We start from the raw sequence: 144,179 nt of genomic DNA, 5'->3' as shown, positions 1-144,179 counted from the left end.
CCAGCAGTAATGCGCCTTGGTCCTTGCCCAAAGGCGTTGGAAACGTTATGTCCACACAAAAACCTGCACGTGGATATTCACAGTGGCTTTATTCATAACTGCCAAAACTTGGAAGCAACCAAGGTGTCCTTCAGTAGGTGAACAGATAAAATCAGTTGGCATAATCTGAAAATATATTAAATTACAAAAAAATGTTTTTACTGTTTTAAAGAGAGAGAGAGAGAAAGAGTGTGAGCGGGGGAGGGGCAGACAGAGGGAGACTCAGAATCCGAAGCAGGCTCCAGACCCTGAGCTGTCAGCACAGAGCCCGATGGGAGGCTCAAACCCACAAAACGTGAGATCATGACCTGAGCTGAGGTTGGACACTTAACAGACTAAGCCACCCAGGCGCCCCGTGAAAATATATTGAATTTTAAAGTAGGCTCTAACCCTACAGGTTTGGAGATCCTTTTAAAAAAAAGATTTTTTTCAAGTCAGGTGTGATTTCTCTAAGAACTTTTGACTCAGCTAAAAATTCCTTGAAACCCTCTCCCCTGATAGAGTTCTTTGGCACTGATGTTGACTCTATGCGTATTCTTCTATTCCTTCCTTCTCAGCCTCCATTTCTGGTTCCTTGCTTCCTCCTTTTAATATGCCTCCTATCTGGGGCTTTGTCCCCTGAATCCATGACTCTGTCTTTGACATCTGCTTGTTCTACTCAGTCTCTCTGTTCACTTTTCACTCCCATAACTATGTTTTTGATTCCCAAACCAGCCTCTTGAGCTGCAGACTTACAGTAGGCTACTTCATCCTAGCTACTAGTTTTTTCTGCCAGAATGTTATACATAAACCCAACATCAGAAGATTTGGCTCAATAACCTCTAATAACTTCTGACACTATTAGGCTACAGGTCAATCCTATTGTACCCAAATTGATCTTATCATTGACCTTTTTCCACATCTCACCTTCTGTGGGTGGCAACACTATTCTACTCTTGAGACTAGAGATACTGGTGTTTATCATAGTGTCTTTTCATTCATCCTCTGAAAGCAATGCATCAAGAAACCAATCCTTCAAAATACCAATCCTCCCCTGTAAAAAAATTTTTTTTAATGTGTATTTATTTTCGAGAGAGAGAGAGAGAACACAGGGCAGGGAAGGGGCAGAGAGAGAGGGAGACACAGAATCCGAAGCAGGCTCCAGGCTCTGGGCTGTCAGCACAGAGCCCGACATGGGGCTTGAACTCAGGAACTGGAAGATCATGACCTGAGCCAAAGTCAGACACTTAACTGACTGAGCCTCTCAGGCGCCCCTGTCAATGTATCTTATATTCACTCTTCCTGCTCTTCCTGCAGGCCAAGCTGGAGGCCCAGGTTTCTAAGGGTTAAAGCAGTCTGGGCCTGGGAGTAGAAAGGGGGTTGGCCATGACTGACCGATCAAAGCACAGGCCAGTTGGGGTTCATGTTCCATGAATCAATGAGAGGTCAAGGCAGCAAGTCTATGGGAGAGCATTGAGAATAACAATGAGAAGTGTGGGGAAGGTGTTGTAGTGTAGAACTTGCAAGATGGAGAAAGCAGGTTTGAGAGACAGAATCCAGAAAGAGTTCCAGAAGCAACTAGATGTAGGGTAAAGGAACTTTTATGAACTTCTGTTGATGAATTCAGGGACAAGAAGCGAGCTGCTGAGATTAAAGAGTCTACTAGACATGCATTTTTTTCTTTTCCTGGATACACCACCCTAATCAGCCCTCATACCTATATTACTACTTAATTACTTTATTACTGCTTTGTCTTAATTGTGTTACCTGTGGCAAGTTAGGAAGCTATCAGAGCCTCAGAACCTCAGCTGCAAAAACATTCAAACCTATATCATAGAGTCATTTGAGGATTAAATGTGAGCACTTAAGAGTTTGGCATGTAATAAATGTTAAATATAACTAGTGTTATATTAATATTGTTACTTCCATAACAGTTCTTTTTTACTTGTCCATCTATCCCCAGACTCTATCACCTCCCTTCCAACCTGCATTCATTTTTGTAATCATTTCTTCATGGTACTTCCTCTGGCCTTCAGTTATTCCCAAATTACCGGACGACCAAGCCCAAACTCCTCTGACTATCATGACCTCCAATCAGTCAAACCCCTCCCACTCACCTGGGCATCTCTTTGCAACCAGTGCTTCACCTCTCCTTCCTTCAGCATGACTTACTATCTCTTGCGGAAGTCATGACCTTTCATGTCCCTTCACCTCTGTTTATGTTGCTCTTCCTCCCTAGAAGGATGTCCTTTCTCACCTTCGACCTGTCTCAATTCTAGCCACCTTCAAGGCCTACCTTAAGTTCTACCTCTTCTATTACAGCAGACATAGTTTCTGTTGTGCTTTTCCTAAGTGTATGTCTAATAACATCAAGCAGAATAGGAAGTGTTTGATAAATATTTCCATCAGGGCGCCTGGGTGGCTCAGTAGGCTGACCGTCTGTCAGGTCATGATCTCGCGGTTTGTGAGTTCAAGCCCCACATCAAGCTAGCTGCTGTGCTAGCTTCTGTCAGTGCAGAACCCACTTTGGATCCTCTTTCCCCCTCTCCTCTCTGCCCCTCCCCTGCTCACACTCCCTTTCTCTCTCACAAATTTAAGGGGCGCCTGGGTGGCTCAGTCAGTTAAGTGTCCGACTTTGGCCCAGAACATGATCTCATGGTCCATGGGTTCGTGCCCCGCGTCGGGCTCTGTGCTGACAGCTCAGAGCCTGGAGCCTTCTTCGGATTCTGGGTCTCCTTCTCTCTCTGCCCTGCCCCTGCTTGTGCTCTGTCTCTATCTCTCAAAACTAAATAAATGTTAAAAAAAAAGTTTTTAAATAAATATTTAAAAAAGAAAAAAAGGAAAAAGTAAACATTTCTATCTTAATTGTCCTTGCTCTAGTACTCAACATCATAGATTTTAGAACTTGCTATTGTTTAACTGATAGTTTATGAATATATGTCATATCTGTTTAGAAAGCCTTCAGTTATGTGTCATAGAAGACCACATTAATGGAAGGTTTAACTCTATGGATATTTATTGTGTGCTTCCAAAGTTTCATCAACAACTCAAAAAACCCTTTGGTTTCATCATTGTCAGACTGTTGGATTTGTATCTATGTCCTTTTTACCTCACCATCACAAGATGGCTGCTCCGGGTATTACATCTTCACATGAAAGTCCCAAGGTAGAAGAAAGTACCAATGGCAACTGTGTCATCCCTAGCTAGACAAGCTAGCAAAAACGTAATCTGGGAAGGGAGAAAGGGGCTGTCTTAGATCATTCATCACTAGGGACAGGACACATTGCTACCCAAACAAAACTGGAATTCTGTTGGGAAAAAGAAAGAAATGCCTCTTGAGTAGCCATCTTAGTGCCCACCCCTCTTTTGTATTCTTATTCTGTACTGTAGTCTCCTTGAAGGGAGAGATAACATCTTCATTACCCAGAATGCAGGGTATAGTCTTGAAAACATAGCAGCATGTAGCAAGGGAATTGTTTGATTGTTGAATCCTTAACTGCCATTCAGAGCATTTCCTAAGCCCTTACCTTCTACCTTTGCTTTGATCCGTTTCAGAGTCCAAAGTGGCTACCTATTTGGAAAGTAAGAAAGGCTCAACAGGCACAGTGGGAGTTAGTAGACACATAAATTTAACATACTTTCTATGGATTCCTGTAGAAACTCAGAAGCCAAACTACAAATTTTGAGAAGCTTTTTTGTTGCTATCTGCCTGATGTAAACATTATGTGCTTAGCTGAGCTGGGAGTCCTTTAATTATCTTTTCAGGAAGACTTGTTGAGAGTTAGATCCTAAAGCGACCAACCAGAGCATCCTCCTGACAGCCCATGCTCTAAAACAGGAGTCAGCTCCAAATAATAGTCCCTTTTCTGCACATTATAGTATTTATCTGAGCACAAAATAATTAACATCTCCAGCAAGTAAAATCTCTGATTGCATCAGATGGTCTCAGCAATTCTCAGGTCACCACCCATCTGGCTGTACTAATTTTGCCATTTGCCAGCATGTGGGTTTGTGTGTGTAGTGAGGGGTGGGTGAGGGAGCAGAGGACCGTCAGGTGTTTGGAGTAACACGTTACCACATGTGCATGGTTAGATTTGTAATGTGGACCCAGTGGCTCCATCCCTCTCTCTGCTCAAGTAAGAGTGGGACAGATGCTCCTGGTCACATCACTCTCGGATTTAAACCCTGATACATTACTTGCTCAGTGCCTCTGGAGAGCATCAAAGCTTTGAAGAGATAAATGTTTTATGATCAATTGGATGAAAAACTATAGCCTAGCAAATTCCTCAGCTATGAAAGGAAAATTCTAAAGATCAAGAAAATAATGGCTGTGCTGATTTTAAGCCATTGGAGAGAATGTTATGTAGAAAAAGAAAAAGAGATTGCTAAATAGACTCAGTCTACATATGTATGCCCAGATTATGCATATGCAGATTAATTTGTACACATTGCCTAAAGATTGCGGTGAAGGTAAAAAATTCCAAGTGTTACCAGATTATTTGGTCACATGACACTCTATACCCAGATGCTTCGGATTCAAAGTCTTCCTTTCAACTGCTTTGAAAGTGCATAAATGTGATAAACAAATCTGCATAGGTGTAAGAGGGAACTGGCCAGATTTATACAATAGTTTGTGGGGAACCTAGGAAATATTCAACTCAGGGTTTTGGATTATCTGAAGCTGGTGATTGTAAAGCTATCTTAAGAAATCATTAAATAAATATAGATGACATATTAGACGTGTTACTATAACCCATGAATGGTCATTCTGCATATATGTTGAAACACAGTAAAAGAAATAAGATGGGCTATAGATATTCCACACAAGCTAAACATAGTACTTGCAACAAATATCACGTAACAACCAATTAGAGTTGTAACTTTTTTCCCATTATTTCAATATGCCTTTTTGTTTAGTTTTGTTTTGCACACACACACAAAAGTCAACCCAAACTGGAATGAGCACTTGATATGCTCTCATAGGGGGCATGATGATCTTGCTTTGACAGTAACAATTAAAGATCAAAGTCTCAGGTGGGAGGTGTGTGGTGACTGGGAGTGGCAGAGAGAAAAATGATTAAAATGGCCCTATACAGTGTTCACGATTGCTCTTTGCTACTGTTGGCTTAGGGTTCATTTTCTTAGACTCCATTAGCCCATGCTAATGTTTCCACGAAGAGTGACAGAGGGCATTAGAACAGTCAGCGTGGTAGTTAGAGTGGAGGTTCTGGATGGATTGAAAGCTGGCCCCACTAGGCTATGACTTGGGCAAGTCGCTTACCCTTTCGAAGTTTCGGTTTCCTTTTTTCTGTGAATTGGAATAATAATAGTAACTGTCTTATGGGATTAAGGGCAGATTGAATAAAATAATCATATACATTGTTTAATCCATTGTAAGCCCGATAAATGTTTATTATTATTATTTCAGTTATAACTGGTGAAAAAAGAGAGGGGTATAGGAAGGAGGACTTTTAAAACCTATTTCAGACCTCATCCATTCAAAAGAATGAAGGCTTTTTCATTCGAAAGAAAAGTATCTTGATTGTCATACTGAGTGCCTGCTGTAAAGGGATAGGCGTAATACCTTTGGTATAACATAAGATGGTAGTAAAATCTCACCTAGGTGAAATTTGCTTTTCAAATTTCTTACCTCCCTTTGAGCTATCCTCCTCCAGGGTATTGTTTTCTCCCACTGCGCTGGTGGTTTAGAGCCAATCGCTGAAACTCACGGTAACAGGCAAAACTGTCAGCTCAGTCACCCCCCTACCAAATCTCCTGTGCCAAGTCCCTTTCCTTCAAATGCCTTTTTTGATGACTGACTTAATTCATGCTAAGCTGTGAAATTATCTGATCTGTTGGTACATTGTATTAACTCTTCCAGATAATAAACCAGTATTTCAATGGTAGGGACACAGTGCCTTCCACAAAGGAATCGTTCTCATGTGGAATTTCATAGTTCAAAGTGGGCTTATGGGGTAAAACCCTTGGGGCAGATAAGATGTTCAGCACCTGTGAAATCAATTCTCACAGGAAGTTCTGTCTGTATAGAGGAATAGCTTGGTGGGGGGTAATGAGGTCCTGTCCTGATCTGATGCAGCATACAATTTAGTTGAAGAGATAAGAATTATATCAATTAAACAATAATTCTACTAATAGAATAAAACCCAAGCACAATATTGTTAGATAATAATTGTCAGGTAATATTGTTCTGAGAATATGTAAAAATTCAAAAATTATTTAGTAATGATAACTCATGTTTTATTGAAATTTTATTATGAAAAGTTTTATTATGGCAAAGTACCACATGTAACATAAAATTTATCATTAGTGTAATTTAGTGTATTCACAGTGTTGTGAACCGTCACTAGTCTCTAGTTCCAGACCATTTTCACCACCCCAAAAAGGAACCCTATGTCCATTACACTTTCCATTCTTCCCTCCCATGAGTCCCTGCAACTACTGATCTGCTTTTTATTTCTATAGATTTGCCTATTGTGGATATTTCATATAAGTTGAATCATAAAATATGTTGCCTTTTTGGATCTAACTTCTTTTCTTTCACTTAGTATAATATTTAATATTACTAAGCATAATATTTTCAAGGTTCCATGTTGCAGCATGTATCTGTACTTCCTTTATTTTTATAGCTTATGAATATTCCATTTTATGGATACACCACATTTTCTTTGTCCATTCATCAGTTGATTGACATTTGGATTATTTCTATGTTTTGGCTATTGGGAATAGTGCTTCTTTAAATATTCATGCTCAAGTTTTTGTTTGGGCACCTGTTTTCAATTCTTTGGGGCATATATTCAGGAGCGGAATTACTGGGTCATATGATTTAACTGTATTTGACTTATTGAGGAACCGCTACACTGTTTTTCACAGTTGCCATTTTATATCGCCACCAGAAAGTACGCAGGTTCTAATTTCTCTACTCCTCACCAGTAGTTGTTATTTTCAATTTTTTCTTGATTCTAACCTTCCTAGGTAGTGTGAGGTAATGTCTCACTGAGGTTTTGATTGGTATCTGCCTAAAGACTAATGATGTTGAGCGTCTTTTCACGTGCTTGCTGCCATTCATGTCTTTGTGATAGCATTTTAAATATCTTACCTCATTTAACTCTTAGCATAGACCCGATAGGTATTTTACAGATGAGTAAATTGTAATTTTACTTTGTAATTAAGATTAAATATATTGTCCAAAGTCATCGCAGAATGGGGTTCAGATTTTCATACTCTGGATCTAAGGGATGTGAGCCTGGAAAATGATGGACTTGGGCTACTGAAGAGTATCTGAACCTCCTACGTTCAGAAACACTTCCAAGGACAGCACAGTTTCCCATCAAGGCATGTTGGAAGGAACTCACCCACATGGCAGGTCAGTTGTAAAGGATGAGCCACACACAGCTGCGTTGCTGAGCCAGTTGTTAAGTGTCTTGCCTGAGGCATTCAACTTCCACAAAGGAGGCTTTGGGGAGCCTCTGGAGGCCATTGGCAATTTTTATTTCCATTTTGTTTCTCATTATTGAAAAAAAGAAGTAGCCTGTCATAATTGCACTGAGATCTAATTTCTTTCACGAAAAGCCATTTTATTTGATTAACTAGAACACTGAGGCTGGGATATAAAAGATGAAGATGTTAGACTTACATAACCCAACCGGAACAGAACCCAGACTGTATTTCAAAGAGCTTCTGATCACTCAGGATGTTCAAAGAGCTATGGAATAGGACAAGTGAATAAAAAAAATAGATGCCCTGGAGCCAGTACTCTTTTAACTCATGGACTGACCAACTCGACTCGAATGCCTATGCATATGTGGATGTGCAACAGGCTTGTCATGGGCATGCCGTTGGCACCTGGCATTGGCATCTGGTAAGACTTTGTATATTGTTTTGGTTAACTACCCTGCCTCCTCTTTAGATTATTCTGCCATTGATTACATCATTTGGAAACTAAGACAAATAATGCACATATAGTAATGAGAGTTCCTACAATGTGCCCTAGATATAGTAGTTTCTAGGAACAGCCCTGCATGGTGAAAAATGCCTAAAGTCAGGTGGAGATTGAGCCAAATGAAAGGGAATTTTAAGTTCCAGTCTACTCTGACCTCAAACACTGAAGAATCTCTATGAGATGATATTAAAGGGATGTATGGCATGGCAAAGAGAGTCAAATACACACTGGGACTAGTTAGAGACACCAGAGGTTTAATGTCGATAACTTTTAAGTATATTGACAAGCCCTATTAACAGACAAAGCTTGCGGCTCATGCTATGTGGGAGCACTGCATTTTCCCAGGTAATTGTGTGAGTAACACTTGCCTGTCACATACCACCTGGACCGTGTGGGGTGTTTTCATTAGCACTCAGAGGCAGATCTCCAGCCAACACCAGCGCTTTCTGTTTAGTTTAAAGGAAGTGCAAAATATAAATGTTTACCAAATCTGGACTGGACTGCCTCTTCTCCAAATGAATTTGGTTGTGATGTTTTTCTTAAATGTATTTCAATGTGGATAGAGCAATTGTGGACCGAAAATAGTGAGATTCACTTGGATACCTTCTCTCCTATGATCTGAGCCTATCAAGGAAAGATGAGGAAATTGGCAGGAATTTTCTTATCAAGGATGGTGACTTTATCAATCACCATATAAAGTATACAGACTTATGTTTTTAAGAAGTACTTTTTAAGGCAAGTGATTTTAAAAAATATTCTCCCCCTGCCCCAGAATCTTCTGTCCTCATATTAAATGACAAAAATAAAAACTCCCAGCAAAACTAATATTTACGTGAAGAGACAGCATTAGTGAAAACAAGCAGGGAGCATTTGCTGGTGCCAGGCCTGATATCTGGAGCATTTGTTTCCTGGAGAGTTGGTGAGATAAAGTGAGCTCTTTTGTCATCTGGATCCAAGATACGGATGCCTGAAATCCTGTTTCAGTGCAGAGCTTAATCAGAGTTGGATTTGAAGCATGGAAAGCACAGACTCTTTGTAACAAGATCTTTATATATATGACGGCTGTGTTTAGCAAGTACAGCCCAGCTGAATGTATTTGAATTCCCCAGATGTTGTAAAAGTATTTATGTAATTATTTAACAATAGTTATAGGTGTATTTGAACTATGCAATTCCAAATTCAAAAACAAAAAACCAAGAACCAAGATACTGTATGTTAAAAGCTTATGGAAAATCACAAATAGACACTGCTGGCTTTTTAAAAATCTTCTCTGTCCTAAAACACACTTCACTAAGAGTAGTACACCATATAAACACAGCTGATAGTTTTTCTGTTTGATGCTAATCAAAAAGAACTGTAGTAAGTTTTTTCCCTTTTACTTCCCATATTATTTTAGTTTAACTTCCCTGTTTTTCCTGATAGGTGGAAAATCAGAATATTGCTGAAAAAATGGAAAGTGTAGAAAATTATAAAGAAATAAGATCACCTATAATTACAACCCCAGCTATTACAAATTTTAATGTTCTGGTCTATTTTTCTAGTTTCTTGTCTATGTATGAATGTGTACACACATCTAGGTACTTGATTACCCACGAAGCTGAATTCATACCTTAGATGCTTTTTGTTCCCAATTTTACTGAATTATAAAATGAGATTTTAACATGTCTTTGAGCATAATATTTTAAATGGCTGCGTATTATCCATTAACAATTTCTGTATTATTGAATAGATTGCTTTTAATTTCTGTTCTTATGAATGATTCATAAGTATTTTTCTATGTAAAATTTTGATACATAAGTTATTTCCTTTCAATAGTTTCTAGAATTGGAATTGGTGAGTAAAATAGAAAAGTAAGGCTTTTCTAAGGTTCAAATATATTGTGCCTTCATTGTTCTGAATGAGTGTGCCAATGTAAATTGTATAAATTCCCAGCACCGGTGGGAAAAAATGTGCCTACCTCTCTCACTATATTCTCATTCAGACTATCTATTAGGGTTAAAAAATTAGTTTCCAGTTTGACATGCCAGAAATGGTACTTTGTTGTTGCTTTAGTTTTCTTTTCTTTAAAATGAGTTAAAATATGGGGGCGCCTGGGTGGCTCACTTGTTTAAGCATCTGACTTCAGCTCAGGTCATCATCTAGCGGTTTATGGATTTGAGCCCCACGTCAGGCTCTATGATGATGGCTTGGAGCCTGGAGCCTGCTTCGGGTTCTGTGTCTCCCTCTCTCTGCTCCTTGCCCACTCACACTCTGTCTGTCTCTCTCTCAAAAATAAATAAACATGAAAAAAAATAAAATTAGTTAAAATATACATTTAAAATTTTTGGTAAATGGCAATTTGCATGTTTTCATTGAAAAATTGTTCATTTCCTTTGACCATTTATCTTTTTTTCTATTTTTTATTCATTTTTTTGTTTTTAAATAAAAAAGACACCTGTTATAAAAATTTAAACAAAAATAGAATTCTGAACAATAAAAACATGAAAATTACCTTCTACCCAACAGACACATTTTGTTTAGACATTTCTTATAGACATTTGTTTTTACAAAATATACGGCTATACGTATACATCTATAGGATTTTTTAAAACTTAAATTATATCATTTGCTCTTTCGCTTGAAAGCATGACATAGATATGTTTACTTTTCAGTACTGACAGATATTCCTCACTCATTTACAAAACCTTGTTCTGGGAGCGCCTGGGTGACTCGGTTGAGTGTCTAATTCTCTTGATTTTGGCTCAGGTCATGATTTCACATTTCTTGAGTATGAGCCCCGCCTCAGGCTCTGTGCTGACGGTGTGGAGCCTGCTTAGGATTCTCTCTCTCTGCCCCTCCCCTGCTTGCATTCTCTCTCTCTCTCTCTAAGTAAATAAATAAGTAAACATTAAAGAAAAAAACCCCTTTGTTCTGAAGTAACACAGCTCATTCCACCATTTATTTATTTATGCACACCCTGTACATGTATTTTTATGCTCCTTGTAAGTAAGAGGCTCTGGCCTTTTCTAAGTATCTTCCCCTAACTGAATGTAAAGTATGGATTTAATTTTCCATTATGTCTCTTTCTCAGGGAAGAGGTTTCTGTCTTACAGCTAAGAACACAGTTCTCACTAAAAAGGGCAAAATAAAGTGCTCTATCTAATAGACACTGTTCTCCTTGCTCAGAAATGACAGACCAGGATTCCTGGAAAAGCCGCAGATGATGGCTGACAGCCTTCCCCCACCCACAATCCAAAACCAGAAAAGAGGAGCAGAGCTCTTCATGACTCTAGCCATGGGAAAAGAGGGTCGAGTCACCATCCTGCAGCTTGTCCTCTGCCGAACTGGTGGCTAAATGCTTGTAGCTGTTGAGCAGGTTGGCACTGGCCATATCCAGAGAACACACTGGCAGTTTCTAGTATAGGAACTAGTATATATGACCACAGGCCTGTGCAGCTATACGCTGCTCAGTGTCTACCTCTAGGAAATAGTTCAAGAGGCCATGTGAAGAAGAAGCTATAAGGCTCAGTCCTATTTCACTTGCTGCCTTGGAGTGGTTTTTTTTTTAAGTTTATTTATTTATTTTTGAGGGAGAGTGAGAGCGAGAGTGAGGGTAAGAGAGAGAGAAAGGGGCAGAGAGAGAGAGAGAGAGGGAGAATCCCAAGCAGGTTCCTCACTGTTAGCCCAGAGCCTGATGCAGGGCTTGAACTCACAAATCATGAGATCGTGACCCAAGCCAAAACCAAGAATCAGATTCTTTAACTGACTGGGCCACCCAGGCGCCCCATGCCTTGGAATGTCCCAATTGCACTGCTGGGAGAATTGGCACAGTCACCTGCCTGACCTGTCTCAGGTGAGCATGATGAGTGGATGCTGTTATGTAGACCCATCATTCACTATATATTACTCCTGGAGATCCTGGAAGAGGATCATAGAAAAATCCATTCATTCAACAACTAAACATTTGTTAAGTGCCTCCACAATATTGGAGTTTGGAATCTTCTTGGGTAGCAGGGACACAATGATGAAGAAAACATGATCTTTTCCTTCGAAGAGCTTGCTATTATAAAGACATTGAATGTGCACAAATGATTATAATAACATATGATTGGTGTTGGGCCAGAAGTGTATCCAGGTTGGGGGAAGCACAAAGGAGGAGATTCCTACTTAGGGAAGGAGAAGGCTAGGAAAAGGTTCATGGAGCAAGTGCTGTTGGAGCTAAGTGTGCTGGTCTTTCCAAACAGACTCCCTGTGCATCCCTGAAGCTATATCTGACTCCACAGCCAGGACCTGGCAGTCATCAACTAGCATCCAACTGCTGAGCATGGCCACCCCAGTACCCAGGATTTGGGGTAAGCCCTCAGCCTCTGCAGAAGGATTTCTAAACTAGAGACTGTTGGTCTAAACCTAGAAATATAGTGTGATCTTTCAGTGTCAACCCAGCCCTCAAAACGGACATGGATGTGAAACCATAGTGAAATTTCACTTGGCCTTAATCTTTATTTAGGTTTTCCCATAAGCAGACCATGACACAAATCAAAATCTTCAGGAAAGACGGAGTGGAAAGCAGATTGATTACACAGAGCTTCGTGCCAGCATTATGTCCAGCTCCTCCCTGGTCAGGGGTGAGGGAGGGAACAGAGCGTCCACACCCAGCTGTGGATTCAAAAGGCCTTGGTTCCACCGTCAAGACTCACAGTGAAGAGGGAACCAGAAATGTGGTTTAGGGCAAGAACCTGATCAAGGTGGGGCATTTCTCGGCGGTAACACTTTCTGACACTGTCCTGTTTCATTTTATGAGGAAACTGTTGTTATTAGGAATTTCAATAAGTTAGATCCGTATTACTATAATTCATTCTATGTTTAAAATTAAACTTCAATCTACTAACAAATTAAATTCAAATAATTAAATCTAATATTATGGCGCAAACTTACCATGGGAAGAAAAGTCTAGAATCTATTATTTCTCACAGAAAGAGATTACTGCACACCACTCATTTATCTGGGGACAGAAACTTCTAATTATAAAGTCAGCATTAGAGGCAGAGAGACATTCCTGAGGGTCCTGGAGCCCCTGGAACTTTTAGTCAGACTTCCACAGCCTGGAACAGCCTCCGCCAACAATAGAGACAGGAGTGTTCATACCTGCTATGTTCTGGTTAGCCCAGTTCAACCCCTACCCACTCACTGTGATCACTGAGGTTTTTAGAAGCCATCCTGCTGAGGAGGTCACCTAGAAAATGGCGACCCTGTTTGGAGCAGCAGCAGGTGATAGATGCCCTGTCTTGGAGGCAGCACACCCTCAGAGTTGAGACCACAGACATTGGACTTGATTGCCTGGGCTCACATCCCGGCACCATTACCAGCTGTGGGACCCACAGTTAAGTTACTCAATTTAACTGGTGCCAATTTCCTCATCTGTAAAATGCAAATAAAATTATCAGAAAAAATACTGCCAACCTCAGTTCTCAGGATTGTGAGACTGTAGATGGATTCATCATTGTGCAATGTTTCTTGTAAATTCCGAAAGGGTCAGATTTCTATAGGAGCATGTCAGCAAGTGTGCCTCCCGTGGATGAGATAACGCTAGGGAAGCCCCAAAATTTCTTCTGAGTTTATTTTCAGAAATGCTTAGAGTTCTGATTTCTTAAGTCAGATGTTTGGAAATTTTTGCCCACAATCAGTTCCTTAACAGCTGTGTCTGTATAATGTGACCTGATATTTGATGTTATGAGCATATATCTGTTCATAATGTCTATACAAAACCTATCTTTTGGGGAACCTGGGTGGCCTGGTCAATTAAGCTGTCTGACTCTTGATTTGGCTCAAGTTATGACCTCACAGTTGTGAGATCAAGCCCTATAAAGCTCTGTGCTGGGCATGAAGAATGCTTAGGATTCTCTCTCTCTCTCTCTCTTTCTCTCTCTCTCTCTCTCCCTCTCTGCCCCTCCCCTACTCACGCTCAAGTTCTTTCTCTGAACAAAACAAAACAAAACAAAAACACCCACCACACCTTTCAACTAGATTTGACTTGTTAAAATCTGAGATTTTTAATTGTTTAAAATTTTTGCTTATAGAAATTGGCTAATTTCATTACATGAAACTTTGCTATGACCATTACCTTGTCCTGAAGTCCTTATATATTTTCCAGTTCATAAGCGATGTAGTTGATGGAGTAGAAACAATATATAAATATTATCTATTACCTAAAAGTAGATTTATAAAGTTTAACCCTGATCCAATAAATGATTTTATGCAATGGATTATTATTACTTCTGCTCCTATGGCAATTTAAAAATGGAGCATAGTATGGGTGAGAAGATTGCCTAACATTTAGAACGTGAAGTCCAGTTCATGTGAAAGTTCCTCATCATATTGATATGGGCTGCTTTTTCACATCTAAAGGGTTTCACATGGACGAGTATGTAAAATTAAATTCCCCTCAATAAACATTAGCACCTATCGTAGTTTCCGCACTAGTTTAAAAACTAGAAATACTGGGGCAAGACATCAGTGTGGCTCAGTCAGTTAGGTGCTGACTCTTGATTTCAGCTCAGGTCATGATCTCATGGTCATGGGATCAAGCCCACATAAGGCTGTGTTATGGGTGGAGCTTACGTGGTCTCTCTCCCTCTCTCTGCCTCTTCCCCTCTCACTCTTTCTCTGTAAATAAGCATTTAAAAATAAATAAATAAATAAATAAATAAATAAATAAAAATAAATAACTAGAAATACTTGAATGATCTTTCCTGGAGAGGAATTCATGATATGACAAAGGAGAAAATCCTCAATAACTGACTAGGTGTGTTCAAAGTGGTGAAAACATAGTGAGAGAAAGAAGAATGGGGCAGGACTGTTTTGAGCAAAGGCAATTTGGTCTGAGCCTTGGAGCATGAGCAGGAGTTTAATGCCTTATCGGGTGGATAAGAGCAGGGGTAGGGGGATAGTAGAAGCAGGGTTTCAAAATATCTGAAAAGCAGTGTTTCCTCCACCGTGTTTGGAAGAGACAGAAGACAGAGGGGCTGAAATGAAGTTGGGAAAGTAGCCTGGGACCAGGATGGAAAGAGCCTTGGGAGTTGTATCAGTTTCCTGTCGTTGCTGTGATATATGACCACTTAGTGACTCAAAACAGCACATGTTTATTTTCTTACAATTCTGAAGGCCAGAAGTCCAAAATAAGTCTAATGGGGCTAAAATCAAAGTGTTTGGAGCTGGCTCCTTTTGGAAGCTCCAGGGGAGAATCCATGCATGGCCTCTTTCAGTTGCCAGAGGCCACCTGCATTCCTTGGCTCATGGCCCGTCTTCACATCACTCCAACCTTTGAGCTCCCTCACCACATCTCCTACTACTATCTTCTGCCTCCCTCTCATAAATTACCTTGAGCCCATCCAAATAATCCAGGATTATCTCCCATGTTGAGATTCTTAATCACATCCACAAAGTCCATTTTACCAAAACATATTCACAGATTCAGGAGATGAGGATGGAGTCGTGGAGGCAGGACATTATTTTGCCTACCATAGGTATCACACAGTTGTGTAGAAGTGTACCTATGGGACTATCAAAGGCCATCATGGACTTCTACACTGTAGAATGATGTGGTCATATTTTTATGACAAAAGATAATATCTGTGGGGTAGAGGCAAAGATTCTGGTGGGAGAAGGTGAGGACCTGAACTGGGAAGGGCACAAGGGGGAAGAAAAGGGGACATGAAATGCTCATAGTAGAATGTAAATACTCAATAACACTCTGAAAATTTTACTGTTTAGTTCTTTCTCAACCATTTCTTTGCTGAAGGAGAGGAAAAGAATGTAATTCTTTCTTACCCTCTGGGAGAGTTCAAAAACCAAGCCTTCCATAACCTTAGAGAAAGGGATTTGGCTATTTTGGCTTCTTTTGGTTTGGGCTCTAGATTTATTGAGTCATTGAAGTCTGTTATAAGAGAACATGGTGCATGGAGAGGGATAAAGAGGCTGCAGGGATGAGAATATTGAAAAAAGGAGCATGAGATGGGCATACTATATGGGACCTCAGAAGCCTGGGAATTAATCTGGAGGAAATGACCCAAGAAAGGAAAATCCCAGTGCTTAGAGAGCAGGCCTTAGGAGGGATTTAAGTCTGCTTCTATCCTCTTCTGTGATGGTCCAGCAATCACTGAGCAAGAACCTCCTGAAAGATGAGACAGAGACCCTCCTGAGGCTCACCAAATCGTTTAATTTTCCTCCTGGACACACAAGAAGTCTACATTCTCCAGTCCTCAGCATCTAGGTGGGACCATATTCCTGGTTCTGGCCAATGGGATGTGGATGGAAGTAGTGAGTGCCACTTATAGACCTGGAATATAAGGAATCACTGAGATTGACCCTGCCTTCCCTTTTACTGCACCCTGGAGATTATAAGTATAAAGACAATGAATCTGCAGGATGGAAAGAATTTGGAGAACACCCGTCCTAGAAGGCTGTGTGATCAGGAGTACCTGCATTGGACTTTGCGTAAGTGAGAAACATTTATTGTGTAAGCCCCTGAAATCTGGGGTATATCTGTTAATGCAGAATAGCCTTGGCTGTCATCACTAACACACCAATTGACTGTACTTTTAGTCGCCAAGAAACCATCACTTTGGGGGCACAAGCCCAGTGAGTTTGTAGGGGGAGGGACATACTGGAAATAAATATGATTTTCTGGGGTTCTTTTTTATTATTTTCAAGAGAGAGAGAGAGAGAGGGAGAGCACATGAGTGGGGGAGGAGTAGAGGGAGAGAGAGAGAGAGAGAGAGAGAGAGAGAGAGAGAGAGAGAGAATATTAAGCAGACTCCACTCTCAGTGTAGAGCCCAATGTGGGGCTCCATGTCACGACTGCCAGATCATGACCTGAGCTGAAATCAAGAGTCAGATGCTCACCTAACAGAGCCATCTGGGCTTCTTTCTGATTGTCCCCTGGTTGATCAGCCTTTTTCCCTTTAGGGTGCCTGTGAACCCAAGAGGCATCAGATTCTGGACACCTAGTAAAAAACACTGGGATGGTGGGAAGCCTGGCCTGTACTTAGGGGAACTAAACTGTATTTGCAAAGTCTGCCCATGCAAGGGACCTAAGATGGCACAGTAATTACCAACACCTTGGGTACACTGTGTTCTTTCTTCTTTTTAAGATTAGAACAGGGGTGCCCAGGGGGCTCAGTCGGTTAAGTGTCTGACTCTTGGTTTCAGCTCAGGTCATGACAGTGCAGACAGTACAGAGTCTGCTTGGGATTCTCTCTGTCTTCTGTGTCCCTCTCTCTCTGCCCCACCCCTGCTCGCACACTCTATCTCAACATAAATAAATAAGCTTTAAAAAATGAAATAAAATAAATAAAATTAGAACAAACAGCACCCACACAAATGCTGTTTGCTGCTTTCATGAGCATAATTCCTGAAGCCAACTTTATTTTGGCTCTGCAGTATGTGCTCTGTCTTAGCCTGGGTCCCCCCTGCCCCGGGCAGAGCCTGAAACAAAGATTTGTGTGTGCAAGGTTTATTTAGCACGTGATCACAGGGAGCAAGAGTAAGGGACCTGTAAGTATAAATAGGAAAGAAGAAAAAACTACTGCAAGGATATTTTATCAAGTTATTCACTACTGGGGACCACTGAGGCTTGATCCCACCAGGGCCTGTGGAGGGATGTATGGATAATTTCAGAACTGTCTACCAAATGATTGTTTGGGGAGAGACATCTATCCATAACCTGTTGGCCAAGGGTGGCCCCAGAAGGCAATCACTCCCCTGACTTCAGGGCTGTGTGTGGGAGCATGCCTAGTGGCCACCCACAACATTGCAACAGCTGCCCTAGGCAGGCAGCAAAAGATGCTCAGGGCATGCTGGAGGCACGTGCATCTGCGATGGGCATCTGATACAGAGTCTCTGTCCTAAAATACCCTGATCTCTTCATGGAAAATTCTTGGGGGCAGGAATTCCTGGCTCTTATTTTGCATTCCCTAGAAGGTGCGAGCCAACGGTACAGATCTGTTCTCTGCCTGATGTTGCCTCACCTCTTCGGTAAGTGGACGACTCTGGGAGGCAGACCCGACCCACCAGAATGTCCTGGCAGGGTCGGGTTCGGTCTTCTGTGGTTGTGAACAACTTGCAGTGGCTTAGGTAGGGTAAAGGACAGCTCAGACCTTAAACCCCGAAGGAGTATGGCACAAATGGAGGCAATCTGAAGACCCATCTTACACAGTGGTGGTGTCACCAGTAACACTCCCACCGGGCTGTTCTTTCCCGGTGACAGTCTGTATTCCCTCCTTCCTGCATCAGTTCCTCCGAGATTCCTTGTTCTTGTCATGCTTTTGCTTGAATTCCAGCATCCCTTTGGGTCTATCTTTGAACGCTTGATACACTTCCAATAAATTCCCTTTTCCTTAAGTTAGCCACAGACTGATAGAACCAATAGTGAACAAATATAAGACAAGGTGGGGAGTGCAGTGGGGTGGAGAAGTAACACATTACCCTCCCTAAACAGGTTGGAGCTCACCACATGACTCTGCAATAATTTGTGTAACAAACTACTGGATTCAATATCCAGTATATAATATGTGTATTGCACGTACATGTGTGCATTATGTATATTACCGTACATATATGGCACAGTAGAATCAAATTGTCTATAGAAACCAGCTCTGGCATAATCTTGCTAGAATTAACATTCTTTAAGAAAAAAAAAACCCTCTCATTTCTGCCTCAGCAGCTTATCAGTACTAGTCTTATTAGAATAAGAGTAATACACCTGATTTTGTACGGACCTATAGATTGTTCTTGGTGCTGCTCCAGTCTACCTTTCTCTAATGATATAATTAAAGAGGTATCTGGAAATGTGGATTGAGTACATACATTTGTTTCAGTTCTCTTCTAAAACCCTACTCAGATGATGGTAAAGGAACGCAGAAAAGCACACATGCTCAAGGGCAGAGAGAAGGAGGGAACAGAGAACTAGTAACTGAGTCATCAGTTTGAAGAAAGCTGACACCTGAACCAGCAGTGGGAGAAGACAACACCGAGAAACAAGCTGACTCATGCTGCAGAACCCTGAGAAGCCTCAAGAATTAGAGGCACCAGTTATCTTTCAAGATGAGAATGTGGGGTGATGCTGAAAACAGAAGAATTAGTTGAAAGTCTGCATCTGCAGCAGTTAGACTTCCCTACGCCAGCACATGCACCAAGCAAACAATCTCTCCCTGACCAGGGCTGAAGGCTGGAAAGGTCCACCCTGGTAGGTCCTAGATTTGAGGACAACAGGCATAGCTGAGGGGTGGGTGAAACACTATACTGAAATGACAGCGGGATTCAATGTGTCTGTTATGAGGAAGCATCTTACACTCTAAAAACTTTAGCTAGACTATACATAATCAATTGCCACATAAGTTTCAAAAATTTTAATATCCAAATGTCTATTTCAATATAATCTTCTTAGCTATCATTTATAAATGCAACTTCAGGCCCTTGTAGGATCCAGTCCTGCCTGGCTTTTGATAATCCTCTGCTCTGGGAACAGGATGAATCCATGACCATGGATCCTAGCCCAAGAAAGGAAATCTGCTCTCAATAGACCAACCACTCAGATACCGTGCGTACTTCTAGTGTTCAGCTCTGCTCATTGATTCTTCAAAACACAGTGGTTATAGAGCACATTCTCTGGAGTTGAGTTGTTTGGGTTTGAACTTTGGCTCTGCCAGTTACCCACTAAGGGATCTTAGACAAATTACTTAATTTCCCAGTGCCTCAGTTTCTTGATCTAAAATGAATTTTTAAAATGCTTCCAAACCTTTGAAGTTATAATATGTTTAGGACTTACCTGGGGTTTCTATTTAAAAAAAAAAAATCATCCACAAAATTACACTGTGCTCCAAGGCAGAATTTCAAGAACTTCCAGTCATGGAGTGAATTTTTGTGCTGCCTCAAAATTCATATGTTGAAATCCTAACCCCAGTGTGATGCTTTGGGGAAGTGGGACTTTGGGGAGGTGATTAGGTCATAAAGTGGAGCCCTCATGATGGGATTAGTGCCCTTAGAAAGGAGACCCCAGGGAGCTCTCCAGCTCTTTCCTCAATGTGAGGATACAGAATGATGACAGTCTGCAATCCAGAAGGAGGTTGTCACCAGAATCCAACCATGATGGCATTCTGATCTTGGACTTCTAGACTCAAAACTGTAGGAAATACACTTCTATTGTTTATAAGCCACGCAGTCTATGGCAATTTGTTATAGAAGCCTAAACTAAAACACTTTGTTTGCAAAACCGTATTCTTTTCCATGCCCATATATTTAAATATCAAATGGAATTCTGAATAATAGAATATGTGGGTTTTTAAAAAATCAAAACACTATGGCCTAAAATGCCCACTAATACAGGTGGAAGGAATGGTGGAGCAAAAAAGTTATCTTTTGAAACCATTTTGAAACCATCATCATAGCTATTGATTTAGGTAAGAATCATCAGTGGATTCCAAATTTAGTGGTGCACATTTGGTGAGAAACAGGTACTTATATAGTCTCAAAGTATCTCCCATAAGTACTTATTAATCACAAAGGGAAAACAACATCACAACGGAGGAACCTGGCAGATACTACCTTAAGAAAGTGATTAAATTTAATGTCACAAATAACAAGACAAAGTCATTTCATATACCACCTTTAGGATGCCTTGCAAGAGATAAAACATCACTGTTGAGATATTCTCCCCAAATTTGCATAATCTGAATTAATCATGAGGAATCATCAGATACACTCAATTTGTGGAGCATTCTACGAAATAACTGGTTAGCGTTCTTAAAAAATGCTAAGGGCATGAAAGACAAAGCAAAGCTGAGGGACTGTCACAGATTAATTTTTTTTAATGTTTATTTTTGAGAGACAGAGTCAGAGCACAAGTGGGGAAGGAGCAGAGACAGAGGGAGACAAAGAATCCGAAGCAGGCTCCACGCTCTGAGTTGTCAGCACAGAGCCTGACATGGGGCTTGAACTCACGAACCGAACCGGGAGATCATGACCTAAGCCAAATTTGGCACTTAACCAACTGAGCCACCCAGGCGCCCCCATTTATTTACTTATTTTTAGTGTTGGGACTGTCACAGATTAAAGGGCACCAAAGAGACATGCAAGCTAAATTCAGTGCATGATTCTAGAGTGGAGCCTAGGCCAGGAAAAGAAACACAGGTATAAAAGACATTATTGGGATAACTGGTGACATTTGAATATCGACTGGGGATTAGATAATAGCTATTGTACCATTGTAGCATTTTCTGATTTTGTTAACTGTGTTGTGGTTATGAAAGAAATTGTCCTTGATTTTAGGATATGCACACTAAAGTATTTAGAAGTAAAGGAGCATAATGTCTGCCACTTAGTTTTAAATAATTGAGAAAAAATGTGTGTGTGTGTGTGTGTGTGTGTGTGTGTACAACTGAGAAAACAATAAATTAAATGGGACAAAATGTTTAACAATTGGTGAACCTTGGTAAAGGGAATATAGGAGTCCTTATAACCTTTTTGTAAGTTTGAAATGATACAATATTAAAGGTTATAAAAAATATACTATAGCCAAAAGATTACCTCCTAGATATAATATTCTTTAGGTGGCATTCAGTGATTAAGGATGATCTCAATAGACCAATTTATCCTGTCATCTCACCTTTGCAAACTTAGAGAAAACTTGCTTTCCAACTGTACTCATGCTATGATCAAAGCCAAGATAAGCTCCAGACTCCCAAAGTCCACTGAACTTGCAAGTATGAAGAAGGGAATCAATTGTTTTATGAATTACTCTTCTGATAAAATTTCTTGCAAGTAGTTTTATGTTGTGACTGTTGTAGAACAGTGTGGCACATTCTGTTAGTTGCCACCCCAATATTCATCCTTTCTTGGTAACAACTCCCCTGGTTTTTAGGTATGAATAGGATTGTTCACAATAAAAGGAGTATTTCCTAGTTTTCTTTGCAGCTAGGTGTGGCTATGTGGCTAAATTCTGACCAAAAGACTAAAATGAAAAATTATATAGCAACTTCTAAGACACCTCCTTAAAAGACATCATTGACCCTTTTACTTTTTCTTTGTGCTACCATAATATTACCTGGAGTGTAGATTGATGGCTGGATCGCTAGCAGGTATCTTGGGCAACAAAGGCAAGGTCCATATCCTATGGATGGTGGCACAAAGAGACAGAAGGAAACCATGTGGGTCCCTCATCAAAAAAGAATTGTCATACCAACCCTGGAATATCTATCTAATAAACTATTTTATATAAGAGAAAAATAAATTTCAATTTTGTTTAAGTCACTGTTAATTTCTATTAAGTTTCTATTATGTATCATAAGACAAATGGTATTTTTTTTAAATAAGGGGTGAAGGCCTGACTTAGACTCATAATTTCTTTTTTTTCAAATATTTATTAATTTTGAGAGAGAGAGAGAGCATGTGCAAGAGCAGAGGAAGGGAAGAGAGAGAGGGAGAGAGAGAATCCCAAGCAGGCTCCACACTGTCAGCACAGAGCCCAATGAAGGGCTCAGTCTCACAAACTGTGAGATCATGACCAGAGTCAGACGCTTAACTGAATGAGCCACCCGGTCACCCCAAGAATCTTAATTTCTATCGAGTTTTCAGGAAATGAAATTAAATGAGTGGATCCCATCAATGTCTCCCTCTAGAGGCCAGCAGAGCCTTCATGTAATGCTAGATGATGAATATTTCTGAAGATTAATGAAAATTCTTTTTGTAAAGACAATTCCAAAATGTTACCTACTGCAACATTAATAATTCATCCCAATTTGGTATTGTTTTAATAAATATAATTTGCTTCAAAAATCACATTAATTGTATTTCTTTCCCTATAAATTTTGGTCAAAAGCAATACAATCCTTATCTAGTCTCACAGCTTGTTAAAGACGGAATTTTATGACGATACTGTTTGCTTTCATGGCATTGTTCTCTCATGGATCATAAAGTAAAGGGAATTAGACAACATGGCTTGAGTTATACTATAGGAACAAACAATTCCAAAAGTTCACTCGTTTAAAACCACAAAGGTTTACTTCAGCAGAGGGTCTTGCTCCATATCTTTCTTATTCAGTTGATGGAATCTCCTCCATCCAGATAAGAGGGAAAGGAACATGACAAGTTGCTTATTGGTTCTTATGGCTCTGATCAGAAATGAGACATTTCACTTCCACTCATATATCACTGGTTAAAGAAATCACATGGCCACAACTGACTTCAAAGGGCAGGGAGTGCATCCTGCCATGTATCCGGGGTGAGCATCGTCAAATTACTGGAGAACACTAATGATGATCAGATATAACATTTCACAATTAATTCTGAGCTCGTGTCTTCTCATTTCAGTCTTCTCCTGAATTTGCTTTCAGTAACTTCTAAATATAAGAAAAATTTGATTGGTTAATAGAATGAGCCATCTACATTTATTATGATTATGGAGACAAACTGTCCTGAGGAGAGAATAAGATCTAACTCTCCTGATCTGCCAGTGTTTGTTTGTAACTACCTGCTGAAGAAAAACAAAATAGCATGATTTCTCAGTGTCTTGTCGGGTCAGGGTAGTTTATGTTATCTCAGATGAGTGGTTCATTAGGTGTGCAGGACTTCTGCGGAGTTCCTAGAATGCAGTTAAGGGTTCACGAAACGCTTTCTTTTCCAAACATACCCATCTGAGACTGCATTTTCTCCATGCCCTTCAACCAAGGCAACATATTGCAACAAATTGAATGCAGAGCAGATATGAGAATCTAGTCATCTTCTATTCACCCAGGTGTTAAAGAAATTCACAAAAGAAATTAGTTCTGGAAAATTAGGGGCGCTTAGGTGGCTCAGTCAGTTAAGCCTCCAGCTCTTGGTTTTGGCTCAGGTCATGATCTCGTCGTTCCTGAGTTTGAGCCCCACATCAGGTTCTGTGCTGCCAGCGCGGAGCCTGCTTGGGATTTTCTCTCTCCTTCTTTCTCTGCTCCTCCTCTGCTCACTTTCTCTCTCTCTCTCTCTCAAAAATAAAAAAACTTAAAAAAAAGAAAATATAGCCATTTTTATATAAATACATATTTTATGTTAATACACAATGGGTACTTGTTATTTTAAATGAATTTATATATATATACTTTAAAATTTCCTCAGTTTTAGTTTTTAATAAAGTAAATATATTTTTAATGTTTTATTTATTTTTTTGAGAGAGAGAGTGCAAGTGGGGCAGGGGCAGAGAGAGAAGGGGACACAGGATTCAAAGCCAAGTAAGGGATGAACTGACAGACTGTCAGCAGTGAGCCTGAAGTGAGGCTTGAACTCACAAACTATGAGATCATGACCTGAGCTGAAGTCAGATGCTCAACCAACTGAGCCACCCAAGTGGCCCCTGAAGTAAATACTTTTTAAAAGTTTATTTATTTATTTTGAGAGAGAGTGAGCACATGTGTGCAAGCAGGGAGGGGCAGAGAGAGAGGAAGAAAGAAAATCCCAAGCAGGCTCCACCCTGTCAGCACAGAGCCCCCATAAGAGGCTTGACCTCAGAAACTGTGAGTTCATGACCTGAGCTGAAATCGGGTCAGACGCTTAACCGACTGAGGCACCCAGTCGCCCCTAATAAAGTAAATATTGATGGATTTGATCTACATTAGCTAGAGGTCTTTGGAGCCCTCCTTTAACTTTTCATTTTGAAATAATTATTCTCATAAGTTTTAAGAGTTTATAGGGGTCCTGAGGCTAACAGGCTTGTGAAAGTAAATTAAAGGAAACCTCCTTTAAAATGGAGTCAGAAAGCCCTGGGTTGTGAGGAGGGAGCTTTCATGTACTACCTCTTGCCATAAGAAGCATACCTTGCATTCCCCAACAGGAAGAAGCTTACTCTATATAGGAGGCAGGAGGACAGAAGAGTTTCTCCTTGCCTAGCAACAGCTCAGCCAATGGGAAACCACCACACTCAGCCAATGAGAAGTTCTAACAGACCTTCCCAGCTTCCTTCTTTCCCCAATAAAAGCAGCCTCCTCTCCTCCATTTTCTGGACTCGCCTGCCGGTCACCATAGTTTGCTTGTTTCAAAGGGCAATTCTCTGCTATTCCCCAAGAAACTAATTTTGCTGGTAAAAACATTGGCTCTTTTGTTTTTTTAAAGGTCAACAGACTTAAGAAACACCATCTTAGATAATACCCTGCTTGTTAAATTTCAATGTAAACTTTCAAAAGACAGAACAACTAAATAGTACTTTCTTTACAATGAAGATTTTAAGGATCACTGAGATAATGATAACAAACTTGTATTTACCTACTCAAGGAGCACTGCATTGTGGAACCACATCCCATTGCTGGGAAGAGTAGTTTGACATGCCTGCATTAAAATTTCAAATCAACTGCCTATTCAGATTACAAAAGAGTATGTTCAGTTGATCTATTGAATACTACAAAATAGGAATAGTCACTGAATGAAGATACGCCCAACTACAAATAACTAAAATACCTTTTACAGGGGATAAAATTCAAATAAGAAAATTCATATCCTCATACCAAAAGTCTGGATGCCGGGTATTTCCACAGATGGTTATCAAAATGTTCCCAGGATCTTTACATCCTTCCAACCTGCTAGTTTCAGGATCTTAGCTCATAAAAGCTTTCATGAGCCCCAAGTCTTGATACCAAAAGTAAATACAAGATTGAGAAGTAGAACATGGGGGTCTGGTGTGTTTCCTCCCATGCTTTCCTTTTAGGCAGCAAGAAAGACTTTTCCCACAATCACCCTGCCACCATAACACTGACTAATTTTTAAATATCATTCATCAGAAAATAAATAAATAAACATTTTTTTACAAAGGAGTTAGCTGGGTGACTCAGTCAGTTAAGCATCCAACTCTTGACTTTAGCTCAGATCATGATATCATGGTTCATGAGGTCAAGCTCCTCATAGGGCTCTGTGCTGACAACGTGGAGCCAGCTTGGGATTCTCTCTCTTCCTCTCTCTCTGTCCCTTCCCTGTGTGCTCTCTAAATTAATTAATTAATTAATTACCATTTAAATATCATTGGTGAGAATTGGATCACATGACTGCCTAAACTAATCACTGGCAAGATCAATCATGATTCTCTCCTTGTGACTGAGAAAGAGGATAGTTTTTCTAAAAGCACTTGACTTCTTAATATCTGCACACAATTGGGGTTCTTTTAGCAAGAATGAGGGTGGAGATGGGGAATAGCTATGGAAAAGGCAACCAGCAGATTTTTGTACAATCCTGACAACTGAAATGCCTCATTGTAGTAACCAAGACTATTATGGGATAACAGATAAAATTGAGACAAGTTTTATGAAGATCATACTTGTCTGTTTTTCTTCTTTCAATCAACCCGTCATTACTGAGAGCCTAATGAATGCCTAGCAGCATTAAAGATGGACAAAATCTCACTTTCTTATATATTCACTGATAGTTCATTCTTCACTTGTAACCTTCTATAAATCCCCTTATATACTTCATTCAATAATAACAAAAAGTCAATTCTACTCAATTTCATACTACTACATTTGGTTTCCCTACTTAAATTATCATGCAAATATTGCTGCTGCCATATTATAGTATGGCACCTTTTTTTTAATAAAATTTTTTTTTTATTTTAGAGAGAAAAAAATATTTTAGAGAGAAATTTTTTATTTTAGAGAGAAAAAAAATATTTTAGAGAGAAATCCCCCCATGAGGGGAAGGAAAGGGGCAGAGGGAGAGAGAGAGAGATAGCCTGGTGCTTAACTGACTGAGCCACCAAGGTGCCCTGAATAGTATGACATCTTTCAAACCTAATACTTTCAATTAAAATTTGGCTCCCCATTAAACTGGGAGTCATTTACATATTTAAGGAAAATAAATATTATTCTATAATCCAAGTAATTCCCTAAGTAATTAATAAAACTCACAAACAAATACAGAAAAATACTATTTAATATATCTTTCCTTCTCTGGTACAGCCCACGACCAGCTGTCTGGTCTCCCACTAATAGTTGGAGCCACCCACAGCAGGTAGATATCTTCTGCTGTAACTTTGTATGGTCTGGATATAGCAGCAATAATTATAGATCATTTAGGAAATAGTCCTGTCTCATTTTTCATTCAAGGCTCAGCCTAAATATCATCTCTTCAGAGGCCTTCCCTGATCACCCTGCTTAAAAGAGGCTTCCCTGATTACTTTGTATTAAATCCCTCTTCAATTCTGTCTATACCACTGTTGCAACTCTGTGATTATCTCCTTTATTTATTTGTCTATTTTCTGTTTCCCAACTAGAATACAAGCACTATGAGAATTGGAAATAAGACATGTTGGTCTTTTTCAAACTGTATGTTCAATGCTTAATACAGTTTCTGGCACTTGGGGGCTGATCAATAAATGTTTAATTGAATTTAATTTTCTTTTCTGAATCATCTCTCTATTTTATGTTTTATTCTAAAAACAACAAAATTTAAAACTAAATCTTGATGTTTATAATATTTTGGCCATTGATATTTAGTTAATATAGATATTAAAACTGTATAGTTAATGGACATTTGACATAAAGTGTCAGATGTGACAAAACATGGTAAAATATAGTTTTGTATGAGACAGATCAATCTTTTATGTCAGGTGAATACATTTTTTACATATTGCATTTTTATTTTACATTGTTTATTAGGAGGAGAAATTAGCCTATTTGGGGCTAGCACGGAAGTTTAGAAACATCTAGAAGTGAAGCCATCAAGAACTCTGAATAGTTTACCTGTCAAAGCTAAACTTCTGCAAATACTTTGTATCTTCAATATACTTTGAATTGGAACCACCTCTCATAAACTCTCCTTGTGGCTTTCATAATATACATGCAACTACAATATAAAGCATATTGTTTTTAGGCCATTACACACTACACTTCATTGTTGTCATTAACCAAGTAACAAAGTTGCTGGAGGGCACAGTGAAATCTGGCTGTTTTCAATGGAGATATTCCCATGTATGAGTGTGATTAGCACAGACTTGTTAAATCTCTCTCTGAGCCATCTGTGAGCACCTTCTTGGTTTAAAACAACATACACCAGCTCCACTCGGTTCCCAGTCAGTTTTACCACAACCGTTATCTTTACCTTAAAGCTGGGAAGATCCTCAAATGCCTGAAGCTTAGAAATGCCACCTTTCACTAAGAATCGAATCCTCGAACTGGAAAAAGACTTATATGAAATCAACCATCTCAAATAAGATTTCATTGGCATTAAGTGTTGATCATAGAAGTTTCAATCCAATTGTAAGGGGGAAAAAGGAGTATTTTAGCTTAGTAAGTTTAGAACCCATTCATGTGTTTAACTTTCTAATAATGCAAAATAAAGATCCTAGTCACTTGAAAACACTTGGCTTGCACTTTAGATCAATCTCAAATTGAAGTGATACGAGTGTTCCTTTTATAATGGCCTCAGTATGAGGGCCTGGGTTCTGGCAAATTAGCAATAGTGGAGACTTCAGAGACAGATATTGACAGTTTGTCAACTGCACTCAATAGTTTGGAGGCCTTAATTCCTTACTGCAAATTCACTACAGTCTTTCCTTTCTTTCTTCTTTCTCTTTCTTTTTTTTCTCTTTCTTTCTTTCTTTCTTTCTTTCTTTCTTTCTTTCTTTCTTCTTTCTTTCTTTCTTTTTAAGAGACAGAGAGAGACAGAGCATGAGCAGGGGAGGGGCAGAGAAAGAGAGAGACACAGAATCTGAAGCAGGCTCCAGGCTCTGAGCTGTCAACACAGAGCGTGGCACGGGCTCGAACCCACAAACTGTGAGATCATGCCTGAGTTGAAGTTGGACACTCAACCGACTGAGCCACCCAGGTGTCCCAAAGAGGAATATTTAAAAAAAACCCAATTCAGAAACATTTCCAGTAGGCTTGATTCTGACTGCAACTTTGGTTTCTGAAGCCCAGACTGAGTATGGTTAGGAATCAATACTTTAATGTCATATTTAAAGTTTTTATATCGTGGGGCACCTGTGTAGTTCAGCCAGATAAGCAACCATCCTCGGCTCAGGTCACGATCTCACAGTTGGTGAGTTCAAGTCCCACGATGGGCTCTGCGCTGACAGCTTGGAGCCTGGAGCTGCTTCAAATTCTGTGTCTCCTTATCTCTCTGCCCCTCCGCTGCTCATGCTCTGTCTCTCTGTCTCTCAAAAATAAACATTAAAAAAATTAAAAATAAATAAATAAAAATAAATGAAGTTTTTATATTGAGCTATATTTTGCATACCAGAAAATTCACCCATTTTAATTGTACAAGTTAATGACATTTAGTAAATTACAGAGTTGTGCAACTACCACTGTGATCCAATTTTAGAACATTTCCATCACTCAAAAAAGATCCCTCACACATATTATGTATAGGGTTTTATACTGGATTTTTCACAATCTTTCTGTCTTATGAAAACATAATTACATAAATAAAATAAAATATCAGAAATAAATTAATGAATTTGACTCTGTTATCGCTCAGACACAAAAGAATAATTATCCTAGAAATGAGCACACTTTATATGTACAGTCTTTTAAAAAGGAGTCGAGCTAATGAGGCACATATTATAATTTTCCTTAAATAATGTTAATAAAATCATGGAGAAGAAAGGATGTGTATAAACTGAGATTGGTCCTGCTTTCGTACAAGCAAAACTGGCATTATTCAGGAGGCACATGGTGGCAATAGCAGACATGAGTCATCACATTCCCCTCATTCCTTCACACTTCTTTTTCTCACCTTCCTTTCTAAGTGGAGACTAAGTCATACCCTAGTTGAGGTCATCCTGTCCATTGAAAAGGGGGGGCAACATCAGATCACACTCAAAATGGGAACCTAGTTCAAACTCTAATTTTTCTTTTCATTTGCAATTATTTCCTGGATAATAGAGAAGCACTTATCCATTGTTTTTATGTGGTTTTGATCTTTTCCATTTGTCCTCTCCTAGGACCACTGCCTAATACTCTTTCTCCAGAGTATTCTTCACTTTTCTCATCTTATGGTCATACAAAACTCAAAACAAAACAAAAAAACTTGTTGGGGCACCGGTGGCTCAGTTGGTTAAGTGACCAACTCTTGATTACGGCTTAGGTCTTGATATCACAGTTTGTGAGTTTGAGCCCCTTGTTTTGGGCTCTGCATTGACAGCGAGGAACTGCTTGGGATTCTCTCTCTCTGCCCTTTCCCTGATCACGCATGCTCTCAGTCTCTCCTCTCTCTCAAAATAAATAAACTTTTTTAAAAAGTTTATAAAAACAAACAAAACACGTTAGGTACACAGGCACCATGTATAAGGTAAATTTATAATACTTTTTTTTTTAGTAAATTACAAAAGTTGGTGGCTTAGATGTCTGTTAGAATATAAACTCCATGAAGGTAGGAAGCTTTGTTTGTTTTGTTCACTGACATAACCCAAGCTTCTAGAAGAGTGCCTGGCACATAGTAGGTGTTCAATAAATACTTGTTGAATGAAGTTTTTATATTTTTAATCCTAAAAGATTATGTAGAGCAGGCTACCTCATTGATATGTTATATAAAGCACATGTTTTAGAAATGGATAAATTTGTAGAAAGGCACAATCTACCAAGTCTGAAGCATGAAAAAATAGAAAATCTGAACAGGACAGTTACTAGTAAGGAGATTGAATTAGTAATCAGAAACCTCCTAATGAATAAAAGTCCAGGAACAGATGGCTTTACTGGTGCAATCTACCAAACACTCAAAGAAGAATTAATGCTAATCTTTCTCAAACTCTTAAACAATATAAGAGGAAGGAACACTTCCAACCTCGCTTTATGAGGACAGTATTACCCTGATACCAAAATCAGACAAGGATATCATAAGAAGAGAAAATTACAAACCAGTGTTCCTGATAAACATAGAGGCAACAATCCTCAACAGAATATTAACAAACTGAATTAAAGATTACGTTGAAAGTATCATATACCAGAATCAAGTGGGATTTATTCCAGGGATGCAAGGATGGCTCCATATCTATAAATCAGTCAACATGATACACAACATTAACAAAGTAAAGGATAAAAATCATATCATCTCAATAGATGAAGAAAAAGTATATGACAAAATTCAACATCCCTTTATGATAAAAACTCTCAACAAAGTGGGTATAGAGGGAATATACCTCACCATAATAATGGCCATATATGACAAGCCTGTATCTAACATCATACCCCATGGTCTAAAGCTGAAAACTGTTCCTCTAAGATCAGGAACAAGACAAGGACAACCATTCTCACTGCTTTTCTTCAACACAGAATTGGAAGTCTTAGCCAGATTAATTTGCAAGAAAAATAAATAAAAGATATCCAAAATGCAAAGGAAGAAATACAACCGTCTCCATTTGAAAATGACATGACATATAGAAGACCCTAAAGACTCCACCAAAAAATGTTAGCTAATAACTGAATTCAGTAAAGTAGCAAGATACAACATTAATACATAAAAACCAGTTGGGTTTCTATAAGCTAATAACAGAATATCAGAAAGAAAAATTAAGAAAACATTCCCACTTACAATTGTATTAAAAAGATTAAATTCCTAGGAATAAATTTAACCAAGGAGGTGAAAGATCTATACTTTGAAAACTTTAAGACATTGATGAAAGAAATTGAAAATGACACAAATAAATAGGAAGGTATTCCGTGTTCATGGACTATAAGAATTAATATTGTTAAAATTCTTTTGATACTCAAAGCAATCTACAGATTCAATGCAATCCTTTTCAAAATTCCAATGGCATTTTTCACAGAAATCAAACAACCCTGAAAGTTGTATGGAACCACAAAACACCCTGAATAGCCAAAGTAATCTTGAGAAAGAGGAACAAAGTTGGAGTCATCATGCTTCCTGATTTTAAACCATATTACAAAGTTATACTCATCAATACAATATTGGCATAAACACAGGGACCACATAGATCAATAAAACAGAATAGATATCCCAGAAATAAACTCATGCACATATAACCAATTAATTTATGACAAGGGAGGCAAAAATATACAATGAGGAAGGAACAGTCACTACCATAAATGATGTCAGGAAAACTGGACAGACACATGCAAAAGAATGAAACTGGATCAATATCCTGCACATACATAAAAATCAACCCAAAATGGATTAAAGACTTGAAAATAAGAGCTGAAACCATAAAACTCCTAGAAAAAAAAAAAACATAGGCTATAAAATCCTCGAGATCAGTCTTGGCAATGAGTTTTTTAGATCAGACACTAAAATCAAAGGCAACAAAAGCAAAATTAACAAGTGGAACTACATCAAACTAAAAAGCTTCTGAGTAACAACAGTAACCATCTACAAAATGAAACGGTAACCTACTGAATTAGAGAAAATATTTGCAAATCATGCATCTGATAAATCTGATAAGGGGCTAATACCCCAAAATATAAAGAACTCTTGCAACTCAGTAGCAAAAAACCAAACAAGCTGATTAAAAAATGGGGAGAAGATCCGAATAGACATTTTTCCAGAGAAGATGTACAGCTGGCCAATAGGGAAGTGAAAAGGTGCTCAACACCACTAATCATCAGGGAAATGCAAATCAAAACCTCAATAAGATACCACCTCACACCTGTTAGAATGGCTATTTTCAAAAAGATGAGAGATAACAAGTGTTGTGGAGGATGCGGAGAAAAGGAAACACTTGTGCACTGGTGGTAGGAATGCAAATGGTGCAGCCACTATGAGAAACAATATGGAGGTTCTTCAAGAAATAAAAAATAGTGGGACACCTGGGTGGCTCGGTTGGTTACGTGTCTGACTCTTGACTTCAGCTCAGGTCATGATCTCATAGTTTGTGGGTTTGAGCCCTACATCAGGCTCTGCACTGACAGTGAGGAGTTGGCTTGGGAGTCTCTCTCTGTTCCTTTCTCTCTGCCCCTCCCCTTCTCTCTCTGTATCTCAAAATAAATAAATAAACTTAAAAAATAAATAAATAACAGAACTTCCATATAACCCAGTAATTGCACATCTGGTATTTATCCAAAGGAAATAAAAACATCAGCTAGAAAAAATATCTGCACCCCCATTGCAGCACTATTGTCAAAGCCAAGACATGGAAACAATCTAAGTGTCCATCAATAGATGAATGGATAAAAGAAAATCAAAACCACAATGAGATATCATTGTTTTATATATATATATATATATATATATATATATATATCATAAGAAAGTAGTACATACACACACACACACACACATATATATATATATATTTATATATATATATATATTACATAAAAAAGAAGGAAATTGCGACATTGGGACAACATAGGTGGCCCTTTAGGGCATTATGCTAAATAAAATAAGTCAGGGAAAGACAAGTAACATTTGATCTCACTTATGTGGAATCTTTAAACAAACAAACAAACAAACCCACATCCATGTATACAGAGAAGAGATTGGTGGTTGTCAGAGGTGAGGGTGGGTGGGTGTGCATGAAATGAATGAAGGTGGTCAAATGGTACAAACTTCCAGTTATAAAATAAATAAGTCCTGGAGATACAATGTACAGCCTGGTGACTACAGTTAACAATAATCTTCTGTATATTTGAAAGTTGCTAATAGAGTAGATCTTAAAAGTCCTCATCACAAGAAAAAGAACCGTAACTATGTGTGGTGATAGATGTTAACTAGACTTGTTGTGATCATTATTTCATAATATATACACATATTGAATCATAATGTTGCACACTTAAACTAATATAATATGTAAATTATATCTCAATAAAAAGCACATATTTTAAATGCATTAGTGGGACTCATACAGAATTCTAAAATAGATTTTAAATGTAACATGAATAAGTTATATTGGCCTTGGACACACTGGAAACAAGCCTCAACATCTGTTTAAATAAGTGGAATAAATGAAATAAGTATATAAATGGAACACTTGGGATATTCTCTTTCTCAGTTTACCTACATTTGGTCAAGTATAGATTTTAACCATATTTTTATTAATTGGTTCTTCCTGTTTTCCTTCTGGTAATGCATTTTTTTCACAACTTTAAGACAATTGATATTGTCGCAGGTTCATTTCTCATCATCATATTACCCCCTCCTTTTTCACCCCAAATCTAGTCACCTTGATTAAACTTGTTTCTTGAGTAATCATGGGTGCATACATTCCAACTGCATGACAATCCTCCCCATGGCTTCTGATCACATTTCTTCCTTCCTCCTTGGGGACCCCAGGCCATTGTCCAATCCCCTTTATCTAGAGGCCTCTCCTCTCCTGCCTCATCTCTTCATCTTATAAACAGTTTCCTGCTTTTTGCACCCTAAAAACAAAACCCCTCTACTGACCCAGCATCCCTCTTATCTCTTTTTTCTTCTCAAAAAGGTAGTCTCAACATACCGTTTTTATTTTTTCACCTCTACAGCTCAACTTACTGTACGAAAGCTTTGATCTCCAGACCCTCAAGATATTTTAAAGTCACTTATACCCCCTTAATTGCCAGATTCAATTAACATGCATCCTTGTCTTGTTTGACCCCGTGGTGGCATTTAATGCCTTAGACGTTTCCTTCCTCATTGCGAGTCTTTCATCCCATGTTTCCTCCACACCTGCTCCACAAGTGCACCTTTCACCACCTTCACCATTCCTTTTCAGGGAGGTTTTGTTTTGCTTTGTTCTCTTTTGCATCTCTTCTCACTTCACAGTCAAATGTTGCTCTCCAGAGCTCTGTCCTTGGTACTGTTCTCAAACTACAAAATTCCCTGGGGAGACCAATCAGTCCCTACCGTTTTAAACCACTACTTCTTTTCTTATGACTCCTGCATTTAAATCTTGAACTCTCTACTGAACTTCCGACCGTGTATCTCTGATTGTCCTTTGGATGTCTTCTCCACCTATATGTTACTAGGTCTTTAAAAATCTATTAATTATTCCCTTTCCCCCTGTTACAACTGACAACTGTTCCAGAAGAAAGAGGTTCCATGAGCTCATACCCTTAAGTGAAGATGAAGTGGAGCAGATCCTACCAACCAAAAATAGAACACAGCATGACTCAGAAATAAACATTTGTTATTTTAAGTTTATGAGAGTTTGGAGTTATTTGTTATTGCTACAGAGTCCTGCCTGACCTAACTGATGCAGAATCCAAAAACCAAATTTATTATTTTTCCCTGTGCACAATTAAAAGAATAAAACAACATAAATGTATCATTTGCTCTTCCTCCTATATTTCCCGTTTTATCTGTCTTTGTTTGAGCCATTGGCATTTACCCACTTAACCAGGTTGGAAACCTGGGGAGCATATGTAGACTCCACTTTCATGTCCACCCACATTTTATGATTCAGGTAGTAGTGTAGATTCTATTTCCTAAGTATCCTTCAAATATGTTCTTTCATTTCCATCCTTACTATGCATCTTCTCATTACCTCTTGACTGAGCTATTGCAATGACTTTGTAAGTGATCTCCTTGTTTCCAGTATTAGGCTTTCTTAAATCTGTCTTCCATATGGCTGTCAGAAAGACTTTAATAAAATGTAAACTTTGACCATTCTACTCTCCTGCTTAAAATATCTCACCAGTGCTTACAGAACAAAGCCAAAATGTTTTATTATGGTATATTAGGCTCCTATCAGCCCAAGTCCTTCTATCTCCTCAGCCACATCTGTTCCAGCAGTCCCTACCCTCCAGAAGTGTTGCTCCTTCTCCTCTGCCTCCCGCACCACACGCACAGACTACACTATTTCTGTAATGATCCTTCTAGAAATCCCAATTTAGATTTCTTTTACCCTGAAAGGCTTTCCTGGTGTCCCGAATAGACTTGTCAATTCCCTCCCTTGTACCACTTCTCTGGTTAAAATGTGCTTTTGAATCTGGCACTTTTCAAACACCTTTGCTTATCTGGCCATTGCAATGGTCATAGATCACAATGACTATAACCTTCTTGAGGATAGGGGAGGATATCTTATTCACCATTACATCTGGAAAGCACAGTACTTATCCCATTACAGACACCTTAAAAGATGTTTATAAAATTGAATGATGAAACATTTCATCAGATAGCTTAGTATCTGTTAAGGGTTTAGGTTTTTAAAAATAGCTTAAGGGGCACCTGGGTAGCTCAGTTGATTGAGCATCTGACTCTTGATTTTGGCTCAGATCATGATCCTAGGGTCATGGGATCTAGTCCTGGATTGAGCCCCACATTGAGCCCCAAGTCAGGCTCTGCACTGAGCTTCAAGCCTGCTTGGGGTTCTCTCTCTCTCTCTCTCTCTCTCTCTGTCTCTCCTCCACTTCACCACTTGTGTGTTCTTTCTCTAAAATTAAAAAAAATATATAAAAAATTGCTTAAAATTTGTTGAGGGCTTTCCATGTGTGGCATTATAGCAGGCATTCTATAAATTTGATTTAGCCAACAATAATTCTAGGGCATTAAGACATGCATTAGGTACCTATCTTACTGATTTCATTATCTGAAGCAAACAATATGTCTCTTAATATGTGGATCATTATAGATCTTGAAGTATTAATTACATTATTTTCCTACACAGTAGCTGAATGAATAGCCGAGACACTATGGCTTACATCCAAAAGTTTTATCTACAACTTTTAAGAAGTTCAGCTCTATTATTTAAAACATTTCAAAAAAAATGTGGCATTTGTATATAATCTTTCCTTTGAAGCATAACAGTTCTTACCAAGTATAATGGCCCTTTGTAATAAGTGAGGGCTAACTTAAATAAGAGAAACAGGGACACAGAGAGGTTGACAACTTGTTCCATAACTTTTCAAGATTTCATTATCATTCTACACAACCCTGCCTCCATAAAATAATTTTCTCATTATCATTGAGAAACAAAATGCCAGCTAGTGACCGAAGTGTATACATGAAATTCTAGACTTATCGTCCGGGGGCCACTGATTAGATGTTGGGGAAAACCACACAAAGATATGAGAATTTAATACAGAGCTATATGCCTAAATCACATGACTCCAATCTCCAGCTCTGGTGGCTGGAACAGTCTTTTACGATCCACCTTTTGTGAATTTTTTTATTCTCTACAAATACCAGGCAGAACCCAGTCTATCAATACATTAACAAAGATATCCCTTTGTCAGGAGCCCATTGATTCACCCAGTTTTAATTCTGCCAGAAAGAGGAGTTAAGGTCATTCCTTTTCATTTAGTCCGCATGCCAGCCTTTAGAGTACGGGGATGCCGAGCTACTTGCATTTACCACATTCTAAAAAGGCCCGAGTCAAGCAATTACCAGCCACTTGGCCTTCTTGCAGAAATACACAAAACGTGTAGAATTGCTTCATTTTATCCCCTCCTAGACTCTTCACTTGGAAATTGGCTGCTCGGGCGAGTGTTGTTTTTTCCCCCCGCAGCCATGTGTCGAAGAGCGATTAACACTCGCTCGACAAAACCCATTCCCGGGCCATTTGGGAGTTGCACGCGTTCGCACCCGAGGTTCGGCCTGCCGCGCCTTCACGCGCAACCTTTTTGTTTCTGCGGCTAGCTGGGGAGAGAGGGGCGGAGAGGGCGCGAACCGCTCAGTATGCAGCAGGCAGCCGGGGCTATATAAAGCTCGGGTCTCGGACCTGGCGGGGGAAGAGGTCTGGCTTGCCCGAGAGCAGGCAGCCGCCTTCCGCCCAGCCCCAGCCCCGCCGCGCCATGGAAACCTGGCAGCCCTTGGCAAGCGGGGCCGGCGAGCGCGCACGCCGCCGCCGCCTGCCGCCCGCGGCCCCCGACCGCCCCGCGCCGCGCGGGGGCGCGGACTCCGGCTGCGGCGCCTCCCCCACCCCGGCCCTCCCGCCCGCGTCTCCCGAGCTCCTCCCCTCCGCTCTCCGCCCCCCACCCACCCCCGGTCCACGCTCTGCTGTGGGCTCTTCTCCCGGGTCTGGGCTCACATCTCCCCTGCGCGCCTTTTGCCCCCCACCCCGCAGATCCGCAGGCCTCTGGAGACCTTGGGTTGACGCCAGAGGCGACGGGGAGGAGGGGGCGAGGCACCACGCGGCGGAGGCGGTGAGTGAGCCGCGCGCCTCGGGCCGCGCCTCCCAGGGGCGCAGATGATGTACCGGGACTGGGTATGCCCTGCCCGAGGGGGACACACGCCCGGCCTGCCCCTCGCTTAAGATCGCGCCGGCCCGAGGCCCTACCAGAGGCCCTGTGGGTCCTGATGCTGCGAGTTTGTCATCCAGAGCAGCGGACACACGGATACGGTCGGGAGCGAGGCTGCTGACAGCCCCGGGGTCACATTCCCTGCCGGCGCGAGGAACGCTAGATCGCGCGCTTTCCCCGTTTCTACAAGGTGAGTGATAACTGCGATTCGTGTCCTTTCGTCCCCAGATGCCGGATGGCCCCGGGATGACCGAAGCCGCAGGAAAGCTTTCCCAATACAGACACCCAGTCAGGTGAGTGACAGGCCTCCCCGAAGGTCTCCCGTTCCTCCAGCGGGAATCGCACCGCCTAGCTCCACGGCTGGCCTTGCAGCATTTCTATCTTGGGAAATCTGTCTTCAAGGATCGCAGAGGTCCTTTACTAATCGAATTGACGAATGTAGTTCACGCTCTCACCTAAAAAAACTGTTAATCAGTGTACACTGAGCAAACTCTTAAAAAATATATTATAAAGACGGAAAGTGGATGGTGTCGTGAAAGTAGACCGGTGACAGCGTGTGCCAGCAAACCAATTTTTTCTTTTTTTTTTTAATGCTGAAGAGGTCCGGTGAAATTGACTTCACAACAGGCAGACTGTGTATATTCTTTTTTTTTTTAAAGGGTTTTTTCCCAATTTATTTATTTATTTATTTATTTATTTATTTATTTTATTTATTTTTTTTTTTTGAGAGAAAGAGAGACAGAACGCGAGCGGGGGAGGGGCAGAGAGAGACACACACACGCACAGAATCCCAAGCAGGCTCCAGGCTCGGAGCTGTCAGCACAGAGCCTGTTGCAGGGGCTTGAACTCGTGAACCCTGAGATCATGACCTGAGCCCGAAGGCGGAGGCTTAACTGACCGAGCCATCCAGGCGCCCCAGACTGTGTATAATCTTATTCTCTTGCAAACCAGACGGAAGAATGGTGTTCAAAGTGGCAGTTTTATGGCAAAATGAGCGTGACATGTAAGAGAAAATGGAGTGTAATGAAAATCCTAAAGATCGCTAAACACTGTAAAAAGGATAGAAGTTATTCGACATAACAATGAGGAGCTACTCTACTGTTCCTAGGCACAGGAAGTCGGCCTTTCTGTAGAATTCTTTGTAGCTTTTATTCAGGTGAAAAGTTATTTTGCAGTTTGCTTGCTTCAGAGAGCTGTGAAATGCAGACATGTATGATATTCGTATGTACGTGCTTATAAACAGCATGTAGAAGGCAATATATGTTGATTAATTTCTTACCAAGTGCTAGCACTAGTAACGGACACAGGAAAAAAATAATCACACCCCTTTAACAAGTGTTGTCATGGTTTAGTTTGGTCAGTTTTACCTGTATGGGCCAAACATAAGCACCTAACTCTGCCAGAGGGAGTGGAGAAAGATCTGGAAAGTGTGTATGATAGGTTGTGGTTACCTAGCTGAGTCTCAAAGTTAGCCAGATGGATGGTAGGTGTGGGAAAAGGGGACAGAAGAAATAGCATAGGAAAAGGGATACAGAGTCATAGAACACCATAGCTCCCTCTGGGAGTATCAAGGAGCTGGAATTTGGGTAAGTGAAGGTGTGGTCATTCCAGCAGGTAAGCCAGAGGCTGGATCTTGCACACCATGGTAGAGAGTTTTGTCCTAATCCTGTATGTGGCATTGGGAACCCATGGACTTAATTCTGTAGATGGTATTGGGGGTTACTCAAAGGATTTTAACCAGAAGAGAAGTGTGATCAGATTTGTGTTTCAGAAAAAGCACGAAGAAAATGGTATATAGGCTTAGTGAGAACACTGAAGTGAAGTTAGAAGTTATTGTAATTCAGGCAAGATATGCTAAAGAGCCATTCTGACGCATTGGAAGTGGGGCTGGGACTGACAGAATTTGGGGAAGGCTTGGGTGACATAATAGGGTTATAATGTATTGGATATAGTAGGTAAAGAAGAGGTAGAAAGACAGAATGGCTCCCAAGTTTGTGTCTGATGACTAGATGAATGCTGCACCAACAGAGTAGAAATTAGGGCTTAAAACAGATTTGGAGAACAAGATAACGAGTCTAGTTTTTCATTTATCACATTCAATGGGCCTATGGGATATCCAAATAGATGTGTCCAGTAAAGAGTTGCATCTGTAGGTAACGGGCCCACAGTCAAGATCTTAAATGGAAATATGGACAGCTTAGAGTCTTCAGTAAATGAATGTTTGGGGAAATCATGGTGGTGAGTGAGGTCTTCCGGGGGACTTCGGGAGGAGAGATGATCACTCTTGATAAAACACTTGGGAAGGCCAGTTTTAACCTGTATACACAGAAAAAGGGATCCACAAAGGAGACTGAGAAGAACCATTCAGCCCGGGGGAGAATTCAGGAAAGTGTCAAGTCCCTGAAAGAAAAATGGTCAGAGATTCTGGGAAGAGTGTGGTAACAATTAAACAACATTCTTTGGATTTGACAGTTCTAGTTAAGCATTAGAAAATCAATTGTTTCCTATATAAGAAATTCCTTTCTTCTTCTGAACTACTGTAGCCATTAATTAGTACTTCTTTAAGTTTATTTTATTTTTATTAATTTCTATCTTGAGTACTATTGTGTGTTTCATTTTTTTATTTAATCACCTTCTTGAGGATAGGGACCATGATTTTTTTTATCTTTGAATGATGAATTATGTCTGGCACAAGGGATCACTAAAATTTTTACTGAACAACTGAATTATTGATGATTGCTTATTTAGGCATCAAAATTAAAAACTTTTTTTTTTTACCAGTTGTCTAGAAACATTTATAAACTATATTACCTACTTTTCTGCCCTTTAAAATGGAGTATACTGGGCACAATGTAACCTTCTCTTTGTTAGAATCACTCTGTTATAAATGGGTGCCTGGGGCTGGGGCTAATCACCCTACACTAAAATGACTGCGCTGTTGCTGGTGTGTCAGCCATATCCTTCTTTTCTTTTCCTTGTATGAAAAATAATAGAAGGCCATATGGCAAGATTAATATTTGTCAAAAATTTGAAAATATGAGGTAATTGGGTTACATGAAAATTATTGTATAAAGCCAGTATTATTCTCAATATCTTAATATGGATTTTCCAAATTTAGTTGGATGGGGAAAAGGAAGGGAGATGTGATCAAGGTTGGGGTCAGAGGAAGCTTTTTTATACCCTTGGTGTGAATGCATAGAAAAATTTTTTAAAATATTGCTTTTTGTACTTTTCTAAACTTACATTGGCTACATCTGTAACTAACAGTTAAATTTGTGGGTTTTAGTTGAGATACTAGATGATTTCCGCTTTTCTGGAAGGTGCGTAACATTTTGTTGTCTTTATAAAATTGGCTATCAAAAATTTTAATGTAATAGTAGAATTCATTTTTTTTCCGAAAGGAATTTGGAAATTTGAAGACAACCTTCTTCTGTATATTGTAAGAATAAATATATCAGTAATACCTGAAGAAAGCTAAATACTGATCTTATGCTCATAAAGGGTTTAGTGTGAATTTATTTGATCCGATTTATAGCTTGGATAAAGATTTAAAAATAATTAACTAGTTATTGATACTTTGGCAAGTAGACTCCCATGAAACCTGTGATAGTAACATTTTAAAACTCTATCTAAAGGCATATATCAATTGCTAAGTATGGAGCTCTTGAAATTTGAATATTTCATGAATATAAGGATTCTGAATGTGAAAAAATAAAGCATATTATGTTGTCTGCTTCTTTCAGACTATTTTGGCCCAAATCAAAGTGTTATGATTACTTATATCAAGAAGCAGAAGCTCTTCTGAAAAATTTTCCAATTCAAGCCACAATTTCATTTTATGAAGATTCTGATAGTGAAGATGAAATTGAGGAGCTGATCTGTGAAAATTAATCTGATTAGTTACTTTTGATGACATTAAAAGCTTATAGAATTTAAATTTAGTGTACAAATGTATCATAATCCTTTAAACTAATTTATTTGTATATAAATTATTAATAAAATGAAATATTTTGGAATTACAAAGTAGTTTGGCTTTTTTTTATCCTTACACTATAATCCAATGTTGGAATTGAAAAATAAGTGCAGTGTACAAATGTCTTGATTGTATTGTAAACATTTGAGGCTTACAAAAGATAATTTTGATCTCTTCATCAAATTACAAATTTAACTTTAGTTATAATTCTGCAAGTATTTAGCTAAAACTTTGCAGAGAGTGACTATATTTAATTTTCAGCCTAATCTTGTAACATCTAGTATTTCTTACCGATCCTTATTAGATATTGTAGTTGCAGATGGATACTATTAGATAATGAAGAAAGTCACCTTATGTTACTAATCACACAATATTATGTGTTTGCTTGCAAATGGTGAAAAACACTTTAAATCATTGTCCATAATTGAGAGTGGGAATTAATGTCAGGGCTATTAAATTTTAGAGATGTTTAATGAATGAAGAGTCAAGTCATTGTCACTTTAATACTCCTCTGCTGTCCTTAAATCCAGTAGTAAAATAGCATGGGTGTTCAATAATTGTAGTGCTACATTGAGGTATTCCCAGAACTAAAACAAAACAAAAAAAAAAGTGAGTATGACTTACATGGAGTCAATAAAAGGGGAGCCAAAGGCTAGAATTTGATATTTTTCCATTTCTGTCCAAGGGGGAACGAAGAAATTTGGCATATATGAAGTGATTTTCAACAACATCACCTTCCTTTGTTCTGGTTCCTTGCTCCTAATATTGTCATGTAAAATTTTTCTCGTGGGAAGTGAATAAGAAATTGTCAGTGATTGCTTTTGTAAGTTTTTTTTTAAATCTTTTTAAATGTTTATTTATTTTGAGAGAGAGAGAGAACGTGAGCAGGGGAGGGGCAGAGATAGACAGAAAAGAATGAATCCCAAGAAGGCTCTGCCCCTTCAGCGCAGATCCCAATGTAGGACTTGATCCCAGGAACCATGAAATCATGACCTGAGCCAAAACCAACAGTCAGACGCTTAATGGACTGAGCCACCCAGGTGCCCCAAGCTTTTTTTTTTTTTTTTTTTTTTTTAATGTAGACTTATGAGAGAACACCTTATCATTTAATGAAAGAGAAAACAGGAGCACATTGCAAAGTAAAGGTAACATAGTAGATAGACTATGGTTGTGAAGTTCTTTAGCTTAAATACAATTTTTCACAATAAGCGTTTTAATCGCCAATAAAATGTTTCCTAATATCCCAGAATGGTGATAGGTAGAGGTGAAGGTCCAAGATGGTTACCTGGCTAAGAAATCCTCTTACCTGAATGGCTAGATTCACACAATTTGCCTTCTAACCTTAAGGACAAGGCGGTTGAAATAGAGTAAGTTCAAATCATGTGTCAGAGTCAGGAAAAATTAGTAATGGCCTCAATTAGAGTTATTTACAAGTATATTTTTTCTCCTGAAAACGTTTTCTCTTCACTGGATTCTACACTCAGGAGGTGTGTGTACCCCAAGGGATATACAAAAAATCCACCAGGTCACGAATCTGGACTTTGATCATTAGGGACTGGTTTTTACCTGCATAGTATTCGAGCTTCTCTCATCAATATGTTGGAATAGTATGAAGAACCACCGCCATTTATTGATTTATTGGCTACTACTAACCAACCAGGCACTATACCAGGTAGTTTACATATGACATCTCATTTAATCCTTACTGAAATCTAAGCCCATTAGGCAGATGGGGAAAATGAAACTTTGAGACACTCAAATAACTCGCATAAGGCCTTATTTATTAAATGCAGAGAGATGGCATTCAAACTAAACCTATTTGACTCAAACATAACTGCTCATCACTCCATTTGGGGTTGTATCAGTAAGCAATTCCCTGTATCTTTCAGTGAAGACAGGAAGTTAGATGAAGAGGAAATGCTTGTGAGTGGTGATCGGAGCAGGAGACTTTGCTTCTTCGACTCATTCATTAGTCATTAGCGGGGGTTCTTAAAGGTGAAGCTTCACCTAGTAGGAGTGGCTGTTTGCATTTGACACCTTAATTCTTAAAGGTTCTCTTTCCTGTACAGACAGGTGTCTTACAGTAGAGAGTTTCAGAGAAATCAAAATGCTTTGAAAGTGTTATTTTGTTCCATATTTCAAGTAGTGTGGTGGTAGTGCTTAACAATAGACAGACACTTGTGTTCTGGTTTAACAGTCTATAAGAATTTATTTTCAGATTCTGTCAGCACCAAGGCTAAGGAACAGCTTCCCTCTGTCTTAAATGCTACCACGGAATAGCTGTCACCTCCCTGCGGTGCTGAAATTCAGAGTTCAGGACTAACGAAGCATGCGTACTTGTCTCTGGTTCCTCCCCTGCCGGCGCTCCGTTCTTTCCTTTGGCTCCGCCCTCCGCGGCCTCAACGTGCTGCGTCATGGCGCGCCTCACCCCGGGCGACCCCGGAAGTGGGTCGGGGGCTTGGCCTCTGCCCGGCCTCAGAGCCGGAGCGGTAGGTGTTACCGTAGAGGGGGTCGAGCCGAGAAATCTTGTCCGGCGGCGGACCCCGGGCAGGGCCCGGGCCAGGGGTCCAGGATGCTGAACGTCCCTTCCCAGTCTTTCCCGGCCCCCAGCTCACAGCAGCGCGTCGCCTCCGGGGGGCGTAGCAAGGTAAGCGGGTGACACCGTTGGTCTCATTCAGCTCGCCGCCCGCCGGCGTTCCTTGCTACCCAAAGGTCCATTCTCTCCTAAGGACACCTCTTCCACCTCCTGTCCTCCGCTCTCGCCTTCGTTCCCTCCTGCCCTTGCTGGCGAGCTCTTTCTGATCCACTTATGTCTGCAATCATTGAGTTCTCCTAACCTCCCTCCCTCTCACCTACTAGCCCCTTTCCTTCCCATCCGCAATTCCCTTAATGTGAAGTCTTTTCCCGCGAATTAAATTTAGTCGTGTATGACTGGACCAGCACAGTGCTTGACGTTATCATATAGGTATTCAGTATTAGCTTCTTTCCCTCAGCCTATCCTCATCTCCAGTCTTTTGTTCTACACTTGCCGGAAGGAGTTGTGAGTGATGTGGTTCCCTAAGAGAAGGGAAAGGTTGGGAAGTAGCGACATTGGCCAGTGACCATCCCTCCAAAGGTGGCAACTCCCGGAACTAGGGAAGATTGGGGAAGCGAGAACAAATGTCTACAGTCCTCCGGAGGGTTTATGGACACTTCTTTTAGTCATGCTCCCTTTCTACTTTTGGTACCTGTTTAATCACTGCCTTTTCTACTGATACCACTTGCTGACTTTGAAGCTAATATAATACTCTGTAACTTTTAGTTAAACATAGTTACTGTTAGCAACAGGTGGAATACAAATGTATTTTATATTTACAAAATTTTATAAAATTGTCTCCTGTGTTCACTGCAACATAGATAATTACTCCAGTTATTTGTTAGTTCCTCATTCTATAACTTCATGTTTTGTTTTTGAAACTTCCACCTGCTTGGGCCACTTCCCCCCACCCCCCAATTCTGAATTCTTGGATCTTAGCATTATTTAGGATCTTTACCGACTTTTTTTTCCCCCCTCCACTTAAACCTGGAGTTTGACTCTGGATTAGAATTATGGATTCAGGAATCTGTAGCTTTCATTAGCTTTTCAGAAGTCTGTAACTCTAACAATAGTAATAACATGGCTAAAATTTATTCGGTGCTTACTGTGTATGGTCTAAGTGTTTTGAGTGCTTCGTGTGTATTAACTCTTTTAATCTTTACAGTGATCCCATGAAATGGGTGCTTTTGCTGTCTCTATATCACAGAAAGGGAACTGTTTAAGACATGTTGCTTTGGACCCCAAAACTTGATGTGATGTGACTCTGGCTGGGACATTTCATTTATTGCTACATGTATCATCCAGCCATCTAATCATCTGACCCCTCCTCCTTGATGTTTGACCCGTTTCTCTCCTTGAGCTAAATTCTTGGCTAAATAGTATAGCCTTCGCAGAGATAGAATATCTGAATTAGAATATGAGTTTCTGGCCTTCTGTTCAAACTACAAACCATGTTCTCAGCATCATTTTAAAAGAAAGCTCAGAGGCAAAGACAAAAGGTTCACAGATGGTGATTGCAAAGGTGAGTCTTTGGGTCCAAAAAGAGAACAAAATACAATTATTGTGCAATTCAAGAGGAAACTCAGACAACCCCCCCCCCCCCCCCCAAGACTTTATGAAATAAGGTGATCTTGCAGTGTTAGAACCTGAGTCTGGCTTGTATGACATGGGTAGACGTTGAGAAAATAGAAGCTAGTTGGGGAGGTTGTATATCATAATAGTTAAAAGCATAGATTTTTGAGTGAGAAAGACCCAGATTCTTTTCCCAGTTCCCATGACTTAATCTCTGAGTCTCATTTTTCTCAGGTGTAAATGAGAATAATAGTACCCATTTTATAGGGCTGTTCATAGGATTAAATGAGATAATGTTTCTCTTAGCACAATCTTGGTATATGGTATGCACTCCTCTGTGTTACTTGCCCTTAGGCTTTTATTCAGACCCCATGGATTGTTGTGGGATTGTTGTATAAAGCCCTCAGCACAGTGTGTGTTACAGAATATGTACTCAATATATGGTAGCTTTATTATTTCTACTGACACTAGTAAATAAATATTTGAGAACCTACCATATGCTGGAGATGTGGTCTCTGTTTCCAAGGAGGTTAGTCTAATAAGCTAATAGGCTGCACAGACAAATAGTTACAAATGTCATAAGAATTGTAACAGTATGTTATGACCACAAGGGGTTAGGGTCAGAGAATGCTTCTGGAGGAAATAATGTCTGTGGGAGAGAGGAAGGGAATTGATCCAGGCAGAGGAGCAGGTGTTTCATACTAATCAAAGAATCAGTTCCCATTTAGCTAAAACATGTAATAGGAAGGAGCAGAAACTAAAACTCAGAGCTAGTGAGGTAAACTATGATCAGATAGGAAGGGCCTGGTAAACGAGGGAATTTAGAGACATTATTTATTGTAGAGTAGTGTGGAGAGCCACTGAAGGAGGGAGGGCCCATGATTAGAGTTGCTTAACTACTCAGTAGATTATGGAATCCTCATAGATAAGAGAGAGAAGTGATTTTGGTTTGGGATGGGAAAGATCATTTTCTCATACTTTACTTCATTTACTGGGACCAAGAAACCTAGAGAATTTCAGGGATGGTAAGAAGGGGATGATGTAGTTGGTAGGAAGGAATGTGAAATTGCAGTGGTACCACAGACCTATTAGTTTGGTTATTTGGGGGGAAATGAGTGCCTGCAGTAGGTAGGATTCCGGAAAGTGAAATTGATAAATATCTTAGTCTATTCCGTCTGTTATAACAGAGGGCCATAAATTTTATAAGGTGACTTACAAACAATGGAAATTTATTTCTCACAGTTTTGGAGGCTGGGAATTCTAAGGTCAGTGCACCAACAACTTCAGTGTCTGATGAAGGCCTGATTCCTCATTCATAGCCATCTTTTCCCCACATCCTCACATGGCAGAAAGGCTGAGAGCCCTTTGAGGCCTTTTTAATAAGGGTACTAAGACCATTCATGAAGGCTCCACCTTCAAGACTTAGTCACCTGCCAGAGGCCCTACTTCCTAATATCACATTGGAGGTTAGGATTTCAACATATGAATTTTGGAGGGGCACACACATTCAGCGTATAGCAATATGCTTCCTTGAGTGTGCCTTCTTTTACATTAAACATTTCTCTGGTACTGTGTAACAAACTAGTTATATAAGTATAGGCAGGAGCTTAATTCCGTGTGACAGAGCCGGAACTAAGACTTGTTTTCTGACTCCAGGTTCAATGTTATTGTTTTACTAGATACCATTCTGATGACTGTTTGTGTGACAGAGTTTCTAAGCCCTACCTCATAGCCCAGGTGTTTTATATTGTTCTATTTATAATTCGAATATAGCAGAGATGATTTTGACAACCACCTAAATCTATAAAAAAATGTAGAATTATTGGTTTGAATTTTCTTATTTTTTTGAATGAGGGTAAGAGTAACGAAGCAGCCTTAAGAGAAGTGGGAGGAAGGGGAGGGGAGAGCAGCTGACTCGAAGAAGCCACATTGAATTCTTCCCTTTTCCTTTTTTCAGGTCCCTCTAAAACAGGGCAGAAGTCTTATGGATTGGATTCGACTCACTAAAAGTGGAAAGGATCTAACGGGATTAAAAGGCAGGTTAATTGAAGTAACTGAAGAAGAACTTAAAAAGCACAACACAAAAGATGATTGTTGGATATGCATAAGAGGTACGTGGTTATTTATTTTGTACTGCAAAAGGTTTTGGCTGGGCTTTCCAGTTGAGTGCCATATGACCTCATGGTCCTATTACTTGGTGTTACGATACACAATAAGAGAAGAAAAATAACCTTACACTGGGCTATAAAATAATTCTGAATTTGCACAGTATTTCTTAGATAACTATTTACATAGCATACCTGTGCTGTACTCCCTTTGAAAGAAAACAAGTGTTTGTGGGCAGTTTATTCAGTAATACTCTCTGTATAATAATGTCCTGCCTTAGTGCCTTGTAACAGAATCTTTTTGAATGGGAGAAGTTGTTCTGCCAGAAAAAAAAATGTCTCTGAGAATCGAAAGTAAATCAGAAAGACTGTTTAAGCCAAATCTTCAGTTCTCACATGAAGCAGTTTTTATTATTCAATATGTTTTTCTTAGCAATATTAATTACCTAATTTTTATAGCCTGTAGAAAATTAATTTTTTTAATGTTTATTTATTTTTGAGAGCCATAGCATGAGCAGGGGAGGGGCACAGAGAGGGGGAACACAGAGCTGGATATGGGGCTCGAACTCATGAACCGTGAGATCATGACGTGAGCCGAATTTGGACGCTTAACTGACTGAGCCACCCAGGCGCCCCTAGCCCGTAGCAAATTAGAAATGCCAAACCAGAAATAAGTGGATTGGAGAGAGTGAGCAGAGGTAGAGGAGGGGAGCTGATAAAAGCAGACCTCATGGTAATCAACAACCTGACATCTCGGAGGGGAACAGAAGTAATAAAGGGCATGGAAATGTATGGTGGGCCTCCGTAGCGAGATCACTGAGTCATACAGACATGGTTAAATATGCCCACTACCCTCAGTTTAAAGAGTCATTTAGTCATGCAGTGCTGTTGCACAATTGTGATTTTATCATTGTGTAATTATGGTATGTTGTCAGTTATCCTGATCAGTATCCTGATCATGTCCTGTAACCAGTATGAGAGAGACCGTGTCGTGTCAGTCATACTGTTCAGTCCTTCATGCCTGGCACATAGAGGACATCAATATGTGCTTGTTGAATGAATGTGCTTAATGTTGTTAAGAAGTTCTATTAGGGAGGTGTGTGGTTGTCATAGTAGGTTGGTGATGTGATCAATGGAAAGATACCAGTAGGGACAATGAGTTTGCTAGAGATGCACAGACAGAAGCACAAACTTGGTGGCTTAAGCCACAGACAGTTATTGTCTCACAGTTCTGGAGGCGAAAGTCTGAGATCAGGGTGCCTTCTGAGCGCTGTGAAAAAGAACCTGTTCCATGCTTCTCACCTAGCTTCTGCTGGTTTGCTGCCAATCTTTGAAGTTGCTTGGCTTATAGAAGCATCAACCCAGTCTGCCTTCAGCTTCACGTTGCATTCTCCCTGTGTGCTTGTCCGTTTCCAAATTTCCTGTTTCAATAAGGACACCAGTCATGTTGGATTGAGGCCCTACTGTACTCTAGAATGACCTCATCTGTTATATCTGCATTGACCCTATATCCAAATAGGGTCATGTTCTGAAATACTGGTGGGTAGACCTTCAACATACGAATTTTGGGCTGTACACGATTTAAGCCATAACACATAATTCGAGAGTGAAAGTGTTTCCAGTGGCAGAGAGGATGGACTCTCCTAGCAGGTGATGACATAACAGAACAGCTGCTCAACCCCCCAGAGTTTCTCAGGGGAATACAACTGTGGCTAGTACCTACAGGCTGGAAGGAGGATTCTGCTAGATGCAAAAACCTCCTTTTGCCCTTTTAGGGGGTTTTTAATACCCTCTTTGCTCTCTTTCCATGCTGCCTACCTGTTTTAGCAGGTATAAGTATCTGGTACACAGTGACCGCCCCACTCTGCCTGAGTGTTCTCTGCTAGACTGGGCGAAGTGGAGGTCGGTGTCCCAGGAGCATCTCTCAGCTAGTCCAGGCCACAGGCACGTCTGAGTTCTGTTTCTACAGTAGGAAGCCACTTCTCCAGAAAACTCACTTCTCCTCCGTATCTTAGTGATGTTAGATAAATGAGGCATTAATGAAACACAGTCATACTTTACTATTCATTTAATGTACTGCTGGAGATAAGGGACTTGTTTGCTATGTTTGAAAAGCAGTATGCACACTGCTCCCAGTTATGTATCTCCTGTAAGAATCGAATGTATGGTAGGACTGGTAAGGTTGTTGATTTGAGGATACATTTATTGAAATTTCTATTGGAGGATGTCTTCTACTCTACTAACAATAAGGCTTTTTTTCCCCTTTGCATAAAGTGTGTCTTTTTTCCTTCTTGACAAGTTCAGTTTATGTTATCAAGAAACACTCAATTTAGGCCCTTCTCTTTGAGCTTTCTCTCTAGTAGGAGAGGATAAATGACTGACTGTTAGACACATCTGAGTGAAGTGTCATAAGAAGTTCTAAAGAAAATGACATCAGATTGGAGGGAGGGAGACACGTGGTAGTGATAGCCTGAAAGCTGGGGACAGGTTTTCACCAGAAAATGAGGAAGTGCATCTAAGTTGAGGGAAAGGCCTAAAGTATAAACACAGAAAGGCTTAAGATATGTTCTGGATGACCTCAACCGTAGCAATTTCTTACTTGACACATCCCCAAAGGTAAGGGAATTAAAAACAAAAATGAACTACTGGGACCTTATGAAGATAAAACGCTTCTGCACAGCAAAGGAAACAACCAACAGAACTAAAAGGCAACCAACGGAAGGGGAAGGTATTTGCAAATGACATATCAGACAAAGGGCTAGTATCCAAAATCTATAAAGAGCTCACCAAACTCCACACCCGAAAAACAAATAACCTAGTGAAGAAATGGGCAGAAAACATGAATAGACACTTCTCTGAAGAAGACATCCGGATGGCCAACAGGCACATGAAAAGATGCTCAACGTCGCTCCTCATCAGGGAAATACAAATCAAAACCACACTGAAATATCACCTCATGCCAGTCAGAGTGGCCAAAATGAACAAATCAGGAGACTATAGATGCTGGAGAGGATGTGGAGAAATGGGAACCTTCTTGCACGGTTGGTGGGAATGCAAACTGGTGCAGCCACTCTGGAAAACAGTGTGGAGGTTCCTTAGAAAATTAAAAATAGACCTACCCTATGACCCAGTAATAGCACTGCTAGGAATTTACCCAAGGGATACAGGAGTACTGATGCATAGGGGCACTTGTACCCCAATGTTTATAGCAGCACTCTCAACAATAGCCAAATTATGGAAACAGCCTAAATGTCCATCAACTGATGAATGGATAAAGAAATTGTGGTTTATATACACAATGGAGTACTACATGGCAATGAGAAAGAATGAAATATGGCCCTTTGTAGCAACATGGATGGAACTGGAGAGTGTTATTCTAAGTGAAATAAGCCATACAGAGAAAGATACCATATGGTTTCACTCTTATGTGGATCCTGAGAAACTTAACAGAAACCCATGGGGGAGGGGAAGGAAAAAAAAAAAAAGAGGTTAGAGTGGAAGAGAGCCAAAGCATAAGAGACTTTTAAAAACTGAGAACAAACTGAGGGTTGATGGGGGGTGGGAGGGAGGGGAGGGTGGGTGATGGGTATTGAGGAGGGCACCTTTTGGGATGAGCACTGGGTGTTGTATGGAAACCAATTTGACAATAAACTTCATATATTGAAAAAAAAAGATATGTTCTGGAACTTAGGTTAAGTGTTGGAGAATTATAAGAAAGAAGACTAGAAAAGTATGCTAGGTCAGATCGTAAAGGGCCTCAAAAGTCAGGCTGATGTGTTCTTTAAAAAAAAAAATTTTTTTTTAATGTTTATTTATTTTTGAGAGAGACAGAGACAGAATGCAAGTGGGTTGGGGCAGAGTGAGAGGGAGGCACAGAATCCGAAGCGGGCTCCAGGCTCTGAGCTGTCAGCACAGAGCCCAACGCGGGGCTCGAACTCACCGGCTGTGAGATCATGACCTGAGCCGAAGTCGGACGCTCAACCGACTGAGCCACCCAGGTGCCCCAAGGCTGATGTGTTCTTAATTTAGATGACAATGTGAGCTATAGGAGGTATATGAATGTGGGGACAGTGTCATCCGAGTATGCCTCAGAAAGATTAGTCTGGTGGTGGATGTAGTGAATTAAATGGGACAAAAAGCATTCAGCTCATTACGGAAGTTCAGGTGGTAATAAGTGAACCAGAGTGTTGACAAAGACAATGCAAAGTAGGATGAATGGGAGACAAACAGGTTACTGGTAATTTCTAAAACAGTCCTAAATTACAGTAAGCATGTGACTAAATGCAGTCACCTTTTTCTTTTTAGCTGTTCTAATTAAAAATATTAATAATACTTTTTGAAAAGGGAAATATATGGCAAATTTAGCTTTGAAGGGCAGAGATGTTTGGGCCCAATTTTTAATCAAACCTATACCATAGGGAAACATGGTATCATGGTATCATTTCTCCCCCTTGTTAAAATATTCAAATTCTTTACTTGTCTAACAATTGCCTCATTTTTAGTTCTGTTCAAACTTCAGCTGATTGGGTTAAGGGAGACACAATTAGTCTTTTTAAGAAATCTTATAAAATATACACTTTGGTATGAGTTTTAATGGCTAATATTATGGAGATTATTTTCCCTTTTGAGTATATATCAGTATTTTTGCACATGTTCAGGTTTGTTGAGTCCAGTCATATTCCTAGAAATGATGGTGTACAAAGAGCACTTAGCTGGCAGCAGACTAAAGCATGAACTAAAATGTGAACACTGGCCTAAAACATAAGACAGTATATGGAGTTTCCAATTTGTTCACCTAGTAATCACCATTTTCTGTGAAGTGTGTAATTATTGTAATGTAATAGGAGGTAATTGGAATGTTGAGGGAATGGATAGGAGAGAGAATGCTTTTTAAAAGATCTTGTGGAATTTACCATTAATGCAGACTTTTGTAGTTTTCCTCATTATTGTTGTTTCTCTCTCAAGGACTAAAGGTGATTTATAAACATGTGAAACTTTGAGCAAACATCTAAATCACTCATCTGTGAGAGCTTCACAGAGCCTAGATCAGAATTTGTTTCCCCTGTAGTATATTTTGTTATAGTACGTACTCAGTGTGGGTAGTGGTGTAGTGATGTATTAAGTCATGAAATCATTTTTTGGCAGCATGGAATACAGCCTTTAATCGTGGTGAGAGTGAGGGCGAGTGTAGCCTGATACTCAGTAACAGTCATTTGAATGACTACTATTTAGAAAAAGTTGGTTACTGTTAAGTAGACTGGCCACTCTGTTACAAACTTAGAGGAGTAAGTTGTTCATAAGGGATTTAATGGATTTCGTTTACTACTTAGAAATAAACATGCTTTGATTTTTCCTAATGCTGATTATCATATACCAGTAAATTGAAGAGGCCTGCTTGAGACCACTGTAAAAGTGACTTTGGGGGTGCCTGGGTGGCTCAGTCGGTTAAGCATCCACCTTCTTGATTTCAGCTCAGGTCATGATCTTGTGGTTTGTGAGATCAACCCCTGCGTTGGGCTCTGTGCTGGGAGTGCGGAGCCTGCCTGGGAGCCTGCCTGGGATTCTCTGTCTCCCACTCTCTCTGCCCCTTCCCTGCTCATGCTCTTTTTCTCTCTCAAAATAAATAATAAACATTAAAAAAAATGACTTCGAATGGGTCGGTGTTTTTCATGTTTCATTACTGATTGGAAAATATTGGCAAATGGATTCCAAGAAGTAGTATTTAGTCCTATTGTATTTCTAGTCCAGCTTCCTAGATTTCTAGGTACATTTACAGTAAACCTTTTAAAAACTTATTTGTGAGATGTTAGTATAGATTTTTGTGAGTACAGTCAATCCTCATTATTCATAATTTCAAATTTGCAAATTTGCCTACTCACTGCAATTGCTTGAAACCTCAGAAATCAATACTCACAGTTCTTTCATAGTCATTTGCAGACATGCACAGTGCAGGGAAAAATTTGTTTGACCCTAGCACACATTCCTACTTGAGGCGGAACAAGGCGATGCTCTGCCTTCTTATTTCTGCTCTCATACTGTAAAGATGTGTCTTTTTTTGAGGTCTGTTTAGTGCCATGTTTTTCATATCTTGTGCTTTTTGTTGGTGGATTTTGGTTTAAAATACCCCCCGAGGATAGTGCTGAAGACCGTGATGTGCCTTACAGAGAAAATACCTGCATTAGATAAGCTCCATTCTGACATGAGTGACAGTACTGTTGACTGTGAATTGAATGTTCATCAATCAGCAATACATGTTGGATAAGGTGTCTTTAAACAGAAACACGCTGTAAGCACAGTTATATGTTAATTATTTGAGAAAACTGTGACCAGAGGCTTGGAAGAACCTCATGCTGTCTTTTCCCCAAGGAGCACTGTTTCAGTATTTGCTAATTCATTGTTCACAGTGACTTTGTAGAACATAACCACTGAGAAGAAAGAGAATTGACTAGGCTATTTTGTATTTATACTCCAGAAATAATAAAATAAGCTTTATTCTTTTTGGGTTAGATTAAAAGTCACCAGGAATAGAGCTGATTTTTCCAACAGTAGGCTCTTTTCTTTAGGTTTCCATAGGTCCTTGCTTTACTTTTATTTTGAGAAACTGCAGTATTATTTGTCTCCAGCAAAGAAACCTTTTTTTTCCCCCTAAGAACAGCTTTTCAAATTTGGAGCTAACTTTCTAATTTATAATGGAATGCATTATCACAGTCATACCGAGTGTATCTAAACACTAATGTATTGTTATTACAGTTAGCTTGGCTATGCTGTACACGGTCTGCTTTGTGTGCTGTTCTCGTTACTCCTCAACGGCAGATTTCCAAACACCTCTCTTCTGCTATCACTTGCTTGTTTAGGAAATACAAATCAACATTTTTTATAGCTACATTTCCCCTTACTCATTTCTTTTTTTTTTTTTCTTTTTCTTTTAAATATACTTTATTGTCAAGTTAGCTAACATACAGTGTATACAGTGTGCTCTTGGTTTTGGGGGTAGATGCCCATGATTCATCACTTACATACTACACCCAGTGCTCATCCCAACAAGTGCCCTCCTCAATGCCCATCACACACTTTCTCCCGCCCCCCTCCCCCATCAACCCTCAGTTTGTTCTCTGTATTTAAGAGTCTCTTACAGTTTGCCTCCCTCTCTGTTTGGAACTATTTTTTTCCCCTTCCCTTCCCCCATGGTCTTCTGTTAAGTTTCTCAAGTTCTACATGAGTGAAAACATATGGTATCTTTCTTTCTCTGACTTATTTCACTTAGCATAATACCCTCCAGTTCTATCCACGTTGTTGCAAATGGTAGAATTTCATTCTTTCTCGTTGCCAAGTAGTATTCCATTGTATATAGAAACCACATCTTTATCCATTCATCAGTTGATGGACATTTAGGCTCTTTCCATAATTTGGCTATTGTTAAAAGCACTGCTGTAAACATTGGGGTACATCTTCCCCTATAAATCAGCACTCTTGTATCCTTTGTTTAAATTCCTAGTAGTGCTATTGCTGGGTTGTAGGGTGACTGTTCATGTCTTCTGCCCATTTCATCACTGGATTATTTGTTTTTTGGGTGCTGAGTTTGTAAGTTCTTTATAGATTTTGGATACTAACCCTTTATCCGATATGTCATTTGCAAATATCTTCTCCCATTCCTTCAGTTGCCTTTTAGTTTTGTTGATTGTTTCCTTTGCATTGCAGAAGCTTTTTATCTTGATGAGGTCCCAATAGTTCATTTTTGCTTTTATTTTCCTTGTCTTTGGAGATGTGTCGAACAAGAAATTGCTGCAGCCAACATCAGAGAGGCTGATCCCTATTTTCTCCTCTAGAGTTTTAATGGTTTCCTGTCTCACATTTAGGTCTTTCATCCGTTTTGAGTTTATTTTTTATATGGTGTAAGAGAATGGTCCAGTTTCAGTCTTCTACATGTTGCTGTCCAGTTCTCCCAGAACCATTTGCTAAAGAGACTGTCTTTTTTCCATTGGATACTGTTTCCTGCTTTGTCAGAGATTAATTGGCCATACAATATTGCGGGTCCAGTTCTCTGGGTTCTCTATTCCACTGGTCTATGTCTGTTTTTGTGCCAATACCATACTGTCTTGATGATTACAGCTTTGTAGTAGAGGCTAAAGTCTGGGATTGTGATGCCTTCCACTTTGGTTTTCTTTTTCAACATTACTTTGGCTATTCGGGGTCTTTTGTGGTTCCATACAAATTTTAGGATTGTTTGTTGTAGCTTAGAGAAGAATGCCAGTGCCATTTTGATTGGGATTGCATTGAATGTGTAGATTGCTTTGGGAAGTATTGACATTTTAACAATATTTGTTCTTCCAATCAATGAGCATGGAATGTTTTTCCATTTCTTTGTGTCTTCTTCAATTTCTTTCATAAGTTTTTTACAGTTTTCAGCATACAGATCCTTTACATCTCTAGTTGCGTCTATTCCTAGGTATTTTATGGCTTTTGGTGCAATTTGTAAATGGGATCGTTCTTGGTTTCTCTTTCTGTTGCTTCATTATTGGTATATAGAAATGCAACCTATTTCAGTACATGTATTTTGTATGCTGCAACTTTGCTGAATTCATGTATCTGTTTTGGCAGCTTTTTGGTGGAGTCTTTCGGGTTTTCCATGTAGAGTATCATGTCATCTGCGAAAAGTCAAAGTTTGACTACTTCTTTGTCAATTTGGATACCTTTGATTTCATTTTGTTGTCTGATTACTGATGCTAAGACTTCCAATATTATGTTAAACAACAGTGGTGAGAGTGGACATCCCTGTTGTGTTTCTGATCTCAGGGGGAAAGCTCTCAGTTTTTCCCCATTGAGGATGATATTAGCTGTGGGCTTTTCCTATGTGGCTTTTATGATGTTAAGGTATGTTTCTTCTATCCTGACTTTCTTGAGGGTTTTTATTAAGAAAGGATGCTATATTTTGTCAAATGCTTTCTGCATGTATTGACAGGATCATATGGTTCTTACCTTTTCTTCTATTAATGTGATGTATCACGTTGGTTGATTTGTGAATATTGAACCAGCCCTGCAGCCCAGCCTTACTCATCCATTTCTATTCTGATCTGTAGATTTTTACATTCTGATCCAGAGATTTCACATTCTCCACCATCAAATGCAGATAATCTCATCTTTGTTGATTTTATTTGTTCTATTCTACTGACAAATGATTTGCTTTCTTTTACTCTTTTTCTCCTAAATTGTCGATCTTTTCCTTTTTTTTTTTTTAAGTTTTCCTCTTTCCGTACCTCCCTTTCATTCACTAAAAATTCAATAAAGGAAAAAAAAAACTGGTGGTCTTGGGGTGTCATCTAACCCTCAGGTGTTTTGTTGGGTTGGCACAGTGGTTTATGAAATTCAGCCAACATCTTGAAATTTTCCTTGTGGGAATGTTTTTGATTACAAAATTCAATTTTTAAAAGAGATATAGGGCTATTCAAACTTCTTTTGTACTTATGTCAATTTTTGTAAGTTATGTTTTTTCAGTGAATTTTGTTAATTTTATCTCAATTGTTGAACATATTGTCATAAAGTTGTTTAGAACATTTCCTAATTACATCATTAATGTCTTTAGATTCTATAGTGATATAGTTCAGATATTGCTAACTTTTGGCTTCTCTTTTTTTCCTTGATCAGTCTTACTAGAAGTTTACCAATTTTATTAACTTTTGGTTTTGATTTTCTTTGTTGTTTGTCCATTTTCTATTTCATTGACTTCTACTCCTATCATAGGAAGGTGGCTATTTTAAGACTCTGTTTCCTGCAGCATTGGCATCAATATATTTATGGAAATAATTTGCAATAATGATATTTTTGGTGAATATGTGAATTGCCTGATTTCTAAGTTCTTATCTTTAGACTGTTAGAATCTACTGCCTCCTGTTTTGTATTCAACTCTAGATTGAGTCCTGGTTTAGCATTTGAGGGTTACTCACTTTAAGGGTTATATGTAAATTAATTCATTAAGAAATTACTATGGGGTGCCTATTACTTGTAGTTTTTTTTTGTTTGTTTGTTTGTTTTAATTAACAATCATATAGGCTATCCTTCTGAGACAGTTTTTATTTATAGTAACCATGAAACATGGCTTTTGCTTTTTTTTTTTTGTTACCTTATGTATAATTGTCATGCATAAAAAATAGAGAAGATGGAATCGAACTATTCCTCCATCTTGGCTGATTCATTTAATCAGTATTTCTTGTCATGCACTCTACCAGGTTCTAGGGATAACTTGGAAATATAAAATGGAGATGGCTTTTAATCTTATGGAAGTTACAGTCTGGTAGGGAACACAAAGCATTAATCAAGTCTGACAAGTATCGTGAAGGAAAGGTACACTGTGCTGTGAAGACGTCAGAAGATTGAGCAGAGATCTGAAAGATAAACTACAGTTAATTAGGCAAAGAGGAATGGGAACAGTATTCCAGGCTCCCAGAAGAAGCATGTGCAAGGGCTGGGTGGTATGATCATATGAGAGAGAGATCACGTGCACACACATCATAAGTGTTCACTGTGAATATAAGGTGTTTAACATTAGTGATAATCTCTATTCTTTCTTCTCTTCTCTTGTATTGGAAAGACACACTCTTTTCAAAAATGTCATTCTTTCCAAGACATTTTCTTTCCTAAGGCTAGTCTCTTTGTGCTCTTATCAGTCCTCTTAGCCTCCTCATGATCTTCGGCAGTTGCCCATCCAACATTGTTTAGCATCCTCAGTTCTTTCTTTTCTTTCTTCCAGCAGTTTCTTCCGTTTAGTCTCCTCATGACTTTGGCCCTCTCTCACTGTTTCTTTCTCTGGGCTTTCTTCCTTAGCACTTGGTGCTGGACCACTATTAGACCATCTATAGCATTTTTTTTTTTTTTTTTTGGCCATTTTTAATAGTCTCCCTATTTAAATTGAGTTTTGGGATACTAATACACTGCTTCTCTCCCTACCCCAAGCATCTGGCACAGGGCATGGCTCCTGGTTAGTGTTCAGTAAATGTACCTTGAATCATGTGTATACAGTAAAACCTTGGATTGTGATAACTTGTTCTGCGAGTGTTCTGCAAGGTGAGCAAACATTCCTAATAAATTTTAACTTGATAAATGAGCAATGTCTTGCAATACCAGTAATATATGATGCCAAACATCACATGATCACAACTAAGCCAATGGTTCTTCTCTCTCTCTCTCTCTCTCTCTCTCTTTTGCTGTGGGATTGTGGGTGATTGTCTCCATGCTCAGATGCTTGGTCTCAGGCTGTGGTGTTCAGCAGAAATCAGTGATTTTTCAGAACATTGGAAGGTGCCCACAACTGGCACTAGTGTGTTTTTTGTCACTTGAAAGCACCTATGGACAGACAGTCTTTTGCTTTTCCATAGAAGAGAAAGCTTAGGAATACTTTGCTTCATTCTACGTCAGGCTGCCTGCAGATATAGACCCTTTCCTCTGCTGCCTTATTGCCAGTTACATTAAATACAGTGTATGACAAGAATTTATTAATACTGTACTGTAGTCAGCATCCGTGCAAATGTATACAGTGGCCCCCATGCAGGAAAATGTTGAAAAGAAAGGCAGTAAGGAGAAGGAGGAAGTTTATGGAAGAAGGAGAAGATTATGGTGGTCGTTAAGAAGGAAATCATCAAGAAGTATGAATGAGGTATGCGAGTAGCCGAAATTGCAAGATTTTATAAGAAGTCTCTGTTGCATCTCGTCTGCAGAGGAGGAGGAGAGAAAGGTGGAGGAATCCCTCACTTCAAGTGAGATTAGGGAGATGTGTAAAATGTGGGAAACAGTGCAAAATTTTGTAGAAAAATACCACTCAAATAAGGCTGTAGCAGTGTAAGTGATGAATCTGTTTAACAATAATGCAATGTCACATTTCCATGAAATCCTCAAAAGGAGGCAAAAACAAGTGTCATTGGATAGGTTCCTTGTTAAAGTTGTATGAAAAGAAAAAGATCCCATAGAACCAATAGATAGCAGTGATTCCATTAGTGATAGTGAAAGTTGTCATACACAATAACCCTCCTGTCTCTTGTCTCCTTCACACCAGCTACAATGGTTTTCAAAGGTAAGTGCAGGTTAATTTTTTTTCTTTATATTTCATATTTTCTTTATTATTTTGTATTATGTTACAGTTTGTAATCATTTTTATATGAATATTTTTGGGTTGTGGAACGAATCATCTGAGTTTCCATTATTTCTTATGGGGAAATTTGCTTTGATATACACGTGCTTTGGATTACAAGCATGTTTCTGGAGTGAATTATGCTCACAAACCAAGGTTTTATTGTATTTTGATATGTGTAGGAGTTATAAACCACATTATGGTTTTAATTATTTCACAAAATAGTAACCAGTTGAGAAACCTGATATTTGATGTTTCTACATTATTGGCCCTTGGAGTTCCTTAATCAGTTTGAAACTTTGTTATTTGTGGATAGTTTTCTTATATAGATTCAAGGTCCATTGTTCATTTTTGAGCCCCATTTTAAAATGTATTAGTATTTCCATTAGACTCCTTTTTATGTTTCTATCTCTGTGAGGAAATTTCCCCTCCATTAAATGTCATCTACATTTTCTATTAGATTTTTTAAGATATTAATTATAGTTATTTTAAGATCCCTGTGTAATAGTGCCAACATATGCACGATCTTAAGTCTGGTTGTGTTGCTGTTTTTCTCTTTTGACAATGAGTTCTTTGGTCTTTTTTTTTTTAATGTGACTTTTAATGTTTGATTGAATGTCACGTGTTGCACATTGGTGAACAGTAGAAACCCAAGGTATTTACCCTTAGAAACAGGTGCGCTTTTACTGGCAGAGAATTAGATCGAGTCAGTCTAGGTAGTAGTTGAGCCGGTTTGGGGGTTTATTGTTGCTAGTGTTACCATCAGTATACCACAGACTTCAAATTCCTCCAACAGTGAGTTACTGCTAACTTGTTTTTAGTGTGCAGCCTGCAGCATTGGAGGGTTTTCTCATTGTTCCTGTTCCGCTCTTAGCAGACCGCTTGCCTTACATACCCATATAGGGTCTCCTTCCATGCTCTTGCCCCTCTCCCATTCGCGGGACTTCCCTTGCTTGTTACTTGGTGCAAGACTTGTGGTGGAGACAGAAGGGGTTTTGCAATTTCCCTGTTTTAGCCTCAGTCTTAGGCAGGTCCTGTGCACCTGCCCCAGAGGCTGAACTTTTCCAGTGCTTCTGTCACTTCCCCAGTGGAGATGCCCTCTGCCTTATACTCAGTGCAGGATCTAGAAAGCAGGCAGGTTTTCTGCCTCTCCCCCACCCCCTTCCTGACAGCTGAGCTTTGCCTTGTATCTGTAGAGAAGGAGGAGGGCAGGGCAGAGGGTGTAGGCTGGGAGCAATTTCCCTGTCTTCCTTCCAGTGCTAGAAGACCTCTATTTTGTATTGGCACAGAATCTGGGCACGAGTGGGCTTTCTGTCCCTTCTCCAGTGTTTATCTTGCATTTGCCTGGTGTTGGACCAGAATAAAAGAGGAGCTGTGTTTTCTTCCCTTTCCAGCAGCAGCTAACTTTTGCTTGGTATCAATACAGGGACTCGAAGGTGAGAGACTTTACTGTACCTTCCCAGCAACAGGCAACTTTTGCTGCGTGTCAGGATTCAGTCTGAGGCATGGGTGAATTTCTCACTTCTGCCCCACCAGTAGCTGATAACCACCTTGTATTCATGCCATCCGAAAGTGTAGACGGACTTTTCTTGGCACTTCTGCTCTACCCTCAAATCTTAGAGCAGGCACTACACACCGGTACCAGCAATATCCCTTTCTCAGCTCTGCTCATGCTGGTTCTCAGGAGCATCTCAGGGGGTGGGAGACTATGAAGAAGAACTTTGTGAGTGGGTACAGGATTTTCTGTGTCTGAGGCCCTCAGATTCTAAATTGGCATCAGTGCACATTTGACCCTTAAGCATTTTGTTAAAATTTCAGTTGTTTTATAGCAACATCTCTTTTTTCTGTGCTTTGTCAAAGATGAAACAATTCTTGTGTCCCATCTCCTCTGAGGGGCTCGTCACTCTGGATTTTAGATAAATGGTTGACTTATGACCTCACCTCCCTGATGGGCTCAAAAACGTGTGGTTTTTCTGGATTGTCTGGCTTTTTCTTTTTGTTAAGAGTAGGAACAAATTTTTCTTGTGGCTTTCTCTTCTGAATGTTGTCATTATATCTTAGGTAATCTTTGCAGCTGACTTACTTTAGAAAATAAAAAATAATCCAAAGCACAAGGACATATTTTCTTCTTTTTTTTTTTCCCAAGTAATTAATAGCAAGTCAGTTGAGTGCTGGTAGCTATCACTGGTAGAACTAAAGCATGGGCAGGCAGGGAAATGATCCCATGGAATAGGGAAAACCCATCTTTTAGAGAGAGGGTGTCTTGCTTAATATGGATGTAAACTTTAAATCCAGCTTAAGTAGATAGTACATGTGGCTCTTGCTAATGATGTTTGCTCATTGTTCTCCCTAGGAGAGGTTTGTGAATTGTTTTCAAAATATTTAGACTATAACCGATTGCTCAGACCATTGGTTAATTTTTAATGCTTTTGCTGATTAATTTCCTTTTAGATAAATATCAGGGTCGTTTTTCCTTATACTAATGCCACAAGAGATGATCTTTGATAATTATGCCCTGTTGACCTTCTGAAGTGCATAGAGGCCTTTTTCACATTCTATTTAAATTTTCTCATGCAAACTGAGGCATTCAGGTCAGACTCTCTTAGCTTTTTTGTAGATTGAATTTACCATCATTGAAGTTGTTTGGTGGAATTAGAAGCTCCAAGTTGTATTCCGGACAGTTGTTACCTAACTTTTCTCTAGGTTCTGTAAAGTAGTGCTGGTCCCATTTTTCATCTTTCTTTTCCTTTTTAAAATTGCACCACAGGTTGACAATTTAAGTTGTTTAGAAACCAACCTTAATTTTAGAGGCTTTTTTCAAATGTTTGTCCTTTTATGTCGAGAGTGATGAAACAGAGCTAAATGGAAGCTCTCTGTGTGTGGACAGAACTTTTCTATGAATTGCTGCACTGGCGGGTGTCCCCAGCCTCCTGTATGCAAGTCTTTAGGGGTAGAATCCTCCTCCTCATCTGTAAGTAAGTATTCTGAGGGCTCTGTGGGAAATGGGAGCTGCTGGGATGGTGGTGGTAGGAGGTGGATCTTAATGTTTTGACTTGTAAACTTTGCTTCAGGTTTTTAGTTCTGACCTCTCCTCCAGTCCCAAGTGTGTTTCCTTCAGTAAGTGTTTCTCTGGTTCATCCTCTCTAGAGAGTAAATTGCACTTCTTGCAGGGTTGGGGAGGGGCTGGTCGCTCGGTTGTGTAGGATGGGGGAGGGGATTTAAGGCTTATGTTGCTTCTTATATTGAATTTTGAGACCTTCATGCACCCTGACTTCAGAAGGGCCTGGAATCTCTGAGTCTTACAGTTTTGGGGGGTTATTTTGCACACATTGGCTTTTTATAGGTTCCCCTCCAACTTATACAAGCTTTATTTTTACCTTTCTTCATGCTGCTAAGTATGTTGTCACTCATGCATTTGGCTTTCAGGCTTCCAAAACTTTATTACTGTCATCTCCTCTTCTGATTTCTGTGTCTTTATGGCTTTATGTGTTATTTGTCCTTCACTGTCATTTTAGAAACTTCTCAGGAGTGTGGGAGACAAATGAATGCTTTCAATCTTGAAATGCTTTCAAATCTTGAATTACTATCCACCATCTTGTAAGCCTAGTTTCTAGTTACTGTTCTTATATACCAAGGCCACGTTTACTTTAAGTTGTTATGAAATCCATTTGTCTTTCATAAATTTCTTTTCCATTTTTCTCCGTTGAAATTAGCAAGGTATCATTACCTAGTTTTCTAAAATAATATGCAGGGTTGAGTTTTAGGTTATAGCTAATTGTCTCCTATTGGACTAACACTTCAGCAAACACCAACTATAAGCTCAAGACAAAATATTTTTTAAAAATAACTATCTAAAGAAACTGGCAAACAACCAAAACAGACAGAAACTAGAGGTTAGGAGTTATCTGTATTTAGAAGAAGGAACTACTGGGTGAGTTTCCCATTTTGGATGGTATTTAACTTGAAGTCATGCCCAGCTTGGTACTGTAAGGATGACTAAAACTCAGGGGAGACTCCCAGTCGTACTGGCTTGAAGAACTAGATGACAGAGTTTGGGGCATCTGGAACAACTGGAAAGTGAGGGAGAAAATCCAGAAAAAGAGAAATCTAGAGATGAATATAAACTGTCTAAATCTTGCATAGACAGACTCTGACTGTTCCAGTAAGGCTAAAAGCACCGAATAGAAGTTTCAGTTTTCATTCCCACAGAGGGGAAACAGAGTTTTGGGGTTTGAGTCCAATAAATTGTGTACTAAAATAATCATTCTCTTTGGAGGAAGGTAACAGAATTTAGAGTTTCTGCAACATATTATTTACAATGGCCAGAATATAATTCAAAATTTGCAGACATGCTGAAGAGAAAAGGCAATTATCAGAGAGTGACTCTGAGATGATCCAGATGTTAAATTTAAAAGGATTCAAAAGGACTTTAAGGCACCTATTATAACTATACTCATGAAAATAAAGGAATGCATGTATATAATGAATGAACAAATAGGAAATCTCAGCCGAGAAAAAGAAACTATAAAGACGTGGAAATTTAGCATTGAAAAATATAATACATGAAATAAAAATTTTTACTAAATGGGCTTAATAGCAGATTAGAGGTAACAGAAGTAAGATTTAGTAAACTTGCAGATAGATTAATAGAAGTTATATAATCTGAAAAAACAGAGAGGAAAATGATTAGAAAGAATTTGAACAAAGGCTCAGGGACCTACAGGACAAAATAAAAATGTCTAGTATATGTGTAGTCGTAGTTCTAGAAGGAGAGGAAAAGGAGAATGGGGCAGAAAAATATTTGAAAACATGGTGGCCAGAAATTTCCCAAATTTGGTGAAACACATGAAGTTGTCAATTTAGAAGCTTAGCAGATCCAAGCATAATCAATACAAACCATATTACATAGAGGCACATTATACTCAAACTGCTAAAAGCCAAAAATAAAGAGAAAATCTTGACAACAGTCAGACACACACACACACACACACACACACACACACACGGAAACAATAAAAATGATTTGTTGAAGGAAAAAAACCTACAACATCAGCCCTGAATTCTGTATCTTTGAAGTTACAGAATTCCTTAAAGAGAAAAAGGAAATAAAGACTTTTTCAGATAAGCAAAAACTGAGAATTCAGCACTAGCTGACCTACACCGTAAGGAGTTTGACAGGAAGTTCATCAGGTTGAAGGGTAATGATACCAGATGTAAGCTCAGATCTTTAGGAAATGGTAAATATGTGAATAAAGAGGAAAAAAATACTTTTTCCCCTCTTACCTGTTAAAAAAAGGTAACTAATGTTTAAAGCAAAAATTATAAGATTCTACTGAGGGGTTGCACAAAGTATAGGGAATGGAGAGTGGTAAATGGTTTTTATATTAAATGTAAAAAGGGGTACAGTATTAACTCAAGTGAATTGGTTATAGTTAAGGACATATACTGTATATCCCTAGAACAATCACTTAAAAAATAATGTGAAGAGGTATAACTAAAAAGTCAGTAGATAAAATGAAATTCTAAAAAATACTTTGTTAACCCAAAAGAAGGCAGGGAAAGAGGAACAGAGACACAGGCAGAAAACTTGGAAGAAAAAAAAGAAAATTTGAGAATAAGAATGAAGACTGATAAAATGGTAGCTCTGAATTCAGCCACATCAATAATCAGGTATAAATGGACCAGTTATTTGAATTGAAAGGGATTGTGTGTTTGTGTGTGTCAAGACCTAACTACATGACGGCTATAAGGGATACACTTTGTTGGTTTGTTTAGTTTAGTGTTTTGTATAATTTTGTCTTTAGTTTTACATTCCCAGTCAAAACATTGGTTTCCAAAGTACCTTAGGTCAATTCCTTTCCTTTTTTTTTTCTTTTTTTATTGAAGTATAATTAACACACAGTGTTATATTAGTTTCAGGTGTATAGTATAATGATTCAACAATTCTATACATTACTCAGTGCTCATTACTATATGTGCACTCTTAATCCTCTCTGTGTATTTCACCCATCCCCCAACCCGTCTCCTCTCTGGCGACCACTAGTTTTTTTTCTCTGTATGTAAGAGTCACTTTTTTTGTCTCTTTTTTTCTTTGTTCATTTGTTTTGTTTCTTACATTCCACTTACGAGTGAAATCATATGGTATTTGTCTGTCTGACTTATTTCACTTTGCGTAATCCTTCTAGGTTCATTCGTTTATTGCAAATGGCAAGACCTCATTCTTTTTTTATGGCTGACCAATATACCACTGTGTATATAATATACCACATCTTTATCCATTCATCAATCAATGGACTCTTGGGTTGCTTTCATATCTTGGCCATTGTAAATAATGCTGTAATAAACATAAGGGTGCATGTATCTTTTCAAATTAGTGTCTTTGTTTTCTTTGGATAAATACCCAGTAGTGGAATTATAGATTCTACAGTATTTCTATTTTTAATTTTTTTGATGAACCTCATACTGTTTTCCACAGTGGCTGCACCAATTTGATTTCCTAGTGCCCGTACGTGAGGGTTCCTTTTTCTCCACATCCTTGCCAACACTTGTTATTTCTCATGTTTTTGATTTTACTCATTCTGACAGATACGAGGTGATATCTCATTGTGGATTGATCTGCATTTTTTTGATGATGAATGATGTTGAGCATGTTTTCATGTGCCTGGTGACCATTTGTATCTCTTTGTAGAAATGTCTGTTTAGGTGCTCTGTATAAGGGATACATTTTAAATATAAGGAGACAGAAAGGTTGAAAGTAAATGCTTAGAAAAACATATACTGTCTAGATAGTAAGTATAATAAGATTGGACTATATTAAAATTAGATAAAAGATATAACCAGACAAAGACAAGAAATCTTACTAGAGATAGAGTCAGTTCATTAGGAAGACTGTTTATGCCTTGTAACAAAGTTTCAAAATACATGAGACAAACATTAATAGTATTGAAAGATAGACTTAAAATCCACAATCACTGTTGCATATTTTAACACCCTCTCTCAGCAGTTGCTAGGAGAAACTAGATAAATATCAGTAGATGTAAAATAAAAATAATGTGCTATTTCTTTATTGAACACAAGATGGCAAAGTAGTCACAGTTTCACTTGCAAAACTGGATCTGCATTTGAATACTGTGAAATAAGCTATGATTTTACTGTGTTAACCCAGTAAACATGTTTCCTTTAGAGCCCTTCATTTATTTTAGAGCCAACAAAATGAACTGTGGTGAATAGTGAAATAAATAGAAATACTACAGGGGCTCCTAAGTGGCTGAGTTGATTAAGTGACCAACTCTTGATTTCAGTTTAGGTCATGATCTCGTGGTTCGTGGGATTGAGCCCTATGTCTTAAAACTGGGAAAACTCGGGGCGCCTGGGTGGCTCAGTCGGTTGAGCGTCCGACTTCAGCTCAGGTCACGATCTCGCGGTCCGTGAGTTCGAGCTCCGCATCGGGCTCTGGGCTGATGGCTCAGAGCCTGGAGCCTGCTTCCGATTCTGTGTCTCCCTCTCTCTCTGGCCCTCCCCCGTTCATGCTCTGTCTCTCTCTGTCTCAAAAATAAATAAACGTTAAAAAAAATAATAAAGGAAAAAAAACTGGGAAAACTCTAAAGTCAGTTTTTGGTCTGATTTCTCATTAGTACAGGACTTAACCTCTATAAGATCTACAGACCATCATCCATCATGTACTTAAATAGTACCAGTGTCTCGGAGCTCACTGCTTATTTAAAGGTTTGAGTTCAATGTTCAGTATCATTTTTATACCTAAAAACTAATGTCGCCATTTTACACAGAAAGAACTCTTCTCCATCTTGATAAATGCCCCTCGTTTTTTCACATATACTTTTTATATTTGTTGTAATTTAAACCCTAACTGTTACTGCTAAAGACTAAGGCATCGTGCAACACAATGTTTAACTTTATGTGTAAGAATTTTAAAAACCCACAATAAAACATAAAAGAAAAATATACCAGTTGCCTAACCTAGCTAACAGTATTACTGTGATTGAGCATTAAATGTAGTCCTGAACTTCCTAGCAGCCAAGTAAAAGAGACACTAGTAACACCGGTCACATGATCTGAACTTAAAAAGTATTAAAAAGAAACAAGCAAACAAAAGGAGACTCATTAGTTTTTTGAAAAGGAGAAATCACCTTTGAGTTTTTGATACTGATGTTGTGAAGAATCTGAGTCCCTATATAGCGGTCACTGACCGCAGATGCTATGGTTTAGCAATATGCAGAAACATTCTTTAGCTATCCTCCCAGTTCTAGGTAACCACTAATGTCCTTTCTGTCTCTTGAGACTTGCAAATTTGGGACATTTCATTTAAATGAAAGCATGAAATATATGGTCTTTTGTGTTTGCCTTCTTTCACTTAGTATACTATTTTCAGGGTTCATCCATGTTGTAGCATGTGTCAATACTTCAGTCTTTTTTCTGGCTGAATATTACTCCACATATGGATATGATATACTTTCTTTATCTGTTCATCAGCTCATTGACATTTAAGTTATTGTGAAGTATGTTGCTATGAACATTCATGTACACGTTTTTGCATGAGCATATATTTTTCTTTCTTTTGAATATCCACCTAGGAATAAATCTGGATCACATACAGTCTATTTTTAACCTTTTGAGGAACTGCCAGACGTGTTCCATTCTCGGCAACATTGTGTGAAACTTCTTTCGGAGCACTCTTTTTCAGTTACCACTCCAACTTCCCATAGGTAGAAAAAGCCTTTTCCCACCTACAGAACCTGAATCACATATCTCAGATAAGTGAACTCACAACTGGATTGCAGCAAGCCTCAACTTATTCTCAGTGCCAGCTCTATAGCAGACACCACGGTGTGAGACTCAAGTGACATTTATACCTATTAATCTATCTCCCAGATGAGGCTCCCATACTTTTTCAGGTTATGTAACCATATGTGAACCCTAAAAGCTCACCAGTAAGGAGTGAACTGCATCCCCATGGTTCAGGCCACACACCCATTAATAATTTGTCATTTTTTCTTTGTTCTATTTTATGTCAGAGAGTCTCAAAGCATGATCCAGGGGTTCCTGATGGAGCTCAAAACTCTTTTGGTGGGTGGTCCAAGGCCAAAAATTCTTTGTAGTAATACTGTTATCTGCCTTTTAAAAAAAATACTTCTTTCACAGGTATATAAGATTAGGTGCAGAAGGTGACATGAGAATACAGGTGTCAACTATTAAGCCACACTTTAAAGATACGTGCCAAAATTTAAAACAATGGCACTTCTCTAGGTTTTTTTTTTTTAAATATAGTTATTTTTCATAAAAATACCTATTATTTGGGATAACACGTAGTGAGCTTATTGTTTTTATTTTTAATTTTAAAATATTCTTTAAATTTCTTTCTTTCTTTTCTTTTTCTCTTTGTCTTTTTCTCTTTCCTTCTTTCGTTGTTTTATTAAAGAACAGGGACAGGACCCGTGGGCAGAAAGAGCTGCCTTTTTAAATTTCTTAATTTTCACTTATGAAAGGTAAAAACATCAATAGATATAACCATCATAAACAAAAGCTCCTTCGGGGGTCCTCAATTTTTTAAAGAGTGAAGAGATCTTCAAGTCCCCAAATTTGAGAACTACCGCTGTAAGTAAAAGTGGTATTTTTGTAGTCAGATTTAAAATTAATCTTTGTTTAAAATTCAAACATAGATTTAACTCTAAAGCCCCACATGGTATTCATCCAACAAAAATTTATTTACTGCCTATCACGTACATACCAAGTATTATGCAGTATTTCTATGTTTTTAAAATTTATTTATTTTGAGAGAGAGTGTGTGTGCAAGCATAAGCTGGAGAGGGGCAGAGAGTGAGGGAGAGAGAGAACCCCAAGTAGTGTAAGTTTCTGAGGATGCAAAGCACTAACTGGTCATTTTAAAGTGCGTAATTTTTATTCTAAGAACTTAGTTGAGAGCTCAGAGTTCCAGACCTATTAACACAAAAGAGATAGTTTACTGCGAAAATATTGGCACAGGTACTACCAGTACATTGCCTAAAGAACTTAGTGTAGCCATTGTTCTGAGTGCATGTTTTCGATTGCACGGCAACTCTGCTAGGATGAGTTAGCTAAAAATGTACCCCTGAATATTGCTTGGGCATTTAAAAGGTGATGTATTTAAACATTAGAGCATATGTTCCTAATAAAACTGTTGCATTTTAATTTTAATTTTTAATAAGTTCTTTTTTATCTATATTTTTTCCCTTACATTGAGATATAATTGACATATAGCACTTTTTAAGTTTATGATGTACAGTATTATGATTTGTATGTGTATATATTGTGAAATTAACTTGCTTTTATTAACAGTAGTCAGGCAATCTGTCCCTGGTTAGAATTTATAAAACAAAATCCAGAAAAAAAAAGCAGTACAAAGGAGGGAACGGATAGATAAGATGGATGGATGGATGGATGGATGGATGGGTAGATGGGTGGATGAGTGGATGGATAGATCAACTCATCAATAAAGTCAATAGATACTCTCCTTAAATCTTCCCCTGCAACTGAAGGTGACCCAAGTAGATGAGCACCAATGATGACCCAAGTAGTGCAGCACCAATTGGACTGTAACCAGAGGATCTTGGCCACGGCAATTTTGTACCATTCAGGATTGGTGTTTTATGAATCTCTTCCTGCCTATTTTTGTTCTTAATGTCATTATTAGGATTTAGGTTTTGCAGAATTTATTAATAGCCTAGCATAAAGTTGAGATTATGTCTGTGGTCCCCCAAATACTATCTGTTTAATAGGCAATTGGTTGTATACATCTGCCATACTTGAGCAACTAAAGCTGTAGGAAGAAGTTGTGTCGTTGCAAAATTTAGAAAGTTGCAAAATTAGTTTCTAAAAACCAGGTAGTAAGGATATAGGAAGCTAGAGGCTTGTTTTTTAAAAAGCATATATAGTACAAACAATACAGTGAAGCACAGAAGGAGAGCATAAGGTTCGGTTCTTTGCATTTGTTTTCTTCTGCCACATTCAAGTTTTAGTTTTCAGGAATGCTTTTGAAAAGGAAAAGGAAAAGGGAAGGACATAAAATAGAGGAAGAAAAAGAAGAGTGAGCCTCGGCACCAGACGAAAAACATCATTTGCATTTTTGGAGCTAGGTTTGTGTGTCATAATTAACAAATCATGAGCCAAGTGTGGTTGGATCTAACATTTCTTGGGCCGAGACATTAAGTCTCAATTCCTTATAGTGAGGGATTGTCTAGGCATTCCTGGTCTTGTCCATTTGAAGAGCATGGGGAGTCGTTCAGGTCCAGAATGAGTTGATGAGAGAGGCTGAAGGTCAGTCTAAAGGGTCAGGAGGCTGAAGAGAACTTGTGTGGGGTGTTTTAGCCTTTCTTTTTTTAAATTTTTTTTTTTTTTTACGTTTATTTATTTTTGAGACAGAGAGAGACAGAGCATGAATGGGGGAGGGCCAGAGAGAGAGGGAGACACAGAATCGGAAGCAGACTCCAGGCTCTGAGCCATCAGCCCAGAGCCTGACGCGGGGCTCGAACTCACGGACCGCGAGATCGTGACCTGAGCTGAAGTCGGATGCTCAACCGACTGAGCCACCCAGGTGCCCCTGTTTTAGCCTTTCTATGCTGATTCTGAATAGCTGGCAGGGCTGCCTGCCTGTTTGTCTTTATGCTGGTTACTGACAGGTAATGAGATTCCATCAAAGACGGTGCGTGATCATGTGTTCTAAGTCTCATGTTCTTGAGAAACTCTAGTCAAGGTTTGGTTACAGGGGAAGTTTGGGATTCTTTTGTCTGGAAGGCATTCTGTCTTTAAAAAATCAATTGGGAATAATTCTGATCCTAATCATTATCTCTGGCATTTGTGGACTATAGATTTCGAAGCACTAAACAATAGGAAAAATTCCTTCCAAATTTGGTGGAGAAGATGGATAGGGAAGAAGGAAGGGGGAAACTCCACTAGTTTTTTTTTTTTTTTTTTTCCTCAGACTTATTTGGAGGACTGCTGAAAGATTTTGTGAATTTACTTCTTTTTGTTGCCTAAATTGCTTTTTAAGCAGTTTTATAAAGAAATCTACCTAGTTGGTTATTCTCTAAAATTAAACTTGTGGAAAAACTACAGTGCCTTTTTGGGTCCGAAACCCAATCGCTTCTTCCCTCCCAAGATTATTCTGTAGATGAACATTTTAAGTTATCTGAGGTGATTTAAATTCATGGAAGTCATAACATAGAGAGGGAAATGTCCTGGATAGAAGAAAACCACTTGTTCTCATGGCACCCTTGAGGTGTCTTCAGGGCTGGATTTGTCTACTCTGTAGTTTTCAAGTAAAGGACTAAAAAGCAACTCATTTCTTTGAGAAGGCTAGCAACTCCTAGCCTTCTTGCTTTGAGAACAAAGCAACTCCTCCTTTGTTGTTTCCTGTTCTTTTTTTTTTAAATTATAACCATACATTTAAATGTATGAACAGATGAAATAAATACTCCGGGAAGATAAAGGGTTTATTAAGATCTAAACAATAATCTTTGTTCCTTGGGCAACCGCAGAAAAGAATTGTGCTTGCTTTCCCAGAGCATGCCTAAGTGGCCCAGGCATCCTTGATTGCTTGGCGTTCACTGAGATGATCAGACACATGGATGAGACCTTGATTCTTTTTCATCAGATTCTCCTAACAGGGCAGTAGAGGATGATGAAGTAGAAATATTAGAGAGAGAGAGCTTTTAAAAATTATAAACAGCGTTTGATTATTTCTTTGTGTTAGGAGGCAATTTTCTATAGGGTTTTCAGGTTATCTGCACGCCTTATGAGCAGAAGTACTGACTGTCTTTTCAAGGATGTGTGCATAGTAAACAACCTCAAGAGGTAGAGCTAGTGACTCTAGAGCAAAGGACCACTTGCCTACTGTTTGCTACAATAAAGATAATGTCTTCCTCCAGAACGAAGGACACGTGTGCTTACTGCTCGTTATAAAAGACTCCACTTTCCTAAACTCAAATTTCCCCTCTTGTCATGCAGCACATTGAGTGTACAGGTATGATCTGACCCTCTTCCCAAAGGTCTGTAGGAATTGGGGTTCAGGGAACTCATGCAAATGCTGATATTGTGGCTACTGCTAGTGGTGTGAGTACTAAACTGTCCTCTGTGTCTGATGTTTTCTGCCGAGGACCCATGAAACTGGCAGGCTAACTTGTTAGCTTGCGAGTATGGTGAAATCTTTGACCGTTTATGTTTTTAATACTTAGAAATAATAATTTGTTAAAAAGGATGTATTTGAAAAGATTTATTGAAACTTACATTTCTAGTTTGTATAATTTTTAAGAAGTTTTTTTATGATATTATTTCCTCTTGTTTTGATACAGGGTTTGTTTATAATGTCACTCCTTATATGGAGTATCATCCTGGTGGAGAAGATGAACTAATGAGAGCTGCAGGATCCGATGGTACTGACCTTTTTGATCAGGTAAGGTGGTGAAATTAATCATACTATTACAGTGGGAGCGTTCTCTTAGATTTAGCAGTATGATAGTTGTAGAAAAAACATAGTTGCACAAATTTCATATGCATTGGCTTGAATTTTGAAATTTGGGAAGATGCTCGAGAGTAACAACTGTTTAATTTGCCTTTAAATTATTTTACTATAATTTTAGAGATGGTTTCAAATCTGTATCCAGGAGTCTCCTCTTAAGTGCTTGCTGTCTCCTCTGCTAGCAGCTGATTACTCAGTTTTTATTAATTTTGATTATGATGATGATTGGCTTATGGACGACAGTAACAATTGGAAAAAAAAACAAGCCACTTAGCTTTTCTGCCCTTAGTTTTTTCTCATTTGGGAATTGTTATATAATTGGCCTATCTTGCTGTACTGAATCTGCTTATCATGTAGAAAATCAGATGATTAATGAATAGAAAACTTATTTTTCCTAGAGTGATAGCAGAGATTCTGAATGTATATTTCAAAAAACGCTTATTTAAATTAGTCATCTTTCCCCTTACATTGACTAAAAATAAACATTGGCTCTTATACTATTTTAAAGTTACATAGAGTTATGTTTACTGCTGTCAATAGGGTGAACTGTTATTTTGAAACAATCTTGAGAAGAACAGAAATTTGCTTTTGTCTCACATATACTTTATTTTGTATTTTGTGATGGTTATCCACGTTGTAGTACTGGGATTTTACCATTTCAGATACCAGAATCAGATTGGGTTATTTTTAGAGTTGACTTCTGAACAAATATAATTTGATTTCTGTTCCTTCTACTTTTTCATCCATTTTAGGATTTAATTTTTGACCAGGTTGCCAGAAATATAGGTTGTTTTATATTTAAATGTACTTAATGTGCATCTGCTTAAATAGCAGAATCCTATTTGCAATTAGTGTTCTTCCTGGGTTGGAGAAAAGTCATGTTTGGCCATTGGTCATAATAGCATTCTCCTTGGGAGGTTCTTATTGCTGTTTTTTTTTTTTGTTTTTTTTTTTTAATTTTTAACTTGTAATTTTTACTTATTTTGAGAGAGAAAGAGACAGAGAGACAGCATGAGCAAGGGAGGGAGAGATAGATAGAGAGAAAATCCCAAGCAGGCTCCACACTGTCAGCGCAGAGCCCAACGCTGGCTCCAACTCGTGAAACTGCAAGATCATGACCTGAGAGCCATATGCTTAACCAACTAAGCCACCCAGGTGCCCCCTTATTGCTGTTTTAAGGCAAATTCTCATCGTCATTTGGTAGTTGTTATTGTCTCTCAATGCAAGCCAAATAGAAAAGTTTGGAAGCGTTTGTGTGAAAAATTGTCTGCCATACTTTTTTCTTATATCTATTCTGTAACCTCTTGATTCTGAATATACTCTTCCACAAGAAGATTCCTCAGTAAAATCTAGTCCTATTTATATTCCTCAGTGTTGTGAAGTTATATGGACCTTACTTAAGCAAAATTGTTTCGGAGAAGTCACAAGAACTGCTATAGTGTTAAATTCTTTAGCAGTTTAAACAGTATGTTAGTTACCAGATTGCTGCGTTCCCCTTGGCTTTCATAGGACCAGTGATGTTTATTTAAGACTTTCACTTACCACAGAAGTAAACAACTTTATATTCTAGATTCTGTGGTGAAGCTTCTTATATCTTTAAACACTAGAGAACTTATTCAGGGCTAGTATTTGAGTTGTACAAAGAATATTAAGTAATCTTTTTTCTGTCAGATTTGTCTTTACTTTAGATCCTGCTTCTGACCTCTTGTTGTGTATTTTCAGATGCTTGATGGGCAATTTGATAACCTGTTGGCACTTCAACTCATTTTGCTCTCAAATAATATCAACCCATCTACTTCCCTTTTATTCCCCCTCTGTTTTCCTCTTTCTGGTAATGGGGACTTGAAGCCACTTAAGTAATTTTTGCCTTTTCTCATTGTGCACCACTATCTGGTCACTAGCGAAATCCCATGATGCTGTCTTTAAACATTACATTCTTGAGGTGCCTGGGTGGCTCAGTCGGTTGAGCGTCCGACTTCAGCTCAGGTCACGATCTTGCGGTCCGTGAGTTCGAGCCCCGCGTCAGGCTCTGGGCTGATGGCCCAGAGCCTGGAGTCTGCTTCCGATTCTGTGTCTCCCTCTCTCTCTGCCCCTCCCCCGTTCATGCTCTGTCTCTCTCTGTCTCAAAAATGAATAAATGTTAAAAAAAAAAAAATTTTAAACATTACATTCTTTTCTCTCTTCCCACTGCCTTAGATCAAGTCATTATCACCTTCTCTGGCCCTACCATTGTAACACTGTACAGATCCCTTTACTTTCCAGTACCAATGTAAATAACATGACAGCTAGATTAGTGTTCTTAAAGACAGTCATCTTAGCACCTTGTTCTACAGCTCTCTGATGCTCACCATTGACAATGGGATAAATCAAAAGTCATTATCATGGCCTTTGAGGCCTTCAAAAGACTGTATTAAAGTAAATATCCTCAACATGCATTTGGCTTTGAGCAAATGGAAGTGCTTTGAGCCAATCACCCGTTCCATGATTGGGATACCTCATACTTTTGCCTCCTTGGATATCCTTCTTCTTCATTTATCTGTTAAAATTCTACCCAATGCTCTAGCCCCAGGGATAATGCTTTACATGTCATTGGATGCTCCATAAATATTTGGTATATGGAATTTTAATTTATATTAATAAATGGAGGCTCCTTTATAATTATATACATATATTGCATATTTGTTATTTTAGTATATATTTACTAACTCAGGAGTGTACACAAGCATTCTCATATCAGTATTATTTGACCTGATTATTTTCCTGATTATCTACTATTTTATTGAATAATTTATTAGTTTTCTTTTACTGGTCTTTTACAATTCGACATCTAGGTTGTTTCCAATATTTTGCTAATATAAATAGTGCTGTGATGAATATCCTGGCATTTGCATCTTCGTGTGTATGTGAATATTTTCTCAGGTAAATTCACAAATTACTCAGTGAAAGAGCTGCATATTTTTAGGCTTTTAATGTATATTGAGAAGGTGTCCTCCAGAGGGTGTTTAAATTTAATTCCCACTGATGAGTCAGGCAACAAATAATGGCAGTTGTTTTCCTTGCCGTGACAATCTCAGTCTGTTCGTTTTCAAGAAAATGTCTGTCAGACACCCAAGTCTGAAAAACCAGTTTGTTTATCAGTCATTTTTTTTCTTTTACATATAAATGGTCTTCTGAGACAAAAGCTCGGTTCAGTTTGCAAATCAAATAATTGCCTGGGTATTTTCCTTCAAGGTGAGGATCTTACTTTGCAGCAGAAGCGTTTTTGAGAACTTCTCATTTTGTTACACAGAATGTAAGCAAGGCCTCTACTCAGACGTTGAGACTTAAGAAAATTAATAGTTTCTTCTACTTCATAAAGCATATTCTTAAATGAAACCAATCCCCCGGCCCCCATGGGTATGTGATGGTGAAGAATATAAAGATTGAAACCTCTGCCTTGACTTGCCAGCATGCAAGCAGTTTTACCTACCATTGCCTTTTCCACATTAGTGCAAGCGTCAACACTGGTGAAAAAGACAAATAACATCTTAGTATTATTATGAAACTAGTTGAGACCTCATGGGTATCTGAAAGGTCTGTACACGGCACTTGGAGAACATGGTACGCTGCCTTCCTGTCACTCCCTTACTGGCTAATTGAATCTGCTTAGTTTTCCAGAGCAGTCTAAGTATGTTTAGTTTTGCTCCGAATAAAATTAGAGCATCTCATGGAGTCAGAGTCATGTCGCTTCTCTGTCATTTACATCCCACACCAGGTTCATCGTTGGGTCAATTATGAATCCATGCTGAAAGAATGCCTGGTTGGCAGAATGGCAGTTAAACCTGCTCTTCCTAAAGGTAAGTTGTGCCAAGTGCTAACCTGGCAGTGATGTGTAACACGCACATACTTTTTTTTACTTAGATTTCGACAGATAGATTTAAATAAATCACTATATTGTTCTTATTTTTCACCGGCCTCCTGGTGCAGCCACTGTAAAGATTTTAAATGAATAAATGAATGAATGAATGAATGAATGAATGAATGAAGCAATGACTTAACCTTAGAATATTGACAGGTTTTGAGAGAACATTCATACGTGTGAGGAATGAGCATTATGGAAATGAATGGACTCTATTTACTTCTTATTTAGTTTTCATTATTAGTCTTTTATTCTGTTGTTACATGGGTTAGCTAGAACACTTGGTTAAAGTTGAATTTTAGACTCGTTTTTGAGAATTTATTTTTTTGAATATGTAATATAGTCACATGACTCAAAACCCAGAAATTATGATGTTACACAGTGAAATTTTTCCTCCCAGCTTTGTCTCCCATTTGCCTTGAACATTCCCCTCCTTGCCCCTATATTATGGAAAACCCATGTTCTGATTTTAAACTACTTTTAAAATAAACCCGATTCCCTACCCTAACCTTCTGACCTGACTCTACAATCTGTATGATGTTGGAGATCACCTCTTTGCCTCCTAAGCTTCTTTCAGAAGAGCACCCTCTGAAAATTTTGGACATACAACAGGAATAGCAGAAATGCTGCACTTAATTCTTGACTGTGGATAGAACAGTAGTCGTTTCTTTTACGTAACTCCTGACTTTGACACTCAATTAAGAATAAATTGGCTTATCTGACCTGAGTCTTCTGTTTATTAGTTCAGTGAATTTTGTCATTCAAGGCCTCCGTCAGCAGTGTGGAAATAGCACAGGCATGCCCAGATTTGAACCCTAGCTCCACGGCCTATTGACTGTGCAGTCTTTGGGCCAGTTTCTACCTCTGACCCTCAGTTTTCATCTGTACAGTGATTCATAGGACTAGGAAGTAACATGAGTAAAGTTCCTTTCACCGTGAGTGTAATAGATGCTCAAAAAGGATTATTTCTTTTTCTTCTCATTGTTACAAAACAAATAAGCAGTATGTGTGTATACCAAAAGCACACTAATGTGACTTTTAGTGTCTGGAAGTTCTTCCAAACCAGTTTACGTTTTAAGCCAATTCCTTTCTCCTTTTAACTGACTCCTAAATTCACTAATTCACTGCCAGCAGGAGACACAGTATTAATTCGAGTTTCTGAATGACTACTTTTACCTCATCCTGACTGTTCCTTATCTCATTTACATAATCTGGTACTAATGGTCATGTCTTCTTCTGTAGTATCAGAAAGTATGCGGGTTCCTGAGGCTCTTATTCCCTAAGGGATGTGAAGTTAGAAAAAGGACTTTTCTGGTTTCTTTCTTCCTCTCTGGAAATGAAAGACAGATGACTCTCAAAATACTTCACCAAATATGATAAACACCATTTAAAATAAGCGGATTGGTTCAAAATCTCCAGATATTTCCCCATACAAAAAGGGTAAGTTCAGGCAGCAATCCAGGGTGATAAGCTAGCTCTGAAGCCTCCGTTTCCTTCTAGCACTTATCTAGATGATCTGGTCATCTAGATTAAGAGCCATGCCAGAATGTTAACGGTCACACAGTGGGTGGAAGACCAGATTGTGGGTCTCTAAAAGCAGGGAGTTGGAACCGAGATCCCTTCCTATGGCTTGGACTCTTGAAGGTCTGTGTAATGAGTGAAATGGAAAAGCATGAAGAAAATCTGTCCAACACAAGGGAATGTCAGGTTATTTTGTCTGCCCTGACCTTATTTATGAGGTGACAGGGGAGAGGAAAGAGAGATTTCCTCAGAGAATTTGTAACCGCAGCCCTGCCTACATAAGAGTTGGGAATTCAAGTATATTCCACCTATGTGGTCCCAGAAACCTCAAACCAAAAAATAAAATGGCCTCCCATTAGTAGTTTCCCAGGCTGTTTGTCAGAGGTGTATACACATTTTCAATCGTGAAACACGCGTATGACCTAAAGCCCTCAAAATTCCCACAGGTACACATCAGATAATTATTAGTGTCCAATAAAAAATTAGACAACACATGAGGAAACAAATCATTGTTTCTTGTTTCTGCAAGAAACAAGAGTAGTATTTCACCCTTAGGGCTTCATTATTCATATACAGACTAAAACTAGTTATATTTGAAATGTTAAGGGCAATAAGAATCTATTAGTAACATGAGTAAAAAACAAGAGACTGTTAAAATTGTTAACAGAGACTGTTAAAATTTAATTGTGTTGAATTAAAAAACAAGAGAAAATTTCTAGAAATGAAAAATAGAGGTGGTGAGTTTAAAAATTACATAGCACAAGTAGCCAAAGAGTTTAGACATAGTAGAAGAGCTCAGCGAATGGCAAGATTGAGCAGCGTAAGTTATACAGAATGTACCACAGAGAAACAAAGGGGTAAAAAAATATGCAAGAGGTGTGGGGGATCCAACACTTGTAATCAGATTTCCAGAAGTAAGTAGAAGTGAGACTGAGGAAGAGGCAACATCTTGAAGGGATAGTGGCTAAGAATGTTCCAGAACTAATGTCATAAATCCTCAAATTCAGCAAGTTTGGCAAATCCCAAACAAAATAAAAAGAAATCCACACATGGACTCTTTGTAGTAAAACTGCAGAACACTGAAGACAATGAGAAGATCCAGAAACAGCCAGAGAGAGATAGATTTAGTAACAGACCAGTGCTTAGTGAATTGACAGCTAAGCTACTAGGTGTAATTTATAAGCCGCCATAGCCTGTTTACCAGAAGAACAGTAGAAGCCAGAAAACAATAGAACAGTATCTTAAAACTGCTGAGAGAAAATAACTGGCAACCTGAAATCATTCAGTAACAAGAAGGATTAGATACAGGTAGGTAAGACTGAAAAGGAAAAATTAAAAACTAAAACAGCACACAAAACCAAAATCAGGAGGTTCGAAGGGTCGAGGAGACAGGCTTTCTGAATCCTAATCATAAAAAAGGAAACTGTGGTGAGTATTCTTCCTCCTCGTCACCACCTGGCTCAGGGGGGTATGAACACATTTCCTATGCAGAATGAGATATGGAGTCAGATATTTTGTATTCATAAATTAAAAGATTCCTTTTTAACACTGTCCTCAGCTGTCACTGTCCTTAAATATTGATTACTAAGGCAGCATAGGATCTATAGAAAGCACAAATTTCATGAAGCTGATGGGGTCAGAGCACATCTCTGCCACTTATAAGCTGTTATGTTCTTTGGTACCAGTTGACAGATCTGAGAGTTTTCCCTCAGCAATAAAATGGGATTTAAGAAGAAAACATCCTAACATTATTGTGAGGATTAAGCAAAGGCATGTTTTCTGACCACTAGTGCCTAACAAGCTGCAGGGGGTTGGGCAGTAGAGCTGGTAGAAGTGGTTGCCGCGGTCCTAGCTACCTTCACCCCTCCACCCCTGCGGTACTGAGGCTGCTTACATTCTGTTCCTTTGTGTGTCCCTACAGTTATCAGGCGTAAACCAGCATGGACTGAAGTGTTTCACCTTGAAAGATGGTTCTGTTTCCGTAAAAAAGAAAGTATTATTATTATTGCTGGAGCATGTGAGATTAGGGCTGTGAATCCAGGTTTCACTCTAAAGCCTTTTTGGAGTGTAAGTGTTTTTGCTAGGGTGAGGCCAGTAGCTGGGAGTGATGAGACAACTTGAAAAGCATTAGGAAGCAAAGACAAGAATTTTACAAATCAGAAAGGTGTTGATTCCAAGTAAGTGGATCGTTTTTGTTATTTGTTTTGTTTTGTTAACAGTAGAGACTCAAGATACAGTTTGGACTCCAGGCTAACCAGCAGGAGTAGAGCATGTAAAAGGAACAGAGTAACTAAAAAGAAAGATCTAATGTGTCAGAAATAAGGAATGTTCCTGATAATTAAGGTGAAGTTCCATTTTAACATAAGTACCAATTGTGCCTTTCGTGTATGAGCAGGGATTGATCATTGAACTCTGCTGGGCCTTATTGATAGAAATTATTAGAACAGGGTAACTGTGTAATTGTCCAAACTGGGGCAGCTCTGAGCAGGCAGGGAGGCTCTGTGAGTAATCGTGGTGAGACAACAGGGGATAAACTGTGACTGGCAAACTGCAGCATGTGTTCACTCTCCGGTTGGAACTTCTGGATGAAATGGGAACAGAGGATGAAAAGAGTTGAAGGAGGAGCAGAGAATGAAAACAAAGATGAAGTGAGAACAGTAGGGGGAAAGAGACTGTCGCTGGCATGGGGATTTGTTGGGGGGAGATGGGCACCCAGGGGCTACACTGAAGGAGAATTTTAATGCATGGGCTTCTTTCAGTACCAGATCCCTCACACACTCTTTTTTTTTTTTTTTTTTAATTTTTTTTTTAACGTTTATTTATTTTTGAGACAGAGAGAGACAGAGCACGAACGGGGGAGGGTCAGAGAGAGAGGGAGACACAGAATCTGAAACAGGCTCCAGGCTCTGAGCAGTCAGCACAGAGCCCAACGCGGGGCTCGAACTCACATACCGCGAGATCGTGACCTGAGCTGAAGTCGGCCGCTTAACCGACTGAGCCACCCAGGCGCCCCCCTCACACACTCTTTTAAGGAGGTGGTCTGCCAGACCCCAAAGCAGGGGAATCCAGAATTGCCATTTTATGGCCGTCTCCACAGCTGGGCAGTTCTGGGAAGATAGTTTTCAATTTATCTGGTGGTTTCTAGCATGGCGGTGATGAAATGCACAGGTATGTAGGAAGAAAACAGCAAAGCTAACTGCACCAGAATATAAAACATGACACTGGTGGATCTTTATCAAGCAAAGAATCAGTGTTTTTTGTAATCCTTTGTTTGAAAAGCATTACCATTTATATTGTGCTTTAAAAAGATCAATAATGAATAAAAGGAGAAACTTTCCTTGGAAAGTTAAGCCTCGGTTCTTGATTATTTATTTATGTGGAACACTACATTCTCTGGCAAAGATGAAAAATGTTCTTGCTTCTCGCCCTATTTTAGTTCTCAGCTGCCATTATTGTAGCTGCATGCCACATGTGGCTGTCGAATGCTAGGATGTGCCTCGTCCAAGCTGAGATGTGTTAAAAGTGTAAAAGACTGCATTTTAAGACTTCGTTGTAAAAAATGTAAAATATCTCATAAATTTTACATAGATTACATATTGAAATGATAATATTCTGGATCTATTGTGGTTAGTAAAAATACACTACTAAAATTAATTTAACCTGTTACTTTTTGTTAATGTGGTCATTAGAAAATTTAAAATTATGCTTATGGCTTGCATTATATTTCTTCTGGGCAGCACTGTTGAAGACCAAATTTTTTAAAGTGGGTAACTTTAATGAGTCGATTCTTTGCCTTACAAAAGGAAGCATCTATGAGTTCTATAAATGGAGGGATTCTCCAATTGAATAACCATGGCCTTTAAATAAGGTACATTTAAATAAAAACCTCAGTATCTTCACTTTTATTTTTATACTTAAAAAATTTTAATGTAAGTAATGTAAGTAAAGTAAGTGTACTTTAAAAAATTTTAATGTAAGTCATATTTTAAAAATACTAATCATTTTTTCCAGTGGCATAGTGCAGTGTCAGAAATGTCTCTGTTTTTTTTTTTTTAATTTGTCTTAAGTTCGTTTATTTTTTAGCTCGAGAGAGAGTGAGCAAGGGAGGGGCGCAGAGAGAGAGAGAGAGAGAGAGAGAGAGAATCCCAAGCAAGCCCCCCACTTGTCAGTGCAGAGCCCAAAGGGGGGGCCTCAAACTCACGAACTGTGAAATCATGAACTGAGCTGAAATCAAGAGGTGGACACTTAACTGACTGAGCCATCCAGGTACCCCAAAAGTGTCTCTTCCTAATTTCTCATCACTTTATCATGGTTTCTAATACTTTGTTTTTTGTTTTCATACCCATTCTCTCAAGCAGTTACTGACTGTAAAGCACTTGGAACCATATCAGTAGAATACTTAAAGGTGGAAGAGGGTTTAGAGCTGTTTTAACACCTTTACTTTAAAAGTGAAGATGCTATATGTTAACTCACTCGAATTTAAATAAAAACTTGAAAAAACCCCAATAAGTGAATAAAAATAAAAGTGAAGATACTGAGGTTTTTATGTATATGTACCTTATTTCAAGGCTGTAGTTATTCATTTGGAGAATCTTGCCATTTATAGAACTCATGAATGCTTCCTTTTGTAAGGTAAAGAATCACTCATTAAAATTACCCGCATTTGCATAATTTTTTTAAATTTATGCCAGTGATTTTCAACAGGGGTTGATTTTGCTACTCAAGGGGCCACTGTCTGGAAACATTTTGGTTGGCACAACTAACCTAGGTGCTCCTGGCATTCTAGTGTGTAGAGGAGAGGGCAGTGATGCCACAGAATAGCCTACCATGCACAGGATAGACTCCCACAACAAAGAATTGTCCAGCCCAAAATGTTACTAGTGCTGAAGTAGTGAGACCCTCTACTTTAGTTTTCTATTCTTAAAAATGATAGTATCCACAGCACATGTATGTGAAGCTCGTATGTAAGACAAATAACTATTGAATGGGCTGGCTGCTGTCTGGAAGTTCGAAGTAGAGTCAAAGTTCTCTCATCGAGGAGCTTCAGTTTCTTCGGTAAAATGGGCTCAGTGGGTGGGCAAAATATAAGCTCAGGTGCCAACTGATAGGGGGAAAGCAAGGCCAGCCGAGGCTTAACTAGTGGAGAGAAAGAGCAAGGTGTTGTGGTGATATGGACCTTACCAGATGAGAAAATTTGCTGTGTTAGTCAGGCTGCCTTAATTTGCTTTTGCTGCTGTCAGTCCATTGTCTGAGTGATTCCTGCCAGAAAGATATAAGGGAGAGGTCATTGAAAATGGGGGTGAGAAGTCCCTGGTCAAGGGCAGGTGCAAACCTGAATAGGAAGTGTGTCATGCTTTGTGGGTGCTACTGACCAGTGTTTGGTTTAGGTTAGTATTTGTTTTGTTTTCAGGGAAAGATGATTTTTGAACATGTGTATATTCATGTGCAGGTGATGCCAAATAAGGAAGGAGTGGTTAACCCTAAGAGGATATGACAAGAATGGAAAATAACTCATAAATTGGGGGATTGAATAAAAAATATCAAGTATACCCTACCTACAGAGAAACCACAAACTTCTAAAAATGCAGCTTATTCTGTGACTAGTTAAATGAGTAGTAGGAAGAAAACTGACCAGGAGTACCTACACATTCTAGTACTTTAAAATCTCTTTAACCCTGGAATTTTTCAGAGTATGTATTTCAACTATTAATTACTTATTTTAATTCTGCCAGTAAACTATTTCTAGGGTGAGGGGTAATTCTGAGCCTTGAAGTTTAAGGGATGTATAAAATTTAAAGGTAATTCAGAAGATGATTACAAAGATGAGTAAAGGAAAGTAAAAAGGTAAAGATAGTTTAGAAATATTGAAATCATTAAATTTTATAAGATTTGAGAAATTAGTGTGTAACTTGAAACGAAAATAAGACTTAAGCCTCATTTATGTTATGAAGAGTTCCATTTAGAAATATGGAAGAATTTCTAGAGAAAAAATGATTATTAAACATATTGTAGAGAGCCAGGGAGCCATCTTCTGGCAAGCCTGAGTAGTTAAGGGAATATAGAATGCTGCATTTTGGTCTTGGTGATAAGATCTCTGGTAATAAGACTGAGCTCATATCTGGTGGTTACGTGATACTGACCTTTGGAAATAAGAAGATGAGGTATGTAGCTACATGTTAAATGCTCAAATATAAATACTCAGCATTTGTCTTCCTAGGATGCTTTTCTTCAGGGCCTCGGTGACAAATGCCTGGATATTGTCAAAACGTAGCTAAAATATTACCTCCTCAATGGAGTCCTTTCAAATTCCTTCCAACTAGAGATATCCCATTCTATGCTTCTAGGTATGCTACATACCTCTTTTAAAGCATTTATCATATTGTGTGTGTTCAAGAGAATGTATCAACATTTTATTTTTAATTCCATTTATTTAATTTTTTTGAATAAATAATGCATTCACATGATTCAAGTATGTGTAATGCATTCAAGTATGTGTAAGTAATGCATATCACATGATTCATACCTCGGTCTCCCATCTACTGGTTTCCCCTCCCATGTATACACAAAGGTAACCATGTTATTCTAATTTTTATGAATCCTTCCAAATTTATGGGTGCATAAGCAAACAATATATATTCGTATTTTCCTAACTTTTTATCAAAATGTTTTCACATTATGTCACTGTGTTTATTAAGATGATGGCCAACAAATATTTATTTTTTTAATATTTATTTATTTATTTTGAGAGAGAGCGTGTGCATAGGGGAAGGGCAGAGATAGAGGGGGAGAGAGAGAATCCCAAGTAGGCTCCATGCTCTCAGCGCAGAACTTGAGGTGAGGCTCAGACCCAAAAGCTGTGAGATCATGACCTAGGCCGAAGTCAAGAGTTGGATGCTTGACCGACTGGGCCATGCAGGCACCCTGATCAAATATTTATTTAAAAAATGAGTATACTGGTAAAACAGATTTTTTTCTTTCTTTATTGTGGGGGTCCTCCTGTGGCTTCACCCAACAGAGGTAAACTAGATTGGGGCCACAGTTGAAAATCCTTACCTACCCTTTTACCGCAGAAGAGTAGAGTGCAGTGCGTAAACTGCAGTGCTGGCTTTCAAAATTACTCTGATCTCTCCAGAAAGCAGAGGTTCTTATCAGAGTAATGCAGTTTAACCAACATTATGAGAAAATACAAATTCTCTTGGCTATGGAATTAATGATCTAGACAGAACGTCAGATTTCTTGTCAGTCTCATGTGACTAAAAGGACTCAGATGTAAATATGCTTAATAATAAAAATAGTCTTTTATTTCTATGTGTCAGTGTTTTGAAAGAGTTGCAAAAGTAGAGTTTTTAAAAGTAATTTAGACCGTTTAAGTAGAAAAATCTCTTCCTACTGGTACTTCTTGTATTAAAAAAAAAAAAAAAAGATTCAGAAAAAATGACCTATGTAGTAGGATCCAGAAACTTCTGACAGGTTCAATCAATTCATGTCAGGCGGGAAGTAAATCATATAAGATAAACATATGTTTTTCCTTAGAAACAAATTATGTGGGGCAATTTTTCAAAAGCTGTGATCCTCTTAGATAAAAACAAATTGTTTTATTTGATAAATGACATTCATCAAACTGCCAAGTATGTGGTACGCCGAAAATAGATTTAATTTACTTTTATCTGTGTGTTTGTTGGTTGTTCTAAGATAAAACAAATAATTACAACTAAGTAGGAAAGACAGATGAAACCCACTGATGAAAGTAAGTGATCAAGCAAGGACATCAGTGATCCCTTGCAAACTGTAATGAATAGATTTTTATTTGGCACTTGATAAGCAGAGCTCATTTTGAGGTATAAGTCAAGTGGTTTTTAGGTCTTTTGCCTTTCCAGAAAGTATTAACACTAGCAATGGCATAGTAAGAAATATGATGCTGAGTCTTAGAGGCTATGAAGTCTAATCTTGGCTTTGTTGCTAAAAGGCTGTGGATTTCATTCAAGTCCTTGACCCCTGACTTTCAGTCTTAAATGAGGGGATCAGATGGTAATTTGCTGCATGTTGTTAAGATCCCTTTCAGCTTTGAAATTATTTTGGTAAAATAAAGAAAATAAAAAGAATAGTCATCTGGCCTCCTTAATCATGATTATTTTATGATAGTCGAGTGAAGCAGAGGTAATTGTGGTATCCCTGGTTGATTGAAAATCAGAACATAAAAGATTTGCAAGCCTTCATTTAAGTGGTTTGTTTTTGTTTTCTATAAAACAAGGTTACCTCAACAATTGATATCTACCAGTTTACTGCTTGGATATTTTGTTGGCTTGTCATTCTTTTCTCCTCCTCCTCCTCCTTTTTTTTTTTTTTTTTTTTTTTTTAACTCTGTTAACTTGCTGAGGGTTTTATTTTGACCATATGGTGTAGCATCTTTGGTGGTCAAAATACAATGTAGATTTGTGAGTTGGTTGCCATCCTGAAAGAAAATAACTGTTAAATATTACTGTGTTGTACATACAAGTGAAAGTCTTATACTTTCATCATTTTGCCGTTTAAATTTGGAGTAAGCAATAATCTTTTTAAGTATTGACCTAGATTAGATAAGAAAGGTATAAGGTGTCTTTCTTTGAGTTGTTAGCATGAACATTTTATTTATAATGTGTAATATAATAAATTCTGAATAATTTTGATTACTTTGGAATATGATGACCTAAACAAAACTTGGGTTTTTATATGCTTTCTAAAGAAGTTAACCAAGATATTAGAAAAAAGTATTCAGAGAAGTAGAGAAAAGCTCAGTGAAGTGGGAGACAAACACCTGTGGAAGAAATGGCCCAGCAATTTTCAGAATGAAGCTTCCTTGTTTGAAACATCGACCATCTATTTATTAGCCTTGTTTTTCTCCTCAGACCTGAACAGAAAGCTCTTCAAGGAAGGTGCTGTTATCTTCAAATATTAGCTGATACTCTCTTTGATGTTATAGTATTATTATCTGACTTTTCTTTTCTAAATCACTGTACAGACTATCATGAAGAAAAGAAAGTCTTAAATGGTAAGTCATATAAATTTATGATAAAAAATGGATCGTATTCTTATGAATTACATTCACATAGAGAATTGTTTTACAGAATTATTTGGGTAGTATTTGGATTTTTTTTTGGGAGGGGAGGATATTTTTTATACAAAAGATATCTTTACTTACCTAAACTTAGAGGCTTTGGCAGAACTTTATAGATCCCTTACTCCAGCCATTACTCTTAGAGTAAGTAGTCCCTCCTGGAACATCCCTGAACATGGTGTTCATCTGCCTGCAGCTTGAATATTTGTAGTGATGAGGAGTTCCACCCTCAGAAGCAAGACAGAACAAGTCATATCCCTCAGGCATGGAGGTGAATGCCAGTGTTTGCATATAGATGCTGAATAGCCTATTACTACTCTTTCTAGGCTCAGCAGCTCTGGCTTCTTCAGCCATTCAGTATGACCGAGAATTATGACTGACATTCTCCCCTCCCCACCTCCAATCAATCAATCAATCAATCAATACATACATACATAAATACATACATATATACATACATACATACATACATAAATACGATGTAATGGTCAGTATTGACTCTTAGGAAATGCCTGGGGCTACATTGATTGAACTACTTGTTTAAGGTATGTTTTTTTTTTTTTTCCTCTATATTTATTTATTTTTTTTTATTTTTATTTTTATTTTTTTCAATATATGAAATTTATTGTCAAATTGGTTTCCATACAACACCCAGTGCTCATCCCAAAAGGTGCCCTCCTCAATACCCATCACCCACCCGCCCCTCCCTCCCACCCCCCCCATCAACCCTCAGTTTGTTCTCATTAAGGTATGTTTAGAAATAGGTTTTTTTCTCCATGTTTGCAAAAGAAAGTTATAGAAATTCAACTATAAGCTAGATTGCCAGATTAGTTACCCTTCCTTTTTTAACTTGAGGAATACCGTCGTCTGTGTTGTAGACTGACTTATTTCAGTTTTTGATGTAACACCTGAGGCTTTTTGTCTGATAGTATAGCACTGTATTAAATGAAGGGCCTATCTTGGGTTCCATATAATGATGGACTCTTTTGTGATAATAGGCATAAAACCATTGCTTAAAGACTAATTACTGATACACTGGGCATTTCCATTCCCACCACATATGGCTTCCAGAACCATTACTTTCCTGTTGCCCTCCTCTGGATGCACTGCATTTAACTAATACCTCGGTTCAAGGTGGCCTTAAGAATGGAATATTAACACATGTCCCTAAGTGTCTGGCTGGCACAATTACCTATCATGATCTTGTATTCTATAAGATTGTGATATTTATATTTATATTTATTAGCTGCTTCTCATTTTGGTTCATTCAAGACTATGTGGTAAGTCTGTGTATTTGCAGATGTGATCTGTCTGCCAGCAATGTCGTTATTCAAATAACTATTTTAAATCCTGAATGAGATAGATTACTGTGGTATTCCACTAGAGACCTGATCCCTTCAAATTAACAACAGTCATCAAGCAGCACTTTGGGGAAAGAGAATATCCATTCAGTCCACCTAACTTTAGTTAATTATTTTACTCTACCCCTCATTCACCACAGATTCCTTCAACTTTTCTAGAATGATATTATATATAAGGTGTTTTATTTTGCTTGGCAGATGTTGAAATCAAAGCACATTCCACAGCCTATGACCTTATTCTGTTCTAAAAAGACATATTTGTATGACATTGTATAGTCTTTTAGAATGTTTGGAAATTGTCTCCTTTGCTGTCTCATGAGATTTCAGGGCAAATTTCTTTACTAGTATAAATTTGAGGAAGCAGAAATGGTGGTTTTTGTAAGATCACAGTGCTGATACTAACTTCAAATCCAGATTTCTTGGTCCTAATCAGGTCCTAATAAGACCCTAATAAGATCAAAATTGAGTAACAATCTGTGAATCCTGTTGATAGCTTTTTCTTATGCAAAGTCTTAGATCGTGATGCATTTGTTTTTTATTTATATATCTAAGAGGCCTCCATATGATAAATGACATTAATCTCATAGTGAAATATCTTTTAAGTGATTTTTCAAATAATTTATTAAGGTTATCTTTTCTTATTTTTTGTCATTTGAGATAAAAATACATTTTCATTTTTTTTTTAATTTTTTTTAACATTTATTTTTGAGACAGAGAGAGACAGAGCATGAACAGGGGAGGGGCAGAGAGAGAGGGAGACACAGAATCTGAAACAGGCTCCAGGCTCTGAGCTGTCAGCACAGAGCCCGACGCGGGGCTCGAACTCACGGACCATGAGATCATAACCTGAGCCGAAGTCGGACGCTTAACCGACCAAGCCACCCAGGCGCCCCTACATTTTCATTTTTATAGTCCTGTTGTTATACTTTTAGTTTTCTGGTAGAGCATTCTTCTTTAGGATTCACTCCTAGTTAGTTCATAACTGTGGCTTTGTTATGTCCCATCTTTGAGACTTCTTTTGTTTATCTGAATATTAATTATGTTCTGTAGAGTTGCATAGGAAGAGATGGCAACTGAGTGAGTAAGGCCTGGACTCAGGGCTCATGATCAGCCTCATCCCCCAAAATATGGCTGTTTGATATCTTGTGCTTGCACTTAAGTTGGATTTAAACAGAAGCTTCTATGGCTGGAAAGAATCTTGAAACCTCTACACTAGTTTGTCTCAAAGATGCCTCCCCTCTCTGATTTTATATTACTGTGACTTTCTTTTAAAGTTTTTAATGTTTATTTATTTTTGAGAGAGAGAGAGAGAAAGCAGGGGAAAGGCAGAGAGAGAGGGAGACACAGAATCTGAAGCAGGATCCAGGCTCCGAGCTGTCAGCACAGAGCCCGATATGGGGCTCGAACCTACAAACTGTGAGATCATGACCTGAGCCGAAGTTGGTCGCTCAACCAACTGAGCCACCCAGGTGCCCCATATTACTGTGACTTTTTAAAAAAAATTTTTTTTAATGTTTATTTTATTTTTGAGAGAGAGAGAGCATGATCAGGGGAGGGACAGAGAGAGAAGGAGACACAGAATCTGAAACAGGCTCCAGGCTTTGAGCTGTCAGCACAAAGCCTGACACAGGGCTCGAACTCATGAACCACGAGTGAGATCATGACCTGAGCCGAAGTCGGACGCTTAACCAGCTGAGCCACCCAGGCGCCCCAACTGTGACTTTTGATGTGAGACCTACAGGATTCACCAGAGACGAAACATTAAATTTGTTTTCCTGCACAGTTTGAGGAATAGAAATGTAATTGTTGCAGTGATTTGCAACAGGCCTTTTAGCAGCAGGCCTCTTTTTTTTCCAAACTGATCCTTCCAGATACCAACAGCACAGTCCTGTTGTGGGAGGGAAATACAGAATGCTTTACAGAATCTCTAGAGTTCTTCCACATCTCTGAGTTCTCAACTAAAAATCACAGTTTTAGTGGGCTTTTAAAATGCAGTGTTGCTGCATGCTGACAGGATTGATTTCAGTGAGATTGTGGAGTGACTGGAACCCTCAGACATTTCTGGTATTAAATATAAATTGGTACAACCACTTTGGGAAATTGTTAAGCAGCAGCTAGTAAAGCCAGATCTACACACACCTTGTATACTTGCAAAAATGCGGATATATGTTCTTTAAGAATGTGCAGGTACATATACAAGAATATATATAACAGTGCTATTTATGTATAATAGCCCAAGACTGCAAACAACCCAAATGTCCAGCAACAGAATGTATAAACTCTCATATTTGTACAATGTAGTATAAATACAAACTACTGATGCATTCAACAGCATGGGTAATAGTTCAGAAGCCTCAAGGTTTGATTTATTGCTTACTATCAATCATACTTACTTGACATAATGCCAAACAAAAAAAGCCTCAGACCAAAAGAGAACATATCTTGTGATTCCATTTTTATAAAGGTCAAATACAGGCAAAAACTAAGGGTGCTAAAAGTCAGAATAATGATTACCCTGGGGGGAGGGGTGGTGCTGGCTACAAGGTAAGTTTTTGTACATCTATGATTTGTGTCCTTTTATAGTATTTTAATAAGAATTTTACTAAAAAGAAGAAAAAAAATAAATGCTATCTAGATGAACCGTAGCTGTTTTGTTTTTCTTTGTGAAGGCATGCTTCCCAAGAGCCAAGTGGCAGATACACTTGCCAAAGAAGGTTGTAGTTCTCCAAGGTACGGATTCTTGTTGTACTTTTTAAAAGCTAAATTACTTCTACACCAAAATAGACACATTAAAAAAAATAAACAGCTCTGAGTTTGAGTTCATGCTTACTGTATTAATCATGGTTCTTTGACATAAGAACTGTAGTGCTCATTTATCAGGCATTGTGGGAGAATGGGCTGTTTTCTGCATGTGTGAATTTTTAGTATAACTAAAGTTTGATCCATTTTAAACACTTATGTGTAAATATTTGTGTTTAAAAAATTTTAAGTTAAAAAATTTCAAAAATATTTTTGACTTTAAAAACTATTTGAAAATATTTTTCTGATTATAAAATATACATTCATGGTGGAAAACTTGGAAAATCTAGAGAAATAGAAAAGAAAGTGATAAAATCAGTTGTAATCTATCAACTCTGGATATATACTTAATATTTGGTCTTTTCCACCCAGCTTGATTCATATAATACCTATTTCCATATTATTCTATTTTGATAATACTGGCATTGCAATGTATTTTATGAGCAGTATTCCTGTGTCATATTCTGCAAAAGCCATTTTTTTGTCTGCCTTCCATCATATGACCATACCATAATTTATTCAACTACATTGTTTTTCATATATTTAGTTTTTTTTACTGGTTTTTATGGAAATCCTTCAAAATGTATTGAATGGCAACTGTCTTAGTAAATTACGTGATCTCTATATATTTTTGTTAATGTTAACATTTCAAATGCCCTCAGGGTTATATGTATTCTTTGTAATTTTTTTCTCTTCCTTTCTCCCCACTGCCAGTCTATAATATAATAGCATCCTGCTATATTTGTTAGATTTATTAAAGTATTTCATATGCAATTTTAACTTACGGGCATAAGGAAATCTCCTCTAGGATTTACCCCAGGGTGTCCTTATATTTATAATAAGTGCAAAAACAGTATCAGTTTAATGAACATCTATTACAAAATGGAAGACTTGGTTTTACCTTAACTTTTACTGTTGAACCATTAAAAGACCTTGATGAATTATTAATCTTGATAATAATATATTTGTGATAGGGAGGAGTGAAGGTAATAAGCATGTAGATTTTGTCATGCTTCTTAAGAAAGTATGTTGTGTTACTGCTCTTATGTAAAAGATTTTAATATAATGTGTAACCTTTCTAAAAAGTATCTTTTCAAGGATATTGTTTGTTTCAATCCAAGTTGGAACAATTACCCCCTAATTGTAAGGCCTACCCCCATTATTTAGAACAAAGTTTACCTAGAGAAATATATTTTTCACTATAGATTTTAAGCTGCATATTTAAAATCATATACTTATGTTGTCATATTGCATATTTTTAAGCCATATATTTTTTAAATCACATATTTAATGACTTAATATGTGTTACTGTACAATTATTGATATAATTATTCATTCTTTTAATATTTTATAGCTATGACTGGTTCCAGACAGACTCTTCAGTGACTATTGTAATATATACTAAGCAGAAGGTAAACAATGTCTTTAAAATCAGAAAAAAAGTGAAGTCTTAATAAATGCCAGCTATTTTCTAAGCACTCTTTTTATATTATTAACTTATTTACTCACGGTAACTCCATGGAGTAGATCCTTTTGTTATCCCTGTTTTATACATGGGGAAAACAGAAAGATTAAGTAATTTACCCAATGTCACACAGTAAATGGCAGATCTAGCAGTTTGAACCCAGGCAGCCTGGCTCCAGAGTATATACTCTTAACAGCCATGCTATAGCGTCTTAAAAAAAGCTAGACTACAAAGTATTTTATGTATTTTCCACGCACACACGCATCTGTGTGTGTGTGTGTGTGTGTGTGTGTAAGCATGGATAACAAAAGTGAGAATCCCAGTTAACTTCATTGTAAGAACTAATTTCTTGTGCATAAATTGGAATTTGAAGGACAGTAGAGACTATGATACTTGGTTTAGTATGCTTAAAACACTAATGGGATTCAGACACCCTCTTGAAACTAAAATTAAGGGGTTAATTGATTTACTAAGTACGTATTGAATTTCTGCTTTATTTGCAGCACTATTTTAGAATTCAGGGATCTAATGATGGGCTAGATATGTACATACTTGGCTTTCATGGGGCTTGCATCTGAGAAATCAGATCAATACACAGACAACTTACAACATCTGCAAACACATCCTTCAGCAACTGGCAAGGTTCTCACACTGGAGGAACCATGTAAATTTAAAGACAAGTTCTGGCAGCTAGGGATTTCTGAGAATGCATGCTACTTCTGCAGTAGCAGAACCACAGATGAGCTGTGAGTTCCTCTGACTGTTGCAGCATGATGTGACAACAGGAGTGATGGTAATCTGCTTGATACAGCCAAGAGGACCAGAGGCACTGCCAGAACCGCTTCCACTCTTTCTCTGTATTGTCTCCTCATCACACAGTCCAAAACCAAGAGGCCATGGCCTAAGGAGGTTGGGGTCTGCTCCCATTGGTAATGTCAGTGAGGCACAGAGGATGAATGATTAAGGGAAGGGGGAAGATTTCTATGTGGAATAATGCATGCATTATACAGTATACATGATAGGTGTCACAATAACTTGTACCAAGGCTATGTAGAAATTAGAGCTGTCTAGAAAGCTGAAGTCAAGAGGTTGTGTAATTTGCACAGCATCATGTAGTAGTAAAAAGATTAAAATGAAGATACATATCTTGATTTCTGGTCTGATTCTAATTTTTTCCAGAGTATTTATTCAATAAATATCTACTGAGCACTTACTAGGTGCCAGGCAATATTCTTGACAGTCTCATACATTCAGAGCTTAGAGATGAGTGGGTGAGATAGATATTAAGCAGAAACAAATATATAATTAAAATTGCAATATGTGCTTTGAAGGAGAACTAGGTTGTATGAGAGAGAAAAAACAGGAGTAGTATTTATTCACCTTGTGGGTTCTATAAAGAAATGCCTTATGGGGGTGCCTGGGTGGCTCAGTTGGTTAAGTGTCCAACTCTTGATCTCAGCTCAGGTCATGATCTCACAGTTTTGTGAGTTAGAGGTCTGGACTGACAGTGTGGAGCAAAAAGATAGATAGATAGATAGATAGATAGATAGATAGATAGATAGATAGATAGATAAAGCCATATGAACATCCACTGATCATCTTAAAAGTATAGTAGTTATAGAAATTTGGGGCAAATTTTACTTTTTAATCTTTCTCTTTCTGCTTTCTGTTTAAGGATATTAATCTAGACTCAGTAATAGTTGATCATCAGGATGATTCCTTTAGAGCAGAAATACTTATCAAGGATTATTCATATATTATACACGTTGGTAAGTACTTTATTCTTTATTAATGGAAACAACTCCAGTTTCCCTTAATTCTGGCAATAAACTTGGTCTACACTCTAGGTAGCAAAAATATTTTATCTGATGTTGTCATTTTGTTTTGTCATTTTTGATTTATCTTTTTTCTATTTTTTCTTTACACTAACAACAGTGCAGGCAAATGGCAGCCTGACCTCACCTTTCCCAAGTTTAAACAATTCAGTGCAATCAAAGCCAGTAATGATATGAAATATTTGTTGCCCTGGCTTTGTTAAATGTCTTTTACTTGATATCTGCAAACAAATCTCTGGAGACCTGTCCCATGCTCCTAGAACAGCCATCACTAAGTGCTCATTTCATTGGCCTGTTTTTTTTGCCAGCTCCACCATGGGAAGTGCAAGGTGGCACCAAAACAGCGTGGACTGTAAAGTTGTATTGTATCCCTCAGCTGCCTGTTCCTTCATAACCTGTTCCTTCATAACGTACAATTCACTCTGTCTGCTTTGAGAAATTAAAGATCAAAAGAAAGAAACCAGAACTAAAATCTAGAACCAAAGATGCCAGATTTAAAAAAAAAAATTTTTTTAAACATTTATTTATTTTTTGAGAGACAGAGAGAGACAAAGGGTGAGCAGGGAAGGGTGGAGAGAGAGGGAATCACAGATTCCAAAGCAGGCTCTGGGCTCTGAGCTGTCAGCACAGAGGCTGATGTGGGGCTCAAACCCACCAACCATGAGATCATGACCTGGGCCAAAGTCAGACACTTAACAGTTTGAGCCACCCAGGCACCCCAAAGATGCCAGATTCTTAATCCACATTTCACCCATAATGACTCTAGGATTTCACCCTTTTCTGCTCCAGTGAAGGCGATATTGTTCTAGTTAGAAAAGAAACAAACAACAACAATAAGAAAATTATGCTTTAAGCAGTCATTCTTTTTAAAAAAATTTTTTTTAAATGTTTTTATTTATTTTTGAGACAGAGACAGAGCATGAGCAGGGGAGGGGCAGAGAGAGGGGGAGACAGAATCTGAAACAGGCTCTAGGCTCTGAGCTGTCAGCACAGAGCCCAACGCAGGGCTCGAACTCAGAGTGTGAGATCATGATCTGAGCTGAAGTCAGACGCTTAACCACCTGAGCCACCCAGGCGCCCCTTAAGCAGTCATTCTTATATGAAGAACATCATTTACTTTTGCAAAACAGAGACTGATTCTCCAGACCTTGGGTGACTCGGGATTCTGTTTGCTGCCTTACTGTATTTTTTTTTCCTCTTTCCTTTTTTTAATTTTAGTTTTTGGTTTTTTTTAATTTACATCCAAATTAGTTAGCATATAGTGCAACAATGATTTCAGGAGTAGATTCTTTAGTGCCCCTTACTCATTTAGCCCATCCCCCCTCCCACAACCCCTCCAGTAACCCTCAGTTTGTTCTCCATATTTAAGAGTCTCTTATGTTTTGTCCCCCTCCCTGTTTTTATATTATTTTTGTTTCCCTTCCCTTATGTTCATCTGTTTTGTCCCTTAAAGTCCTCATATGAGTGAAGTCATATGATATTTGTCTTTTCTCTGACTAATTTCACTTAGCATAATACCCTCCAGTTCCATCCACATAGTTGCAAATGGCAAGTTTTCATACTTTTGATTGCCGGGTAATACTCCATTGTATTTATATACCACATCTTCTTTATCCATTCATCCATCGATGGACATTTGGGCTCTCTCCATACTTTGGCTATTGTGCATAGTGCTGCTATAAACATGGGGGTGCATGTGTCCCTTCGAAACAGCACACCTGTATCCCTTGAATAAATACCTAGTAGTACAATTGCTGGCTCGTAGGGTAGTTCTATTTTTAGTTTTTTGAGGAACCTCCATACTGTTTTCCAGCGTGGCTGCACCAGCTTACATTCCCACCAACAATGCAAAAGAGATCCTCTTTCTCCGCATCCTCGCCAACATCTGTTGTTGCCTGAGTTGTTAATGTTAGCCGTTCTGACAGGTGTCAGGTGGTATCTCATTGTGGTTTTGATTTGTATTTCCCTGATGATGAGTGATGTGGAGCATTTTTTCCTGTGTCGGTTGGCCATGTGGATGTCTTCTTTGGAGAAGTGTCTATTCATGTCTTTTGCCCCTTTCTTCACTGGATTATTTGTTTTTTGGGTGTTGAGTTTGATAAGTTCTTTATAGATTTTGGACACTAACCCTTTATCTGATATGTCGCTTGCAAATAGCTTCTCCCATTCTGTCGGTTGCCTTTTAGTTCTGCCAATTGTTTCCTTCGCTGTGCAGAAGCTTTTTATTTTGATGAGGTTGCAGTATTCACTCTTTTACTGTATTAATGAAATACCTTCAGTCCTGAATTTGATCAGAGTAGAAAAATGTTTTTTCTTTCCTATTTTCTCCATTCGGTAGGTTAATCAGACTGGAACCTTAAACTTTTCTTCTAGAAATAACCTGCCCTATTTTTTCTTAGCATGAGACCTAATGTATATTGCCTCTTGGGGAAGAATTTTAAACAAACACTCTGGTATCTAGAAAAGTATACACTACTCATTAGCACTGCATGATTTTTCTTTAAGTAAAACCTCCTTGCCACCATCTATTATGTTTCAAATACTTTATGGCTAATTTTGTTCACACTGTAGCTAACAATATTGTAGCACACAATACAAAAGAAAAAAAAATTCCACAGTCAAAAATAGTCACATTTTTTACTCCAAAATATTGCAAAAAAAATACTTTTGGATGCTGATATTGGATTGGAAGGACTAATGCAGAATTGTAAGTTCCAGATAGCCTTGTTAACACAGTGAAGTTTGAAGCAGATGTCTGTGAAAATATTTCTTCCATCTCCTCCTTCTGGAACATAATTTCCATAAGGGCAGTGGTTTTTCTTTCATTAACTGTTGTATCCATAAAGCCTAGAAAGTAATACATACTCAGTAATTTTCTTTCAATAACTGAATGAATATTCAACCTCAGAGAACAATGAGAAAGGAAGAACTAAGCCAGACCCAAGCCAGGCCCATATACACACCCATGCTTGTGCTCACACTGAGAGCACGCACGCTTCAGGTGCTGCACGCCTTCCCACCGTCCTCCTGTCTTGGTCTGTAGGGACGGCAGTCTGGGACCATACTTTGGACTAGTGTGGGTTACCTACTTGTTGGCAATTGAGTATTTGCTCTTCAGTAGGGAGAGAAATTGAGAAGTTGAAAAAGTGTATTTATATTTAAATACTTTGACATTTTGGTTGTGCAGTTTCTTTCTCCTGGCTCTCAATGTTTTACTTACCTTGAGAGATTTGAAACAGTGCATAAAAGAACCATTTAAATGATCTTACATGGTGTTCATAGACTGTATGAATTGAAGTTGGATTTTAACTAACATATTTTTCTTTCCTAGAACTAAGCCATGAAATTGAAGAAGATTTTTCTGGTAAGCTACCAAAAAATAATTACACGTATGCATGCACACACACACACACACACACACACACACGCACACAGGGGAGAGAGAGAGGGAAAGGAGGAGAAAAATCAGCATTTGTCTTATTCTTCATATGTATATTTTCATATTACAAAACAAAGATGTGACATTTTCTTTATGAACAAATATGTTAATGTTTATAAATATATTCTCCCAGGTTTTTTCTCCCTCTTTAATTTCCCCCTATTCCTTTCATCTCTCTACCCTTTCCTTTTTCTCTCCTTAGAAAAAAATTCCTGTCTTCTTTCCATTCTTCCTTCCCTCCTTATCTCCACCCCACTCCTGACATGCAGCCTGTTAAATATACTAGACCAGACAAATTTTTCTTAGGTGTATATATTTAAATATGTAATGTTAACAGAGCTTATTAAATTATGAATTTTTCTGCATATAAAAGTGCAATGTGGATTTTACAAAGCTGTTAATGACATAAGATTCATAGAATGGTGGTTTTTTGGGTTTTTGTCCTTTGCTTTTAGCTTTATTGAGGTATAAATGACAAAATTATAATATATTTAATTGCATGATGATTTGATATATGTATACATTGTAAGAGAATTCCAAAAATCGAGTTAACACATCCATCACCTCACATATTTACTGTTTGTGTGTAGGTGAGAACACTTAAGTTCCACTGTCTTAGCAAATTGGAATTGAACAGTATTATCAACTGTAGTTACCATAATTATATATTAGATCTTCAGACCTTATTCATATCTTAACTGAAAGTTTGTATGCTTTTGTCATCTTCTCCCCACACCCTACCCTTAGCTACTGGCAACCACCATTCTACTCTCTGCTTATAGGAGTACATGACCTTTTCTTTTTTCTTTTTTTTTTTTCTTTTTTTAAGACTCTACATATAAGTGATACCATGCAGCATTTGTCTTCTCTGTCTGGCTTATTTCATTTAGCATAATGCCTCCAGGTTCATCCATTTTGTTGCAAATGGAAGGATTTCCTTTTTTTTTTTTTTTTTTTTAAGGCTGAATACTTCATTAGAGATATGTACACATATATCTGTAAATATATATACTTTTTTAAATATTAGTCCTTTCCTGTTTTAAAGTACTGTCAGAGTACCCTATACTGGTTCTGTGCCTTCTTTTTTTCCATATAACATAGTAAACTCTGTAAATTGTATAAAGTCAAGGACCATGTTTCCGTATTTGTTAAGCTTCAAATCAATGAATGTTCATTGAAATGAATGTATTTGACTAATCTATCTTAAAAAGTTATTGTTAAATTGCTACTGAATTATGTGTTTACAGTGAAAAAGAATAGAATGTTTCTAAACACAAAATGAAATATACTTTAGGTCTTCAAAAGCATATTCAATTCATAAAATTTTATCAATATGTAAAGTCTATATCTCATTATTATACCCATATATTCTGCACTATCTTAAAAAGTCAAAAATAAAAAGATAATGTAAAGGGTTTTTAATTATTTAAGATTCATATGCACTTTTTAGTGATTCATGAGGCTTTTTCTGTGTTTACTAGGCTCAGTGTTGATCTACTGAATTTAATCATAAGAACCTCTCAAATCTCAATTGAGAAATGTTAAGAGTATAAATAAATTAAATTTGCTCTTATGAGTCCATTCAATGACTAATTTATATGTCAGCCAGCTCCTTCCTTTTTTGTTTTGGTTTTTAGCTATGTGTTAATTACTTGCCATGTCTATATTTGAGCTTATATGAGAACTGTCAATACGTATTAGTTTGGCCCTTGATAAATCAGTTTGAAAGAAGTTAACTTGAATCATAAAGTAAATTAAACTGGATTTAACATCACTTAAGGCATAAACAATTTTGATATGTATACAAAGTCTTACTAATGATCCCTGTTATTCCTATCAGATCAGGACATTTGTATTGTTTGAGAAAGATTGATTTTAGAATAATGTATTATATTTAGTTTCAATGAATACAAATGGAATTTATCTTTTCAGTGCGGGTTGTTGAGAATGTGGGAAAAATAGAAATTGTCCTAAAGAAAAAAGAGAATGCTTCTTGGAAACGTCTTGGTCACCCCCTCGAGAATCATAATTCGCTTATTCTAAAGAAAGATACAGGTATGCTGTGCTGTTATTTTGAGTCCTGTGTTCATGAAAATATTTTGTCAGTAGTACAACTGTACCAGAATTTGGAAGGCCATTTTGAGATGAACCTTTAAGAAGTTGAGAAAGAACATAGTGTCTTTTTTACTCCTTTTTTTAAAAAAAATTTTTTAGTGTTTATTTATTTAAGAGAGAGAAAGAGACAGAGTGTAAGCAGGGGAGAGACAGAGAGAGAGCGAGACACAGAATGCAAAGCAGGCTCCAGGCTCCGAGCTGTCAGCACAGAGCCTGACATGGGGCTCGAACTCATGAACCCCAAGATCATGACCTGAGCCGACACTGGCTGTTTAACCAACTGAGCCACCCAGGCGCCTCTCCTCTTTGTTTTCTTTTATTGAGGTATAATTGACATATAACATATACTAGTTTCTGGTGTGTAATGTAATGATTCGATATTTGTATACACTATGAAATGATCATCACAGTAAGTCTAGTTAACATCTGTCACCGACAGATTTTTTTCTTGTGATGAGCTCTTTTAAGAGCTACTTACTTAGCAACTTTCAAATATTCATTACTGTACTATTAGTCACCATGTAGTAAATTATATCCCCATGATTTATTTAGCTTTTAACCCATTCTCCCATGTTTCCCAACCCTGACCCCTGCCTCTGACAGCCACTAATTTGTTTTCTGTATCAGTGAGCTTGGGTTTATTTGTTTTGTTTTGATTTTTAGATTCCACATATAAAAGAAATCATACATGTTTGTCTTTCTCTATCTGACTTTTTTCACTTAGCATAATATCCTTAGGGTCCATCCATATTGTCCAAATGACAAGCTGACAAGGCTTTATTCTTTTTTAAAACAGCTGGATGGTATACCGTGTGTATGTATATGTATGTGTGTGGTGTGTATGTATGTATATAAATATATATACCACATCTTCTTTATCCATTCATCTATCAGTGGACACTTAACTTGTTTCCATATCTTGGCTATGGGGAGGTGCATGTGTCTTTTTATATTAATATTTTATATTTTTGTTTTCTTCAGATAAATACTTAGAAGTGGAATACTGGATCATATGGTAGTTGTATTTTTAATTTTTTGACAAACTCCATTCTGTTTCCCATAGTGGCTGCACCAATTCAGATTCCCACCAACAGTGCACAAGGGTACCCTTATGCAACTCTTATTTTGTGTTTTTGAGAATGTCAGTTCTCAGAGGTGTGAGGTGACAGCTCATTGTGGTTTTGATTTGCATTTCCCTGATGATTGGTGATGCTGAGTACCTTTTTATGCACCTGTTGACCATTTGTATGCCTTCTTTGGAAAATGTCTCTTTAGGTTCCCTGAATTTTATTTTTAGATTTTAATCTATTTTTTAATCAGATTGTGTTTTTGCCATTGAGTTGCATGAGTTCTTTATATATTTTGGATCTTAACCCTTTATCACATATATGATTTGCAAATATTGTCTCCCATTCAGCAGGTTGCCTTTTCATTTTGTTGGTAGTTTTCTATTATTGTAGAAGCTTTTTATTTTATTTTAAAAGTTTATTTTATTTATTTTTGAGAGAGTGAGCAAGCAGAGAGGAGGGGCAGAGAGAGGGGACAGAGGATCCAGAGCAGGCCTACACTGTCAGCACAGAGCCCGATGTGAGGCTCGAACTCACAAATTGCAAGACCGTGACCTGAGCCGAAGTCAGATGCTTAACTGACTTAACCCAGGGGCCCCTTGTAGAAGCTTTTTAGTTTGATGTAGCGTCTAACTTTAATTTTGCTTTTGTTGCCTTTGATGTCAGCTCCAAAAAATCGTTGCCAGGATCGCAAGTAGCTTACCATCTGGTTTCTTCTTCTTCTTGTCACAGGTCTTACATTCAAGTCTTTAATCTACTTTAGTTTTCGTATATGTTATAAGATACTAGTCTAGTTTCATTATTTCGTATATGGCTGTCCAGTTTTCCCAGCACCATTTACCTAAAGGGACTGTCCTTTCCCCATTGTGTATATTCTTGCCTCCTTTGTCATAAATTAATTTACATATATGTGTAGGTTTATTTCTGGGCTATAATCTTCCATTGATTTATATGTCTGTTTTTATGGCTACCATATTGTTTTGTTTACCATAGTTTTGTAGAATAGTGAAAAAGGGGAGTATGGTACCTCTAGCTTTCTTTCTTAAGATTTAAGATTGCTTAAGATTGCTTTGGCTATTTTTTTGTGTGATTTCATACAAATTTTAGGATTATTTGTTCTAGGTCTGTGAAACATGCTATTGGTATTTTGACAGTGATTACACTGAATGTGTAGATTGTTTGGGGGAGTATGGACATTTTAACAATTTTTGTGGATTCTTCCAATTCATGAGCATAGTATTTCCTTCCATTTGTATCATCTTCAGTTTTTACCATCTATATCTTATACTTTTCAGACTACAGGTCTTTTACCATCTTGGTTAAATTCCTAGGTTTTATTCTTTGTGATACAATTTTAAATGAGATTGTTTTCTCAATTTCTCTTTCTGATAGTTCATTATTAGTGTACAGAAATGCAACATATTTTTTTTGGTATATTGATTTCATATCCTGTAACATCAATTATTATTTCTAACAGTTTTTTGGTAGAATCTTTAGGGTTTTTTTAAATATGTAATATGTCATCTACAAATAGTGACAGTTTTACTTCTTCATTTCTGATTTGGGTATTTTTTATTTCTTTTTCTTGCTCTGGCTGGGACTTCCAATATTATGTTGAATAAAAGTGGGAGAGTCAGCATCCTTCTCTTGTTCCTGACCAGCTTTTTACCATTGAATATGATTTTAGCTGTGAGCTTGTCATTAGCAGCCTTTATTAATGTTGAGGTGTGTTCCCTCTCTACCCACTTTGTTAAAAGTTTTTATTATAAATGAGTGTTAAATTTTGTGAAATGCTTTTTCTGCATCTGTTGAGATAATCATATGGTTTCTGTCTCCCATTTATTAATGTAGTGTATCACATTGATTGGTTTGTGGATGATGAACCATTCTTGTATCCCTAGAATAAATCCTTCTTTACCATGGTGTATAATCATTTTAATGTATTGTTGAGATCAGTTTGTTAATATTTTGTTGAGGATTTTTACATTTATGTTCATCATGGTATTGGTTCTGTAATTTTCATCTCTTCTGGTGTCCTTGTCTCGTATTAGGGTAATACTAGCCTTGTAAAATGAGTTAAGAAGCATTCCTTCCTTTTCTTTTTTTGGGAAGGATTGGTATTAATTTTTCTTTGAATGTTTGGTATTATTCACCAGTGAAGATATCTGGCCTGGACTTTGTTTGTTGGCAGGTTTTTAAATTACTGATTCAGTCCTTACTAGTAATTGGTTCATTCAGAATTTCTGTTTTTTCATGATTAGGTCCTAAAAGATTGTACGTTTCTAGGAATTTAAATACATCCCATAGGTTGTCCAATTTGTTGGTGTATAATTATTCATAGAATTCTTTTATGATCTTTTACATTTCTGTGGTACCAGTTGTAATATCATCTCTTTTTTTCTGATTTTATTTGAGCCCTAATTTTTTTTTTAAGTCTAGCTAATGGTTATCCAATTTTATTTATCTTTTTAAAGAACCAATTCTTAGTTTCATTGATCTCTTTTATTGTGTTTTTAGTCTCTGTTTCATGTATTTCTGCTCTGATATTTAATGTTTTTTTCCTTCTACTATCTTAGTGCTTCATTTATTCTTTTTGTTCTGGTTCCTTGATATATGAAGTTAGGTTGTTTTTTTGAGATTGTTTTCATTTATTGAGGTAGGCATTTGGTACTATGAAATTCCCTTTAGAAAACTGCTTTTGCTGTATCCCATATTTTGATATGTTGTATTTCCTTTTCATTTGTCTCAAAGTTTTTTTGATTTCTTCTTTTATTTGTTGACCCATTGATTGTTCAACCATGCTGTTTCATCTCCACACATCTGTGAATTTTTCACTTTTGTTCTTGTAATTGATTTCTAGTTTCATACCATTATAGTTGGAGAAGGTGTTTGATATGATTTAAAATTTGTTCTGTGGCCTAACATATGTTCTGTGTGCACTTGAGAAGAATGCATATTTTATTGTTTTTGGGTGGAGTGTTCTGTATATATCTATTAAATCAGTTTGGCCTAATGTGTCATTTAAGGCCAGTGTTTCCTCATTGATTTCCTTTCCGGTGTAAGTGGCATATCGAAGTCCATTACTATTAATGTATTGTCAATTTCTCCCAATTAGGTCTGTTAATATTTGTTTTATATATTTAGATACTCTAACCTCTGTTGGGTATATAATATTTACAAATGTTATATCCTCTTTTTGGATTGACCCCTTTATCATTATATAATGCTGTCTTTGTCTCTGATTAGGGTCTTGGTTTTGAAGTCTATTTTGTGTGATAGAAGTAGAGCCAACTCAGCTTTCTTTGGGTTTCCATTTGCATGGAAATTCCTTTTTTCATTCCTTTGCTTTCTATCTGTATGTGTCTATCTGAAGTGAGTCTCTTATAGGCAGTGTTTAGATGGATCCTGTTTTTTAATCCATTCAGCCGCTCTATGCCTTTTGACTGGAGAATTTAGTCTATTTACATTAAAATGATTATTGATAGGTATGTACTTTTTGCCATCTTGTTAATTGTTTTCTGATTGTTTTGTAGTTCCTTTCTTCTTGCTCTCTTCCGTTAGGATTTGATGACTTTCCTTAGTATTATATGTAGATTCCTTTTTTGTTATCTTTAGTGTTTACACTGTAGGTTTTTGCTTTATGGTTACCATGAATGAGGCTTACATACAAAAATCTATATTTGTAATGGTCTATTTTAAATTGATAACAAGTTTGAATGCATTCTACAACTCTACATTTTTGATGTTACATTTAACAAGAACTTTTTTCTTGTGTAAACCTTAAGTAATTATTGAAGTTGCAGTTGTTTTTATCACTTTTATCATTAACCTTCATACTAGCTTTATAAGTGATTAATCTACTACCTTTGTTATATATTTACCTTTACCGATGAAATTTATACTTTCATATATTTTCTTGCTACTAATTAGTGCCATTTCGTACCAGCTTAATGAAGTCTCTCTAACATTTCTTGTAAGGCTAGTTTAGTGATCATGAACTCCTTTGGCTCTTACTTGCTTGGAAAACTCTTTTTTTAATAGAGATTAAATTTTAGTCTCTACTATCTAATGTTTAGGCATTACAAAGTTATTAGGAAGTGATATCTGAATAGGGAAGCCTCCTTGTTCTTAGACTGTTGTTCAACCATTTACTCCTTCAGGTTCCTTTTTATGAAAGGTGCAAAAACAAGTTTAAGTTTATGCCTCATATGCACATCACCTTTTATTTTATATTAAAGACAACATGTTTATTGTTTTTCTGTTTATTTAAACCATTTTCTCAGTTTACTCCTAAAAGATGTAATTCATTTCCTTCATTTCATTTCTTCATTCATTTCTATTTTTTGTTTATTTTTTAGGTTTTTAATCTTAGTATAACATATTTATAAAAAGAGAATGCATATTATAAGTGTTCCACTTGATGAATTTTCACATGACATCCTCTATATTTGTTTGTTTTAAGTTCATTATTTTGAGAGTGAGGGAGAGAGAAAGGATCCCAGGCAGGCTGTATGCTGACAGTGCAGAACCTGCCTGACATAGGGCTCAAACCCACGAGCTGTGAGATCATGGCCTGAGTTGAAACCAAGAGGCAAATCGACTTGGCCACCCAGGTGCCCCGATCCAAGAGTTTTAAAATTTCACAATATGATATGCCTTAATGTGGGTCTGTTGTCATTTATCTTACTGGCTCTTTATCCTTTGTGTTATTTTTCATTATAGAAACTTAAGACCTACAGTTCTGGGAAATATTGATTTTCCTTATCTTCATAGTCTGTTTTTTGCTGTGCAGAATAAGAAGTATTCTTATTTGAAGCCTTTTTAAATAAGTCTTCTAACTAGCTCATCTTTTCTCTCTTATTTTCAATATTGTCCTTTTGTTCTATATTTTGTTGGGTGATTTCTTTAGCTGTGTCTTTCTGTTCTTCTATTGACTTATTCATTTCTACTATCATATTTTTAACTTCTAAGAACCCTTTTCATTTCTGTTCCTTTGTTTTAGTATCATGTTCTTCACAGCCTCTCTTATCTTTTTAAGAGTTACTGACAGAGTTTTAGAGTTTCCTTCTCCCTATTTAACCTGTGTCCCCAAAGTTTGTTTGTTTTAGTTTGTCTTTCATATTAGATGCTTTCTTTGAATGTCTTTTGATCCCTGACTATCTGCTCATATATCTGGGGGTGGAACTCTAAAAGCTGCTTAGAAACTTTGTGCATGTGGGTGAGACTTGTTAACAATAATATTACCTATATGGATGGGTCGCTTCCTTGGAAGAAGTTCGATGCCAGTATTTTGCAAAGTCTTAAGAGTAGACAGTGTCCTACTTTGCACTCAAAATTTCAAAAGTCTTATGGGGAAAGTGGGCTGGGTGTCTGTAAATTTAATTTCTTTTATTTGTTTGTTACCTAGTATACTATATTAATTTGCTAGGGTATTTGCATAGCAAAGTACCACAAACTGGGTGGCCTAACAAATTTTTCTCAGTCTAGACGCCAGAAGTCCAAGATCAAGGTGTTAGCAGAGTTGGTTTCTTCTGAGACTTCTTTCCTTTGCTCGTAGATGGCCATCCTCACATGGTCTTCCCTTCATGTGTCTGTACCCCTCATTGCCTCTTTTTATAAGGACATCAGTCATACTGTATTAGGGATCACACACTAATGACCTCATTTTCACTTATTTAACCTTCTAAAATAACTTATCCCCAAGTACAGCCACATTATGAGTTACATCTTCAACATAGGAAAATTGAGGGGGACACAGTTCAGCCTTGTAACGTATACCCAATCCAGAGACCCTTTGTTTTACCCACTCTAGAGAGTAAACTTCTAATATTTTGCCAGAATAAGAGAGGGCCAATATGTGTCTATTATAAGTAGGGCAGGACTTCATAAAGGGTGAGAGATGGGAGATTTCTTATAAGAACATCTGGAAGGTGGTTTCAGCTCCATCTTCACTCTAATTCCAGAGATAATTGGTCCTGCCAATTCCTGAGCCTTTGGGGATTTTTTTTTTTTTGTTATAAATGAGTTGAGTCTGGCTTTCTTTACTTCTAGTTTAGGATTCAGCTTTATTGAGTCTGTTGAATCAATACTAGTTACTAGTTACTAGTTATCTCTTTACTTTGTCAGCTCCTAAAGTTTTGTTGCATTTTTTAATTTCCATTCTTTCTGTCCTTGTAGTCTTATGCCTTACAAAACAACCGAACAACCTCCTCTCCCCACAAAAAAAAAAAAAAGAAAAAAAAGAAAAAAAAAACTTCACTATTTTTTTTAGGGGAGTTAGGAGGAATTAACTGAATGTATTCACTGTAGCATCTTTAAATATTTAAAATTATTATAGGGGTGCCTGGGTGGCTCAGTTGGTTAAGCATCTGACTGTGGCTCAGGTCGCGATCTCGCAGTTCGTGAGTTCACGCCCCGCATTGGGCCCTGTGCTGACAGCTCAGAGCCTGGAGCCTGCTTTGGATTCTGTGTCTCCCTCTCTCTCTGCCCCTCCCCCATGCTGTCTCTCAAAAATAAATGAATATTTGAATTTTTTTTTAATATTATAAATATTTAAAACTATAAAGATATATTTGTGGATAATATTTAATTTCAGTAAAGTATCAGTGTTATTTTGAGTATATGTTGTGACTAGAAGGCTGTTTTAGGCACAATGTGAATTATTTTCCCAAATGGAAGAACATACACTGACATGAGACTGAAGAGTACTTTTTTATAAAGAGACAGACTAGCAATAGCCAGTTCTCTAATACAACCTGAACATATTCTGAGGTAACCCCAAGTGAACAGATGCTGATGAATTTGTGAATGACTCCCTGAAAGAAGCAAATTTCAAGCAGTGTTGTGAAAGTAACTCTCAAAAAAGTAATAAGAAACTATGAAGGGTTTTCCAGGAAGAGCTTCAGACTGTTCCTAGGTACTTATTGTGCTAGGTATTTTGCAGGTTGTAGAGAAAGAAAAATGTAGGCCATGAGTGAGGAAAAGTCAAATAGAATTCTTTTATTGTGGTATTAGGAAGGGAGAAAGAACATAGAGAAATAATAGTGTGATCTAGCAGATCAGAAGAAAATAGATAAAAGATAGTGATGATGAAAAGAGATACTATTAAAGTGAAATCTCTTGCCCTGAAATGATGTATCTAGTGATTGAAAAATCATGGCAAACCAGATAAAAGCCAAGCCCAAGAAATAAATGATGCTAGGAACTAAGAGTGACCTCTGTTTGGAAGTTGTTAGAATGAGTATCTCTCAGGTTTTCTCTATAATTTCCTGAGGCTTCCTAGAAACTCTTTTGTCTCTGCCATACATTTCTGCTTGAGTCATGAACCACCATAGTTAGCTTTAGCTTTCTTGTCTAAAATTGGAGCAGTGCATGTATTTTTCATTGAATTAAGTTTTTCACCTTGGAAAATGACTAAGAGTTTAGGGGATACTTTTATTTATTTGGCTGAGTTAGCAAAGATAATTTCTCCTTCCTTTCCCCTCCTTAAATGGTGACAGGAATTGTAGATTATTTTATTCACTAGCAAAGTTGAATACTTATATCATCAAATTATTGTGATTAACTTGCTGTCAATAACATAAAATGTTTATAGTCCATCACGTGGTTCCTAGGTTTTCAGTTTGTTGAAATTATTGACTTTATGATACTAGCATGCTGGCTTCCTCTTACTGAAATGTCTTAACTAAAAGAATTGTTGTTTGAAATGATATGTAAGTTGAAGACTTAATGCAGTACCTTCTCATGTCAAATCTAGAATTTACTTATACAAAAGATTAAAATACAGCAAAGAACATAATTAGGGAAGAGAAAACTACTTAATTTTTGCCTTTAATCCAAATGTAATAGGTGATATTTTAAACTGTTTATCAGTGGGACTAGACTACCACTTATAAGTTGGATGCCTCCCACTTTTACCCCCAAGATGACAATTATGAGCAAATAGTTGTGTGTGTGTGTGTGTGTGTGTGTGTGTGTGTGTGTGTGTGTGTGCGCGCGCGTGTGTGATGGTGAGGAACTTGTTTGTCTGTCAAGGTTCAGAAACTGATAGGTAATTGGGTTACTGTTTCTATACCCAACCTAAAATTTTATTTTAATGCAGTTACCTTTACTGTGGGGACTTTGATCACCAAAGTTAGTATTTTTTTTTTTAATTTTTTTTTAATGTTTATTTATTTTTGAGACAGAGAGAGACAGAGCATGAACGGGGGAGGGTCAGACAGAGAGGGAGACACAGAATCTGAAGCAGGCTCCAGGCTCTGAGCTGTCAGCACAGAGCCCGACACGGGGCTCGAACTCACAGACCGTGAGATCATGACCTGAGCGAAGTCGGACGCTTAACCGACTGAGCCACCCAGAGGCCCCCAAAGTTAGTATTAAAGATTTGCCAACAAACAACTCAGTACATGAATATTGGGATACAAAATTGTAAAAAAGAATTTTTAAATTTTTGTCATAATTGTGATGTCAGTAGCCACTTATAAACCTTTATGTTAAATATATTTATTGAATCTGTAACTGTCTTTTTAATGTAAATTGAACTATGTGAAATTGCTGATACTCTATTTTTAACCTAGGAAACTTGACAGTTTTACGTGGCTTGACCTATACTTTCATAACAGCTTCTTTTTAAAAATTTTTAAATTTTATTATTAGTTTTTATTTTTTGAAAGAGAGCATGCGTGTGGGTTGTAGAGGGGCAGAGGGTGAGGGAGGAAGAGATTCTTAAGCAGGCTCCATGCCTGGTGTGGAGCCCGATGACACGGCTCAAACCCACAAACCATGAGATCGTGACCTGAGCTGAAAATCAAGAGTTGGATGCTAAGCCACCCAGGTGCACCTCATAATAGCTTCTTAACTACAAAAACCACACACACACACACACACACACACACACACACACTGAGGTACTGTCTGTACTCATAAATGTGCTTGTTGACATACTGTAAGCAATCATTTAATTGAGACTTTCTGTAGGCCCATGATTCTGCAGGCAAGCTGCTTGCTCTCTCAATGGAACAGACCTTCTTGAAGGTGTAGGAAGAACCACCTCCTCACTGCTCCCCAAATTTTGCCTGTACATCCATGTTTCTTTGCTGTCTAAAATAAGCATTCAAAAGTACTAGAAATGAAGAAATACTGAAAATAGCAAAGAAAAACTTCTTGTGCTTTGTTCTCTTAAATTATCTCCTCTACCCAGCAGGCATGAAGTTGTCCTATACTCAGTAACCATACAATGCTTTCGCATCTTGCTGTCTTATTTTCATCTCTATCAAAATGGCCCAAACGTGAAATCTGAAGAAACACAGAATAGATGGGGCAGACTGTAACTGTGTAAGAAATTATTTACTGTGTTAAGAGATAAATGGAAGAAGTTTAAAACCTTAGAATTCAAGTGATTCAGGGACTTGAGTATACAGTGTTGGCTGCATTACTAGTTGTGGAATGAGAGAAGAAAGGTGATGGGTATAGAAGTGTTCCAGTTTAGTGCCAGTCTTGCTAAATGGTGTGTGGTCTAAGACTCCATTGAATCTAGTCTTGGAGAAAGAGCCACCTTTCTACTACTGTTCACTGTTACTGTTTAACTCCACAAAATCCTCACTTTGAAAGATTTAATTCTCATCAGTCTAAGGTAGTAAAACATCTTAGTATAACTTTAGGAATATTTTTTTTTTAACAGCTAAGACAAAGAGGAATCTGTGTTTTATTGTCAGTTTGATATTACTAAATTACCAATTATGTATGAAAATTCTCAGTTTTTGAGCATTCTGCTTCATTGTGTTTTATCCCAGTATATGAAGAGACAGATGTATGCCCACAGATAACTGTCATCCTTAGCGTTGGAAGACAGGTTGTGAATGTATTCTTATTCATATATACAAGAATGGTTTGGGCGAGGATATTAAAACTGTACTACTAGAGATTACGTGCAAGTTTTATCAAAATTAGTGAAAAGCCTAAATAATTTTTTTAAAAACAACAAAATAAATGCAGTTATGTAACTCTTTTAAAAGTAATATAACTCAGGGCACCTGGGTGGTTCAGTTGGTTAAGTGTACGACTCTTGATTTTGGCTCAGGTCATGATCTCATGAGGCCGTGACATCAAGCCCCATGCCTGCCTGGCATTCTCTCTCTCTCTTTCTCTTTCTCTTTCTCTTTCTCTTTCTCTTTCTCTTTCTCTTTCTCTTTCTCTTTCTATTTTATAAATAGATAAGCTTAAAAAAGAAAATAAAAGTAGTATAACTCAAATTTGTTATTTCTTCAGTATAGGAAGATATTCTAATGACTTCATAAGTTTGAATTATTTTATCAGTAGTCAAAATGTTATACATTTGTACAGTGCTTGAAAATAGTTTATACTGAAGTGTTCTAAACATCATTCGTGCAGTCAGGTTCACTGCTTATCGAGGTTCACTGCTCGTCAAGGTTACTGTCTTGGCACAAACAGATGGCTAGCAAGGCCCGTACAGTATGAACTGTGACAGATTCTAAGTGAAATGTCTGTTGGATTGAATGGCTGTAAGTTGTGGTTTTTTTCCTGTATGGACATATTTAGTACGTACATATATTTTTAAGTATTATAGATGTTAGTATGTTTTGGGTTGTTTTTTTCCCCCAAGACTACATTTTTAAGTATGTAGTCCCACTAACTGATTGCCCTATGTTGTTCAGGAAGATCTGGGAGGAATCGATGAGTAAAGAGAGATAGCAAATTAGGAGGTAAGTAAATGACATTTAGGTGATTGACAGTAGTAATGAGTGCTAAGAAGAAGTATCATCGATCAAAACAGAAGAGAATGGGGATATTCAAAAAGAGATATATGTGGGATGAATCTTGACTTGCTGAACTGATTCCTTAATTTGTACGTTATATAGTAGGAACTTGTAAAGGATAGAAGGATAATCTATAAATTTGTGCTTGTACTGACATAGTTAGAATGGGGAGGAAGGCACTAAAGAGCCATAAGCTAGTGTTGAACAGTGGTTCTCACACTTTTTGAACAAAGCTTATGAACTGGGGTAAGAAACTCATTAATAACTTCTTGCCTCTTTCCACATCTTCTCCAGCTGCTCTGTGACCTTGTACAAGCTATTTACCTTCTACAAGCCTCTGTTTCCAGTAGGGAAAATAAGAGTGGATAGGTGCTTTAAAAGTATGCTAAGTTGGAGTAGGAGTCGAAGACCAGATTGATGGCAGTGTGAACTCGTAAACCAGGGTTCTCTCTCTGCTCCTTCTCCCACTGAAGACTTCATCTGGATTTTAGCCTTGTGAAATTCTTTTCTTTAGAAGAACAGAAGAAACGTGTTTTTCATGTTTCTTTTCAACCAGAAGGAAAGAGTATGCCCAAATTATCATATTGGCCTTAGTATTTCAATATTACCCTGAGTGATATCATATGTGTGTTATTAAAAGAAGTGAGGTGTTTGGGATGGAAATTTTTCTGTCTCATGCTTTTGTTTCACCATCTTATATTTACTTCAGTTTCTCATTTTCTTGTCTAATTATTTATGCTCACGAAGCCAAAAACCTGACACTTAAATGATGGCATTGTGCAGACTGAACTAGTCAGCACATCTGCTTCATAGTCTTTTTCCCTCCTATGTTTCAGGGCCATCTGTCTATGCTGTCTCTCTCTTCAGTATAATTAAAAGATAAAAGCTTCCTTAAATGTTTCTGAAATTTTTAGAATCTGGATGTTCTTTGAAATTATAGCAGACTTATAGGCAAGAGGTTGAAATTATTTCGTTGGTGTTAAATAGCAAGAATACTCTATGAACTCTAACAAGAAGTGTCAGTAAATTACTGTAACCCAGGGTTTTGTTGTGTTTTATTTTTTTATTTTTTATTTTTTATTTTTTAATATATGAAATTTACTGTCAAATTGGTTTCCATACAACACCCAGTGCTCATCCCAAAAGGTGACCTCCTCAATACCCATCACCCACCCTGCCCTCCCTCCCACCCTGCCCTCCCTCCCACCCCCCATCAACCCTCAGTTTGTTCTCAGTTTTTAACAGTCTCTTATGCTTTGGCTCTCTCCCACTCTAACCTCTTTTTTTTTTTTTTTTCCTTCCCCTCCCCCATGGGTTTCTGTTATGTTTCTCAGGATCCACATAAGAGTGAAACCATATGGTATCTGTCTTTCTCTGTATGGCTTATTTCACTTAGCATCACACTCTCCAGTTCCATCCATGTTGCTACAAAAGGCCATATTTCATTTTTTCTCATTGCCACGTAGTATTCCATTGTGTATATAAACCACAATTTCTTTATCCATTCATCAGTTGATGGACATTTAGGCTCTTTCCATAATTTGGCTATTGTTGAGAGTGCCGCTATAAACATTGGGGTACAGGTGCCCCTATGCATCAGTACTCCTGTATCCCTTGGATAAATTCCTAGCAGTGCTATTGCTGGGTCATAGGGTAGGTCTATTTTTAATTTTCTGAGGAACCTCCACACTGCTTTCCAGAGCGGCTGCACCAATTTGCATTCCCACCAACAGTGCAAGAGGGTTCCTGTTTCTCCACATCCTCTCCAGCATCTATAGTCTCCTGATTTCTTCATTTTGGCCACTCTGACTGGCGTGAGGTGGTATCTGAGTGTGGTTTTGATTTGTATTTCCCTGATAAGGAGCGACGTTGAACATCTTTTCATGTGCCTGTTGGCCATCCGGATGTCTTCTTTAGAGAAGTGTCTATTCATGTTTTCTGCCCATTTCTTCACTGGGTTATTTGTTTTTCGGGTGTGGAGTTTGATGAGCTCTTTATAGATTTTGGATACTAGCCCTTTGTCCGATGTGTCATTTGCAAATATCTTTTCCCATTCCGTTGGTTGCCTTTTAGTTTTGTTGGTTGTTTCCTTTGCTGTGCAGAAGCTTTTTATCTTCATAAGGTCCCAGTAATTCACTTTTGCTTTTAATTCCCTTGCCTTTGGGGATGTGCCGAGTAAGAGATTGCTACGGCTGAGGTCAGAGAGGTCTTTTCCTGCTTTCTCCTCTAAGGTTTTGATGGTTTCCTGTCTCACATTCAGGTCCTTTCTCCATTTTGAGTTTATTTTTGTGAATGGTGTGAGAAAGTGGTCTAGTTTCAACCTTCTGCATGTTGCTGTCCAGTTCTCCCAGCACCATTTGTTAAAGAGACTGTCTTTTTTCCATTGGATGTTCTTTCCTGCTTTGTCAAAGATGAGTTGGCCATACGTTTGTGGGTCTAGTTCTGGGGTTTCTATTCTATTCCATTGGTCTATGTGTCTGTTTTTATGCCAATACCATGCTGTCTTGATGATGACAGCTTTGTAGTAGAGGCTAAAGTCTGGGATTGTGATGCCTCCTGCTTTGGTCTTCTTCTTCAAAATTACTTTGGCTATTCGGGGCCTTTTGTGGTTCCATATGAATTTTAGGATGGCTTGTTCTAGTTTCGAGAAGAATGCTGGTGCAATTTTGATTGGGATTGCATTGAATGTGTAGATAGCTTTGGGTAGTATTGACATTTTGACAATATTTATTCTTCCAATCCATGAGCAGGGAGTGTCTTTCCATTTCTTTATATCTTCTTCAATTACCTGCATAAGCTTTCTATAGTTTTCAGCATACAGATCTTTTACATCTTTGGTTAGATTTATTCCTAGGTATTTTATGCTTCTTGGTGCAATTGTGAATGGGATCAGTTTCTTCATTTGTCTTTCTGTTGCTTCATTGTTAGTGTATAAGAATGCAACTGATTTCTGCACATTGATTTTGTATCCTGCAACTTTGCTGAATTCATGTATCAGTTCTAGCAGACTTTTGGTGGAGTCTATCGGATTTTCCATGTATAATATGTCATCTGCAAAAAGCGAAAGCTTGACTTCATCTTTGCCAATTTTGATGCCTTTGATTTCCTTTTGTTGTCTGATTGCTGATGCTAGAACTTCCAGCACTATATTAAACAGCAGCGGTGACAGTGGGCATCCCTGTCGTGTTCCTGATCTCAGGGAAAAAGCTCTCAGTTTTTCCCCGTTGAGGATGATGTTAGCTGTGGGCTTTTCATAAATGGCCTTTATGATCTTTAAGTATGTTCCTTCTATCCCGACTTTCTCAAGGGTTTTTATTAAGCAAGGGTGCTGGATTTTGTCAAAGGCCTTTTCTGCATCGATTGACAGGATCATATGGTTCTTCTCTTTTTTTTTGTTAATGTGATGTATCACGTTGATCGATTTGCGAATGTTGAACCAGCCCTGCATCCCAGGAATGAATCCCACTTGATCATGGTGAATAATTCTTTTTATATGCTGTTGAATTCGATTTGCTAGTATCTTATTAAGAATTTTTGCATCCATATTCATCAGGGATATTGGCCTGTAGTTCTCTTTTTTTACTGGGTCTCTGTCTGGTTTAGGAATCAAAGTAATACTGGCTTCATAGAATGAGTCTGGAAGTTTTCCTTCCCTTTCTATTTCTTGGAATAGCTTGAGAAGGATAGGTATTATCTCTGCTTTAAATGTCTGGTAGAACTCCCCTGGGAAGCCGTCTGGTCCTGGACTCTTATTTGTTGGGAGATTTTTGATAACCGATTCAATTTCTTCGCTGGTTATGGGTCTGTTCAAGCTTTCTATTTCCTCCTGATTGAGTTTTGGAAGAGTGTGGGTGTTTAGAAATTTGTCCATTTCTTCCAGGTTGTCCAATTTGCTGGCATATAATTTTTCATAGTATTCCCTGATAATTGTTTGTATCTCTGAGGGATTGGTTGTAATCATTCCATTTTCATTCATGATTTTATCTATTTGGGTCATCTCCCTTTTCTTTTTGAGAAGCCTGGCTAGAGGTTTGTCAATTTTGTTTATTTTTTCAAAAAACCAACTCTTGGTTTCGTTGATCTGCTCTACAGTTTTTTTAGATTCTATATTGTTTATTTCTGCTCTGATCTTTATGATTTCTCTTCTTCTGCTGGGTTTAGGCTGCCTTTGCTGTTCTGCTTCTATTTCCTTTAGGTGTGCTGTTAGATTTTGTATTTGGGATTTTTCTTGTTTCTTGAGATAGGCCTGGATTGCAATGTATTTTCCTCTCAGGACTGCCTTCGCTGCATCCCAAAGCGTTTGGATTGTTGTATTTTCATTTTCGTTTGTTTCCATATATGTTTTAATTTCTTCTCTAATTGCCTGGTTGACCCACTCATTCGTTAGTAGGGTGTTCTTTAACCTCCATGCTTTTGGAGGTTTTCCAGACTTTTTCCTGTGGTTGATTTCAAGCTTCATAGCATTGTGGTCTGAAAGTATGCATGGTATAATTTCAATTCTTGTAAACTTATGAAGGGCTGTTTTGTGACCCAGTATATGATCTATCTTGGAGAATGTTCCATGTGCACTCGAGAAGAAAGTATATTCTGTTGCTTTGGGATGCAGAGTTCTAAATATATCTGTCAAGTCCATCTGATCCAATGTATCATTCAGGGCCCTTGTTTCTTTATTGACTGTGTGTCTAGATGATCTATCCATTTCTGTAAGTGGGGTGTTAAAGTCCCCTGCAATGACCACATTCTTATCAATAAGGTTGCTTATGTTTATGAGTAATTGTTTTATATATCTGGGGGCTCGGGTATTTGGCGCATAGACATTTATAATAGTTAGCTCTTCCTGGTGGATAGACCCTGTGATTATTATATAATGCCCTTCTTCATCTCTTGTTACAGCCTTTAATTTAAAGTCTAGTTTGTCTGATATAAGTATGGCTACTCCAGCTTTCTTTTGGCTTCCAGGAGCATGATAAATAGTTCTCCATCCCCTCACTCTCAATCTAAAGGTGTCCTCAGATCTAAAATGAGTCTCTTGTAGACAGCAAATAGATGGGTCTTGTTTTTTTATCCATTCTGATACCCTATGTCTTTTAGTTGGTGCATTTAATCCATTTACATTCAGTGTTATAGAAAGATATGGGTTTAGAGTCATTGTGATGTCTGTATGTTTTATGCTTGTAGTGATGTCTCTGGTACTTTGTCTCACAGGATCCCCCTTAGGATCTCTTGTAGGGCTGGTTTCGTGGTGACAAATTCCTTCAGTTTTTGTTTGTTTGGGAAGACCTTTATCTCTCCTTCTATTCTAAATGACAGACTTGCTGGATAAAGGATTCTCGGCTGCATATTTTTTCTGTTTAGCACACTGTAGATATCGTGCCAAGCCTTTCTGGCCTGCCAAGTTTCAAAGGAGAGATCAGTCACGAGTCTTATAGGTCTCCCTTTATATGTGAGGGCACGTTTATCCCTTGCTGCTTTCAGAATTTTCTCTTTATCCTTGTATTTTGCCAGTTTCACTATGATATGTCGTGCAGAAGATCGATTCAAGTTACGTCTGGAGGGAGTTCTCTGTGCCTCTTGGATTTCAATGCCTTTTTCCTTCCCCAGTTCAGGGAAGTTCTCAGCTATAATTTGTTCAAGTACCCCTTCAGCACCCTTCCCTCTCTCTTCCTCCTCTGGGATACCAATTATGCGTATATTATTTTTTTTTAGTGTATCACTTAGTTCTCTAATTTTCCCCTCATACTCCTGGATTTTTTTATCTCTCTTTCTTTCAGCTTCCTCTTTCTCCATAACTTTATCTTCTAGTTCACCTATTCTCTCCTCTGCCTCTTCAAGCCGAGCCATCGTGGATTCCATTTTGTTTTGCAATTCGTTTAAAGCGTTTTTCAACTCCTCGTGACTGTTCCTTAGTCCCTCGATCTTTGTGGCAAGAGATTCTCTGCTGTCCTGTATACTGTTTTCAAGCCCAGCGATTAATTTTATGACTATTATTCTAAATTCACTTTCTGTTATATTATTTAAATCCTTTTTGATCAGTTCATTAGCTGTTGTTATTTCCTGGAGATTCTTCTGGGGGGAATTCTTCCGTTTGGTCATTTTGGAGAGTCCCTGGCGTGGTGAGGACCTGCAGTGCACTTCCCCTGTGCTGTGGTGTATAACTGGAGTTAGTGGGCGGGGCCGCAGTCCGACCCGATGTCTGCCCCCAGCCCACTGCTGGGGCCACAGTCAGACTGGTGTGTGCCTTCTCTTCCCCTCTCCTAGGGGCGGGATTCACTGTGGGGTGGCGTGTCCCGTCTGGGCTACTTGCACACTGCCAGGCTTGTGTTGCTGGGGATCTGGCGTATTAGCTGGGGTGGGTAGGCAAGGTGCACGGGGGCTGGAGGGGCAGGCTTAGCTCGCTTCTCCTTAGGTGATCCACTTCAGGAGGAGCCCTGTGGCAGCGGGAGGGAGTCAGATCCGCTGCCGGAGGTTTGGCTCCGCAGAAGCACAGAGTTGGGTGTTTGCGCGGAGCGAGCAAGTTCCCTGGCAGGAACTGGTTCCCTTTGGGATTTTGGCTGGGGGATGGGCGGGGGAGATGGCGCTGGTGAGCGCCTTTGTTCCCCGCCAAGCTGAGCTCTGCCGTCCGGGGGCTCAGCAGCTCTCCCTCCCTTTGTCCTCCAGCCTTCCCGCTTTCCGAGCAGAGCTGTTAACTTCTGACCTCCCAGACGCTAAGTCGCGCTTGCTGTCAGAACACAGTCCGTCCGGCCCCTCCGCTTTTGCCAGCCAGACTCGGGGGCTCTGCTTGGCCGGCGAGCCGCCCCTCCGCCCCGGCTCCCTCCCGCCAGTCCGTGGAGCGCGCACCGCCTCGCCGCCCTTCCTACCCTCTTCCGTGGGCCTCTGGTCTGCGCTTGACTCCGGAGACTCCCTTCTGCTAATCCTCTGGCGGTTTTCTGGGTTCTTTAGGCAGGTGTAGGTGGAATCTAAGTGATCGGCAGGACGCGCTGTGAGCCCCGCGTCCTCCTACGCCGCCATCTTCCAGAACCCCCCTGTTGTGTTTTAAATATAATCGAAGAGATGCATACTTCCTGTAGCACATCTTTTCTGTCAGACACTAGAGTTGGCATTGTCATCAGAGGATGAACCTTTTCATCCATCAGTAAAGTTTTCAGAAGGGCATGATTACATTTCATTATAAGATAGCACTAAGGCCCTTAGGCCTAGGCAAGACAGGCACTCGCCCTGGACTCCAGACTTGGAAAACTCCCCAGTGGCTCTCTTCCAGTCACACCCCTCCCATAGGATGAGAAGTGTGCAGGGCCAAGAAATGTCCACCTACTGTTCACCCTCTTTCCTTCAACACTGCACTCCGAGCATCTGGAACCCAGAATTCATGCTCACGTGTCCTCAGATCCAATTGCATTCAAGGAGTGGCCAAGGCTATTTATGAGGAAAGCAAGTAGATGAGCTTAAACATAGGGGATGTGTATCCACACCCACATAAAGCTCCACTCAGTGTCAGACAGGGTGGGGGGGTGAGAGGAGAAGGGGGGCAGGCCATAGCTAGTCAGTGGGGGTGCAGCTCTCATCCTCTGCCATCTTCCTGCATGGAACTCCGAGAAATTCAAGAATCCTGAATTTGAACCTCACCTGCTAGGACATTATTTAACAGTCATTCATGTGATTTATAACTTTTAAATGTTTAGACATATAGTACATGGATCTCTGATTGTATTCTCACTCTGAGTCCCAGAAAGGAAGGGACAAGGAGATCACTTGAACCTGCATTTCTCCTTGTGGGTAAGCCTATGTCCATTGATCCTTTGTCAGTTGAATACTGGATTAGGTGCTCTAGGATAACTTTACAGTGATTCCTTTAGCTATAGTCTGGTCCAAGCTATGCCCTGGCACTAGAATGAGGTGACTCGAAGAGTGCCCCTTGGTTTTGGTGTGCAGTGCTATACTCGAAACTTATGTGCATGCTGAGCTACCATGGAAGCAAGTGGAAAGATTTAGTGACTGGGGTCTTTAGGGCCCACAGGGACAAGGGAACATGAGAAATTGGATGATACTGTGGCCAAAATGATTTCTTAGGATTATAAGTGAATTTCAGTTTTCCTCACTATTGATTATTAGGTGTTGGGCCTTCACCCCCTAAAATCTTGAGTAAATCTGTACCTACTTAAATATTTTTAGGTGTAAAAAAAAAAAAAAAAAAAGGTGAGAGAATAATTAGGATAAGAAATTATCAGAGTTAATTCCTTTCCATCTCTGTAAATGCTGTTTTATAAGAGAGGAAATAACAAAACAAACCAGCATCATCAGTCTGTCTGGTGTACTATTTATGTCCAAAAAAGAATTTTGTAAGTGAAAATGTTAATGCTTCCAGAATTCTGATAACAAGTTCTTCTAACTTAAATGATATTAGTTTGTTTTATGTACAGATCATATTTCCTGAGCTTGGGATATTAATTTCAAATATTTTCAAAATTTATAGAAATACTTTGTTTCTTTTTATTTGTTTATACATTAGTACCACAAACTGGGAATTTTCATTTTTCTCTTAAATTAATTTTTTGAATAATGAAAACTTACACCCTTATATATAAAAGTTTTGCTGTAATCATTTCTTAACAGTTAAAATTATATAATTTATATACATATATACATAAACATAGAGAAATAGAATGTATATTTTTCCTGTGTTTATCAAAGAAGTATTTCCAAATTATTTAATAGTACTGATATTGTTAAACCTTAAATACTTTGAATTTCAAAACCATTTGGTAAGAAAAGACTTTAGAATGTAGATTTGTTGATTATCAAATATTTTTCACATCTGTAATTTAATTATATAGCTGTGAATATAAGGCTTAAAAGATGAAATTATTAAAATGAATTTAAGAAGAAATAAATTAGGCTTTAATTTCTTAGAATGTAATGCTTTTAATATGTTACAATTACAGATATGAGGAAATAAGACTTAGTGAAGTCATTTTTCAAACTACAGAGGTATTTACAGTTTTAAAAATAGATATCTCAGAGAATAAAATGAAAAAATTTCCAACTTTCAGATATTCAAACTACTGATGAATATTTATTTATTTATTTATTGTTAATGTTTATTTTTGAGAGAGAGAGACAGAGTGTGAGTGAGGGAGGGGCAGAGAGAGAGGGAGACACAGAATCCGAAACAGGCTCCATCCAGGCTCTGAGCTAGCTGTCAGCAGAGTCCATCATGGGGCTCAAACTTAACGAACCGTGAGATCATGACCAGAGCCAAAGTCAGACACTCAACCGACTGAGCCACCCAGGGGCCCCTGATGAATTTTTAAAGCATGTAGGCATTTTAGTGAAATTTGAGCTTTCCTAAGTATAGAAGCTGAATCTGTGCTTTCACTTAGTCTAGTGTTACTTTATTTAATTTATTTATCAATGAGAGAAAATGCATCACTTTCTAGGTTTATACTACAGAAAGTGCCGGTTAATTTCCAAGGAAGGTGTTACTCATGATACGAAGCTTTTCTGCCTGATGCTGCCACCAAGCACTCATCTTCAGGTGCCAGTTGGGCAACATGTTTACCTCAAGTTAACTATTACAGGTAAGGTAAATAAAGGTTTTGGGGAAACCGTTTCTTTCCTTATTAGCAGTTGCAAATCAGTACTAATCCTTTTAGGAAGTAACTATTTAGGTTATTAATAAATGCTTCTGGCAGCTGACTGATTAATAGCCAGGTTCTAGGTTCGTAGATGCAGCGTTCCTGCGTGTTGGAGCCGCAGCCCTGCTGTATCACTGTAGGGAGCGAAGAAACTGCCGGTCAGAGAGAGAGCTCCACCAGCACTGTTACTTATTACTGAGAACACTAGGGGAAAGAGGGGAGGGAGTGCCTAAGTGGTCCTTCAGGGAGACAGCCACTAGAAACACATCCCAGTATCTCTTAGTAACCACATATGGTTGTGTCATTTCGGAAGTTGAATGTGTAAAACTGAAAATGAGTGATGATTAGAAATGATTTCCTTACATGTGCTGCCAGTATAAGAAGTTCTATAAAGATAGTCCTTACTTGAATTCTTTCTCCCTCATTTTCATCCTAAAGTTACTTCATTTACTCATTTCAAACACCCTTCTTATCCTTCTAACATTTTCTTGGCCTTCTGAAGCTGCAGAAGGTCACATTCTCATGTCAGTTAGTCTTCCCTGCAGTCAGTCTAGCAGACTGCCAGCCGGGGGTTGGTAGGTACAGTAGGTTCCCACAGCACTATTAAGTTTCCCTCCTCACCATCACCAGTGCCAGGCTGTCAGTCAGTAGCTGCTGTCTTCCCAGTGTGGTCATTGTCGATGTATTATAATTTTACAGGTGGATCAATTTTTAGATGTCAAGGAGCCATGTATAAAATTTTGGTCTTAAAAATGTGTGGGGGCTCCTCTTTCTTTGGAATTTGGCTAGCTAAAATATAACACAAATTTTTATTAGGTTCGTGTTTTTTAATAGTATATTGTTGGAAGTATTTGGATTAACATTTTTTCTTTCAGTTGCCAAAGCAATATATATTAAAAAATTAAAACAGCTCACAATGTATAAAGTAAAAAGTGAAGTTCTTCCCTTTCTTAACCCAATAATCCCAATGGCCATCTGTAACCATTGTTAAAAATTTGGTGCATAATTAAAATTGTTATGTAAGTACCTCCTTACACCTCCGTGTAAACTTTTGATGTCTTTTTTTTTTTTTTGTGGCCCATTACAAAGTTTATATGCTGATGGAATAGATGGATGTCTACATTTATTACCATGAGTCCCTATCATACTGCACATAATAAATGTACATTGTTTATATGATGGGTAAAATATTGATTTGTTAAGTTTATTTCAGCATGCATAGGCTTCAGGGGTGTGTGTGTGTGTGTGTGTGTGTGTGTATACATCTAATGTGTATATGATTCTAACTACATGTTCTCTGTATATAGTATGTGTGTGCATCTCTAGGGAGAACATATAGTTAGAATCATATACATATTAGATGTACAGTTTTCAATATGTAGTGATAGCATCATAATATTTGTATGTGTTGTCTTTATTCAGGGCTTTTGAGATTTTTAAAATTGAATTTCTGTGTCATGACTTTTTCTAGGTACTGAAATTGTGAAGCCATATACACCTGTATCTGATTCCTTACTCTCAGAGTTCAAGGAACCAGTTCTTCTCAACAATAAATACATCTACTTTTTGATCAAAATCTATCCTGCTGGACTCTTCACACCAGAGCTTGATCAGCTTCAGATTGGTTCGTATTCTTTTTTTAAACCTCATTTCTGTTCTAGATAAGAGCCCGTGTTATACTTATCCTCTGGTTATCTCCATGTGGGAGTCTATCAAATATCTCAGACTCAACTTGCCTGAGACCAAAGTCATGTTCTCTTTGTCCCACCTAATCTACCCTTACTCCCATATTCCTCATCTTTATTATTTATAGCATCACAGTTCATTTTTGACACCATCGAGAGGCTTGAGTTATCCTTGAATCTTCCCATTTTCTCCCTCCCGATCTAGTCTGCCATTAAGGTCCAGTGAATCTACCTCCCAGTGGCTTTTTAATCTTTTCTTTTCCTTCCCTTCTGCCACCTTCTCGGATCAAGCCTTCATCATCCTTCTCATGACCTCTAACTGCTCTCAGTCGCCTCTAATGGAGTCCTTCTGTTTCTGTTTATCTGCATTTCCAAGATGCCCTGAGGAGAAATTTAATCATGTTTCTCTGCAGCTTTGAGATGTCTGACGGGTGTCCATTACTTAACAGTTAAGTCCTCTGCATGGCCTATAAAGACTTTCATGATCCCTCCAGCTGCATCTCTCATGTAACTACTTGTATAAATACAAAGTACTTATGCTACTCAGAGTTCCACAAGCTTGTCACCCTCATTCATAGGTACATGCTGTTGCCTCACGTAGGACACCCATCAGTCCTTCCTCTACCTGTCAGGTACCTTTTTTTTTTTAAAGACCCAAACAAAATACCACTTCTTTTATGAAGCCGCCCTTCTCGTGAACCCCTCAGTAACTAACACTTTGTTCATAGTTCTCAGATAAGAATAAATAATATTCCTTCTTTACAAAACTTTGAGTTTGAGGGTAAAGATTGTCTTCCTTATCTTTATAGTTCCTATACCTCAGCATGGCAATTGGCACATAACAGGCTCTCAATAAGTGTACTTTGAAAGAATTAATAAAAAGACTATGATGAAATCTATTGTGATTTCAAGACCCCTATTCCTGTTTCTATTCCTTTTTCTGTACCTTCAACTTTTCACTGCCTTTTGTTTGACAGTAAAAGTGCCCTTCCTGTTTTTAACATAGCATTAGCAGTAACATTGAGGTGCCAGTGAGATAGGTCATTAAAATTTGGAAATAAAGAAAATTTGTTGCTTTCTGGAAGTTAAGCCAGTCTCTACATAATGGATATGATTAGTCCTCTTTGGTTACAAAGATCAAAATATTGAATATGAATCGGAACCTAAAGAATCTTGGGATCCCTGCAAATCTAGTGAAGGTGACTATCATTTTGTGGTAGCCTGACATGTGATTATAGACAGCATGTGGAAACTGAACCAGTGTTATTATAACCTTTTCATAGAGATCGTGTGAACAGATCAGGGTGGAGATTTAGCCTAGAGCATGAAAGGGAGAGCCCAAAGAATAAGATGAGTGTTTTTTCAGTTTCATCCAAGGGAGCTAGACATGGCCCCAATACCTGTGTCCCTTGGAGGGACACACTGGCATGATAGTGATAACTCATGAAAGCCTCGTCATGGCTTAAATGAGCTACGCTATAAAATTATCCACGTCTTTGTTTCAACTCCATGTTCACCAAGCAACTCTTATATGATTATGTTGGCCTTCCAAGTGTTCTGATACTGAGAATGAGATGCCCTGGAAGGGGTGTGTGATGTTCAGGTCACTAGGTACAGATAGCCTTTTGTAAATCAATTCTGTTCTGGCCGGTATACTTTTAACATCTTGTGAACTTGATTAAAATCAGGTATCTTGCCTGAGTCTAGTTTTATGACGTTGAAGGACTGGACTGTTGACAGAAGTTATCAAGTTAATGTCATTCTGTGAGGCATCTTTAGTAAACAACCAGCTGACTTTTTCCTGAAGATGTTCTGATCTTATGGTCCTTTTGAACTATAACGGGAGCTTCTGTTACCTTCTGATACTTAATTCATCAGTTACTACAAGATCCTTACTATCCTGCTGTGGACAAGAAGGAAAAACTATGAACATCCAAGCATTTAAAGAAATAAAGCAAATTATTTGAAATTGTTTTTAAAACATGTTTAACTTTTCTATTTTTAAAATTACATTGAAAATTTCTGAAATGTCTTAAAGACAGTTCTCTTATATGAGTGGTACATAGTGGTTATATAAAAATGCACTACAGAAAATGTTTTGCTCAAATATTTTTATTCTAGATTGAGAAGTAGCATGCTCTAAGTACAGTTTCTGATCTTGCTTTGTTTTTATAGGCGTTCAATTCAGAACAGCTGTTGTTTTAATAGGTTTTTCAAAGATTTCATGAAGGTGAAGTTAGCACATTTACTAACGTAAGATTTTAGAATACTTTTCTATTTCCATTTTCTCTCCTACTAGTTTTATTGCTATGGCTAAGAATCCACATGTAAGCAGTGAGTATATATTCTCCACCTTGTACCGTGTAAGACAGGTATACATAGACACTGCTTTTGAGGTGCTTATAATTTAGTTTAGCAATCAGTCCTTTACTGAGAATTTGTACTTAAGTGCTTGTCAGTAGTTTGTAAAATCGAGACTGCAGATGGTTTGGGAAAATAATGTTGGGAAATGAGTGTAATAAAACCTCATTATCAATTTGGTTATAAGGATATAATCCAGACATACTTGGGGGCTTAATGAGTATTCCCCAAACTCCTTACATACCTTAAAGACTAAGATGTAGTCTGAAAGTTATGAATTCATCCTGTTACTCCTCAGTGTTCTAAATTTAGCTAGGCTAACGTCAGTTTCCCTGATTTTTTTTTCTTCTGATTTAGTTTATATTTCATTGTTTAGGAGATTTTGTTTCCGTAAGCAATCCTGAGGGCAGTTTTAAAATATCCCAGTTCCAAGAATTAGAAGATCTCTTTTTATTGGCAGCTGGAACAGGCTTCACACCAATGGTTAAAATACTGAATTATGCTTTGACTAACATACCCAGTCTCAGGTATGTAACTTTATCTTTAATTACTATCCTTTATGAGGCTATTAGATTAGTGTAAGGTATTCTAAATTAATTGCTCAGTGGACCTTAATAGACGTATTCTCATTTCCTCATTTATCATTTCCTTACCCTACGTCTTCTAGTCCTAGCTGTTTTACTAACTTGATTCTTTTATTTTTGATACTTTGGGTTACCTAATTGGCACTAAAAAAACATTCATGCCACTTTACGTTTAGACTTTTCCATTCATGCATATTTTAAATGTAACTGAAATAGTTCTTTTTGAGTTGTTGTTGTTTTTTCTTTTAAGGAAAGTGAAGCTGATGTTCTTCAATAAAACAGAGGATGATATAATTTGGAGAAGCCAGTTGGAGAAATTAGCATTTAAAGATAAAAGGTATTAAACCGGTGTTAGCTCTGCACTTAAATATTCAAAAATGTATAGTCAGTCTAGGCCTTATCTCCTTTGATTGGAGTGTTTAATTAGCCAGGAAGCCCCGTCAAAGAAAAAATAAACTAATCAATAATTCCCTCAATGCAAGTAATGTTAATATCCCTCCCCCAAAGAAATACTGTTCGGTAAGATTAATACGACATCATATATGTATTGATAAAATATATACTGGACGTTATGTTTTAACGTGTTACTTATTCTGAGTTGAGTTTCACTGAAAATGATCTAGTATAGCCAATTTGATGATTCAAGATTTTCTTGCTATAGTGGGTGCAAATCAAATAAATGTGATAAGATGGATCAAGAAAAATAAATATATTTCCTTACTATAAGATTTCTTAGAGCCTTTGTGACTTTTCAGAGGGGGTCTTCCTTATGTATGTTCAGTTAAGATTTTCTTCATTTTTGTTTGTCTACATTAAGTCATTAATAGCTGTTAATACTGGTGGTCCTCAGTACGCACCTTGGGGAATGCTGGCATAGGCAATAGAAAAAAGTTTGAGCCAGGCTGAACTCTGGTAGAATGAGAAAGCATGGGAATCTGTCTCATTGAAGAAAGCCCTAGCACAGTCAGCTGAAATTAGATAGTTGAAATGGGCATATGCCCTATCTCCCCTAAAGAGAGTTAAAAGCAGCAGGAAATTCTGAAGGTATTGTTTGGAAGAGTGAATTGGAGGAGCTGTCATACTTTGTAAAGCATATCTGTAGTCATCCAAAGCTATGTTTAAGAAATTCAGGACTTCATAAGGACTTCACACAAAATATCTGAAGTAAGTATGTTTAAGATTGTACAGGACAGATAAAATTCCAGGCTTTTTGAAAGTTCGAGTTAAAGATGTCAACAACTCAGCTGTTCTGGGACTCCGTTTCTTGTGACTACTTTCCAAACATCCTTGCTGTGGGAATGAATGGCCACCTTTCGTTTTTCCTCCCTCCTGTCTTCCATCCTCTTCCCCTCTCTCTCTTCATAAATAACGTTCACAAATTAAAGATGACCTGACTCACTTATCCTTGAAGTATTGAGTCTTCTTACATACTTAAACCATAAACTTAAAAGTATTTGTATTTAGGTAGCCGTACAACAGTTTAGAGCATGATTTAAAGAAATACAAATTCCTAGGTTTTCAAACGTCTTTTTCACACTTTTGAAAGTGGAAAGTTAGGCATGTACCACAAAGCCTAAAGCCTAAATTCTGGTTTTCATTCTACCCTTCACCAGCTTGGACCTTACTCAAAAATTACTTAGCTCTGTGGGCCTGTCTCTTTATCTTCCAAATGAAATAATGACATCTTTCCTACTTACTTCATAAGGCTAATGTGAGGATTGGAGAAGATTGTGTAACTGCTTTGGAAACTGAAGCCCTACCTCAGATATTTGAATTGTGGCTTAGAAGAACTCTACGTACATGCGTTTCATTTCTGCATTAACTCAGCTCCTGTTTTCCTGATCAAACATTTAAAAGAATTTAAACAGCATTGCTAAGCTTTTTAACTGTAGGGTTGTTTTAAAAAAAATGTTTCTGGCAGCGTTTTGACAAAGTTATTTTTGAACATAGTTCCCTTGTACGAGAGGATCCATTTGCTATTATTTTCATGAACAGACATTGTACTTTTAGACTTTCAGTAGGAGCTAAACTTGATTTAAGAAGTACTTGGTAAAAAGAAATGTGTTGACAGCCTCTGAACATAAAGTGTGTTTTCTTTTGTTTCATTCTGTTTGTTTTGGTCTACATAATTTGGGTTGGTGGATTGCATAGGCTGGAATACTGAGGGTGAGGAAAGGCCCCTTTTTTTTCATATCTGGATGCCTGGCTCTAACAGCACTCACCAGGTGAGTGGACTCTCCAGCTTGCTGAGAGAAGTGATGGCGCTCTGACTTCTGGCCTACCTTTATCCTCCCTCTTCTCCTTCTGTTTCTCTTCTTGCCCTCCCTTCGTGCTCCTGGGTGCTTGCTCTCTCTACTCGCTAACCTCCTCCTTCTTCTTGGAGACATAATTGTCCTTGCTTGAGGCACTCTGTTGGCACGGACTTCTAGTGTTGTATGATTGCCGCTCCCTGGAGACTCGTGTCATGCCCTCACTGGAAAACAAAAAGGCCATGCTTGTATGGAATGTTTACCAGGAATGTTACCATATTCTGAGGCTTTATGAGAAACCCAGCCTTAAAGGCTTATTGATGGGTTTTTAGCACTATTGTTGAGTCCCATACAAAAAAGGAAAGTAAAAACTCAGATTTAATATAAGGTTATTTTAATTAGTCACATCTGTATTTTAGTTAGTATTTAAGGGCATCTTTTATGTATTAAACCATCCTTTCCTACATCTTGACTTTCCTGTATCACTCCTAATTTTAGTAATAAAGTTTCTGATGACAAAATGTGACACCTGAACATATTAAAATAATTATTGGGTTGTAAATATCTTTTAAAAAATCCTTCTAAATTTTGTAGTTAAAGCAAGTGAAATACCTTACTCTGTAGGATTAGGTCTCAGCCTTCCACTCAGTCCTTGTGGAACAAGAAGGGACAGATAGGATGGATATTGAGGCTAAGATATGATCTAATACTCTGATTTTCAGCAAGCATGCTATGCTTGTCCTCCAAGTTTATCTAGATAATATTAACAGATGAAATTCTTAGAAAAATCATTGCATAATGGGACCTTACTAACCTTGTGACCTTGGGCAAGTTATTTGATCTGACTGAGCCTCAGTTTTTCCGCTTGTAGAAATAAGGATATCAATTACCTACATCATAGAATTATTTGGCTACAGGGGTCAGTGAGACAGTTTGTGTAGGTGCCTAGCCCATAATTAGCGTATTTGTAACATTCATTCATTCATTAAATAAATGTGAGCTCTGCTATGTGCCTCTCTACACAGGGGCACAACAGTGAACAAGATACTATGTTGGCTTATTTTCTCATACAATCCAGGGAATGTATCTCCTCATTTACCCACATTGCTAAACTTAATAGAATTGCAAAACACAGGTACACTATAAGTACTTTTATGGGATGTTTCTATTTCAGTCAAGTTTCCATGTCATTAAATATAAAATTTGAACAGAAAACAGCTTACTTGAATTTTATCCAAATATGTCCAGTAGTTAGGACTCCATTCACAACATTTCAAATCTAGCAAAATCTCACACATTTATTTTTCTTAAGAAATTTGAGAGGAAACAGAAGGCAAAAATGTGTGGTAGTAGCTATAGTTAATTACTATGTAAACTGGGATCCAAATTAAATTTCGTTTATCTGTCTCTTGACCTCTGAACAGTGTTATGCATGAGGTCCCATCCCAGTAGAATGCCCTAGCTCTGTGAGTTCTTAGCTTTTGCAAAATGATTTTTGAGGGGCGGGATAGCTTGACATTGAGATTGACCTCTGGACAACATTTTGTAATATATAATTTTTTTTTTAATGTTTATTTTTGAGAGAGACAGAGACAGAATGTGTGTGGGTTGGGGCAGAGAGAGAGGGAGGCACAGAATCCGAAGCAGGCTCCAGGCTCTGAGCCGTCAGCACAGAGCCTGACGCAGGGCTCAAACTCATGAACCACAAGATCATGACCTGAGCCGAAGTCAGACGCTCAACCGACTGAGCTACCCAGGCACCCCTGTAATATATAAATTTAACAGGTATTTATTTTCCCTTCCCTTTCAAAACAGTCATTTTTGGAGAAAATAACCTTCTTTTAATAAAGCTATCTCCTTGTCTTGCTCTCTGACACACACATGTGTGCACTTATACACACTCATCTTTTTATTTTGTTTTTTAAATAATGTAGTCTTAGGGCTCCTGAGTAGTTCAGTCAGTTAAGCAAACGACTTCAGCTCAGATCATGATTTCGCAGTTCATGAGTTCAAGCTCCATGTTGGGCTCTGTGCTGACAACTCAGAGCCTAGAGCCTGCTTCAGATTCTGTGTTTCTGTCTCTCTGCCCCTCCCCTGCTTGACATTCTCTCTCTCTTTCTCTCTGTCAAAAATAAATTAAAAAACATTAGAAAAAAATTTTTAAATAATGTAGACATACTGATTAAACTTTTTATAACTACATTTTCTACTTAGTATATTATGCACATTCTGTGTGTCGAATATTTTAATGTTTGTTTATTTTTGAGACAGAGAGAGACAGAGCATGAAAGGGGGAGAGTCAGAGAGAGGGAGACAGAATCAGAAGCAGGCTCCAGGCTCCGAGCTGTCAGCACGGAGCCCGACGCGGGGCTCAAACTCACGGACTGTGAGATCATGACCTGAGCCGAAGTCAGACGCCCAACCGACTGAGCCACCCAGGCGCCCCTGTGTGTCAAATATTTTAAACCAGTTTTTGTCTGCCACCTCAGTCTGCCTCTCCACCCTGTTCCAATGACTTTAGGGGACATTTATGTCTGAAAACATTTTTTATCATCACAACGGAGGGCATCTAGTTGGTAGAGTCCAGGAATGCTGCAACATACTGCATACACACAACAATCTCCCACAACAAATAACCAGCCCCAAATTCCAGTAGTGCCAGTTGGGAAAACTGGCACGTTACCATGATTTTTAATAGCTGCACTATATGCAGTCATGTAACCATACCATGACTTATTTAACCAGTCCCCTGCTGTTTGGCATAGTGATTACAAGCTGCTTTGTACCTCCATATGCAGGATAAAAATTCATCAGAAGAATCATCAGGTCACAGAATACCAAGGCTATTGATACATTTTGACAAATAGCCTCGAGAAAGGTAAATTACCAAGCACAGAATATTGTACTCCCCACACTTGATATGTTAGTGTCATTCTTTTTCCTTTAGAAAGGATGAGGTTAATGTTTAGGGCATAAGGGAAGGCGAAAGAGAAAGGGATTCCAAGTAGCACAAGGACAGGGGATTGTGTACCCCGTTATGGGCACCGGTGGACCAGGCACATCACTTCAGTCACTTGTGTGCTCACTCTTTGCAAAATGTGCTTAATGTTGGGGAAAGATACAAAATGAGTAAGAATCCCCAAGTGGTGGTGAAGTTCTCAAGTTCGGCAGTAAGTGTAAAGTCTTGAGAGGAATGAGTCATATGTTCTAGAAGTCTAGGAGGAGGAGTGATTCTGTTTTTGTGAGGGTGGGATGTCAAAGCTTCATAGAGGAAGGTCTGGGCTTTGGGGAGCAATTAGCATTTCTGTGAACAGGAAAAGAAATTTGTATAATAGGATTTTTTATAAGCAAAAAACCAAGAGGGCCAGTATGTTGAGTCCAATTATGTTGAACTGTGTGTGGAAAGGAAAACAATGTGAAATAACTTTGTGAAAATAAAACCATTAATTATATCCATATTAGAAGGAATCTTAGTGGGGATCACTTCTAATCCTCTTATTTTACAGTCAACGAAACAGGGTAGTTAAAATCTGGCAATGGAAGACCTTAAGCATAATTCCTGTATTACACTTAGTACATGGGAAGTTCCGGCAACCTGGGAAGCACATCTCCCTTTATTACTGACAGGGTCTGTAGATAATGACTATGTTTCTGTACCCTGGTGTCAGCATTAAGACTAGCGATGTTTCAGTCTAATTGAGATAGCAGATGCCGATGATCTCAGAGGCACAAGTACATTGGAAATGTGCCTGAACCCCTTTCTTTTTCTCCAGCCTGTGATGTGCTCAAATATGTGGGCCCCTAATATGGACCCATAAGGGACTTTCTTCCTCCCAGATGTTCCTCAAATGGTGTGTTTCTTGGAATGTGTTTTTTTAAATGTCCATGTGTTCCCCTGACCAAAGGGCTCTGTGATTAAATAAGTCTGAGACAGAATGTGTACTATATTACCTTCTTGAAGATTTGTTGCGAAGTTAGCATATTCAAGGTTTTGAGAAATTCTGAAGAAATCTATTTAACTTTTCTTAACCCAGTAGTCCCAAACTCATTTGAGAGGTTAGCCTTCTCTCATGGATTACCACTCACATCTCGAAGAACACTAGTGTTTCATCAGATTCATTTTGAGAAATGTCTCCGTAATATGTATATTTTATCAAATTTTAACCCCTACCTGTTTATTTTGTGAATTATTACCCTATGAGCAAATAACCAGTTTTCCTGTTGTTTCTAGTATTTTTCTCTTTTTTATTGGTTTTTATTTTGATTCCAGTATGGTTAACATACAGGTATACAATATAGTGATTCAGGAATTCTGTACGTTACTCAGTGCTCGTTATGATGGGTGGGCTCTTAATCCCCTTCACCTGTTTCACCCATCTTCCCACCCACCTCCCCTCTGGTAACCACCAGTTTGTTCTCTATAGTTAAGAGTGGCTTCTCGGTTTCTCTCTCTCTTTTTGTGTGTTTGTTTTGTTTCTTAAGTTCCACATATGAGTGAAATCATGTGGTATTGTTCATCCATCAAAAAATGAAATCTTGCCATTTGCAATAACATGGATGGAGCTAGAGAGTTTAATGCTAAGCAAAGTAAGTCAGTCAGAGAAAGACAAATACCTTATGATCTAGTATTTTTCTTTATCTAGAGAAATCAGGAAAAGCTGGGGCTCCAAATACCCTGAAATACCCTTCTCTAGGCAGTGACTAATCACAGAAGCTTTCTGAGCAGAAAGTTGTAAGATGGGTTCTGGGTTTTTAGAAGAACTAATATAGCCATGATGTGTCAGATAGATTAGGGCTAAGGATATTAGAGCAGTATTTTAGTCGAGAGATATAAAGGCCTATTGCAGAGTTGTGGCAGTAAAAATAGGAAGGCAGGAGATATGTGTAAGAAATGTGAAGGAGGTACATTTTGGAAGCTGATTGGCCGGAGGGGGAGGGAATCAGTTGTTCATGACTGCAGGCTCTGCAGTCATTTTAGATTGAATGCATACATTTGTATTTCAAGACTTTTCATCTTGGATCATTATCAGTCTACTTTAAAATAATTATTTTCAACATGAATAGATACTTCTCTAAAGAAGACATCCAGATGGCCAACCAGGCACATGAAAAGATGCTCAACATCCCTCCTTATCAGGGAAATACAAATCAAAACCACACTCAGATATCACCTCACGCCAGTCAGAGTGGCCAAAATGAACAAATCAGGAGACTATAGATGCTGGAGAGGATGTGGAGAAACGGGAACCCTCTTGCACTGTTGGTGGGAATGCAAATTGGTGCAGCCGCTCTGGAAAACAGTGTGGAGGTTCCTCAAAAAATTAAAAATAGACCTACCCTATGACCCAGCAATAGCACTGCTAGGAATTTACCCAAGGAATACAGGAGTACTGATGCATAGGGGCACTTGTACCCCAATGTTTATAGCAGCACTCTCAACAATAGCCAAATTATGGATAGAGCCTAAATGTCCATCAACTGATGAATGGATAAAGAAATTGTGGTTTATATACACAATGGAGTACTACGTGGCAATGAGAAAGAATGAAATATGGCCCTTTGTAGCAACATGGATGGAACTGGAGGGTGTTATGCTAAGTGAAATAAGCCATACAGAGAAAGACACTTACCATATGGTTTCACTCTTATGTGGATCCTGAGAAACTTAACAGAAACCCATGGGGGAGGGGAAGGGAAAAAAAAAGAGGTTAGAGTGGAAGAGAGCCAAAGCATAAGAGACTCTTAAAAACTGAGAACAAACTGAGGGTTGTTGGGGAGTGGGAGGGAGGAGAGGGTGGGTGATGGGTATTGAGGAGGGCACCTTTTGGGGTGAGCACTGGGTGTTGTATGGAAACCAATTTGACAATAAACTTCATATATTGAAAAAAAAATAGTAATTATTTTCACCAGCTTGTTTACTTCCATTGACATTTAGACCACATAGGTATTTACCAGAAGCAGGTCTACTTTCTCTCGCCCACTTGCTCTCTTTTTATGTTGCTTTGTTTGCACTTAATAGATTATCTAAATTTATTTTCAGGTAACCTTCTCAAGAGTTCTAGTCCTTTCCTGCATGTTGAGATCACAGGGCAGAAAAGAGTTTCAGAACATTTACTCTTACGCCTCACGGCTATAATTGTTGCATACAGCAAATTGGCCCTTATTCATAATAACCCAGAAGAGAGGATTCCATAGTAATCATCTGTATCTTAATATGATAAAAAGGAATGCTTCTTTAAAATATTCCTGAGTCTTAATTTGGTATTGCTCCTATCCCACTTTAAGCTCTTCTAATCCTGTAGCGGCTAAGCAGGAGAGCATCCTCTTCACAATATCCCTAAAAATTATATCCATGTGGCTGTGTGTTTTTTCCATTAAGTGCCCAAAAATTATGGCCAAGGGACCGCTGTGTGAATAAATACGAAATGCATGGGAAGGTTACACCCTTTATGTAAGGATCTCAGTTATTTATCACCCTTTAGTAGATGCCTGCAGAAGGTATGCCAATGACTAGGCTTTTTTTTTTTTTTTCTTTTAAATATCTCAGTAAAGGAAAATTAGGTGAGAGGGACACCAGTATTAATTTATAGATCTTAGCAGTTTTATTCCAGTGACCAACTTGTTGGAAATAGAGCCAGAGGAGACAAGTTTTTATTTTTAATTTAACCAGGTAATTGCAATCTTTTATCCAGTTGTCTGTGTATAATTGGAAATGTCTTAACATAATGGTTCTGCAGTTGCTTTTGGGTCTCCTTTGATGATCTGCTTTGATGATGAAAGGCTATGGATCTTCTCAGAAAAATGCACTTATGAATTCACGTACATTTTTTAATGTGATTTCATAGATGCCAGCATATGACTTTGTTCTTCCAGGCACATTTTTGGTTTTTTTTGTTTGTTTGTTTGTTTGTTTTTTAGCCAATATGGCTTCTTTGTAAATAAGTTTCTTTATTCCTTCAAGTATTTTTGCACACTTACCTCAAGCCAAACCCAGAACAGTGTACAAATAGTACATTCTGGAATTATCTAAAACTATTTTAAATTTTAAATGCCAGCAACGAAAAATAAGTTAGTGAAAGAAAGTATTTGGGGAAACTGTTTTGTACAGAGTAGAATAGATTGCTGCTAAAACCACATGGGGACCTTAAAGGTAAGAAATAGAACATAATTCTGTAGGGTTTTTAAATATAAAATCAGAATATTAGAACAGAGATGATATAGTTTTCCCATCTCATTCTGCAAATGAACAAATAAGACCAAGAGGCCTGGGTCTGGGTGAGAGCCTGGACTGGTTCTCCGAGCCCCTGCAGACACTCAGCGTTGGCCTGTGCTGCTCTGTGCCAGTCAGTTTGCAGGCACCTTACCTAAGCTGTCGCACAGCGACGTGAGGGCAGCGGCACCGGCCACGTCTTGTTTCTGTTCTGACATTTGGCTCCCTGGGCCCCCTCACAAGAGAAACTGTTCGCTTCTACTTTTTCTTAAGATTGATGTTAACGTATGATTTATTTCTGCTCGTCTTGAGAAAGCATCTCAGTTATTCACTAGGAAATGTAGAAAGTCATTTGATCTGCTAAAAATGGTTAAGAATGAATTGTGTTTGCTACAATGGAGACCAGGTACAACATAACATTTTTAATTTACTGTGATTCTTTACCAGCAATTCACTTAACAGATCACAGAGCTGTGGGAAGAAATGGTCTGGAGTACGTTGTGAGATTTGGTTTGATGTTCTTATCTCTCATTTTAATTCTGTACCCATTTTTTTTTTCTTTCATGTGTTTCATTTCTTAGTATCTGAATGCCTCCTGTGTGTTGGCCACTAGGGATGCAGTGACAGCCAGAGTGTGATCCTTGCTCTCATGGAGCTTATGATGTAGCGGGCAAGGTAGACATTAATAGGATAATCATGTTGATCACCACATATTTACAGGCTGAAGTAAGGGCTGCAAAGAAAAGGGAAAGGAAAGCATTCCTACAACACATACAACAGAGCACTGTGGGCTGCAGTGCTTCCCCCTTTGGAAATGATGCTTGAGCTAAGAACTGAAGGGGGGGGGGGGTTGCTTAGTAGAAGCATTTCAGGAAGAGGATGGGCAGCACGTGAAGACTGAGCCAAGTAGACACAGTTAGGAGCCAGGACTTGGTGAGGATATGCTTATGGCAGGTGAGGCAGAGAAAGGTCTCCTGGATGAATCCCAAGCTCCTGGCTTTTGCAACCAAGTGGACCATGGCGCCGTTCACAAAGATAACCTCGGGTGTGGGATAGGGAGATCATAAGTTGATGTTGAAGACAGCAAGAAATGAATCCAGTAGGCTCTTGGGTCTGGAACTCCTTGGAGAGGTTTGGGTCGGAGATTAAAACGCACATGCCACTGGTAATTGCTCTGTTCTGTGATTTATACAGGCAGATTATGAATAGAAATGTGGAGTGCTTTGAGATCCCTTGGAACTCTCTTTCTAGTGAGTTCAGTAAATAACGCCAGATCACTCTTCTTATTCGTAGCAAAAGTTAACCCTTAGTAAATATGGATTTACCTATATGTTTTTGTTAAACTTTTGCTTATCATCTGTTCTAGTGCTTTTCTAGCAAGTGTATCAATTTATACACTTCATACACTACAGTTTAGGTATTCAGTTGTTCTCAAGGGGAAAAAAAGAAAATGTTTTCATGAACTTAAAACATGCTAATAATATGTTCAAATAATAGACTTAAAAAAATGTTTCTTTCCTCCAGATTTGATGTTGAATTTGTTCTCTCAGCACCCACTTCTGAATGGAATGGCAAATGGGGACACATTTCACCAGCTCTTCTTTCTGAATTTTTGAAAAGAAGTTCAGACAAATCCAAAGTCCTCATCTGTGGACCAACCCCATTTACAGAACAAGGAATACGGTGAGTAGCAATGTGGTACGGAAAAGAATACCCAACACTGTGAAATGAAAATCTTCCGTAAGAAGCAATCGACTTAGCTCTGTTCTTCCCATTCATACAAACCTGCACTACAGTAGTTGGTTACAGCCTAAGAAAATAGTAGTTTTTAACCTTCATGCAGGTGAGAGGTTGGAGGCCAGGATTATGCATAGAGTTAGATGTGGATGATGATCATTGCTAATGACTGGCAGTGTGGATACATGGTGCCACTTTTCTTATCTGGGACATAATTAATAAGCATTGTTCATCTCGTTGCAGCTTTCCACCTTTCTTCATTCTCTGCAGTTAGGCAAAAGCTAGTAAATAATACAGGGATTGAAAGCCAGACGTCAAGACAAAAGGAGAGACTAGAACATAAATAAGCTAAGACTCCAAGTTGACACTGGATGGCGAAGCATCAATGGTAGTGTTCATCTTACTCGAAATTCACCTGGCTCTGATTTAAATCTAAAATGACACTTTAAAATATTTCATTATTTATGTAGGCACTGTTGGGTGTATAGGTGATTTTAAAATATGACTGCCTCAACTACCCTGTTTTTCCTTGTTTGAGATATGACTAAACCTCACATTTTCTGGTTACTTTTCTCTCTCACCATTTTTAATTTTAATTAAGAAACATATTGACCTCAGTACATGCATTGAGAAATGTTTCTCTCTATGTTGCATTTAAAAAAGTATTTTAATTAAATTGAATTTTATTTCTGGATTGTAATACCTTCAGAAAAAATGTTCTTTTGTATAAGCACTCTCAACTTCAAATTTTTTAAAAAATTACTGTTTAAACTTTTAATCTTTCAAAGCTGAAATAAAACTATTAAATTTATAGTGAAGACTAACAGTATGATTTGAAGTAAAATAGTTTTTCAGAAAGAAAAAGGCTAAAGGCTACATTCTTTTACTTTGTTGACACTGCTATTTAAAAAAAATTTTTTTTTAATGTTTATTTTTCTTGAGAGAAAGAAAGAGTGTGAGCTGGGGAAGGGGCAGAGAGAGGGAGACCCAGAATCCGAAGGAGGCTCCAGGCTCCAGGCCGTCAGCACAGAGCCCGACGCGGGGCTCGAACTCCGAAGCCCCAAGATCATGTCCTGAGCCGAAGTTGGACGCTTAACCGCTTAACTGACTGAGCCACCCAGGCGCCCTGGCACTGCTATTTTAGATGTATCTTAATGCTTACTTCATAGCAGACTGCAGTTTAATTATCATTTTAAATGATGTGAATCATAAACTCTTCAGCATTGAAAGAGACTGTGTCTTTAAGGCCATTTAGCCCAATTAACTGACTGAGGAAGAATCCCTGGTACAGCCTCCTATTAGAAGTGTGTTGTTTTCTCCCTTGAACAATGGGCTATTTGCAGGCTCTTCATTTGCATACCCACTTCCTTGCATTCCGGAGCCTCAGTCTATGTGTAATTGAATAGAAGATAGCCAAGATCCTAGTACTTCTGCATTTATAAAATTGAATGTAATCTCTACAGCTTTATTTTCTCAGCTTTACCTCAGAGCTAATCTTTCCATGCTGCTAGCTGGCTTGCCAGGAATTGCTCAGGGGGATCACTGGTCCTGTATGGATCCCTGCTTTTGCTCACAGTTGAACATGCTGTACAGAATTGCCTTGTGAGATGTAGCTTAATTCAAATAGTACAGACATACCTTTTTTTTATTTCTCTCTACTTACTGTGCTTCACACATACTGCATTTTTGTTACATAATGCAGATTGTGGCAACCCTGCATCACACAAGTCCATTGTTGCTGTCCTGCCAACAGTGTTTCTGTGTCACATTTTGGTAATTGTCACAGTATTTCACTCTTTTTCATTATTCTCACGTGTGTTGTGGTGATCTGTGATCAGTGATTGCAACTTGCTGAGAGCCCAGACGATGGTTAGCATTTTTTTTTAGCAGTGAAGTATTTTTTTAATTAAGGTATGTACATTGTTTTTTAGACACAATGCTGTTGCACACTGAATAGACTGTAGTGTAAATAGAACTTTGCTATGCATTGGAAAACAAAACAATTCATTTGACTCGCCCTATTTTGATATTTACTTTATTGCAGTGGTCTGCAAGCTGAATCCACAGTATCTCTGAACATGCCTGTACTTGGCAGTTCATAGCCTCTGCCCTGTGACTTGTAATTTAGGACTCCTGTTTCTTTGATTTCCTCGTCTCGATCATCTTAATGAATGTCTTGTGTCTCTTACTTGACATTTACGTGGGTCTCTTATTAGATCATAGGTTTTGCTGTCCTGAAAAATGACTCCTTTGGGGGCGATTCTCACTCCTTCAGGCCCTCCAAAATGAATCTCATGTCTGCTACAGAAGTATAACCATTTCAAACACAGTCTCCATATTTGGTGAAAATTCGTTAGGTTTGTATGATATGATAAGAGAAAGACTCAGAAACTGATTTTATTGTGATATAAAGAGCAAGATAATCACTTGCTCAGTAAAGGTACTTTCATCTACCAAATCCCCACTGTGTTTGTGGCACAGATGAATAAAACAGGCTCTGGTATTGAGGCCCACACTGTCTAGTGGTGGAAGCAAATGCGTGCATTAATAACTAAAATACGACTCTGAATATCATAAACCCTCTTACTAGAGGTGGAAACCAAGTGTTAAGGAAATTCAGGAAGAGGCAAGACCTGTTGTTTGAGTGACAGCCAAAATGTTGCCAGTCACAGGAAGCGGGGAAGGGTTGGATGGGCCGAGGAACAAGCAGACCCATTAAGGGGCAGGTATGCAGAAGACTAGCCTGGTGTGGCCAGGCAGGGACAGAAAGTGTGGCTAGAAAGGTAGGTGAGTCCAAACAGTGAGAGGCTTGACCATTGCACGGAGTTGGCCCCATGACTCCTGCTCACACCCTTACTTTGTCTGAATATGTGTGTATGCCTAGAAGCCGCTAATTTGAGTTTGAATCCCAGCTCTGCCACTTGTAAGCATCTGTAATCACAAGTCACGTGTCCTAGAACCAAATACTTAACCTTTCTAAGCTTTAGTGCACTCACCTGTACAAGGGAATAAATTATAATACTTAGGAATGTGAAGTGCATAGCACAGTGACTACATATATAGCAAGTACTAAATAAATGTTTTTATTTTCGACTTTGTTTTCTTCTTTTTTACTGAAGTATAATTAACATACAGTGTTATATTAGTTTCAGGCATACACTATGATTCAACATTTCTGTACATTACTCAGTGCTCAACCTGTTTCACCCATCCACCCCCCTCCCTGCCCCCCTCTGGCAGCCATCAGTTTGTTCTCTGTATTTAAGAGTCTTTCTTTTTTTCTTTTTTTTTTTTTTTTGGTTTCTTTTTTCTTTGTTTTGCTTCTTGAATTCCACATGAGTGAAATCATATGGTATTTGGCCTTCTCTAGTTTCAGCAGCATTTTAAACAGAGCTACTTCTAAGATTTCAGTCTCTATACTGTTTTCCAAATTGAATTATACTTTAACAACATTTCTGCTTGTCTTGTTCAGTTTGGGAGAATGAGGATAGAGTGCTGGGGGATCAACTCCTTACTTTGAAAACTGGTGAATAAAGGGCAGGGGAAGCATTTAGTCTGCCTTTTCTGTGAGGTGTGCCACTGGGCAACTACATAATAAATTAGCAGATGTTCATTTTTCTCTATAGAATTCCTCAGCTGATAAATGAAGAAAGAGTTACAGGAGTATCACCAACTTCAGTCCCTCATGAACTAATGGGTGTATACGTAGATCCCCAATGGTTGTTAGCATCCAAAAAGAGAGGCAACCAGGTATGATGAGCCTCCTGATGGAAGAACACTACCTAGGAGATAGTCTTGTCAAAAAGAATTGAACCCGTATCTGATCAAGCCTCGAGATCCAATTATTAAAATGTGGGAAATAAGAGACACAGCAACATATTATTAATGTATACCACAGAGATGCAGCAAAATGGAGACTCTGGGTGGCGCAAGACCTAAAAATCTGGTTTTGTCAACAAACAAATCACAGGATGAAGAGAGAGAGAGATGGAAGGGATCTCGCAGATCGAAAGATACCTAAAAGACATCAGCTAATCACACTGAGTAGATTTTAGTTGGCATTAAACAAACCTTAGAATTATGGCATTTATGAGACAGTTGAAAATTTGAACACTGACTAGATATTTGAAGAGAAAGTGCATACTAAGCGGGGAAAATGAAAAAATACTATGGTTATGACGGTCAACTTTGATCTTCTTTATTTTTAAACATTTTGCCAAAGAAACATGTACTTTTTCTTTGTTTTCCAGGTTGCTGCATGATAGGAACTTTTCCAAAGAGGAGATCCATAGTTTTACAGCATAATGAAGAGCTGTCATTGTCCTTTATTCAACTGTTTTGTCTAAATTTGTGATTACTTAGTATTTTTTAAGAGAACATTTTTGTACATACTAACTAAAAGGTTAACTAGAATCCAGGTTTCAGTTTCTTCAATGAAATCAAATGTTCCTTCAGTAGAGGCAACTTGTTGACTTTATTTTGTACCATAACTTATTTTGCTATTGATATTTGACCTGGAATCGACCATGGCAACAAGTACATACAGGTGTCTTTTGTGATGAGTCACAGACTTCCTTACCATTTAAAGTGTATCACTGTACTACAGTAAACTCTGGTGTTTTATGACATGATAAAGTAAATGATCATTTTGATCACATTTCTATGCTGTAAAATGTCTTATTAGCAATACAGATTAAATTTTACATTGCACTGTTAACTCAGGAAATGATCATTTATGTCCTTGTTATTAACTATTAAAACATGGAATGTTTTAACTTATTAAGTATTGAAACATTGTGTGTGTGTGTGTGTGTGTGTGTGTGTGTGTGTGTGTGGCATTGATACCGAGTAGAATAAACATATACTTAAGTACTTTTTAATTCTTGTGGTAGAAATGTGTTTGAATTCAACAATATTGGATGGGTGTCTAAAGGGGACTTAAAAAGGCAGCAGGAAAAGATTCTGGAGACATTTCATATCTGCAGCTTGCAATTAGATGTGTGAGAGAGTCTAAGAGAATCTTAACAACTATTTCAATTCTTAGCCAAAATTAGGGGCATCAGGAAATGTAATGAAAGTGTAGCATCTGGTCCCATGACCTAAAATAATCCTTTGGTGCTCTGGAATGGGTTAAATTTTAATTCTTTTTGAGCCCATCTAGAACACTGAGTCCTAAATGGTACCTTCCCTGGCTGGCTGCTTTCCCCACAGCTGGTAGTTCAGCAGGGAGCCCTCGTGAGCTCTGGTGTGTGGGTGATTCATTCTTTCCTCCAGCTGCTGTGCGCAGCCTTCAAATATTTTCACAGATTGGGATTTAGCAGAGGGTATCAAGAAGAGTCACCGTGAGCTTTTCCTGAGGAAACTGTTGAATGCATGGGTGGCTACTGCTGAAGCTAACTCAGATTTTTTTCAGTCTCAGTCAATAC

At 38.2% G+C, this 144,179-nt stretch overlaps 2 protein-coding genes across 4 annotated transcripts; both read left to right on the top strand.

Moving 5' to 3' along the window:
• Positions 1-37,141: 37,141 nt before the first annotated feature.
• Positions 37,142-42,096, top strand: RIPPLY2 (ripply transcriptional repressor 2). The gene is made up of 5 exons (XM_053905307.1): positions 37,142-37,156; positions 37,287-37,422; positions 37,472-37,977; positions 38,302-38,366; positions 41,817-42,096. The coding sequence occupies exons 1-5, from the start codon at positions 37,142-37,144 to the stop codon at positions 41,962-41,964; spliced, it is 870 nt and encodes a 289-aa protein (XP_053761282.1). The 3' UTR covers positions 41,965-42,096.
• Positions 37,971-143,532, top strand: LOC109263360 (cytochrome b5 reductase 4). 3 transcript variants are annotated; one of them, XM_019442769.2, is made up of 16 exons: positions 37,971-38,263; positions 48,151-48,304; positions 73,760-73,860; positions 77,681-77,762; positions 88,344-88,373; positions 92,470-92,530; positions 93,954-94,011; positions 95,740-95,833; positions 99,231-99,263; positions 101,271-101,393; positions 122,730-122,870; positions 124,399-124,551; positions 127,350-127,500; positions 127,808-127,894; positions 138,541-138,699; positions 142,380-142,943. In XM_019442769.2, exons 2-16 carry the CDS (start codon positions 48,178-48,180, stop codon positions 142,507-142,509), a joined length of 1,530 nt encoding a protein of 509 aa, XP_019298314.2. In that variant the 5' UTR covers positions 37,971-38,263; positions 48,151-48,177; the 3' UTR covers positions 142,510-142,943. The 3 variants fall into 3 exon arrangements, with proteins under 3 accessions (XP_019298314.2, XP_019298313.2, XP_019298312.2); XM_019442768.2 differs by lacking the exons at positions 37,971-38,263; positions 142,380-142,943 and adding exons at positions 44,491-44,693; positions 143,004-143,532; XM_019442767.2 differs by lacking the exon at positions 37,971-38,263 and adding an exon at positions 44,491-44,693 and having other exon boundaries at positions 142,380-142,941.
• The last annotated feature ends 647 nt before the right edge of the window (positions 143,533-144,179 follow it).

The sequence above is a fragment of the Panthera pardus genome, unplaced genomic scaffold (assembly GCF_024362965.1).
Source record: "Panthera pardus isolate Hobbes unplaced genomic scaffold, ASM2436296v1 HiC_scaffold_17, whole genome shotgun sequence".
Classification (NCBI taxonomy): domain Eukaryota; kingdom Metazoa; phylum Chordata; class Mammalia; order Carnivora; family Felidae; genus Panthera; species Panthera pardus.
The sequence above is the reverse complement of the archived record's forward strand: the minus strand, read 5'-3'. Positions and strand labels throughout refer to the sequence as shown.

What these genes read in the sequence shown, in the direction of transcription:
- RIPPLY2 (XM_053905307.1), top strand. An exon ending in TGCACGCGTTCGCACCCGAG is followed by an intron (nt 37,423 to 37,471) that starts GTTCGGCCTGCC and finishes TTCTGCGGCTAG; the next exon opens with CTGGGGAGAGAGGGGCGGAG. An exon ending in GGCACCACGCGGCGGAGGCG is followed by an intron (nt 37,978 to 38,301) that starts GTGAGTGAGCCG and finishes TTTCGTCCCCAG; the next exon opens with ATGCCGGATGGCCCCGGGAT.
- LOC109263360 (XM_019442767.2), top strand. Translation starts at nt 44,619, where the DNA reads ATGCTGAACGTCCCTTCCCAGTCTTTCCCGGCCCCCAGCTCACAGCAG. An exon ending in GCTTGATCAGCTTCAGATTG is followed by an intron (nt 124,552 to 127,349) that starts GTTCGTATTCTT and finishes TTCATTGTTTAG; the next exon opens with GAGATTTTGTTTCCGTAAGC. An exon ending in TTAGCATTTAAAGATAAAAG is followed by an intron (nt 127,895 to 138,540) that starts GTATTAAACCGG and finishes TCTTTCCTCCAG; the next exon opens with ATTTGATGTTGAATTTGTTC.